Here is a 144179-nt window from a genome sequence, read left to right as displayed (position 1 = left end):
TATGCAGTTCTACTCAAGAGTAAGCAACTAAGCGAAATAAAGCCATGGAACGCTTATTTGCCTTCTATCTATGCATTCTGACACTCCAACAATGTGTTTTGCTTCAATTTGACTCATTTGACAAAGGTGCGTATTCCTGGAGTGAATATGCAGTTCTACTCAAGAGTAAGCAACTAAGCGAAATAAAGCCATGGAACGCTTATTTGCCTTCTATCTATGCATTCTGACACTCCAACAATGTGTTTTGCTTCAATTTGACTCATTTGACAAATGTGCTTATTCCTGGAGTGAATATGCAGTTCTACTCAAGAGTAAGCAACTAAGCGAAATAAAGCCATGGAACGCTTATTTGCCTTCTATCTATGCATTCTGACACTCCAACAATGTGTTTTGCTTCAATTTGACTCATTTGACAAATGTGCTTATTCCTGGAGTGAATATGCAGTTCTACACAAGAGTAAGCAACTAAGCGAAATAAAGCCATGGAACGCTTATTTGCCTTCTATCTATGCATTCTGACACTCCAACAATGTTTTCTGCTTCAATTTGGCTCATTTTAAAAAGATGCTTATTTCTGGAGTGAATATGCAGTTCTACTCAAGAGTAAGCAACAAAGCGAAATAAAGCCATGGAACGCTTATTTGCCTTCTAACTATGCATTCTGACACTCCAACAATGTTTTCTGCTTCAATTTGGCTCATTTTAAAAAGATGCTTATTTCTGGAGTGAATATGCAGTTCTACTCAAGAGTAAGCAACTAAGCGAAATAAAGCCATGGAACGCTTATTTGCCTTCTATCTATGCATTCTGACACTCCAACAATGTGTTTTGCTTCAATTTGACTCATTTGACAAAGGTGCGTATTCCTGGAGTGAATATGCAGTTCTACTCAAGAGTAAGCAACTAAGCGAAATAAAGCCATGGAACGCTTATTTGCCTTCTATCTATGCATTCTGACACTCCAACAATGTGTTTTGCTTCAATTTGACTCATTTGACAAAGGTGCGTATTCCTGGAGTGAATATGCAGTTCTACTCAAGAGTAAGCAACTAAGCGAAATAAAGCCATGGAACGCTTATTCGCCTTCTATCTATGCATTCTGACACTCCAACAATGTGTTTTACTTCAATTTGACTCATTTGACAAATGTGCTTATTCCTGGAGTGAATATGCAGTTCTACTCAAGAGTAAGCAACTAAGCGAAATAAAGCCGTGGAACGCTTATTTGCCTTCTATCTATGCATTCTGACACTCCAACAATGTGTTTTGCTTCAATTTGACTCATTTGACAAAGGTGCGTATTCCTGGAGTGAATATGCAGTTCTACTCAAGAGTAAGCAACTAAGCGAAATAAAGCCATGGAACGCTTATTTGCCTTCTATCTATGCATTCTGACACTCCAACAATGTGTTTTGCTTCAATTTGGGTCATTTCACAAAGGTGCTCATTTCTTGAGTGAATATGCAGTTCTACTCAAGAGTAAGCAACTAAGCGAAATAAAGCCATGGAACGCTTATTTGCCTTCTATCTATGCATTCTGACACTCCAACAATGTGTTTTGCTTCAATTTGACTCATTTGACAAATGTGCTCATTTCTTGAGTGAATATGCAGTTCTACTCAAGAGTAAGCAACTAAGCGAAATAAAGCCATGGAACGCTTATTTGCCTTCTATCTATGCATTCTGACACTCCAACAATGTTTTCTGCTTCAATTTGGCTCATTTTAAAAAGATGCTTATTTCTGGAGTGAATATGCAGTTCTACTCTTCTACTCAAGAGTAAGCAACTAAGCGAAAAAAAGCCATGGAACGCTTATTTGCCTTCTAACTATGCATTCTGACACTCCAACAATGTTTTCTGCTTCAATTTGGCTCATTTTAAAAAGATGCTTATTTCTGGAGTGAATATGCAGTTCTACTCAAGAGTAAGCAACTAAGCGAAATAAAGCCATGGAACGCTTATTTGCCTTCTATCTATGCATTCTGACACTCCAACAATGTGTTTTGCTTCAATTTGACTCATTTGACAAAGGTGCGTATTCCTGGAGTGAATATGCAGTTCTACTCAAGAGTAAGCAACTAAGCGAAATAAAGCCATGGAACGCTTATTTGCCTTCTATCTATGCATTCTGACACTCCAACAATGTTTTCTGCTTCAATTTGGCTCATTTTAAAAAGATGCTTATTTCTGGAGTGAATATGCAGTTCTACTCAAGAGTAAGCAACTAAGCGAAATAAAGCCATGGAACGCTTATTTGCCTTCTAACTATGCATTCTGACACTCCAACAATGTTTTCTGCTTCAATTTGGCTCATTTTAAAAAGATGCTTATTTCTGGAGTGAATATGCAGTTCTACTCAAGAGTAAGCAACTAAGCGAAATAAAGCCATGGAACGCTTATTTGCCTTCTATCTATGCATTCTGACACTCCAACAATGTGTTTTGCTTCAATTTGACTCATTTGACAAAGGTGCGTATTCCTGGAGTGAATATGCAGTTCTACTCAAGAGTAAGCAACTAAGCGAAATAAAGCCATGGAACGCTTATTTGCCTCCTATCTATGCATTCTGACACTCCAACAATGTGTTTTGCTTCAATTTGACTCATTTGACAAATGTGCTTATTCCTGGAGTGAATATGCAGTTCTACACAAGAGTAAGCAACTAAGCGAAATAAAGCCATGGAACGCTTATTTGCCTTCTATCTATGCATTCTGACACTCCAACAATATTTTCTGCTTCAATTTGACTCATTTCACAAAGGTGCTCATTTCTTGAGTGAATATGCAGTTCTACTCAAGAGTAAGCAACTAAGCAAAATAAAGCCATGGAACGCTTATTTGCCTTCTATCAATGCATTCTGACACTCCAACAATGTTTTCTGCTTCAATTTGGCTCATTTTAAAAAGATGCTTATTTCTGGAGTGAATATGCAGTTCTACTCAAGAGTAAGCAACTAAGCGAAATAAAGCCATGGAACGCTTATTTGCCTTCTAACTATGCATTCTGACACTCCAACAATGTTTTCTGCTTCAATTTGGCTCATTTTAAAAAGATGCTTATTTCTGGAATGAATATGCAGTTCTACTCAAGAGTAAGCAACTAAGCGAAATAAAGCCATGGAACGCTTATTTGCCTTCTATCTATGCATTCTGACACTCCAACAATGTGTTTTGCTTCAATTTGACTCATTTGACAAAGGTGCGTATTCCTGGAGTGAATATGCAGTTCTACTCAAGAGTAAGCAACTAAGCGAAATAAAGCCATGGAACGCTTATTTGCCTTCTATCTATGCATTCTGACACTCCAACAATGTGTTTTGCTTCAATTTGACTCATTTGACAAAGGTGCGTATTCCTGGAGTGAATATGCAGTTCTACTCAAGAGTAAGCAACTAAGCGAAATAAAGCCATGGAACGCTTATTTGCCTTCTATCTATGCATTCTGACACTCCAACAATGTGTTTTGCTTCAATTTGACTCATTTGACAAATGTGCTTATTCCTGGAGTGAATATGCAGTTCTACTCAAGAGTAAGCAACTAAGCGAAATAAAGCCATGGAACGCTTATTTGCCTTCTATCTATGCATTCTGACACTCCAACAATGTGTTTTGCTTCAATTTGACTCATTTGACAAAGGTGCGTATTCCTGGAGTGAATATGCAGTTCTACTCAAGAGTAAGCAACTAAGCGAAATAAAGCCATGGAACGCTTATTTGCCTTCTATCAATGCATTCTGACACTCCAACAATGTTTTCTGCTTCATTTTGGCTCATTTTAAAAAGATGCTTATTTCTGGAGTGAATATGCAGTTCTACTCAAGAGTAAGCAACTAAGCGAAATAAAGCCATGGAACGCTTATTTGCCTTCTAACTATGCATTCTGACACTCCAACAATGTTTTCTGCTTCAATTTGGCTCATTTTAAAAAGATGCTTATTTCTGGAGTGAATATGCAGTTCTACTCAAGAGGAAGCAACTAAGTGAAATAAAGCCATGGAACGCTTATTTGCCTTCTATCTATGCATTCTGACACTCCAACAATGTGTTTTGCTTCAATCTGACTCATTTGACAAAGGTGCGTATTCCTGGAGTGAATATGCAGTTCTACTCAAGAGTAAGCAACTAAGCGAAATAAAGCCATGGAACGCTTATTTGCCTCCTATCTATGCATTCTGACACTCCAACAATGTGTTTTGCTTCAATTTGACTCATTTGACAAATGTGCTTATTCCTGGAGTGAATATGCAGTTCTACACAAGAGTAAGCAACTAAGCGAAATAAAGCCATGGAACGCTTATTTGCCTTCTATCTATGTATTCTGACACTCCAACAATATTTTCTGCTTCAATTTGACTCATTTCACAAAGGTGCTCATTTCTTGAGTGAATATGCAGTTCTACTCAAGAGTAAGCAACTAAGCGAAATAAAGCCATGGAACGCTTATTTGCCTTCTATCAATGCATTCTGACACTCCAACAATGTTTTCTGCTTCAATTTGGCTCATTTTAAAAAGATGCTTATTTCTGGAGTGAATATGCAGTTCTACTCAAGAGTAAGCAACTAAGCGAAATAAAGCCATGGAACGCTTATTTGCCTTCTAACTATGCATTCTGACACTCCAACAATGTTTTCTGCTTCAATTTGGCTCATTTTAAAAAGATGCTTATTTCTGGAGTGAATATGCAGTTCTACTCAAGAGTAAGCAACTAAGCGAAATAAAGCCATGGAACGCTTATTTGCCTTCTATCTATGCATTCTGACACTCCAACAATGTGTTTTGCTTCAATTTGACTCATTTGACAAAGGTGCGTATTCCTGGAGTGAATATGCAGTTCTACTCAAGAGTAAGCCACTAAGCGAAATAAAGCCATGGAACGCTTATTTGCCTTCTATCTATGCATTCTGACACTCCAACAATGTGTTTTGCTTCAATTTGACTCATTTGACAAAGGTGCGTATTCCTGGAGTGAATATGCAGTTCTACTCAAGAGTAAGCAACTAAGCGAAATAAAGCCATGGAACGCTTATTCGCCTTCTATCTATGCATTCTGACACTCCAACAATGTGTTTTGCTTCAATTTGACTCATTTGACAAATGTGCTTATTCCTGGAGTGAATATGCAGTTCTACTCAAGAGTAAGCAACTAAGCGAAATAAAGCCATGGAACGCTTATTTGCCTTCTATCTATGCATTCTGACACTCCAACAATGTGTTTTGCTTCAATTTGACTCATTTGACAAAGGTGCGTATTCCTGGAGTGAATATGCAGTTCTACTCAAGAGTAAGCAACTAAGCGAAATAAAGCCATGGAACGCTTATTTGCCTTCTATCAATGCATTCTGACACTCCAACAATGTTTTCTGCTTCATTTTGGCTCATTTTAAAAAGATGCTTATTTCTGGAGTGAATATGCAGTTCTACTCAAGAGTAAGCAACTAAGCGAAATAAAGCCATGGAACGCTTATTTGCCTTCTAACTATGCATTCTGACACTCCAACAATGTTTTCTGCTTCAATTTGGCTCATTTTAAAAAGATGCTTATTTCTGGAGTGAATATGCAGTTCTACTCAAGAGGAAGCAACTAAGTGAAATAAAGCCATGGAACGCTTATTTGCCTTCTATCTATGCATTCTGACACTCCAACAATGTGTTTTGCTTCAATTTGACTCATTTGACAAAGGTGCGTATTCCTGGAGTGAATATGCAGTTCTACTCAAGAGTAAGCAACTAAGCGAAATAAAGCCATGGAACGCTTATTTGCCTTCTATCTATGCATTCTGACACTCCAACAATGTGTTTTGCTTCAATTTGACTCATTTGACAAAGGTACTTATTCCTGGAGTGAATATGCAGTTCTACTCAAGAGTAAGCAACTAAGCGAAATAAAGCCATGGAACGCTTATTTGCCTTCTAACTATGCATTCTGACACTCCAACAATGTTTTCTGCTTCAATTTGGCTCATTTTAAAAAGATGCTTATTTCTGGAGTGAATGTGCAGTTCTACTCAAGAGGAAGCAACTAAGTGAAATAAAGCCATGGAACGCTTATTTGCCTTCTATCTATGCATTCTGACACTCCAACAATGTGTTTTGCTTCAATTTGACTCATTTGACAAAGGTGCGTATTCCTGGAGTGAATATGCAGTTCTACTCAAGAGTAAGCAACTAAGCGAAATAAAGCCATGGAACGCTTATTTGCCTTCTATCTATGCATTCTGACACTCCAACAATGTGTTTTGCTTCAATTTGACTCATTTGACAAAGGTACTTATTCCTGGAGTGAATATGCAGTTCTACTCAAGAGTAAGCAACTAAGCGAAATAAAGCCATGGAACGCTTATTCGCCTTCTATCTATGCATTCTGACACTCCAACAATGTGTTTTGCTTCAATTTGACTCATTTGACAAAGGTGCTTATTCCTGGAGTGAATATGCAGTTCTACTCAAGAGTAAGCAACTAAGCGAAATAAAGCCATGGAACGCTTATTTGCCTTCTATCTATGCATTCTGACACTCCAACAATGTGTTTTGCTTCAATTTGACTCATTTGACAAATGTGCTTATTCCTGGAGTGAATATGCAGTTCTACTCAAGAGTAAGCAACTAAGCGAAATAAAGCCATGGAACGCTTATTTGCCTTCTATCTATGCATTCTGACACTCCAACAATGTGTTTTGCTTCAATTTGACTCATTTGACAAATGTGCTTATTCCTGGAGTGAATATGCAGTTCTACTCAAGAGTAAGCAACTAAGCGAAATAAAGCCATGGAACGCTTATTTGCCTTCTATCTATGCATTCTGACACTCCAACAATGTGTTTTGCTTCAATTTGACTCATTTGACAAAGGTGCGTATTCCTGGAGTGAATATGCAGTTCTACTCAAGAGTAAGCAACTAAGCGAAATAAAGCCATGGAACGCTTATTTGCCTTCTATCAATGCATTCTGACACTCCAACAATGTTTTCTGCTTCAATTTGGCTCATTTTAAAAAGATGCTTATTTCTGGAGTGAATATGCAGTTCTACTCAAGAGGAAGCAACTAAGTGAAATAAAGCCATGGAACGCTTATTTGCCTTCTATCTATGCATTCTGACACTCCAACAATGTGTTTTGCTTCAATTTGACTCATTTGACAAAGGTGCGTATTCCTGGAGTGAATATGCAGTTCTACTCAAGAGTAAGCAACTAAGCGAAATAAAGCCATGGAACGCTTATTTGCCTTCTATCTATGCATTCTGACACTCCAACAATGTGTTTTGCTTCAATTTGACTCATTTGACAAAGGTACTTATTCCTGGAGTGAATATGCAGTTCTACTCAAGAGTAAGCAACTAAGCGAAATAAAGCCATGGAACGCTTATTTGCCTTCTAACTATGCATTCTGACACTCCAACAATGATTTCTGCTTCAATTTGGCTCATTTTAAAAAGATGCTTATTTCTGGAGTGAATATGCAGTTCTACTCAAGAGGAAGCAACTAAGTGAAATAAAGCCATGGAACGCTTATTTGCCTTCTATCTATGCATTCTGACACTCCAACAATGTGTTTTGCTTCAATTTGACTCATTTGACAAAGGTGCGTATTCCTGGAGTGAATATGCAGTTCTACTCAAGAGTAAGCAATTAAGCGAAATAAAGCCATGGAACGCTTATTTGCCTTCTATCTATGCATTCTGACACTCCAACAATTTGTTTTGCTTCAATTTGACTCATTTGACAAAGGTACTTATTCCTGGAGTGAATATGCAGTTCTACTCAAGAGTAAGCAACTAAGCGAAATAAAGCCATGGAACGCTTATTCGCCTTCTATCTATGCATTCTGACACTCCAACAATGTGTTTTGCTTCAATTTGACTCATTTGACAAAGTTGCTTCTTCCTGGAGTGAATATGCAGTTCTACTCAAGAGTAAGCAACTAAGCGAAATAAAGCCATGGAACGCTTATTTGCCTTCTATCTATGCATTCTGACACTCCAACAATGTGTTTTGCTTCAATTTGACTCATTTGACAAATGTGCTCATTTCTTGAGTGAATATGCAGTTCTACTCAAGAGTAAGCAACTAAGCGAAATAAAGCCATGGAACGCTTATTTGCCTTCTATCTATGCATTCTGACACTCCAACAATATTTTCTGCTTCAATTTGACTCATTTCACAAAGGTGCTCATTTCTTGAGTGAATATGCAGTTCTACTCAAGAGTAAGCAACTAAGCGAAATAAAGCCATGGAACGCTTATTTGCCTTCTATCAATGCATTCTGACACTCCAACAATGTTTTCTGCTTCAATTTGGCTCATTTTAAAAAGATGCTTATTTCTGGAGTGAATATGCAGTTCTACTCAAGAGTAAGCAACTAAGCGAAATAAAGCCATGGAACGCTTATTTGCCTTCTATCTATGCATTCTGACACTCCAACAATGTGTTTTGCTTCAATTTGACTCATTTGACAAATGTGCTTATTCCTGGAGTGAATATGCAGTTCTACTCAAGAGTAAGCAACTAAGCGAAATAAAGCCATGGAACGCTTATTTGCCTTCTATCTATGCATTCTGACACTCCAACAATGTGTTTTGCTTCAATTTGACTCATTTGACAAAGGTGCGTATTCCTGGAGTGAATATGCAGTTCTACTCAAGAGTAAGCAACTAAGCGAAATAAAGCCATGGAACGCTTATTTGCCTTCTATCAATGCATTCTGACACTCCAACAATGTTTTCTGCTTCAATTTGGCTCATTTTAAAAAGATGCTTATTTCTGGAGTGAATATGCAGTTCTACTCAAGAGGAAGCAACTAAGTGAAATAAAGCCATGGAACGCTTATTTGCCTTCTATCTATGCATTCTGACACTCCAACAATGTGTTTTGCTTCAATTTGACTCATTTGACAAAGGTGCGTATTCCTGGAGTGAATATGCAGTTCTACTCAAGAGTAAGCAACTAAGCGAAATAAAGCCATGGAACGCTTATTTGCCTTCTATCTATGCATTCTGACACTCCAACAATGTGTTTTGCTTCAATTTGACTCATTTGACAAAGGTACTTATTCCTGGAGTGAATATGCAGTTCTACTCAAGAGTAAGCAACTAAGCGAAATAAAGCCATGGAACGCTTATTTGCCTTCTAACTATGCATTCTGACACTCCAACAATGATTTCTGCTTCAATTTGGCTCATTTGACAAATGTGCTTATTCCTGGAGTGAATATGCAGTTCTACTCAAGAGTAAGCAACTAAGCGAAATAAAGCCATGGAACGCTTATTTGCCTTCTATCAATGCATTCTGACACTCCAACAATGTTTTCTGCTTCAATTTGGCTCATTTTAAAAAGATGCTTATTTCTGGAGTGAATATGCAGTTCTACTCAAGAGGAAGCAACTAAGTGAAATAAAGCCATGGAACGCTTATTTGCCTTCTATCTATGCATTCTGACACTCCAACAATGTGTTTTGCTTCAATTTGACTCATTTGACAAAGGTGCGTATTCCTGGAGTGAATATGCAGTTCTACTCAAGAGTAAGCAACTAAGCGAAATAAAGCCATGGAACGCTTATTTGCCTTCTATCTATGCATTCTGACACTCCAACAATGTGTTTTGCTTCAATTTGACTCATTTGACAAAGGTACTTATTCCTGGAGTGAATATGCAGTTCTACTCAAGAGTAAGCAACTAAGCGAAATAAAGCCATGGAACGCTTATTTGCCTTCTAACTATGCATTCTGACACTCCAACAATGATTTCTGCTTCAATTTGGCTCATTTTAAAAAGATGCTTATTTCTGGAGTGAATATGCAGTTCTACTCAAGAGGAAGCAACTAAGTGAAATAAAGCCATGGAACGCTTATTTGCCTTCTATCTATGCATTCTGACACTCCAACAATGTGTTTTGCTTCAATTTGACTCATTTGACAAAGGTGCGTATTCCTGGAGTGAATATGCAGTTCTACTCAAGAGTAAGCAATTAAGCGAAATAAAGCCATGGAACGCTTATTTGCCTTCTATCTATGCATTCTGACACTCCAACAATTTGTTTTGCTTCAATTTGACTCATTTGACAAAGGTACTTATTCCTGGAGTGAATATGCAGTTCTACTCAAGAGTAAGCAACTAAGCGAAATAAAGCCATGGAACGCTTATTCGCCTTCTATCTATGCATTCTGACACTCCAACAATGTGTTTTGCTTCAATTTGACTCATTTGACAAAGTTGCTTATTTCTGGAGTGAATATGCAGTTCTACTCAAGAGTAAGCAACTAAGCGAAATAAAGCCATGGAACGCTTATTTGCCTTCTAACTATGCATTCTGACACTCCAACAATGTTTTCTGCTTCAATTTGGCTCATTTTAAAAAGATGCTTATTTCTGGAGTGAATATGCAGTTCTACTCAAGAGTAAGCAACTAAGCGAAATAAAGCCATGGAACGCTTATTTGCCTTCTATCTATGCATTCTGACACTCCAACAATGTGTTTTGCTTCAATTTGACTCATTTGACAAAGGTGCGTATTCCTGGAGTGAATATGCAGTTCTACTCAAGAGTAAGCAACTAAGCGAAATAAAGCCATGGAACGCTTATTTGCCTTCTATCTATGCATTCTGACACTCCAACAATGTGTTTTGCTTCAATTTGACTCATTTGACAAATGTGCTCATTTCTTGAGTGAATATGCAGTTCTACTCAAGAGTAAGCAACTAAGCGAAATAAAGCCATGGAACGCTTATTTGCCTTCTATCTATGCATTCTGACACTCCAACAATATTTTCTGCTTCAATTTGACTCATTTCACAAAGGTGCTCATTTCTTGAGTGAATATGCAGTTCTACTCAAGAGTAAGCAACTAAGCGAAATAAAGCCATGGAACGCTTATTTGCCTTCTATCAATGCATTCTGACACTCCAACAATGTTTTCTGCTTCAATTTGGCTCATTTTAAAAAGATGCTTATTTCTGGAGTGAATATGCAGTTCTACTCAAGAGTAAGCAACTAAGCGAAATAAAGCCATGGAACGCTTATTTGCCTTCTATCTATGCATTCTGACACTCCAACAATGTGTTTTGCTTCAATTTGACTCATTTGACAAATGTGCTTATTCCTGGAGTGAATATGCAGTTCTACTCAAGAGTAAGCAACTAAGCGAAATAAAGCCATGGAACGCTTATTTGCCTTCTATCTATGCATTCTGACACTCCAACAATGTGTTTTGCTTCAATTTGACTCATTTGACAAAGGTGCGTATTCCTGGAGTGAATATGCAGTTCTACTCAAGAGTAAGCAACTAAGCGAAATAAAGCCATGGAACGCTTATTTGCCTTCTATCAATGCATTCTGACACTCCAACAATGTTTTCTGCTTCAATTTGGCTCATTTTAAAAAGATGCTTATTTCTGGAGTGAATATGCAGTTCTACTCAAGAGGAAGCAACTAAGTGAAATAAAGCCATGGAACGCTTATTTGCCTTCTATCTATGCATTCTGACACTCCAACAATGTGTTTTGCTTCAATTTGACTCATTTGACAAAGGTGCGTATTCCTGGAGTGAATATGCAGTTCTACTCAAGAGTAAGCAACTAAGCGAAATAAAGCCATGGAACGCTTATTTGCCTTCTATCTATGCATTCTGACACTCCAACAATGTGTTTTGCTTCAATTTGACTCATTTGACAAAGGTACTTATTCCTGGAGTGAATATGCAGTTCTACTCAAGAGTAAGCAACTAAGCGAAATAAAGCCATGGAACGCTTATTTGCCTTCTAACTATGCATTCTGACACTCCAACAATGATTTCTGCTTCAATTTGGCTCATTTTAAAAAGATGCTTATTTCTGGAGTGAATATGCAGTTCTACTCAAGAGGAAGCAACTAAGTGAAATAAAGCCATGGAACGCTTATTTGCCTTCTATCTATGCATTCTGACACTCCAACAATGTGTTTTGCTTCAATTTGACTCATTTGACAAAGTTGCTCATTTCTTGAGTGAATATGCAGTTCTACTCAAGAGTAAGCAACTAAGCGAAATAAAGCCATGGAACGCTTATTTGCCTTCTATCTATGCATTCTGACACTCCAACAATATTTTCTGCTTCAATTTGACTCATTTCACAAAGGTGCTCATTTCTTGAGTGAATATGCAGTTCTACTCAAGAGTAAGCAACTAAGCGAAATAAAGCCATGGAACGCTTATTTGCCTTCTATCAATGCATTCTGACACTCCAACAATGTTTTCTGCTTCAATTTGGCTCATTTTAAAAAGATGCTTATTTCTGGAGTGAATATGCAGTTCTACTCAAGAGTAAGCAACTAAGCGAAATAAAGCCATGGAACGCTTATTTGCCTTCTATCTATGCATTCTGACACTCCAACAATGTGTTTTGCTTCAATTTGACTCATTTGACAAAGGTGCGTATTCCTGGAGTGAATATGCAGTTCTACTCAAGAGTAAGCAACTAAGCGAAATAAAGCCATGGAACGCTTATTTGCCTTCTATCTATGCATTCTGACACTCCAACAATGTGTTTTGCTTCAATTTGGGTCATTTCACAAAGGTGCTCATTTCTTGAGTGAATATGCAGTTCTACTCAAGAGTAAGCAACTAAGCAAAATAAAGCCATGGAACGCTTATTTGCCTTCTATCTATGCATTCTGACACTCCAACAATGTGTTTTGCTTCAATTTGACTCATTTGACAAAGGTGCGTATTCCTGGAATGAATATGCAGTTCTACTCAAGAGTAAGCAAATAAGCGAAATAAAGCCATGGAACGCTTATTTCCCTTCTATCTATGCATTCTGACACTCCAACAATGTGTTTTGCTTCAATTTGACTCATTTGACAAATGTGCTTATTCCTGGAGTGAATATGCAGTTCTACTCAAGAGTAAGCAACTAAGCGAAATAAAGCCATGGAACGCTTATTTGCCTTCTATCTATGCATTCTGACACTCCAACAATGTGTTTTGCTTCAATTTGACTCATTTGACAAATGTGCTCATTTCTTGAGTGAATATGCAGTTCTACTCAAGAGTAAGCAACTAAGCGAAATAAAGCCATGGAACGCTTATTTGCCTTCTATCTATGCATTCTGACACTCCAACAATGTTTTCTGCTTCAATTTGGCTCATTTTAAAAAGATGCTTATTTCTGGAGTGAATATGCAGTTCTACTCAAGAGTAAGCAACTAAGCGAAATAAAGCCATGGAATGCTTATTTGCCTTCTAACTATGCATTCTGACACTCCAACAATGTTTTCTGCTTCAATTTGGCTCATTTTAAAAAGATGCTTATTTCTGGAGTGAATATGCAGTTCTACTCAAGAGTAAGCAACTAAGCGAAATAAAGCCATGGAACGCTTATTTGCCTTCTATCTATGCATTCTGACACTCCAACAATGTGTTTTGCTTCAATTTGACTCATTTGACAAAGGTGCGTATTCCTGGAGTGAATATGCAGTTCTACTCAAGAGTAAGCAACTAAGCGAAATAAAGCCATGGAACGCTTATTTGCCTTCTATCTATGCATTCTGACACTCCAACAATGTGTTTTGCTTCAATTTGACTCATTTGACAAAGGTGCGTATTCCTGGAGTGAATATGCAGTTCTACTCAAGAGTAAGCAACTAAGCGAAATAAAGCCATGGAACGCTTATTTGCCTTCTATCTATGCATTCTGACACTCCAACAATGTGTTTTGCTTCAATTTGACTCATTTGACAAAGGTGCGTATTCCTGGAGTGAATATGCAGTTCTACTCAAGAGTAAGCAACTAAGCGAAATAAAGCCATGGAACGCTTATTTGCCTTCTATCTATGCATTCTGACACTCCAACAATGTGTTTTGCTTCAATTTGACTCATTTGACAAATGTGCTTATTCCTGGAGTGAATATGCAGTTCTACTCAAGAGTAAGCAACTAAGCGAAATAAAGCCATGGAACGCTTATTTGCCTTCTATCTATGCATTCTGACACTCCAACAATGTGTTTTGCTTCAATTTGACTCATTTGACAAAGGTGCGTATTCCTGGAGTGAATATGCAGTTCTACTCAAGAGTAAGCAACTAAGCGAAATAAAGCCATGGAACGCTTATTTGCCTTCTATCTATGCATTCTGACACTCCAACAATGTGTTTTGCTTCAATTTGACTCATTTGACAAATGTGCTTATTCCTGGAGTGAATATGCAGTTCTACACAAGAGTAAGCAACTAAGCGAAATCAAGCCATGGAACGCTTATTTGCCTTCTATCTATGCATTCTGACACTCCAACAATATTTTCTGCTTCAATTTGACTCATTTCACAAAGGTGCTCATTTCTTGAGTGAATATGCAGTTCTACTCAAGAGTAAGCAACTAAGCGAAATAAAGCCATGGAACGCTTATTTGCCTTCTATCAATGCATTCTGACACTCCAACAATGTTTTCTGCTTCAATTTGGCTCATTTTAAAAAGATGCTTATTTCTGGAGTGAATATGCAGTTCTACTCAAGAGTAAGCAACTAAGCGAAATAAAGCCATGGAACGCTTATTTGCCTTCTAACTATGCATTCTGACACTCCAACAATGTGTTTTGCTTCAATTTGACTCATTTGACAAAGGTGCGTATTCCTGGAGTGAATATGCAGTTCTACTCAAGAGTAAGCAACTAAGCGAAATAAAACCATGGAACGCTTATTTGCCTTCTATCTATGCATTCTGACACTCCAACAATGTGTTTTGCTTCAATTTGACTCATTTGACAAAGGTGCGTATTCCTGGAGTGAATATGCAGTTCTACTCAAGAGTAAGCAACTAAGCGAAATAAAGCCATGGAACGCTTAGTTGCCTTCTATCTATGCATTCTGACACTCCAACAATGTGTTTTGCTTCAATTTGACTCATTTGACAAAGGTGCGTATTCCTGGAGTGAATATGCAGTTCTACTCAAGAGTAAGCAACTAAGCGAAATAAAGCCATGGAACGCTTATTTGCCTTCTATCTATGCATTCTGACACTCCAACAATGTGTTTTGCTTCAATTTGACTCATTTGACAAATGTGCTTATTCCTGGAGTGAATATGCAGTTCTACTCAAGAGTAAGCAACTAAGCGAAATAAAGCCATGGAACGCTTATTTGCCTTCTATCAATGCATTCTGACACTCCAACAATGTTTTCTTTTTTTTAAAAAAAAAAAATATTTTTATTAATTTTCCAATTAAAACCAATTATATCACATTCAATATTTCAAATTATACACATATATATATCAATCAAACCGAATGTTATGCCAAATCATCTAAATAATTTATTTTTGGGTTCCCATGCTTCAAGAAATTGGGAATTCCTCGCAACTGTCCACTGCCGTCTTATTTCTAAAGTTCAAATCGTCCTCCAAGCTCATAATATTCCAAATCTTCCCCTTACAGTCACATAGGTGTTTTCCACTTTCATCCGATTGTTCCAGCTGCTGAGATAAATATCAAACGAAGTTTCACAGATGTTCTTTCTCCTGTGTGAGTTAATCAATCCAGCCTCCCCATAAATCTTCTTAGTGGAGCTCCCTGTTGCGACGAAGTAGCAGCGCCATCTTGAAAGGCTCAAACCACTTTCATTTTCTCTCATAGCCATGAAGATTTACGATTTATTTATCTTTATAGAATTTACAGCTTTTTCAGGCAGGAGACCCAAACATCCAACCATGAACTCTTAGTAAATTAATGGATCTCCTTGCCCTATAGCTGAACTTAGCTTCAGGTCGCTGCTCCAATTTAAAGTGCGTCACAGCTCATAAATCCTCCGAACGCGTCCAGAGCTCCTTCCGTCTGACTAGGGGGGGGCTTTTCTCATCGGCAACTTCACATCTTTAAGAAATATGCTCAGTAACAACAGCTATAGAGTTCAACTCACACAGTCTTTTGCTTCTCTTTCACTCCAAACAAGCCAGGACATCGCGTCCGGGAAGGTACGAGGCAACAATATGAAGAAAAAATAAAAACTTGCTTCCCTTATCGCTCCGTCCCCATCAATCCTTCTTCCAGATGCCGTACATTCTTTGACTCCTCTCACTCAGCAGCTTAAAATTCTCAGCAGTAAACAGCGCTTCTTCCCCTCCTTCTGAAGTATGTCCATAGATTTAAGCCTAATTATCTTCTTTAACCATGGAAATCCCCGCCATGCAGATTAGCGTCCGGGAGTCCTGGCCGTCGTAAGTGCTCAGCCCAAGCTCCCCCCACTCCAAAAACAGTCGGAGTGGGTCTGGGGGCATCGCGGGCCAGCGGCCCCTCTCCGTAACCCCCGGAGAGGGTAGGGGGTTGCCATTTACTCCCCTAGCAACCGCCAAATTCCTTACGAAGGTCAGAGAGATGGAAAACAGGTCCGCCATTCCTGCAGGCGGAAACCGGAACCGCGTTTTCTGCTTCAATTTGGCTCATTTTAAAAAGATGCTTATTTCTGGAGTGAATATGCAGTTCTACTCAAGAGTAAGCAACTAAGCGAAATAAAGCCATGGAACGCTTATTTGCCTTCTAACTATGCATTCTGACACTCCAACAATGTTGTCTGCTTCAATTTGGCTCATTTTAAAAAGATGCTTATTTCTGGAGTGAATATGCAGTTCTACTCAAGAGGAAGCAACTAAGTGAAATAAAGCCATGGAACGCTTATTTGCCTTCTATCTATGCATTCTGACACTCCAACAATGTGTTTTGCTTCAATTTGACTCATTTGACAAAGGTGCGTATTCCTGGAGTGAATATGCAGTTCTACTCAAGAGTAAGCAACTAAGCGAAATAAAGCCATGGAACGCTTATTTGCCTTCTATCTATGCATTCTGACACTCCAACAATGTGTTTTGCTTCAATTTGACTCATTTGACAAAGGTGCGTATTCCTGGAGTGAATATGCAGTTCTACTCAAGAGTAAGCAACTAAGCGAAATAAAGCCATGGAACGCTTATTTGCCTTCTATCTATGCATTCTGACACTCCAACAATGTGTTTTGCTTCAATTTGACTCATTTGACAAATGTGCTTATTCCTGGAGTGAATATGCAGTTCTACTCAAGAGTAAGCAACTAAGCGAAATAAAGCCATGGAACGCTTATTTGCCTTCTATCTATGCATTCTGACACTCCAACAATGTGTTTTGCTTCAATTTGACTCATTTGACAAAGGTGCGTATTCCTGGAGTGAATATGCAGTTCTACTCAAGAGTAAGCAACTAAGCGAAATAAAGCCCTGGAACGCTTATTTGCCTTCTATCTATGCATTCTGACACTCCAACAATGTGTTTTGCTTCAATTTGACTCATTTGACAAAGGTGCGTATTCCTGGAGTGAATATGCAGTTCTACTCAAGAGTAAGCAACTAAGCGAAATAAAGCCATGGAACGCTTATTTGCCTTCTATCTATGCATTCTGACACTCCAACAATGTGTTTTGCTTCAATGTGGGTCATTTCACAAAGGTGCTCATTTCTTGAGTGAATATGCAGTTCTACTCAAGAGTAAGCAACTAAGCGAAATAAAGCCATGGAACGCTTATTTGCCTTCTATCTATGCATTCTGACACTCCAACAATGTGTTTTGCTTCAATTTGACTCATTTGACAAAGGTGCGTATTCCTGGAGTGAATATGCAGTTCTACTCAAGAGTAAGCAACTAAGCGAAATAAAGCCATGGAACGCTTATTTGCCTTCTATCTATGCATTCTGACACTCCAACAATGTGTTTTGCTTCAATTTGACTCATTTGACAAAGGTGCGTATTCCTGGAGTGAATATGCAGTTCTACTCAAGAGTAAGCAACTAAGCGAAATAAAGCCATGGAACGCTTATTTGCCTTCTATCTATGCATTCTGACACTCCAACAATGTGTTTTGCTTCAATTTGACTCATTTGACAAATGTGCTCATTTCTTGAGTGAATATGCAGTTCTACTCAAGAGTAAGCAACTAAGCGAAATAAAGCCATGGAACGCTTATTTGCCTTCTATCTATGCATTCTGACACTCCAACAATGTTTTCTGCTTCAATTTGGCTCATTTTAAAAAGATGCTTATTTCTGGAGTGAATATGCAGTTCTACTCAAGAGGAAGCAACTAAGCGAAATAAAGCCATGGAACGCTTATTTGCCTTCTAACTATGCATTCTGACACTCCAACAATGTTTTCTGCTTCAATTTGGCTCATTTTAAAAAGATGCTTATTTCTGGAGTGAATATGCAGTTCTACTCAAGAGGAAGCAACTAAGCGAAATAAAGCCATGGAACGCTTATTTGCCTTCTATCTATGCATTCTGACACTCCAACAATGTGTTTTGCTTCAATTTGACTCATTTGACAAAGGTGCGTATTCCTGGAGTGAATATGCAGTTCTACTCAAGAGTAAGCAACTAAGCGAAATAAAGCCATGGAACGCTTATTTGCCTTCTATCTATGCATTCTGACACTCCAACAATGTGTTTTGCTTCAATTTGGGTCATTTCACAAAGGTGCTCATTTCTTGAGTGAATATGCAGTTCTACTCAAGAGTAAGCAACTAAGCGAAATAAAGCCATGGAACGCTTATTTGCCTTCTATCTATGCATTCTGACACTCCAACAATGTGTTTTGCTTCAATTTGACTCATTTGACAAAGGTGCGTATTCCTGGAGTGAATATGCAGTTCTACTCAAGAGTAAGCAACTAAGCGAAATAAAGCCATGGAACGCTTATTTGCCTTCTATCTATGCATTCTGACACTCCAACAATGTCTTTTGCTTCAATTTGACTCATTTGACAAAGGTGCGTATTCCTGGACTGAATATGCAGTTCTACTCAAGAGTAAGCAACTAAGCGAAATAAAGCCATGGAACGCTTATTTGCCTTCTATCTATGCATTCTGACACTCCAACAATGTGTTTTGCTTCAATTTGACTCATTTGACAAATGTGCTCATTTCTTGAGTGAATATGCAGTTCTACTCAAGAGTAAGCAACTAAGCGAAATAAAGCCATGGAACGCTTATTTGCCTTCTATCTATGCATTCTGACACTCCAACAATGTTTTCTGCTTCAATTTGGCTCATTTTAAAAAGATGCTTATTTCTGGAGTGAATATGCAGTTCTACTCAAGAGTAAGCAACTAAGCGAAATAAAGCCATGGAACGCTTATTTGCCTTCTAACTATGCATTCTGACACTCCAACAATGTTTTCTGCTTCAATTTGGCTCATTTTAAAAAGATGCTTATTTCTGGAGTGAATATGCAGTTCTACTCAAGAGGAAGCAACTAAGCGAAATAAAGCCATGGAACGCTTATTTGCCTTCTATCTATGCATTCTGACACTCCAACAATGTGTTTTGCTTCAATTTGACTCATTTGACAAAGGTGCGTATTCCTGGAGTGAATATGCAGTTCTACTCAAGAGTAAGCAACTAAGCGAAATAAAGCCATGGAACGCTTAGTTGCCTTCTATCTATGCATTCTGACACTCCAACAATGTGTTTTGCTTCAATTTGACTCATTTGACAAAGGTGCGTATTCCTGGAGTGAATATGCAGTTCTACTCAAGAGTAAGCAACTAAGCGAAATAAAGCCATGGAACGCTTATTTGCCTTCTATCTATGCATTCTGACACTCCAACAATGTGTTTTGCTTCAATTTGACTCATTTGACAAATGTGCTTATTCCTGGAGTGAATATGCAGTTCTACTCAAGAGTAAGCAACTAAGCGAAATAAAGCCATGGAACGCTTATTTGCCTTCTATCAATGCATTCTGACACTCCAACAATGTTTTCTGCTTCAATTTGGCTCATTTTAAAAAGATGCTTATTTCTGGAGTGAATATGCAGTTCTACTCAAGAGGAAGCAACTAAGTGAAATAAAGCCATGGAACGCTTATTTGCCTTCTATCTATGCATTCTGACACTCCAACAATGTTTTCTGCTTCAATTTGGCTCATTTTAAAAAGATGCTTATTTCTGGAGTGAATATGCAGTTCTACTCAAGAGGAAGCAACTAAGCGAAATAAAGCCATGGAACGCTTATTTGCCTTCTATCTATGCATTCTGACACTCCAACAATGTGTTTTGCTTCAATTTGACTCATTTGACAAAGGTGCGTATTCCTGGAGTGAATATGCAGTTCTACTCAAGAGTAAGCAACTAAGCGAAATAAAGCCATGGAACGCTTATTTGCCTTCTATCTATGCATTCTGACACTCCAACAATGTGTTTTGCTTCAATTTGGGTCATTTCACAAAGGTGCTCATTTCTTGAGTGAATATGCAGTTCTACTCAAGAGTAAGCAACTAAGCGAAATAAAGCCATGGAACGCTTATTTGCCTTCTATCTATGCATTCTGACACTCCAACAATGTGTTTTGCTTCAATTTGACTCATTTGACAAAGGTGCGTATTCCTGGAGTGAATATGCAGTTCTACTCAAGAGTAAGCAACTAAGCGAAATAAAGCCATGGAACGCTTATTTGCCTTCTATCTATGCATTCTGACACTCCAACAATGTGTTTTGCTTCAATTTGACTCATTTGACAAAGGTGCGTATTCCTGGAGTGAATATGCAGTTCTACTCAAGAGTAAGCAACTAAGCGAAATAAAGCCATGGAACGCTTATTTGCCTTCTATCTATGCATTCTGACACTCCAACAATGTGTTTTGCTTCAATTTGACTCATTTGACAAATGTGCTCATTTCTTGAGTGAATATGCAGTTCTACTCAAGAGTAAGCAACTAAGCGAAATAAAGCCATGGAACGCTTATTTGCCTTCTATCTATGCATTCTGACACTCCAACAATGTTTTCTGCTTCAATTTGGCTCATTTTAAAAAGATGCTTATTTCTGTAGTGAATATGCAGTTCTACTCAAGAGTAAGCAACTAAGCGAAATAAAGCCATGGAACGCTTATTTGCCTTCTAACTATGCATTCTGACACTCCAACAATGTTTTCTGCTTCAATTTGGCTCATTTTAAAAAGATGCTTATTTCTGGAGTGAATATGCAGTTCTACTCAAGAGGAAGCAACTAAGCGAAATAAAGCCATGGAACGCTTATTTGCCTTCTATCTATGCATTCTGACACTCCAACAATGTGTTTTGCTTCAATTTGACTCATTTGACAAAGGTGCGTATTCCTGGAGTGAATATGCAGTTCTACTCAAGAGTAAGCAACTAAGCGAAATAAAGCCATGGAACGCTTAGTTGCCTTCTATCTATGCATTCTGACACTCCAACAATGTGTTTTGCTTCAATTTGACTCATTTGACAAAGGTGCGTATTCCTGGAGTGAATATGCAGTTCTACTCAAGAGTAAGCAACTAAGCGAAATAAAGCCATGGAACGCTTATTTGCCTTCTATCTATGCATTCTGACACTCCAACAATGTGTTTTGCTTCAATTTGACTCATTTGACAAATGTGCTTATTCCTGGAGTGAATATGCAGTTCTACTCAAGAGTAAGCAACTAAGCGAAATAAAGCCATGGAACGCTTATTTGCCTTCTATCAATGCATTCTGACACTCCAACAATGTTTTCTGCTTCAATTTGGCTCATTTTAAAAAGATGCTTATTTCTGGAGTGAATATGCAGTTCTACTCAAGAGTAAGCAACTAAGCGAAATAAAGCCATGGAACGCTTATTTGCCTTCTAACTATGCATTCTGACACTCCAACAATGTTGTCTGCTTCAATTTGGCTCATTTTAAAAAGATGCTTATTTCTGGAGTGAATATGCAGTTCTACTCAAGAGTAAGCAACTAAGCGAAATAAAGCCATGGAACGCTTATTTGCCTTCTAACTATGCATTCTGACACTCCAACAATGTTTTCTGCTTCAATTTGGCTCATTTTAAAAAGATGCTTATTTCTGGAGTGAATATGCAGTTCTACTCAAGAGTAAGCAACTAAGCGAAATAAAGCCATGGAACGCTTATTTGCCTTCTATCTATGCATTCTGACACTCCAACAATGTGTTTTGCTTCAATTTGACTCATTTGACAAAGGTACTTATTCCTGGAGTGAATATGCAGTTCTACTCAAGAGTAAGCAACTAAGCGAAATAAAGCCATGGAACGCTTATTCGCCTTCTATCTATGCATTCTGACACTCCAACAATGTGTTTTGCTTCAATTTGACTCATTTGACAAAGGTGCTTATTCCTGGAGTGAATATGCAGTTCTACTCAAGAGTAAGCAACTAAGCGAAATAAAGCCATGGAACGCTTATTTGCCTTCTAACTATGCATTCTGACACTCCAACAATGTTGTCTGCTTCAATTTGGCTCATTTTAAAAAGATGCTTATTTCTGGAGTGAATATGCAGTTCTACTCAAGAGGAAGCAACTAAGTGAAATAAAGCCATGTGTCACAGTGGCCGGAGTGGACTACTTCAGAGTAACGACGCTACGCAGCTCTGCATTTTATTCTTTTATTGGTGCTGCGTATTTACAGTGCTCAAGTCATTGCTATTTACACGGAGCGATGTTGTCAGTCGGTTTCAGAACCTCCTAATGGCTTTTGGCGCGTCTTTCTCCAACACAAAAGCTTTGGCAGACCCATCCTCTTGCCCCTCCTCTTCCTGCGTAATTCTGGAGTTGGGGGGATGGGTCTTCCCCCCTTACTTGCCCCTTCCTGTCCCACCTGGGACCCTGGCTCCTCTACCTTGCCTGAGCCTCGGACACGACTTCCTGCTTCCCCACTGGAATTGGAACTCTCCCTGCTTTCCCCTTTGCTCGGGGACGGGCTTGAACTCAGGAGGGGAGGGACTTCGCGATATCCCCTGTCCCTCACATCCACCCCCCTCCCAAGCTCTCCTTCACCCCTCCCCAGGCCCCCCCCATGTGTCGGTGACGACTGGAAGCCTAAAAACTCGGTGCTCTCCGAGCCCGTTGGTGTGAACACCTCCCCCCAGTCCTGCGAGCCCCCCCCTTCCGCCTGGGAGGACGGGAATCCCAAAAAGTCCGTGGCGTCAGAGCTGGTGGGGGTAAAAATGTTTTGCCAATCTGCTCCTTCCTCTGACTGGGTGGATCTTGGCGACACCCATACCTCATCCTCTGGTTCCTCAAACTCCGCTTCCCAGCGCCATGGTGAGCTGTTCTCCCGTGCCTCCTCCTCCTCCCCCTCCCTTTCCATGTGCCAGGGCTTGGGTCTGTGGGGAAAGAGGGCGTGAAATTCTTCCACCAAGAATTCCTCCTGTATCTGAGTGGCGGGAACCCATTCATTCTGGGACGGTGGTGCATCCTCCCATGCCATGAGGTACTCCAGGCCCCCCACCCCCCACCTTGAATCCAGGATGGCCGTGGCCTCATTGAGTTGCTCCCTGCTTTCCCTCTCCCCCCCTCCCTCGGGGGTTTGTTCGCTGTCTCGGAGCCTGCTGCTTTCCCTGTACGGCGACAGCAGCGATCTATGAAACACTGGATGCACCCTCATGTCCTCTGGCAGTGCCAGCCTGTATGCCACCGGGTTGACCTGTTGCGTGACCGTGAAGGGGCCCAGCCATTTGGGTGCCAGCTTTTTGCACCTCCCTCTGGTGGGAAGGCCCTCCGAGGACAACCACACCTTGTCCCCCACCCTGATGACCTCCCCTTGTCGCCTGTGGCGATCTGCCCCCTTTTTGTACGCTTCCTTGGCCCTCTCCAAGTGTTCTCTGAGCTGCTGGTGCACCGTCTCCAGTTCCTCTGCCCAATCCTCAGCCTGTGGGCCCTCCTCCTCCTCCTCCCTCTCCCTCTCTGGGAAAGATCTGAGGTCGCGCCCGTAATTGGCCTTAAAGGGCGACACCCCTGTGGAGACGTGCACTGCATTGTTGTAGGCAAATTCTGCTAGTGGCAAGCGATCCACCCAGTCCGTTTGCCGCTGGCTGACGTAGCATCTCAGGTACTGCTGCAGAATGGCGTTGACCCTCTCCGCTTGTCCGTTGGTCTGCGGGTGTCTAGCCGTCGACAAGCTGACCTCCACCTGCAGGAGATTCATGAGCCGCCGCCAGAACCTGGAAACAAATTGGCGGCCACGATCCGAAATAACCCTTAAAGGTAATCCATGCAGTCTGAAAACGTGATCAACAAACAGTTTGGCTGTCTCTTCTGCCGAGACTGCCCTGGCACACGGTATAAAGTGACACATTTTGGACATGAGGTCCACCACCACCAACACTGCAGTCTTACCCCTGGACGAAGGCAGATCTGTGATGAAGTCCATGGACACCACTTCCCACGGCCTGTGTGGTGTGGCTAAGGGCTCCAGCAACCCTGGTGGCGCTGCTCTGACCACCTTCGCCCGCTGGCAGGTGGTACAGCCCCTTACATAGTCTCGAACATCTTCCCTCACCCCTGGCCACCAGAAGTGTCTCATGACTAGGTGAGTGGTCTTGTCCCTTCCAAAATGCCCCGCTGTAGGGTTGTCGTGCATCTGCTTGAGGACCGTACGTCGAAGCTGGGTGGTGGGTAGGTACAGCGCACCCTTGTAGAAAAGCAGCCCTCTGCGTTCTGCAAAGTCTTTTGCCTGCTCCCTCCCCCCTCTCAGTTCTCTGAAGACGCGGTTGGCAAATTCATCCGCTGCCGTCAGTGCTGTGAGTTCTGCCTCGCTCACCACTGCTGCTCCGCAGGACCATGCCGACGGGGGGAAAATGTGCCTTGGGGCTGGTGGCGCCTCCTCCTCCATGTACTCTGGCTTGCGGGAGAGGGCATCCGCCCTGACATTCTGCTCTCCTGGGATGTAGTGTATGGAGAAGTTGAAGTTCGAGAAGAACTCCGCCCACCGTATCTGCCGCTGGTTGAGCACCCTGGCAGTTCTCCAGAACTCCAGGTTCTTGTGGTCTGTGCACACCTGGATGGGGTGCTTGGCGCCCACCAGGAAGTGTCTCCAGTGCTGGAACGCCGCGTGGATCGCAAGAAGTTCCCGATCAAAAACTGTGTAGTTTCGCTCGGGCTGGGTCAACTTCCTGGAGAAGAAGGCACAGGGTCTCCACTCTCTGTTGGCGTCCAGTTGCAACAAAATGGCGCCCACAGCCTTATCAGAAGCATCTGTTTCAATGCGTAGGGGCGCGTCCTGAACCACGTGGAACAGGTTCTGGTCTGAGGCGAACACCCTCTTGAGGCTTTCGAACGCTGCTTGCGCCTCTGGTGTCCACCTGAACTTCTGCTTGCCTCTCAGGCAGTCAGTGATGGGAGCCGTAACTCGAGAGAAGTTCTTGATGAACTTCCTGTAGAAGTTGGCAAAGCCTAGTAGGCGTTGGGCATCTTTGCGCGTCCTGGGGCTGTGCCAGTCCAGGATGGTCTGCACCTTGTCCTTGTCCATTGCCAGCCCCTTGTCTGACAGCTTGTAGCCCAGGAAGTCCACCTCCTTGGTGTGAAACTTGCACTTCTCCAGCTTCACATACAGGTGGTTCTCCTTCAGGCGCTGTAACACCTCCCTGACGTCCTTCACGTGCTGCACTGGGTCGTTGGAGTAAATAAGGATGTCATCCAGAAAGACCAAGCATTTCCTGAAGAGTAGGGACCCCAGGACGTGGTGCATGAAGGCCTGGAAGCATGCTGAGCCCCCTTGCAACCCGAAGGGCATCACCAGATATTCAAAAGAGCCCAGAGGCGTGAACATCGTGGTTTTCCACTCATCGCCTTCCCGGATCCTGATCAAGTTGTACGCCCCCCTCAGGTCTAGCTTGGTGAAAATCTTGCCCCTGCGTGCCGCTGTCAGGAGATCATCCACTCTGGGCATGGGGAAAGCCACTGGCTCTGTCACCGAATTCAGCCGTCTAAAATCCACCACAAGACGGCGCTGTTGCGTGTCTTTCTTGTCCACCCAGAAGACCGGGCTGCCTCCTGCTGCCTTGCTTTCTCTGATGAACCCCCGCTTGAGGTTCTTGTCGATAAAAGCGCGCAGATCCTCCAGTTCCTGGTCTGACATGGCGTACAGCTTGGCTGGGGGTATAGTTGCCCCAGGCACCAGGTTGATCTGGCAGTCAAAAGGCCTGTGTGGGGGCAGGTGGTCGGACTCCGCTTCACTGAAGACCTCCTGCAGGTCCCAGTATGGTTTGGGTATCGCCTCACCCCCTTTGACGTGCATGGTGGCCACCGTGGCTATCGGAGGCCCCTCCCCTGGTTGGTGCTGCATGCAATGTTCCAGGCAAAAGTCCGATCCAAAAGTGATGCATCTCTGATGCCAACTTATGGAGGGGTCGTGGCGCGCCAGCCAGCTCATGCCCAAAACGATTGGGGGGTCTGAGATGGTGGTGACGTTGAATGCCAGTGTCTCTGAGTGCCTTCCAACCGTCATTCTCATGGGGGGGGTTTGATGAGTGATGGCCCCTCCCAGCAGCTCTCTGCCGTCAATGGTTGCCACGTGCAGAGGAAAATCCAGCTGCAGAAGCTGGATCTGGTGCTCTTCTGCAAAGTTCCTCGAGAAGAAGTTCGCTGACGCCCCGCTGTCAATTAAGGCGAGGACTGTCAGGGGATAGCCATTAGGGAGCGTGAGCGTCACTTCTAGAACCACTCCTGCTCTGGGAGGGGTGGGCTGGCTCTGCTCCTCTCTGTGCGGGTGGGTGGGCTGGGGCTGTTGTCTGCTGACTGTGCCTGGCTGCCGCCCCTTGTCTCCTGCAGCCAGGCTTTCCCGTTTCCCTGCTGTGGTGCTGCGTCAGTGGGGGAGGGCACAACCGTTCCCGCCTTTCCTTGCCACTCCCTGCGATGTGGGCAGTCTCTGACGAGATGCTGGGGGGAGTTGCAGAGAAAGCAATTCCCACCCCTTCCCTCCTTGCGTCTTGGCGCCGCTGGGGTTTGAAAAGCCCGCGCGCGCGCGCTATCAATCTGCATGGGTTCCTGGTCCTGACTGGCCCCAGGCGTGGCTTGAAAGGGTTGTTGAGGGAGTGGCTTCTCCTGCGACCGTGGGAACCAAGCCCGCTTTGCGCGCGTTGCTTGCTTGTCGCTCCATCTGGATTCCTGCCTCACCCCCACCGCCAGAGCCGCTTTGCTCAGTTGATCCATATTACTGGGCTTTGGACCTCTCGAGAGCTCATCCTTCACCTCCTCATGCAACCCCAAGTAAAACGCCGCTTGCATTGGGGCAGACTCCAGATCCCACCCCAATCTGTGCACCAGCATGGTGAATTTCGCCCAATACGCGCGAACTGTCATATTTCCTTGGCGTAAATTATGAAGTTCCTCCTTAGTCTGATCCATATGACTATCGGACGAATACATCGTTTTCAAACCTTCTAGAAATAGTTTGACATTCTTCATGCAAGGATTCCTTGTTGCAATTAACGGTCTTAGCCACTCCCTGGCCGCCCCTGTAAGGTGCTCCACAATAAACGCTACTCTGTGCTCATCATCAGGGAACTCATCGTGGTGCAGCTCAAGAGCATACACAATCTCAGTCTCAAAGCCCTGAAACTCCTTCGGGTCTCCATTGAACTTGCTTACTAGGGTCCCGGCTCTCCTTCCTGGCAGCACTTGGACTTGGGGTGCCCCTCCCGCCTTGTTTTTCTCTGCATCCAGCTTGTTTTGGAGGTCTACCGCCACCGCCCTTAAATGCTGCTCTTTTTCCTGGAGCTCTCTCACCTGTTCCGCAAGTTGTAGCCGGTCGTCCTGGACCTTCTTAGTCTCCTCTTTAGCTGCCTTCAATTCTCCCTGCGCCTGCAGCGACAGCTGTTGCAGTTCTAGCTGGGCTTGCTCAGCGATCTGCCGCCACTTCTCCGCCTCTGACACGCTCATCCCGGCAACTCCAAAGTAGCCCAAAAATGATTAGGAGGTTGCTGTCACAGTGGCCGGAGTGGACTACTTCAGAGTAACGACGCTACGCAGCTCTGCATTTTATTCTTTTATTGGTGCTGCGTATTTACAGTGCTCAAGTCATTGCTATTTACACGGAGCGATGTTGTCAGTCGGTTTCAGAACCTCCTAATGGCTTTTGGCGCGTCTTTCTCCAACACAAAAGCTTTGGCAGACCCATCCTCTTGCCCCTCCTCTTCCTGCGTAATTCTGGAGTTGGGGGGATGGGTCTTCCCCCCTTACTTGCCCCTTCCTGTCCCACCTGGGACCCTGGCTCCTCTACCTTGCCTGAGCCTCGGACACGACTTCCTGCTTCCCCACTGGAATTGGAACTCTCCCTGCTTTCCCCTTTGCTCGGGGACGGGCTTGAACTCAGGAGGGGAGGGACTTCGCGATATCCCCTGTCCCTCACACCATGGAACGCTTATTTGCCTTCTATCTATGCATTCTGACACTCCAACAATGTGTTTTGCTTCAATTTGACTCATTTGACAAAGGTGCGTATTCCTGGAGTGAATATGCAGTTCTACTCAAGAGTAAGCAACTAAGCGAAATAAAGCCATGGAACGCTTATTTGCCTTCTATCTATGCATTCTGACACTCCAACAATGTGTTTTGCTTCAATTTGACTCATTTGACAAAGGTGCGTATTCCTGGAGTGAATATGCAGTTCTACTCAAGAGTAAGCAACTAAGCGAAATAAAGCCATGGAACGCTTATTTGCCTTCTAACTATGCATTCTGACACTCCAACAATGTTTTCTGCTTCAATTTGGCTCATTTCAAAAAGATGCTTATTTCTGGAGTGAATATGCAGTTCTACTCAAGAGGAAGCAACTAAGTGAAATAAAGCCATGGAACGCTTATTTGCCTTCTATCTATGCATTCTGACACTCCAACAATGTGTTTTGCTTCAATTTGACTCATTTGACAAAGGTGCGTATTCCTGGAGTGAATATGCAGTTCTACTCAAGAGTAAGCAACTAAGCGAAATAAAGCCATGGAACGCTTATTTGCCTTCTATCTATGCATTCTGACACTCCAACAATGTGTTTTGCTTCAATTTGACTCATTTGACAAAGGTACTTATTCCTGGAGTGAATATGCAGTTCTACTCAAGAGTAAGCAACTAAGCGAAATAAAGCCATGGAACGCTTATTCGCCTTCTATCTATGCATTCTGACACTCCAACAATGTGTTTTGCTTCAATTTGACTCATTTGACAAAGGTGCTTATTCCTGGAGTGAATATGCAGTTCTACTCAAGAGTAAGCAACTAAGCGAAATAAAGCCATGGAACGCTTATTTGCCTTCTATCTATGCATTCTGACACTCCAACAATGTGTTTTGCTTCAATTTGACTCATTTGACAAATGTGCTTATTCCTGGAGTGAATATGCAGTTCTACTCAAGAGTAAGCAACTAAGCGAAATAAAGCCATGGAACGCTTATTTGCCTTCTATCTATGCATTCTGACACTCCAACAATGTGTTTTGCTTCAATTTGACTCATTTGACAAATGTGCTTATTCCTGGAGTGAATATGCAGTTCTACTCAAGAGTAAGCAACTAAGCGAAATAAAGCCATGGAACGCTTATTTGCCTTCTATCTATGCATTCTGACACTCCAACAATGTGTTTTGCTTCAATTTGACTCATTTGACAAAGGTGCGTATTCCTGGAGTGAATATGCAGTTCTACTCAAGAGTAAGCAACTAAGCGAAATAAAGCCATGGAACGCTTATTTGCCTTCTATCTATGCATTCTGACACTCCAACAATGTGTTTTGCTTCAATTTGACTCATTTGACAAAGGTGCGTATTCCTGGAGTGAATATGCAGTTCTACTCAAGAGTAAGCAACTAAGCGAAATAAAGCCATGGAACGCTTATTTGCCTTCTATCTATGCATTCTGACACTCCAACAATGTGTTTTGCTTCAATTTGGGTCATTTCACAAAGGTGCTCATTTCTTGAGTGAATATGCAGTTCTACTCAAGAGTAAGCAACTAAGCGAAATAAAGCCATGGAACGCTTATTTGCCTTCTATCTATGCATTCTGACACTCCAACAATGTGTTTTGCTTCAATTTGACTCATTTGACAAAGGTGCGTATTCCTGGAGTGAATATGCAGTTCTACTCAAGAGTAAGCAACTAAGCGAAATAAAGCCATGGAACGCTTATTTGCCTTCTATCTATGCATTCTGACACTCCAACAATGTGTTTTGCTTCAATTTGACTCATTTGACAAAGGTGCGTATTCCTGGAGTGAATATGCAGTTCTACTCAAGAGTAAGCAACTAAGCGAAATAAAGCCATGGAACGCTTATTTGCCTTCTATCTATGCATTCTGACACTCCAACAATGTGTTTTGCTTCAATTTGACTCATTTGACAAATGTGCTCATTTCTTGAGTGAATATGCAGTTCTACTCAAGAGTAAGCAACTAAGCGAAATAAAGCCATGGAACGCTTATTTGCCTTCTATCTATGCATTCTGACACTCCAACAATGTTTTCTGCTTCAATTTGGCTCATTTTAAAAAGATGCTTATTTCTGGAGTGAATATGCAGTTCTACTCAAGAGTAAGCAACTAAGCGAAATAAAGCCATGGAACGCTTATTTGCCTTCTAACTATGCATTCTGACACTCCAACAATGTTTTCTGCTTCAATTTGGCTCATTTTAAAAAGATGCTTATTTCTGGAGTGAATATGCAGTTCTACTCAAGAGTAAGCAACTAAGCGAAATAAAGCCATGGAACGCTTATTTGCCTTCTATCTATGCATTCTGACACTCCAACAATGTGTTTTGCTTCAATTTGACTCATTTGACAAAGGTGCGTATTCCTGGAGTGAATATGCAGTTCTACTCAAGAGTAAGCAACTAAGCGAAATAAAGCCATGGAACGCTTATTTGCCTTCTATCTATGCATTCTGACACTCCAACAATGTGTTTTGCTTCAATTTGACTCATTTGACAAAGGTGCGTATTCCTGGAGTGAATATGCAGTTCTACTCAAGAGTAAGCAACTAAGCGAAATAAAGCCATGGAACGCTTATTTGCCTTCTATCTATGCATTCTGACACTCCAACAATGTGTTTTGCTTCAATTTGACTCATTTGACAAATGTGCTCATTTCTTGAGTGAATATGCAGTTCTACTCAAGAGTAAGCAACTAAGCGAAATAAAGCCATGGAACGCTTATTTGCCTTCTATCTATGCATTCTGACACTCCAACAATGTTTTCTGCTTCAATTTGGCTCATTTTAAAAAGATGCTTATTTCTGGAGTGAATATGCAGTTCTACTCAAGAGTAAGCAACTAAGCGAAATAAAGCCATGGAACGCTTATTTGCCTTCTAACTATGCATTCTGACACTCCAACAATGTTTTCTGCTTCAATTTGGCTCATTTTAAAAAGATGCTTATTTCTGGAGTGAATATGCAGTTCTACTCAAGAGTAAGCAACTAAGCGAAATAAAGCCATGGAACGCTTATTTGCCTTCTATCTATGCATTCTGACACTCCAACAATGTGTTTTGCTTCAATTTGACTCATTTGACAAAGGTGCGTATTCCTGGAGTGAATATGCAGTTCTACTCAAGAGTAAGCAACTAAGCGAAATAAAGCCATGGAACGCTTATTTGCCTTCTATCTATGCATTCTGACACTCCAACAATGTGTTTTGCTTCAATTTGACTCATTTGACAAAGGTGCGTATTCCTGGAGTGAATATGCAGTTCTACTCAAGAGTAAGCAACTAAGCGAAATAAAGCCATGGAAGGCTTATTTGCCTTCTATCTATGCATTCTGACACTCCAACAATGTGTTTTGCTTCAATTTGACTCATTTGACAAAGGTGCTTATTCCTGGAGTGAATATGCAGTTCTACACAAGAGTAAGCAACTAAGCGAAATAAAGCCATGGAACGCTTATTTGCCTTCTATCTATGCATTCTGACACTCCAACAATGTGTTTTGCTTCAATTTGACTCATTTGACAAATGTGCTTATTCCTGGAGTGAATATGCAGTTCTACTCAAGAGTAAGCAACTAAGCGAAATAAAGCCATGGAACGCTTATTTGCCTTCTATCTATGCATTCTGACACTCCAACAATGTGTTTTGCTTCAATTTGACTCATTTGACAAATGTGCTCATTTCTTGAGTGAATATGCAGTTCTACTCAAGAGTAAGCAACTAAGCGAAATAAAGCCATGGAACGCTTATTTGCCTTCTATCTATGCATTCTGACACTCCAACAATGTTTTCTGCTTCAATTTGGCTCATTTTAAAAAGATGCTTATTTCTGGAGTGAATATGCAGTTCTACTCAAGAGTAAGCAACTAAGCGAAATAAAGCCATGGAACGCTTATTTGCCTTCTATCTATGCATTCTGACACTCCAACAATGTGTTTTGCTTCAATTTGACTCATTTGACAAAGGTGCGTATTCCTGGAGTGAATATGCAGTTCTACTCAAGAGTAAGCAACTAAGCGAAATAAAGCCATGGAACGCTTATTTGCCTTCTATCTATGCATTCTGACACTCCAACAATGTGTTTTGCTTCAATTTGGGTCATTTCACAAAGGTGCTCATTTCTTGAGTGAATATGCAGTTCTACTCAAGAGTAAGCAACTAAGCGAAATAAAGCCATGGAACGCTTATTTGCCTTCTATCTATGCATTCTGACACTCCAACAATGTGTTTTGCTTCAATTTGACTCATTTGACAAAGGTGCGTATTCCTGGAGTGAATATGCAGTTCTACTCAAGAGTAAGCAACTAAGCGAAATAAAGCCATGGAACGCTTATTTGCCTTCTATCTATGCATTCTGACACTCCAACAATGTGTTTTGCTTCAATTTGACTCATTTGACAAATGTGCTCATTTCTTGAGTGAATATGCAGTTCTACTCAAGAGTAAGCAACTAAGCGAAATAAAGCCATGGAACGCTTATTTGCCTTCTATCTATGCATTCTGACACTCCAACAATGTTTTCTGCTTCAATTTGGCTCATTTTAAAAAGATGCTTATTTCTGGAGTGAATATGCAGTTCTACTCAAGAGTAAGCAACTAAGCGAAATAAAGCCATGGAACGCTTATTTGCCTTCTAACTATGCATTCTGACACTCCAACAATGTTTTCTGCTTCAATTTGGCTCATTTTAAAAAGATGCTTATTTCTGGAGTGAATATGCAGTTCTACTCAAGAGGAAGCAACTAAGCGAAATAAAGCCATGGAACGCTTATTTGCCTTCTATCTATGCATTCTGACACTCCAACAATGTGTTTTGCTTCAATTTGACTCATTTGACAAAGGTGCGTATTCCTGGAGTGAATATGCAGTTCTACTCAAGAGTAAGCAACTAAGCGAAATAAAGCCATGGAACGCTTAGTTGCCTTCTATCTATGCATTCTGACACTCCAACAATGTGTTTTGCTTCAATTTGACTCATTTGACAAAGGTGCGTATTCCTGGAGTGAATATGCAGTTCTACTCAAGAGTAAGCAACTAAGCGAAATAAAGCCATGGAACGCTTATTTGCCTTCTATCAATGCATTCTGACACTCCAACAATGTTTTCTGCTTCAATTTGGCTCATTTTAAAAAGATGCTTATTTCTGGAGTGAATATGCAGTTCTACTCAAGAGTAAGCAACTAAGCGAAATAAAGCCATGGAACGCTTATTTGCCTTCTAACTATGCATTCTGACACTCCAACAATGTTGTCTGCTTCAATTTGGCTCATTTTAAAAAGATGCTTATTTCTGGAGTGAATATGCAGTTCTACTCAAGAGTAAGCAACTAAGCGAAATAAAGCCATGGAACGCTTATTTGCCTTCTAACTATGCATTCTGACACTCCAACAATGTTTTCTGCTTCAATTTGGCTCATTTTAAAAAGATGCTTATTTCTGGAGTGAATATGCAGTTCTACTCAAGAGTAAGCAACTAAGCGAAATAAAGCCATGGAACGCTTATTTGCCTTCTATCTATGCATTCTGACACTCCAACAATGTGTTTTGCTTCAATTTGACTCATTTGACAAAGGTACTTATTCCTGGAGTGAATATGCAGTTCTACTCAAGAGTAAGCAACGAAGCGAAATAAAGCCATGGAACGCTTATTCGCCTTCTATCTATGCATTCTGACACTCCAACAATGTGTTTTGCTTCAATTTGACTCATTTGACAAAGGTGCTTATTCCTGGAGTGAATATGCAGTTCTACTCAAGAGTAAGCAACTAAGCGAAATAAAGCCATGGAACGCTTATTTGCCTTCTAACTATGCATTCTGACACTCCAACAATGTTGTCTGCTTCAATTTGGCTCATTTTAAAAAGATGCTTATTTCTGGAGTGAATATGCAGTTCTACTCAAGAGGAAGCAACTAAGTGAAATAAAGCCATGGAACGCTTATTTGCCTTCTATCTATGCATTCTGACACTCCAACAATGTGTTTTGCTTCAATTTGACTCATTTGACAAAGGTGCGTATTCCTGGAGTGAATATGCAGTTCTACTCAAGAGTAAGCAACTAAGCGAAATAAAGCCATGGAACGCTTATTTGCCTTCTATCTATGCATTCTGACACTCCAACAATGTGTTTTGCTTCAATTTGACTCATTTGACAAAGGTGCGTATTCCTGGAGTGAATATGCAGTTCTACTCAAGAGTAAGCAACTAAGCGAAATAAAGCCATGGAACGCTTATTTGCCTTCTATCTATGCATTCTGACACTCCAACAATGTGTTTTGCTTCAATTTGACTCATTTGACAAAGGTGCTCATTTCTTGAGTGAATATGCAGTTCTACTCAAGAGTAAGCAACTAAGCGAAATAAAGCCATGGAACGCTTATTTGCCTTCTATCTATGCATTCTGACACTCCAACAATGTGTTTTGCTTCAATTTGACTCATTTGACAAAGGTGCGTATTCCTGGAGTGAATATGCAGTTCTACTCAAGAGTAAGCAACTAAGCGAAATAAAGCCATGGAACGCTTATTTGCCTTCTATCTATGCATTCTGACACTCCAACAATGTGTTTTGCTTCAATTTGACTCATTTGACAAAGGTGCGTATTCCTGGAGTGAATATGCAGTTCTACTCAAGAGTAAGCAACTAAGCGAAATAAAGCCATGGAACGCTTATTTGCCTTCTATCTATGCATTCTGACACTCCAACAATGTGTTTTGCTTCAATTTGACTCATTTGACAAATGTGCTCATTTCTTGAGTGAATATGCAGTTCTACTCAAGAGTAAGCAACTAAGCGAAATAAAGCCATGGAACGCTTATTTGCCTTCTATCTATGCATTCTGACACTCCAACAATGTTTTCTGCTTCAATTTGGCTCATTTTAAAAAGATGCTTATTTCTGGAGTGAATATGCAGTTCTACTCAAGAGTAAGCAACTAAGCGAAATAAAGCCATGGAACGCTTATTTGCCTTCTAACTATGCATTCTGACACTCCAACAATGTTTTCTGCTTCAATTTGGCTCATTTTAAAAAGATGCTTATTTCTGGAGTGAATATGCAGTTCTACTCAAGAGGAAGCAACTAAGCGAAATAAAGCCATGGAACGCTTATTTGCCTTCTATCTATGCATTCTGACACTCCAACAATGTGTTTTGCTTCAATTTGACTCATTTGACAAAGGTGCGTATTCCTGGAGTGAATATGCAGTTCTACTCAAGAGTAAGCAACTAAGCGAAATAAAGCCATGGAACGCTTAGTTGCCTTCTATCTATGCATTCTGACACTCCAACAATGTGTTTTGCTTCAATTTGACTCATTTGACAAAGGTGCGTATTCCTGGAGTGAATATGCAGTTCTACTCAAGAGTAAGCAACTAAGCGAAATAAAGCCATGGAACGCTTATTTGCCTTCTATCTATGCATTCTGACACTCCAACAATGTGTTTTGCTTCAATTTGACTCATTTGACAAATGTGCTTATTCCTGGAGTGAATATGCAGTTCTACTCAAGAGTAAGCAACTAAGCGAAATAAAGCCATGGAACGCTTATTTGCCTTCTATCAATGCATTCTGACACTCCAACAATGTTTTCTGCTTCAATTTGGCTCATTTTAAAAAGATGCTTATTTCTGGAGTGAATATGCAGTTCTACTCAAGAGTAAGCAACTAAGCGAAATAAAGCCATGGAACGCTTATTTGCCTTCTAACTATGCATTCTGACACTCCAACAATGTTGTCTGCTTCAATTTGGCTCATTTTAAAAAGATGCTTATTTCTGGAGTGAATATGCAGTTCTACTCAAGAGTAAGCAACTAAGCGAAATAAAGCCATGGAACGCTTATTTGCCTTCTAACTATGCATTCTGACACTCCAACAATGTTTTCTGCTTCAATTTGGCTCATTTTAAAAAGATGCTTATTTCTGGAGTGAATATGCAGTTCTACTCAAGAGTAAGCAACTAAGCGAAATAAAGCCATGGAACGCTTATTTGCCTTCTATCTATGCATTCTGACACTCCAACAATGTGTTTTGCTTCAATTTGACTCATTTGACAAAGGTACTTATTCCTGGAGTGAATATGCAGTTCTACTCAAGAGTAAGCAACGAAGCGAAATAAAGCCATGGAACGCTTATTCGCCTTCTATCTATGCATTCTGACACTCCAACAATGTGTTTTGCTTCAATTTGACTCATTTGACAAAGGTGCTTATTCCTGGAGTGAATATGCAGTTCTACTCAAGAGTAAGCAACTAAGCGAAATAAAGCCATGGAACGCTTATTTGCCTTCTAACTATGCATTCTGACACTCCAACAATGTTGTCTGCTTCAATTTGGCTCATTTTAAAAAGATGCTTATTTCTGGAGTGAATATGCAGTTCTACTCAAGAGGAAGCAACTAAGTGAAATAAAGCCATGGAACACTTATTTGCCTTCTATCTATGCATTCTGACACTCCAACAATGTGTTTTGCTTCAATTTGACTCATTTGACAAAGGTGCGTATTCCTGGAGTGAATATGCAGTTCTACTCAAGAGTAAGCAACTAAGCGAAATAAAGCCATGGAACGCTTATTTGCCTTCTATCTATGCATTCTGACACTCCAACAATGTGTTTTGCTTCAATTTGACTCATTTGACAAAGGTGCTCATTTCTTGAGTGAATATGCAGTTCTACTCAAGAGTAAGCAACTAAGCGAAATAAAGCCATGGAACGCTTATTTGCCTTCTATCTATGCATTCTGACACTCCAACAATGTTTTCTGCTTCAATTTGGCTCATTTTAAAAAGATGCTTATTTCTGGAGTGAATATGCAGTTCTACTCAAGAGTAAGCAACTAAGCGAAATAAAGCCATGGAACGCTTATTTGCCTTCTAACTATGCATTCTGACACTCCAACAATGTTTTCTGCTTCAATTTGGCTCATTTCAAAAAGATGCTTATTTCTGGAGTGAATATGCAGTTCTACTCAAGAGGAAGCAACTAAGTGAAATAAAGCCATGGAACGCTTATTTGCCTTCTATCTATGCATTCTGACACTCCAACAATGTGTTTTGCTTCAATTTGACTCATTTGACAAAGGTGCGTATTCCTGGAGTGAATATGCAGTTCTACTCAAGAGTAAGCAACTAAGCGAAATAAAGCCATGGAACGCTTATTTGCCTTCTATCTATGCATTCTGACACTCCAACAATGTGTTTTGCTTCAATTTGACTCATTTGACAAAGGTACTTATTCCTGGAGTGAATATGCAGTTCTACTCAAGAGTAAGCAACTAAGCGAAATAAAGCCATGGAACGCTTATTCGCCTTCTATCTATGCATTCTGACACTCCAACAATGTGTTTTGCTTCAATTTGACTCATTTGACAAAGGTGCTTATTCCTGGAGTGAATATGCAGTTCTACTCAAGAGTAAGCAACTAAGCGAAATAAAGCCATGGAACGCTTATTTGCCTTCTATCTATGCATTCTGACACTCCAACAATGTGTTTTGCTTCAATTTGACTCATTTGACAAATGTGCTTATTCCTGGAGTGAATATGCAGTTCTACTCAAGAGTAAGCAACTAAGCGAAATAAAGCCATGGAACGCTTATTTGCCTTCTATCTATGCATTCTGACACTCCAACAATGTGTTTTGCTTCAATTTGACTCATTTGACAAATGTGCTTATTCCTGGAGTGAATATGCAGTTCTACTCAAGAGTAAGCAACTAAGCGAAATAAAGCCATGGAACGCTTATTTGCCTTCTATCTATGCATTCTGACACTCCAACAATGTGTTTTGCTTCAATTTGACTCATTTGACAAAGGTGCGTATTCCTGGAGTGAATATGCAGTTCTACTCAAGAGTAAGCAACTAAGCGAAATAAAGCCATGGAACGCTTATTTGCCTTCTATCTATGCATTCTGACACTCCAACAATGTGTTTTGCTTCAATTTGACTCATTTGACAAAGGTGCGTATTCCTGGAGTGAATATGCAGTTCTACTCAAGAGTAAGCAACTAAGCGAAATAAAGCCATGGAACGCTTATTTGCCTTCTATCTATGCATTCTGACACTCCAACAATGTGTTTTGCTTCAATTTGGGTCATTTCACAAAGGTGCTCATTTCTTGAGTGAATATGCAGTTCTACTCAAGAGTAAGCAACTAAGCGAAATAAAGCCATGGAACGCTTATTTGCCTTCTATCTATGCATTCTGACACTCCAACAATGTGTTTTGCTTCAATTTGACTCATTTGACAAAGGTGCGTATTCCTGGAGTGAATATGCAGTTCTACTCAAGAGTAAGCAACTAAGCGAAATAAAGCCATGGAACGCTTATTTGCCTTCTATCTATGCATTCTGACACTCCAACAATGTGTTTTGCTTCAATTTGACTCATTTGACAAATGTGCTCATTTCTTGAGTGAATATGCAGTTCTACTCAAGAGTAAGCAACTAAGCGAAATAAAGCCATGGAACGCTTATTTGCCTTCTATCTATGCATTCTGACACTCCAACAATGTTTTCTGCTTCAATTTGGCTCATTTTAAAAAGATGCTTATTTCTGGAGTGAATATGCAGTTCTACTCAAGAGTAAGCAACTAAGCGAAATAAAGCCATGGAACGCTTATTTGCCTTCTATCTATGCATTCTGACACTCCAACAATGTGTTTTGCTTCAATTTGACTCATTTGACAAAGGTGCGTATTCCTGGAGTGAATATGCAGTTCTACTCAAGAGTAAGCAACTAAGCGAAATAAAGCCATGGAACGCTTATTTGCCTTCTATCTATGCATTCTGACACTCCAACAATGTGTTTTGCTTCAATTTGACTCATTTGACAAAGGTGCGTATTCCTGGAGTGAATATGCAGTTCTACTCAAGAGTAAGCAACTAAGCGAAATAAAGCCATGGAACGCTTATTTGCCTTCTATCTATGCATTCTGACACTCCAACAATGTGTTTTGCTTCAATTTGACTCATTTGACAAATGTGCTCATTTCTTGAGTGAATATGCAGTTCTACTCAAGAGTAAGCAACTAAGCGAAATAAAGCCATGGAACGCTTATTTGCCTTCTATCTATGCATTCTGACACTCCAACAATGTTTTCTGCTTCAATTTGGCTCATTTTAAAAAGATGCTTATTTCTGGAGTGAATATGCAGTTCTACTCAAGAGTAAGCAACTAAGCGAAATAAAGCCATGGAACGCTTATTTGCCTTCTAACTATGCATTCTGACACTCCAACAATGTTTTCTGCTTCAATTTGGCTCATTTTAAAAAGATGCTTATTTCTGGAGTGAATATGCAGTTCTACTCAAGAGGAAGCAACTAAGCGAAATAAAGCCATGGAACGCTTATTTGCCTTCTATCTATGCATTCTGACACTCCAACAATGTGTTTTGCTTCAATTTGACTCATTTGACAAAGGTGCGTATTCCTGGAGTGAATATGCAGTTCTACTCAAGAGTAAGCAACTAAGCGAAATAAAGCCATGGAACGCTTATTTGCCTTCTATCTATGCATTCTGACACTCCAACAATGTGTTTTGCTTCAATTTGACTCATTTGACAAAGGTGCGTATTCCTGGAGTGAATATGCAGTTCTACTCAAGAGTAAGCAACTAAGCGAAATAAAGCCATGGAACGCTTATTTGCCTTCTATCTATGCATTCTGACACTCCAACAATGTGTTTTGCTTCAATTTGACTCATTTGACAAATGTGCTCATTTCTTGAGTGAATATGCAGTTCTACTCAAGAGTAAGCAACTAAGCGAAATAAAGCCATGGAACGCTTATTTGCCTTCTATCTATGCATTCTGACACTCCAACAATGTTTTCTGCTTCAATTTGGCTCATTTTAAAAAGATGCTTATTTCTGGAGTGAATATGCAGTTCTACTCAAGAGTAAGCAACTAAGCGAAATAAAGCCATGGGACGCTTATTTGCCTTCTAACTATGCATTCTGACACTCCAACAATGTTTTCTGCTTCAATTTGGCTCATTTTAAAAAGATGCTTATTTCTGGAGTGAATATGCAGTTCTACTCAAGAGTAAGCAACTAAGCGAAATAAAGCCATGGAACGCTTATTTGCCTTCTATCTATGCATTCTGACACTCCAACAATGTGTTTTGCTTCAATTTGACTCATTTGACAAAGGTGCGTATTCCTGGAGTGAATATGCAGTTCTACTCAAGAGTAAGCAACTAAGCGAAATAAAGCCATGGAACGCTTATTTGCCTTCTATCTATGCATTCTGACACTCCAACAATGTGTTTTGCTTCAATTTGACTCATTTGACAAAGGTGCGTATTCCTGGAGTGAATATGCAGTTCTACTCAAGAGTAAGCAACTAAGCGAAATAAAGCCATGGAACGCTTATTTGCCTTCTATCTATGCATTCTGACACTCCAACAATGTGTTTTGCTTCAATTTGACTCATTTGACAAATGTGCTCATTTCTTGAGTGAATATGCAGTTCTACTCAAGAGTAAGCAACTAAGCGAAATAAAGCCATGGAACGCTTATTTGCCTTCTATCTATGCATTCTGACACTCCAACAATGTTTTCTGCTTCAATTTGGCTCATTTTAAAAAGATGCTTATTTCTGGAGTGAATATGCAGTTCTACTCAAGAGTAAGCAACTAAGCGAAATAAAGCCATGGAACGCTTATTTGCCTTCTAACTATGCATTCTGACACTCCAACAATGTTTTCTGCTTCAATTTGGCTCATTTTAAAAAGATGCTTATTTCTGGAGTGAATATGCAGTTCTACTCAAGAGTAAGCAACTAAGCGAAATAAAGCCATGGAACGCTTATTTGCCTTCTATCTATGCATTCTGACACTCCAACAATGTGTTTTGCTTCAATTTGACTCATTTGACAAAGGTGCGTATTCCTGGAGTGAATATGCAGTTCTACTCAAGAGTAAGCAACTAAGCGAAATAAAGCCATGGAACGCTTATTTGCCTTCTATCTATGCATTCTGACACTCCAACAATGTGTTTTGCTTCAATTTGACTCATTTGACAAAGGTGCGTATTCCTGGAGTGAATATGCAGTTCTACTCAAGAGTAAGCAACTAAGCGAAATAAAGCCACGGAAGGCTTATTTGCCTTCTATCTATGCATTCTGACACTCCAACAATGTGTTTTGCTTCAATTTGACTCATTTGACAAAGGTGCTTATTCCTGGAGTGAATATGCAGTTCTACACAAGAGTAAGCAACTAAGCGAAATAAAGCCATGGAACGCTTATTTGCCTTCTATCTATGCATTCTGACACTCCAACAATGTGTTTTGCTTCAATTTGACTCATTTGACAAATGTGCTTATTCCTGGAGTGAATATGCAGTTCTACTCAAGAGTAAGCAACTAAGCGAAATAAAGCCATGGAACGCTTATTTGCCTTCTATCTATGCATTCTGACACTCCAACAATGTGTTTTGCTTCAATTTGACTCATTTGACAAATGTGCTCATTTCTTGAGTGAATATGCAGTTCTACTCAAGAGTAAGCAACTAAGCGAAATAAAGCCATGGAACGCTTATTTGCCTTCTATCTATGCATTCTGACACTCCAACAATGTTTTCTGCTTCAATTTGGCTCATTTTAAAAAGATGCTTATTTCTGGAGTGAATATGCAGTTCTACTCAAGAGTAAGCAACTAAGCGAAATAAAGCCATGGAACGCTTATTTGCCTTCTATCTATGCATTCTGACACTCCAACAATGTGTTTTGCTTCAATTTGACTCATTTGACAAAGGTGCGTATTCCTGGAGTGAATATGCAGTTCTACTCAAGAGTAAGCAACTAAGCGAAATAAAGCCATGGAACGCTTATTTGCCTTCTATCTATGCATTCTGACACTCCAACAATGTGTTTTGCTTCAATTTGGGTCATTTCACAAAGGTGCTCATTTCTTGAGTGAATATGCAGTTCTACTCAAGAGTAAGCAACTAAGCGAAATAAAGCCATGGAACGCTTATTTGCCTTCTATCTATGCATTCTGACACTCCAACAATGTGTTTTGCTTCAATTTGACTCATTTGACAAAGGTGCGTATTCCTGGAGTGAATATGCAGTTCTACTCAAGAGTAAGCAACTAAGCGAAATAAAGCCATGGAACGCTTATTTGCCTTCTATCTATGCATTCTGACACTCCAACAATGTGTTTTGCTTCAATTTGACTCATTTGACAAATGTGCTTATTCCTGGAGTGAATATGCAGTTCTACTCAAGAGTAAGCAACTAAGCGAAATAAAGCCATGGAACGCTTATTTGCCTTCTATCAATGCATTCTGACACTCCAACAATGTTTTCTGCTTCAATTTGGCTCATTTTAAAAAGATGCTTATTTCTGGAGTGAATATGCAGTTCTACTCAAGAGTAAGCAACTAAGCGAAATAAAGCCATGGAACGCTTATTTGCCTTCTAACTATGCATTCTGACACTCCAACAATGTTTTCTGCTTCAATTTGGCTCATTTTAAAAAGATGCTTATTTCTGGAGTGAATATGCAGTTCTACTCAAGAGGAAGCAACTAAGTGAAATAAAGCCATGGAACGCTTATTTGCCTTCTATCTATGCATTCTGACACTCCAACAATGTGTTTTGCTTCAATTTGACTCATTTGACAAAGGTGCGTATTCCTGGAGTGAATATGCAGTTCTACTCAAGAGTAAGCAACTAAGCGAAATAAAGCCATGGAACGCTTATTTGCCTTCTATCTATGCATTCTGACACTCCAACAATGTGTTTTGCTTCAATTTGACTCATTTGACAAAGGTACTTATTCCTGGAGTGAATATGCAGTTCTACTCAAGAGTAAGCAACTAAGCGAAATAAAGCCATGGAACGCTTATTCGCCTTCTATCTATGCATTCTGACACTCCAACAATGTGTTTTGCTTCAATTTGACTCATTTGACAAAGGTGCTTATTCCTGGAGTGAATATGCAGTTCTACTCAAGAGTAAGCAACTAAGCGAAATAAAGCCATGGAACGCTTATTTGCCTTCTATCTATGCATTCTGACACTCCAACAATGTGTTTTGCTTCAATTTGACTCATTTGACAAATGTGCTTATTCCTGGAGTGAATATGCAGTTCTACTCAAGAGTAAGCAACTAAGCGAAATAAAGCCATGGAACGCTTATTTGCCTTCTATCTATGCATTCTGACACTCCAACAATGTGTTTTGCTTCAATTTGACTCATTTGACAAATGTGCTTATTCCTGGAGTGAATATGCAGTTCTACTCAAGAGTAAGCAACTAAGCGAAATAAAGCCATGGAACGCTTATTTGCCTTCTATCTATGCATTCTGACACTCCAACAATGTGTTTTGCTTCAATTTGACTCATTTGACAAAGGTGCGTATTCCTGGAGTGAATATGCAGTTCTACTCAAGAGTAAGCAACTAAGCGAAATAAAGCCATGGAACGCTTATTTGCCTTCTATCTATGCATTCTGACACTCCAACAATGTGTTTTGCTTCAATTTGACTCATTTGACAAATGTGCTCATTTCTTGAGTGAATATGCAGTTCTACTCAAGAGTAAGCAACTAAGCGAAATAAAGCCATGGAACGCTTATTTGCCTTCTATCTATGCATTCTGACACTCCAACAATGTTTTCTGCTTCAATTTGGCTCATTTTAAAAAGATGCTTATTTCTGGAGTGAATATGCAGTTCTACTCAAGAGTAAGCAACTAAGCGAAATAAAGCCATGGGACGCTTATTTGCCTTCTAACTATGCATTCTGACACTCCAACAATGTTTTCTGCTTCAATTTGGCTCATTTTAAAAAGATGCTTATTTCTGGAGTGAATATGCAGTTCTACTCAAGAGTAAGCAACTAAGCGAAATAAAGCCATGGAACGCTTATTTGCCTTCTATCTATGCATTCTGACACTCCAACAATGTGTTTTGCTTCAATTTGACTCATTTGACAAAGGTGCGTATTCCTGGAGTGAATATGCAGTTCTACTCAAGAGTAAGCAACTAAGCGAAATAAAGCCATGGAACGCTTATTTGCCTTCTATCTATGCATTCTGACACTCCAACAATGTGTTTTGCTTCAATTTGACTCATTTGACAAAGGTGCGTATTCCTGGAGTGAATATGCAGTTCTACTCAAGAGTAAGCAACTAAGCGAAATAAAGCCATGGAACGCTTATTTGCCTTCTATCTATGCATTCTGACACTCCAACAATGTGTTTTGCTTCAATTTGACTCATTTGACAAATGTGCTCATTTCTTGAGTGAATATGCAGTTCTACTCAAGAGTAAGCAACTAAGCGAAATAAAGCCATGGAACGCTTATTTGCCTTCTATCTATGCATTCTGACACTCCAACAATGTTTTCTGCTTCAATTTGGCTCATTTTAAAAAGATGCTTATTTCTGGAGTGAATATGCAGTTCTACTCAAGAGTAAGCAACTAAGCGAAATAAAGCCATGGAACGCTTATTTGCCTTCTAACTATGCATTCTGACACTCCAACAATGTTTTCTGCTTCAATTTGGCTCATTTTAAAAAGATGCTTATTTCTGGAGTGAATATGCAGTTCTACTCAAGAGTAAGCAACTAAGCGAAATAAAGCCATGGAACGCTTATTTGCCTTCTATCTATGCATTCTGACACTCCAACAATGTGTTTTGCTTCAATTTGACTCATTTGACAAAGGTGCGTATTCCTGGAGTGAATATGCAGTTCTACTCAAGAGTAAGCAACTAAGCGAAATAAAGCCATGGAACGCTTATTTGCCTTCTATCTATGCATTCTGACACTCCAACAATGTGTTTTGCTTCAATTTGACTCATTTGACAAAGGTGCGTATTCCTGGAGTGAATATGCAGTTCTACTCAAGAGTAAGCAACTAAGCGAAATAAAGCCACGGAAGGCTTATTTGCCTTCTATCTATGCATTCTGACACTCCAACAATGTGTTTTGCTTCAATTTGACTCATTTGACAAAGGTGCTTATTCCTGGAGTGAATATGCAGTTCTACACAAGAGTAAGCAACTAAGCGAAATAAAGCCATGGAACGCTTATTTGCCTTCTATCTATGCATTCTGACACTCCAACAATGTGTTTTGCTTCAATTTGACTCATTTGACAAATGTGCTTATTCCTGGAGTGAATATGCAGTTCTACTCAAGAGTAAGCAACTAAGCGAAATAAAGCCATGGAACGCTTATTTGCCTTCTATCTATGCATTCTGACACTCCAACAATGTGTTTTGCTTCAATTTGACTCATTTGACAAATGTGCTCATTTCTTGAGTGAATATGCAGTTCTACTCAAGAGTAAGCAACTAAGCGAAATAAAGCCATGGAACGCTTATTTGCCTTCTATCTATGCATTCTGACACTCCAACAATGTTTTCTGCTTCAATTTGGCTCATTTTAAAAAGATGCTTATTTCTGGAGTGAATATGCAGTTCTACTCAAGAGTAAGCAACTAAGCGAAATAAAGCCATGGAACGCTTATTTGCCTTCTATCTATGCATTCTGACACTCCAACAATGTGTTTTGCTTCAATTTGACTCATTTGACAAAGGTGCGTATTCCTGGAGTGAATATGCAGTTCTACTCAAGAGTAAGCAACTAAGCGAAATAAAGCCATGGAACGCTTATTTGCCTTCTATCTATGCATTCTGACACTCCAACAATGTGTTTTGCTTCAATTTGGGTCATTTCACAAAGGTGCTCATTTCTTGAGTGAATATGCAGTTCTACTCAAGAGTAAGCAACTAAGCGAAATAAAGCCATGGAACGCTTATTTGCCTTCTATCTATGCATTCTGACACTCCAACAATGTGTTTTGCTTCAATTTGACTCATTTGACAAAGGTGCGTATTCCTGGAGTGAATATGCAGTTCTACTCAAGAGTAAGCAACTAAGCGAAATAAAGCCATGGAACGCTTATTTGCCTTCTATCTATGCATTCTGACACTCCAACAATGTGTTTTGCTTCAATTTGACTCATTTGACAAATGTGCTTATTCCTGGAGTGAATATGCAGTTCTACTCAAGAGTAAGCAACTAAGCGAAATAAAGCCATGGAACGCTTATTTGCCTTCTATCAATGCATTCTGACACTCCAACAATGTTTTCTGCTTCAATTTGGCTCATTTTAAAAAGATGCTTATTTCTGGAGTGAATATGCAGTTCTACTCAAGAGTAAGCAACTAAGCGAAATAAAGCCATGGAACGCTTATTTGCCTTCTAACTATGCATTCTGACACTCCAACAATGTTTTCTGCTTCAATTTGGCTCATTTTAAAAAGATGCTTATTTCTGGAGTGAATATGCAGTTCTACTCAAGAGGAAGCAACTAAGTGAAATAAAGCCATGGAACGCTTATTTGCCTTCTATCTATGCATTCTGACACTCCAACAATGTGTTTTGCTTCAATTTGACTCATTTGACAAAGGTGCGTATTCCTGGAGTGAATATGCAGTTCTACTCAAGAGTAAGCAACTAAGCGAAATAAAGCCATGGAACGCTTATTTGCCTTCTATCTATGCATTCTGACACTCCAACAATGTGTTTTGCTTCAATTTGACTCATTTGACAAAGGTACTTATTCCTGGAGTGAATATGCAGTTCTACTCAAGAGTAAGCAACTAAGCGAAATAAAGCCATGGAACGCTTATTCGCCTTCTATCTATGCATTCTGACACTCCAACAATGTGTTTTGCTTCAATTTGACTCATTTGACAAAGGTGCTTATTCCTGGAGTGAATATGCAGTTCTACTCAAGAGTAAGCAACTAAGCGAAATAAAGCCATGGAACGCTTATTTGCCTTCTATCTATGCATTCTGACACTCCAACAATGTGTTTTGCTTCAATTTGACTCATTTGACAAATGTGCTTATTCCTGGAGTGAATATGCAGTTCTACTCAAGAGTAAGCAACTAAGCGAAATAAAGCCATGGAACGCTTATTTGCCTTCTATCTATGCATTCTGACACTCCAACAATGTGTTTTGCTTCAATTTGACTCATTTGACAAATGTGCTTATTCCTGGAGTGAATATGCAGTTCTACTCAAGAGTAAGCAACTAAGCGAAATAAAGCCATGGAACGCTTATTTGCCTTCTATCTATGCATTCTGACACTCCAACAATGTGTTTTGCTTCAATTTGACTCATTTGACAAAGGTGCGTATTCCTGGAGTGAATATGCAGTTCTACTCAAGAGTAAGCAACTAAGCGAAATAAAGCCATGGAACGCTTATTTGCCTTCTATCTATGCATTCTGACACTCCAACAATGTGTTTTGCTTCAATTTGACTCATTTGACAAAGGTGCGTATTCCTGGAGTGAATATGCAGTTCTACTCAAGAGTAAGCAACTAAGCGAAATAAAGCCATGGAACGCTTATTTGCCTTCTATCTATGCATTCTGACACTCCAACAATGTGTTTTGCTTCAATTTGGGTCATTTCACAAAGGTGCTCATTTCTTGAGTGAATATGCAGTTCTACTCAAGAGTAAGCAACTAAGCGAAATAAAGCCATGGAATGCTTATTTGCCTTCTATCTATGCATTCTGACACTCCAACAATGTGTTTTGCTTCAATTTGACTCATTTGACAAAGGTGCGTATTCCTGGAGTGAATATGCAGTTCTACTCAAGAGTAAGCAACTAAGCGAAATAAAGCCATGGAACGCTTATTTGCCTTCTATCTATGCATTCTGACACTCCAACAATGTGTTTTGCTTCAATTTGACTCATTTGACAAAGGTGCGTATTCCTGGAGTGAATATGCAGTTCTACTCAAGAGTAAGCAACTAAGCGAAATAAAGCCATGGAACGCTTATTTGCCTTCTATCTATGCATTCTGACACTCCAACAATGTGTTTTGCTTCAATTTGACTCATTTGACAAATGTGCTCATTTCTTGAGTGAATATGCAGTTCTACTCAAGAGTAAGCAACTAAGCGAAATAAAGCCATGGAACGCTTATTTGCCTTCTAACTATGCATTCTGACACTCCAACAATGTTGTCTGCTTCAATTTGGCTCATTTTAAAAAGATGCTTATTTCTGGAGTGAATATGCAGTTCTACTCAAGAGTAAGCAACTAAGCGAAATAAAGCCATGGAACGCTTATTTGCCTTCTAACTATGCATTCTGACACTCCAACAATGTTTTCTGCTTCAATTTGGCTCATTTTAAAAAGATGCTTATTTCTGGAGTGAATATGCAGTTCTACTCAAGAGTAAGCAACTAAGCGAAATAAAGCCATGGAACGCTTATTTGCCTTCTATCTATGCATTCTGACACTCCAACAATGTGTTTTGCTTCAATTTGACTCATTTGACAAAGGTACTTATTCCTGGAGTGAATATGCAGTTCTACTCAAGAGTAAGCAACTAAGCGAAATAAAGCCATGGAACGCTTATTCGCCTTCTATCTATGCATTCTGACACTCCAACAATGTGTTTTGCTTCAATTTGACTCATTTGACAAAGGTGCTTATTCCTGGAGTGAATATGCAGTTCTACTCAAGAGTAAGCAACTAAGCGAAATAAAGCCATGGAACGCTTATTTGCCTTCTAACTATGCATTCTGACACTCCAACAATGTTGTCTGCTTCAATTTGGCTCATTTTAAAAAGATGCTTATTTCTGGAGTGAATATGCAGTTCTACTCAAGAGGAAGCAACTAAGTGAAATAAAGCCATGGAACGCTTATTTGCCTTCTATCTATGCATTCTGACACTCCAACAATGTGTTTTGCTTCAATTTGACTCATTTGACAAAGGTGCGTATTCCTGGAGTGAATATGCAGTTCTACTCAAGAGTAAGCAACTAAGCGAAATAAAGCCATGGAACGCTTATTTGCCTTCTATCTATGCATTCTGACACTCCAACAATGTGTTTTGCTTCAATTTGACTCATTTGACAAAGGTGCGTATTCCTGGAGTGAATATGCAGTTCTACTCAAGAGTAAGCAACTAAGCGAAATAAAGCCATGGAACGCTTATTTGCCTTCTAACTATGCATTCTGACACTCCAACAATGTTTTCTGCTTCAATTTGGCTCATTTCAAAAAGATGCTTATTTCTGGAGTGAATATGCAGTTCTACTCAAGAGGAAGCAACTAAGTGAAATAAAGCCATGGAACGCTTATTTGCCTTCTATCTATGCATTCTGACACTCCAACAATGTGTTTTGCTTCAATTTGACTCATTTGACAAAGGTGCGTATTCCTGGAGTGAATATGCAGTTCTACTCAAGAGTAAGCAACTAAGCGAAATAAAGCCATGGAACGCTTATTTGCCTTCTATCTATGCATTCTGACACTCCAACAATGTGTTTTGCTTCAATTTGACTCATTTGACAAAGGTACTTATTCCTGGAGTGAATATGCAGTTCTACTCAAGAGTAAGCAACTAAGCGAAATAAAGCCATGGAACGCTTATTCGCCTTCTATCTATGCATTCTGACACTCCAACAATGTGTTTTGCTTCAATTTGACTCATTTGACAAAGGTGCTTATTCCTGGAGTGAATATGCAGTTCTACTCAAGAGTAAGCAACTAAGCGAAATAAAGCCATGGAACGCTTATTTGCCTTCTATCTATGCATTCTGACACTCCAACAATGTGTTTTGCTTCAATTTGACTCATTTGACAAATGTGCTTATTCCTGGAGTGAATATGCAGTTCTACTCAAGAGTAAGCAACTAAGCGAAATAAAGCCATGGAACGCTTATTTGCCTTCTATCTATGCATTCTGACACTCCAACAATGTGTTTTGCTTCAATTTGACTCATTTGACAAATGTGCTTATTCCTGGAGTGAATATGCAGTTCTACTCAAGAGTAAGCAACTAAGCGAAATAAAGCCATGGAACGCTTATTTGCCTTCTATCTATGCATTCTGACACTCCAACAATGTGTTTTGCTTCAATTTGACTCATTTGACAAAGGTGCGTATTCCTGGAGTGAATATGCAGTTCTACTCAAGAGTAAGCAACTAAGCGAAATAAAGCCATGGAACGCTTATTTGCCTTCTATCTATGCATTCTGACACTCCAACAATGTGTTTTGCTTCAATTTGACTCATTTGACAAAGGTGCGTATTCCTGGAGTGAATATGCAGTTCTACTCAAGAGTAAGCAACTAAGCGAAATAAAGCCATGGAACGCTTATTTGCCTTCTATCTATGCATTCTGACACTCCAACAATGTGTTTTGCTTCAATTTGGGTCATTTCACAAAGGTGCTCATTTCTTGAGTGAATATGCAGTTCTACTCAAGAGTAAGCAACTAAGCGAAATAAAGCCATGGAACGCTTATTTGCCTTCTATCTATGCATTCTGACACTCCAACAATGTGTTTTGCTTCAATTTGACTCATTTGACAAAGGTGCGTATTCCTGGAGTGAATATGCAGTTCTACTCAAGAGTAAGCAACTAAGCGAAATAAAGCCATGGAACGCTTATTTGCCTTCTATCTATGCATTCTGACACTCCAACAATGTGTTTTGCTTCAATTTGACTCATTTGACAAAGGTGCGTATTCCTGGAGTGAATATGCAGTTCTACTCAAGAGTAAGCAACTAAGCGAAATAAAGCCATGGAACGCTTATTTGCCTTCTATCTATGCATTCTGACACTCCAACAATGTGTTTTGCTTCAATTTGACTCATTTGACAAATGTGCTCATTTCTTGAGTGAATATGCAGTTCTACTCAAGAGTAAGCAACTAAGCGAAATAAAGCCATGGAACGCTTATTTGCCTTCTATCTATGCATTCTGACACTCCAACAATGTTTTCTGCTTCAATTTGGCTCATTTTAAAAAGATGCTTATTTCTGGAGTGAATATGCAGTTCTACTCAAGAGTAAGCAACTAAGCGAAATAAAGCCATGGAACGCTTATTTGCCTTCTATCTATGCATTCTGACACTCCAACAATGTGTTTTGCTTCAATTTGACTCATTTGACAAAGGTGCGTATTCCTGGAGTGAATATGCAGTTCTACTCAAGAGTAAGCAACTAAGCGAAATAAAGCCATGGAACGCTTATTTGCCTTCTATCTATGCATTCTGACACTCCAACAATGTGTTTTGCTTCAATTTGGGTCATTTCACAAAGGTGCTCATTTCTTGAGTGAATATGCAGTTCTACTCAAGAGTAAGCAACTAAGCGAAATAAAGCCATGGAACGCTTATTTGCCTTCTATCTATGCATTCTGACACTCCAACAATGTGTTTTGCTTCAATTTGACTCATTTGACAAAGGTGCGTATTCCTGGAGTGAATATGCAGTTCTACTCAAGAGTAAGCAACTAAGCGAAATAAAGCCATGGAACGCTTATTTGCCTTCTATCTATGCATTCTGACACTCCAACAATGTGTTTTGCTTCAATTTGACTCATTTGACAAAGGTGCGTATTCCTGGAGTGAATATGCAGTTCTACTCAAGAGTAAGCAACTAAGCGAAATAAAGCCATGGAACGCTTATTTGCCTTCTATCTATGCATTCTGACACTCCAACAATGTGTTTTGCTTCAATTTGACTCATTTGACAAATGTGCTCATTTCTTGAGTGAATATGCAGTTCTACTCAAGAGTAAGCAACTAAGCGAAATAAAGCCATGGAACGCTTATTTGCCTTCTATCTATGCATTCTGACACTCCAACAATGTTTTCTGCTTCAATTTGGCTCATTTTAAAAAGATGCTTATTTCTGGAGTGAATATGCAGTTCTACTCAAGAGTAAGCAACTAAGCGAAATAAAGCCATGGAACGCTTATTTGCCTTCTAACTATGCATTCTGACACTCCAACAATGTTTTCTGCTTCAATTTGGCTCATTTTAAAAAGATGCTTATTTCTGGAGTGAATATGCAGTTCTACTCAAGAGGAAGCAACTAAGCGAAATAAAGCCATGGAACGCTTATTTGCCTTCTATCTATGCATTCTGACACTCCAACAATGTGTTTTGCTTCAATTTGACTCATTTGACAAAGGTGCGTATTCCTGGAGTGAATATGCAGTTCTACTCAAGAGTAAGCAACTAAGCGAAATAAAGCCATGGAACGCTTATTTGCCTTCTATCTATGCATTCTGACACTCCAACAATGTGTTTTGCTTCAATTTGACTCATTTGACAAAGGTGCGTATTCCTGGAGTGAATATGCAGTTCTACTCAAGAGTAAGCAACTAAGCGAAATAAAGCCATGGAACGCTTATTTGCCTTCTATCTATGCATTCTGACACTCCAACAATGTGTTTTGCTTCAATTTGACTCATTTGACAAATGTGCTCATTTCTTGAGTGAATATGCAGTTCTACTCAAGAGTAAGCAACTAAGCGAAATAAAGCCATGGAACGCTTATTTGCCTTCTATCTATGCATTCTGACACTCCAACAATGTTTTCTGCTTCAATTTGGCTCATTTTAAAAAGATGCTTATTTCTGGAGTGAATATGCAGTTCTACTCAAGAGTAAGCAACTAAGCGAAATAAAGCCATGGAACGCTTATTTGCCTTCTATCTATGCATTCTGACACTCCAACAATGTTTTCTGCTTCAATTTGGCTCATTTTAAAAAGATGCTTATTTCTGGAGTGAATATGCAGTTCTACTCAAGAGTAAGCAACTAAGCGAAATAAAGCCATGGAACGCTTATTTGCCTTCTATCTATGCATTCTGACACTCCAACAATGTGTTTTGCTTCAATTTGACTCATTTGACAAAGGTGCGTATTCCTGGAGTGAATATGCAGTTCTACTCAAGAGTAAGCAACTAAGCGAAATAAAGCCATGGAACGCTTATTTGCCTTCTATCTATGCATTCTGACACTCCAACAATGTGTTTTGCTTCAATTTGACTCATTTGACAAAGGTGCGTATTCCTGGAGTGAATATGCAGTTCTACTCAAGAGTAAGCAACTAAGCGAAATAAAGCCATGGAACGCTTATTTGCCTTCTATCTATGCATTCTGACACTCCAACAATGTGTTTTGCTTCAATTTGACTCATTTGACAAATGTGCTCATTTCTTGAGTGAATATGCAGTTCTACTCAAGAGTAAGCAACTAAGCGAAATAAAGCCATGGAACGCTTATTTGCCTTCTATCTATGCATTCTGACACTCCAACAATGTTTTCTGCTTCAATTTGGCTCATTTTAAAAAGATGCTTATTTCTGGAGTGAATATGCAGTTCTACTCAAGAGTAAGCAACTAAGCGAAATAAAGCCATGGAACGCTTATTTGCCTTCTAACTATGCATTCTGACACTCCAACAATGTTTTCTGCTTCAATTTGGCTCATTTTAAAAAGATGCTTATTTCTGGAGTGAATATGCAGTTCTACTCAAGAGTAAGCAACTAAGCGAAATAAAGCCATGGAACGCTTATTTGCCTTCTATCTATGCATTCTGACACTCCAACAATGTGTTTTGCTTCAATTTGACTCATTTGACAAAGGTGCGTATTCCTGGAGTGAATATGCAGTTCTACTCAAGAGTAAGCAACTAAGCGAAATAAAGCCATGGAACGCTTATTTGCCTTCTATCTATGCATTCTGACACTCCAACAATGTGTTTTGCTTCAATTTGACTCATTTGACAAAGGTGCGTATTCCTGGAGTGAATATGCAGTTCTACTCAAGAGTAAGCAACTAAGCGAAATAAAGCCATGGAAGGCTTATTTGCCTTCTATCTATGCATTCTGACACTCCAACAATGTGTTTTGCTTCAATTTGACTCATTTGACAAAGGTGCTTATTCCTGGAGTGAATATGCAGTTCTACACAAGAGTAAGCAACTAAGCGAAATAAAGCCATGGAACGCTTATTTGCCTTCTATCTATGCATTCTGACACTCCAACAATGTGTTTTGCTTCAATTTGACTCATTTGACAAATGTGCTTATTCCTGGAGTGAATATGCAGTTCTACTCAAGAGTAAGCAACTAAGCGAAATAAAGCCATGGAACGCTTATTTGCCTTCTATCTATGCATTCTGACACTCCAACAATGTGTTTTGCTTCAATTTGACTCATTTGACAAATGTGCTCATTTCTTGAGTGAATATGCAGTTCTACTCAAGAGTAAGCAACTAAGCGAAATAAAGCCATGGAACGCTTATTTGCCTTCTATCTATGCATTCTGACACTCCAACAATGTTTTCTGCTTCAATTTGGCTCATTTTAAAAAGATGCTTATTTCTGGAGTGAATATGCAGTTCTACTCAAGAGTAAGCAACTAAGCGAAATAAAGCCATGGAACGCTTATTTGCCTTCTATCTATGCATTCTGACACTCCAACAATGTGTTTTGCTTCAATTTGACTCATTTGACAAAGGTGCGTATTCCTGGAGTGAATATGCAGTTCTACTCAAGAGTAAGCAACTAAGCGAAATAAAGCCATGGAACGCTTTTTTGCCTTCTATCTATGCATTCTGACACTCCAACAATGTGTTTTGCTTCAATTTGGGTCATTTCACAAAGGTGCTCATTTCTTGAGTAAATATGCAGTTCTACTCAAGAGTAAGCAACTAAGCGAAATAAAGCCATGGAACGCTTATTTGCCTTCTATCTATGCATTCTGACACTCCAACAATGTTTTCTGCTTCAATTTGGCTCATTTTAAAAAGATGCGTATTCCTGGAGTGAATATGCAGTTCTACTCAAGAGTAAGCAACTAAGCGAAATAAAGCTATGGAACGCTTATTTGCCTTCTATCTATGCATTCTGACACTCCAACAATGTGTTTTGCTTCAATTTGACTCATTTGACAAAGGTGCGTATTCCTGGAGTGAATATGCAGTTCTACTCAAGAGTAAGCAACTAAGCGAAATAAAGCCATGGAACGCTTATTTGCCTTCTATCAATGCATTCTGACACTCCAACAATGTTTTCTGCTTCAATTTGGCTCATTTTAAAAAGATCCGTATTCCTGGAGTGAATATGCAGTTCTACTCAAGAGTAAGCAACTAAGCGAAATAAAGCCATGGAACGCTTATTTGCCTTCTAACTATGCATTCTGACACTCCAACAATGTTTTCTGCTTCAATTTGGCTCATTTTAAAAAGATGCTTATTTCTGGTGTGAATATGCAGTTCTACTCAAGAGGAAGCAACTAAGCGAAATAAAGCCATGGAACGCTTATTTGCCTTCTATCTATGCATTCTGACACTCCAACAATGTGCTTTGCTTCAATTTGACTCATTTGACAAAGGTGCGTATTCCTGGAGTGAATATGCAGTTCTACTCAAGAGTAAGCAACTAAGCGAAATAAAGCCATGGAACGCTTATTCGCCTTCTATCTATGCATTCTGACACTCCAACAATGTGTTTTGCTTCAATTTGACTCATTTGACAAAGGTGCTCATTTCTTGAGTGAATATGCAGTTCTACTCAAGAGTAAGCAACTAAGCGAAATAAAGCCATGGAACGCTTATTTGCCTTCTATCTATGCATTCTGACACTCCAACAATGTGTTTTGCTTCAATTTGACTCATTTGACAAAGGTGCGTATTCCTGGAGTGAATATGCAGTTCTACTCAAGAGTAAGCAACTAAGCGAAATAAAGCCATGGAACGCTTATTTGCCTTCTATCTATGCATTCTGACACTCCAACAATGTGTTTTGCTTCAATTTGACTCATTTGACAAAGGTGCGTATTCCTGGAGTGAATATGCAGTTCTACTCAAGAGTAAGCAACTAAGCGAAATAAAGCCATGGAACGCTTATTTGCCTTCTATCTATGCATTCTGACACTCCAACAATGTGTTTTGCTTCAATTTGACTCATTTGACAAATGTGCTCATTTCTTGAGTGAATATGCAGTTCTACTCAAGAGTAAGCAACTAAGCGAAATAAAGCCATGGAACGCTTATTTGCCTTCTATCTATGCATTCTGACACTCCAACAATGTTTTCTGCTTCAATTTGGCTCATTTTAAAAAGATGCTTATTTCTGGAGTGAATATGCAGTTCTACTCAAGAGTAAGCAACTAAGCGAAATAAAGCCATGGAACGCTTATTTGCCTTCTAACTATGCATTCTGACACTCCAACAATGTTTTCTGCTTCAATTTGGCTCATTTTAAAAAGATGCTTATTTCTGGAGTGAATATGCAGTTCTACTCAAGAGGAAGCAACTAAGCGAAATAAAGCCATGGAACGCTTATTTGCCTTCTATCTATGCATTCTGACACTCCAACAATGTGTTTTGCTTCAATTTGACTCATTTGACAAAGGTGCGTATTCCTGGAGTGAATATGCAGTTCTACTCAAGAGTAAGCAACTAAGCGAAATAAAGCCATGGAACGCTTATTTGCCTTCTATCTATGCATTCTGACACTCCAACAATGTGTTTTGCTTCACTTTGACTCATTTGACAAAGGTGCGTATTCCTGGAGTGAATATGCAGTTCTACTCAAGAGTAAGCAACTAAGCGAAATAAAGCCATGGAACGCTTATTTGCCTTCTATCTATGCATTCTGACACTCCAACAATGTGTTTTGCTTCAATTTGACTCATTTGACAAATGTGCTCATTTCTTGAGTGAATATGCAGTTCTACTCAAGAGTAAGCAACTAAGCGAAATAAAGCCATGGAACGCTTATTTGCCTTCTATCTATGCATTCTGACACTCCAACAATGTTTTCTGCTTCAATTTGGCTCATTTTAAAAAGATGCTTATTTCTGGAGTGAATATGCAGTTCTACTCAAGAGTAAGCAACTAAGAGAAATAAAGCCATGGAACGCTTATTTGCCTTCTAACTATGCATTCTGACACTCCAACAATGTTTTCTGCTTCAATTTGGCTCATTTTAAAAAGATGCTTATTTCTGGAGTGAATATGCAGTTCTACTCAAGAGGAAGCAACTAAGCGAAATAAAGCCATGGAACGCTTATTTGCCTTCTATCTATGCCTTCTGACACTCCAACAATGTGTTTTGCTTCAATTTGGGTCATTTCACAAAGGTGCTCATTTCTTGAGTGAATATGCAGTTCTACTCAAGAGTAAGCAACTAAGCGAAATAAAGCCATGGAACGCTTATTTGCCTTCTATCTATGCATTCTGACACTCCAACAATGTGTTTTGCTTCAATTTGACTCATTTGACAAAGGTGCGTATTCCTGGAGTGAATATGCAGTTCTACTCAAGAGTAAGCAACTAAGCGAAATAAAGCCATGGAACGCTTATTTGCCTTCTATCTATGCATTCTGACACTCCAACAATGTGTTTTGCTTCAATTTGACTCATTTGACAAAGGTACTTATTCCTGGAGTGAATATGCAGTTCTACTCAAGAGTAAGCAACTAAGCGAAATAAAGCCATGGAACGCTTATTTGCCTTCTATCTATGCATTCTGACACTCCAACAATGTTTTCTGCTTCAATTTGGCTCATTTTAAAAAGATGCTTATTTCTGGAGTGAATATGCAGTTCTACTCAAGAGTAAGCAACTAAGCGAAATAAAGCCATGGAACGCTTATTTGCCTTCTAACTATGCATTCTGACACTCCAACAATGTTTTCTGCTTCAATTTGGCTCATTTTAAAAAGATGCTTATTTCTGGAGTGAATATGCAGTTCTACTCAAGAGTAAGCAACTAAGCGAAATAAAGCCATGGAACGCTTATTTGCCTTCTATCTATGCATTCTGACACTCCAACAATGTGTTTTGCTTCAATTTGACTCATTTGACAAAGGTGCGTATTCCTGGAGTGAATATGCAGTTCTACTCAAGAGTAAGCAAGTAAGCGAAATAAAGCCATGGAACGCTTATTTGCCTTCTATCTATGCATTCTGACACTCCAACAATGTGTTTTGCTTCAATTTGACTCATTTGACAAAGGTGCGTATTCCTGGAGTGAATATGCAGTTCTACTCAAGAGTAAGCAACTAAGCGAAATAAAGCCATGGAAGGCTTATTTGCCTTCTATCTATGCATTCTGACACTCCAACAATGTGTTTTGCTTCAATTTGACTCATTTGACAAAGGTGCTTATTCCTGGAGTGAATATGCAGTTCTACACAAGAGTAAGCAACTAAGCGAAATAAAGCCATGGAACGCTTATTTGCCTTCTATCTATGCATTCTGACACTCCAACAATGTGTTTTGCTTCAATTTGGGTCATTTCACAAAGGTGCTCATTTCTTGAGTGAATATGCAGTTCTACTCAAGAGTAAGCAACTAAGCGAAATAAAGCCATGGAACGCTTATTTGCCTTCTATCTATGCATTCTGACACTCCAACAATGTGTTTTGCTTCAATTTGACTCATTTGACAAAGGTGCGTATTCCTGGAGTGAATATGCAGTTCTACTCAAGAGTAAGCAACTAAGCGAAATAAAGCCATGGAACGCTTATTTGCCTTCTATCTATGCATTCTGACACTCCAACAATGTGTTTTGCTTCAATTTGACTCATTTGACAAAGGTGCGTATTCCTGGAGTGAATATGCAGTTCTACTCAAGAGTAAGCAACTAAGCGAAATAAAGCCATGGAACGCTTATTTGCCTTCTATCTATGCATTCTGACACTCCAACAATGTGTTTTGCTTCAATTTGACTCATTTGACAAATGTGCTCATTTCTTGAGTGAATATGCAGTTCTACTCAAGAGTAAGCAACTAAGCGAAATAAAGCCATGGAACGCTTATTTGCCTTCTATCTATGCATTCTGACACTCCAACAATGTTTTCTGCTTCAATTTGGCTCATTTTAAAAAGATGCTTATTTCTGGAGTGAATATGCAGTTCTACTCAAGAGTAAGCAACTAAGCGAAATAAAGCCATGGAACGCTTATTTGCCTTCTATCTATGCATTCTGACACTCCAACAATGTGTTTTGCTTCAATTTGACTCATTTGACAAAGGTGCGTATTCCTGGAGTGAATATGCAGTTCTACTCAAGAGTAAGCAACTAAGCGAAATAAAGCCATGGAACGCTTATTTGCCTTCTATCTATGCATTCTGACACTCCAACAATGTGTTTTGCTTCAACTTGGGTCATTTCACAAAGGTGCTCATTTCTTGAGTGAATATGCAGTTCTACTCAAGAGTAAGCAACTAAGCGAAATAAAGCCATGGAACGCTTATTTGCCTTCTATCTATGCATTCTGACACTCCAACAATGTGTTTTGCTTCAATTTGACTCATTTGACAAAGGTGCGTATTCCTGGAGTGAATATGCAGTTCTACTCAAGAGTAAGCAACTAAGCGAAATAAAGCCATGGAACGCTTATTTGCCTTCTATCTATGCATTCTGACACTCCAACAATGTGTTTTGCTTCAATTTGACTCATTTGACAAAGGTGCGTATTCCTGGAGTGAATATGCAGTTCTACTCAAGAGTAAGCAACTAAGCGAAATAAAGCCATGGAACGCTTATTTGCCTTCTATCTATGCATTCTGACACTCCAACAATGTGTTTTGCTTCAATTTGACTCATTTGACAAATGTGCTCATTTCTTGAGTGAATATGCAGTTCTACTCAAGAGTAAGCAACTAAGCGAAATAAAGCCATGGAACGCTTATTTGCCTTCTATCTATGCATTCTGACACTCCAACAATGTTTTCTGCTTCAATTTGGCTCATTTTAAAAAGATGCTTATTTCTGGAGTGAATATGCAGTTCTACTCAAGAGTAAGCAACTAAGCGAAATAAAGCCATGGAACGCTTATTTGCCTTCTAACTATGCATTCTGACACTCCAACAATGTTTTCTGCTTCAATTTGGCTCATTTTAAAAAGATGCTTATTTCTGGAGTGAATATGCAGTTCTACTCAAGAGGAAGCAACTAAGCGAAATAAAGCCATGGAACGCTTATTTGCCTTCTATCTATGCATTCTGACACTCCAACAATGTGTTTTGCTTCAATTTGACTCATTTGACAAAGGTGCGTATTCCTGGAGTGAATATGCAGTTCTACTCAAGAGTAAGCAACTAAGCGAAATAAAGCCATGGAACGCTTATTTGCCTTCTATCTATGCATTCTGACACTCCAACAATGTGTTTTGCTTCAATTTGACTCATTTGACAAAGGTGCGTATTCCTGGAGTGAATATGCAGTTCTACTCAAGAGTAAGCAACTAAGCGAAATAAAGCCATGGAACGCTTATTTGCCTTCTATCTATGCATTCTGACACTCCAACAATGTGTTTTGCTTCAATTTGACTCATTTGACAAATGTGCTCATTTCTTGAGTGAATATGCAGTTCTACTCAAGAGTAAGCAACTAAGCGAAATAAAGCCATGGAACGCTTATTTGCCTTCTATCTATGCATTCTGACACTCCAACAATGTTTTCTGCTTCAATTTGGCTCATTTTAAAAAGATGCTTATTTCTGGAGTGAATATGCAGTTCTACTCAAGAGTAAGCAACTAAGCGAAATAAAGCCATGGAACGCTTATTTGCCTTCTAACTATGCATTCTGACACTCCAACAATGTTTTCTGCTTCAATTTGGCTCATTTTAAAAAGATGCTTATTTCTGGAGTGAATATGCAGTTCTACTCAAGAGTAAGCAACTAAGCGAAATAAAGCCATGGAACGCTTATTTGCCTTCTATCTATGCATTCTGACACTCCAACAATGTGTTTTGCTTCAATTTGACTCATTTGACAAAGGTGCGTATTCCTGGAGTGAATATGCAGTTCTACTCAAGAGTAAGCAACTAAGCGAAATAAAGCCATGGAACGCTTATTTGCCTTCTATCTATGCATTCTGACACTCCAACAATGTGTTTTGCTTCAATTTGACTCATTTGACAAAGGTGCGTATTCCTGGAGTGAATATGCAGTTCTACTCAAGAGTAAGCAACTAAGCGAAATAAAGCCATGGAACGCTTATTTGCCTTCTATCTATGCATTCTGACACTCCAACAATGTGTTTTGCTTCAATTTGACTCATTTGACAAAGGTGCTCATTTCTTGAGTGAATATGCAGTTCTACTCAAGAGTAAGCAACTAAGCGAAATAAAGCCATGGAACGCTTATTTGCCTTCTATCTATGCATTCTGACACTCCAACAATGTTTTCTGCTTCAATTTGGCTCATTTTAAAAAGATGCTTATTTCTGGAGTGAATATGCAGTTCTACTCAAGAGTAAGCAACTAAGCGAAATAAAGCCATGGAACGCTTATTTGCCTTCTAACTATGCATTCTGACACTCCAACAATGTTTTCTGCTTCAATTTGGCTCATTTTAAAAAGATGCTTATTTCTGGAGTGAATATGCAGTTCTACTCAAGAGTAAGCAACTAAGCGAAATAAAGCCATGGAACGCTTATTTGCCTTCTATCTATGCATTCTGACACTCCAACAATGTGTTTTGCTTCAATTTGACTCATTTGACAAAGGTGCGTATTCCTGGAGTGAATATGCAGTTCTACTCAAGAGTAAGCAACTAAGCGAAATAAAGCCATGGAACGCTTATTTGCCTTCTATCTATGCATTCTGACACTCCAACAATGTGTTTTGCTTCAATTTGACTCATTTGACAAAGGTGCGTATTCCTGGAGTGAATATGCAGTTCTACTCAAGAGTAAGCAACTAAGCGAAATAAAGCCATGGAAGGCTTATTTGCCTTCTATCTATGCATTCTGACACTCCAACAATGTGTTTTGCTTCAATTTGACTCATTTGACAAAGGTGCTTATTCCTGGAGTGAATATGCAGTTCTACACAAGAGTAAGCAACTAAGCGAAATAAAGCCATGGAACGCTTATTTGCCTTCTATCTATGCATTCTGACACTCCAACAATGTGTTTTGCTTCAATTTGACTCATTTGACAAATGTGCTTATTCCTAGAGTGAATATGCAGTTCTACTCAAGAGTAAGCAACTAAGCGAAATAAAGCCATGGAACGCTTATTTGCCTTCTATCTATGCATTCTGACACTCCAACAATGTGTTTTGCTTCAATTTGACTCATTTGACAAATGTGCTTATTCCTGGAGTGAATATGCAGTTCTACTCAAGAGTAAGCAACTAAGCGAAATAAAGCCATGGAACGCTTATTTGCCTTCTATCTATGCATTCTGACACTCCAACAATGTTTTCTGCTTCAATTTGGCTCATTTTAAAAAGATGCTTATTTCTGGAGTGAATATGCAGTTCTACTCAAGAGTAAGCAACTAAGCGAAATAAAGCCATGGAACGCTTATTTGCCTTCTATCTATGCATTCTGACACTCCAACAATGTGTTTTGCTTCAATTTGACTCATTTGACAAAGGTGCGTATTCCTGGAGTGAATATGCAGTTCTACTCAAGAGTAAGCAACTAAGCGAAATAAAGCCATGGAACGCTTATTTGCCTTCTATCTATGCATTCTGACACTCCAACAATGTGTTTTGCTTCAATTTGGGTCATTTCACAAAGGTGCTCATTTCTTGAGTGAATATGCAGTTCTACTCAAGAGTAAGCAACTAAGCGAAATAAAGCCATGGAACGCTTATTTGCCTTCTATCTATGCATTCTGACACTCCAACAATGTGTTTTGCTTCAATTTGACTCATTTGACAAAGGTGCGTATTCCTGGAGTGAATATGCAGTTCTACTCAAGAGTAAGCAACTAAGCGAAATAAAGCCATGGAACGCTTATTTGCCTTCTATCTATGCATTCTGACACTCCAACAATGTGTTTTGCTTCAATTTGACTCATTTGACAAAGGTGCGTATTCCTGGAGTGAATATGCAGTTCTACTCAAGAGTAAGCAACTAAGCGAAATAAAGCCATGGAACGCTTATTTGCCTTCTATCAATGCATTCTGACACTCCAACAATGTTTTCTGCTTCAATTTGGCTCATTTTAAAAAGATCCGTATTCCTGGAGTGAATATGCAGTTCTACTCAAGAGTAAGCAACTAAGCGAAATAAAGCCATGGAACGCTTATTTGCCTTCTAACTATGCATTCTGACACTCCAACAATGTTTTCTGCTTCAATTTGGCTCATTTTAAAAAGATGCTTATTTCTGGAGTGAATATGCAGTTCTACTCAAGAGGAAGCAACTAAGCGAAATAAAGCCATGGAACGCTTATTTGCCTTCTATCTATGCATTCTGACACTCCAACAATGTGCTTTGCTTCAATTTGACTCATTTGACAAAGGTGCGTATTCCTGGAGTGAATATGCAGTTCTACTCAAGAGTAAGCAACTAAGCGAAATAAAGCCATGGAACGCTTATTTTCCTTCTATCTATGCATTCTGACACTCCAACAATGTGTTTTGCTTCAATTTGGGTCATTTCACAAAGGTGCTCATTTCTTGAGTGAATATGCAGTTCTACTCAAGAGTAAGCAACTAAGCGAAATAAAGCCATGGAACGCTTATTTGCCTTCTATCTATGCATTCTGACACTCCAACAATGTGTTTTGCTTCAATTTGACTCATTTGACAAAGGTGCGTATTCCTGGAGTGATTATGCAGTTCTACTCAAGAGTAAGCAACTAAGCGAAATAAAGCCATGGAACGCTTATTTGCCTTCTATCTATGCATTCTGACACTCCAACAATGTGTTTTGCTTCAATTTGACTCATTTGACAAAGGTGCGTATTCCTGGAGTGAATATGCAGTTCTACTCAAGAGTAAGCAACTAAGCGAAATAAAGCCATGGAACGCTTATTTGCCTTCTATCTATGCATTCTGACACTCCAACAATGTGTTTTGCTTCAATTTGACTCATTTGACAAATGTGCTCATTTCTTGAGTGAATATGCAGTTCTACTCAAGAGTAAGCAACTAAGCGAAATAAAGCCATGGAACGCTTATTTGCCTTCTATCTATGCATTCTGACACTCCAACAATGTTTTCTGCTTCAATTTGGCTCATTTTAAAAAGATGCTTATTTCTGGAGTGAATATGCAGTTCTACTCAAGAGTAAGCAACTAAGCGAAATAAAGCCATGGAACGCTTATTTGCCTTCTAACTATGCATTCTGACACTCCAACAATGTTTTCTGCTTCAATTTGGCTCATTTTAAAAAGATGCTTATTTCTGGAGTGAATATGCAGTTCTACTCAAGAGGAAGCAACTAAGCGAAATAAAGCCATGGAACGCTTATTTGCCTTCTATCTATGCATTCTGACACTCCAACAATGTGTTTTGCTTCAATTTGACTCATTTGACAAAGGTGCGTATTCCTGGAGTGAATATGCAGTTCTACTCAAGAGTAAGCAACTAAGCGAAATAAAGCCATGGAACGCTTATTTGCCTTCTATCTATGCATTCTGACACTCCAACAATGTGTTTTGCTTCACTTTGACTCATTTGACAAAGGTGCGTATTCCTGGAGTGAATATGCAGTTCTACTCAAGAGTAAGCAACTAAGCGAAATAAAGCCATGGAACGCTTATTTGCCTTCTATCTATGCATTCTGACACTCCAACAATGTGTTTTGCTTCAATTTGACTCATTTGACAAATGTGCTCATTTCTTGAGTGAATATGCAGTTCTACTCAAGAGTAAGCAACTAAGCGAAATAAAGCCATGGAACGCTTATTTGCCTTCTATCTATGCATTCTGACACTCCAACAATGTTTTCTGCTTCAATTTGGCTCATTTTAAAAAGATGCTTATTTCTGGAGTGAATATGCAGTTCTACTCAAGAGTAAGCAACTAAGAGAAATAAAGCCATGGAACGCTTATTTGCCTTCTAACTATGCATTCTGACACTCCAACAATGTTTTCTGCTTCAATTTGGCTCATTTTAAAAAGATGCTTATTTCTGGAGTGAATATGCAGTTCTACTCAAGAGGAAGCAACTAAGCGAAATAAAGCCATGGAACGCTTATTTGCCTTCTATCTATGCATTCTGACACTCCAACAATGTGTTTTGCTTCAATTTGACTCATTTGACAAAGGTGCGTATTCCTGGAGTGAATATGCAGTTCTACTCAAGAGTAAGCAACTAAGCGAAATAAAGCCATGGAACGCTTATTTGCCTTCTATCTATGCATTCTGACACTCCAACAATGTGTTTTGCTTCAATTTGACTCATTTGACAAAGGTGCGTATTCCTGGAGTGAATATGCAGTTCTACTCAAGAGTAAGCAACTAAGCGAAATAAAGCCATGGAACGCTTATTTGCCTTCTATCTATGCATTCTGACACTCCAACAATGTGTTTTGCTTCAATTTGACTCATTTGACAAATGTGCTCATTTCTTGAGTGAATATGCAGTTCTGCTCAAGAGTAAGCAACTAAGCGAAATAAAGCCATGGAACGCTTATTTGCCTTCTATCTATGCATTCTGACACTCCAACAATGTTTTCTGCTTCAATTTGGCTCATTTTAAAAAGATGCTTATTTCTGGAGTGAATATGCAGTTCTACTCAAGAGTAAGCAACTAAGCGAAATAAAGCCATGGAACGCTTATTTGCCTTTTAACTATGCATTCTGACACTCCAACAATGTTTTCTGCTTCAATTTGGCTCATTTTAAAAAGATGCTTATTTCTGGAGTGAATATGCAGTTCTACTCAAGAGTAAGCAACTAAGCGAAATAAAGCCATGGAACGCTTATTTGCCTTCTATCTATGCATTCTGACACTCCAACAATGTGTTTTGCTTCAATTTGACTCATTTGACAAATGTGCTTATTCCTGGAGTGAATATGCAGTTCTACTCAAGAGTAAGCAACTAAGCGAAATAAAGCCATGGAACGCTTATTTGCCTTCTATCTATGCATTCTGACACTCCAACAATGTGTTTTGCTTCAATTTGACTCATTTGACAAAGGTGCTTATTCCTGGAGTGAATATGCAGTTCTACACAAGAGTAAGCAACTAAGCGAAATAAAGCCATGGAACGCTTATTTGCCTTCTATCTATGCATTCTGACACTCCAACAATGTGTTTTGCTTCAATTTGACTCATTTGACAAATGTGCTTATTCCTGGAGTGAATATGCAGTTCTACTCAAGAGTAAGCAACTAAGCGAAATAAAGCCATGGAACGCTTATTTGCCTTCTATCTATGCATTCTGACACTCCAACAATGTGTTTTGCTTCAATTTGACTCATTTGACAAATGTGCTCATTTCTTGAGTGAATATGCAGTTCTACTCAAGAGTAAGCAACTAAGCGAAATAAAGCCATGAAACGCTTATTTGCCTTCTATCTATGCATTCTGACACTCCAACAATGTTTTCTGCTTCAATTTGGCTCATTTTAAAAAGATGCTTATTTCTGGAGTGAATATGCAGTTCTACTCAAGAGTAAGCAACTAAGCGAAATAAAGCCATGGAACGCTTATTTGCCTTCTATCTATGCATTCTGAAACTCCAACAATGTGTTTTGCTTCAATTTGACTCATTTGACAAAGGTGCGTATTCCTGGAGTGAATATGCAGTTCTACTCAAGAGTAAGCAACTAAGCGAAATAAAGCCATGGAACGCTTATTTGCCTTCTATCTATGCATTCTGACACTCCAACAATGTGTTTTGCTTCAATTTGGGTCATTTCACAAAGGTGCTCATTTCTTGAGTGAATATGCAGTTCTACTCAAGAGTAAGCAACTAAGCGAAATAAAGCCATGGAACGCTTATTTGCCTTCTATCTATGCATTCTGACACTCCAACAATGTGTTTTGCTTCAATTTGACTCATTTGACAAAGGTGCGTATTCCTGGAGTGAATATGCAGTTCTACTCAAGAGTAAGCAACTAAGCGAAATAAAGCCATGGAACGCTTATTTGCCTTCTATCTATGCATTCTGACACTCCAACAATGTGTTTTGCTTCAATTTGACTCATTTGACAAATGTGCTTATTCCTGGAGTGAATATGCAGTTCTACTCAAGAGTAAGCAACTAAGCGAAATAAAGCCATGGAACGCTTATTTGCCTTCTATCTATGCATTCTGACACTCCAACAATGTGTTTTGCTTCAATTTGACTCATTTGACAAAGGTGCGTATTCCTGGAGTGAATATGCAGTTCTACTCAAGAGTAAGCAACTAAGCGAAATAAAGCCATGGAACGCTTATTTGCCTTCTATCAATGCATTCTGACACTCCAACAATGTTTTCTGCTTCAATTTGGCTCATTTTAAAAAGATCCGTATTCCTGGAGTGAATATGCAGTTCTACTCAAGAGTAAGCAACTAAGCGAAATAAAGCCATGGAACGCTTATTTGCCTTCTAACTATGCATTCTGACACTCCAACAATGTTTTTTGCTTCAATTTGGCTCATTTTAAAAAGATGCTTATTTCTGGAGTGAATATGCAGTTCTACTCAAGAGGAAGCAACTAAGTGAAATAAAGCCATGGAACGCTTATTTGCCTTCTATCTATGCATTCTGACACTCCAACAATGTGTTTTGCTTCAATTTGACTCATTTGACAAAGGTGCGTATTCCTGGAGTGAATATGCAGTTCTACTCAAGAGTAAGCAACTAAGCGAAATAAAGCCATGGAACGCTTATTTGCCTTCTATCTATGCATTCTGACACTCCAACAATGTGTTTTGCTTCAATTTGACTCATTTGACAAAGGTACTTATTCCTGGAGTGAATATGCAGTTCTACTCAAGAGTAAGCAACTAAGCGAAATAAAGCCATGGAACGCTTATTTGCCTTCTAACTATGCATTCTGACACTCCAACAATGTTTTCTGCTTCAATTTGGCTCATTTTAAAAAGATGCTTATTTCTGGAGTGAATATGCAGTTCTACTCAAGAGGAAGCAACTAAGTGAAATAAAGCCATGGAACGCTTATTTGCCTTCTATCTATGCATTCTGACACTCCAACAATGTGTTTTGCTTCAATTTGACTCATTTGACAAAGGTGCGTATTCCTGGAGTGAATATGCAGTTCTACTCAAGAGTAAGCAACTAAGCGAAACAAAGCCATGGAACGCTTATTTGCCTTCTATCTATGCATTCTGACACTCCAACAATGTGTTTTGCTTCAATTTGACTCATTTGACAAAGGTACTTATTCCTGGAGTGAATATGCAGTTCTACTCAAGAGTAAGCAAAGAAGCGAAATAAAGCCATGGAACGCTTATTCGCCTTCTATCTATGCATTCTGACACTCCAACAATGTGTTTTGCTTCAATTTGACTCATTTGACAAAGGTGCTTATTCCTGGAGTGAATATGCAGTTCTACTCAAGAGTAAGCAACTAAGCGAAATAAAGCCATGGAACGCTTATTTGCCTTCTATCTATGCATTCTGACACTCCAACAATGTGTTTTGCTTCAATTTGACTCATTTGACAAATGTGCTTATTCCTGGAGTGAATATGCAGTTCTACTCAAGAGTAAGCAACTAAGCGAAATAAAGCCATGGAACGCTTATTTGCCTTCTATCTATGCATTCTGACACTCCAACAATGTGTTTTGCTTCAATTTGACTCATTTGACAAATGTGCTTATTCCTGGAGTGAATATGCAGTTCTACTCAAGAGTAAGCAACTAAGCGAAATAAAGCCATGGAACGCTTATTTGCCTTCTATCTATGCATTCTGACACTCCAACAATGTGTTTTGCTTCAATTTGACTCATTTGACAAAGGTGCGTATTCCTGGAGTGAATATGCAGTTCTACTCAAGAGTAAGCAACTAAGCGAAATAAAGCCATGGAACGCTTATTTGCCTTCTATCTATGCATTCTGACACTCCAACAATGTGTTTTGCTTCAATTTGACTCATTTGACAAAGGTGCGTATTCCTGGATTGAATATGCAGTTCTACTCAAGAGTAAGCAACTAAGCGAAATAAAGCCATGGAACGCTTATTTGCCTTCTATCTATGCATTCTGACACTCCAACAATGTGTTTTGCTTCAATTTGACTCATTTGACAAATGTGCTCATTTCTTGAGTGAATATGCAGTTCTACTCAAGAGTAAGCAACTAAGCGAAATAAAGCCATGGAACGCTTATTTGCCTTCTATCTATGCATTCTGACACTCCAACAATGTTTTCTGCTTCAATTTGGCTCATTTTAAAAAGATGCTTATTTCTGGAGTGAATATGCAGTTCTACTCAAGAGTAAGCAACTAAGCGAAATAAAGCCATGGAACGCTTATTTGCCTTCTAACTATGCATTCTGACACTCCAACAATGTTTTCTGCTTCAATTTGGCTCATTTTAAAAAGATGCTTATTTCTGGAGTGAATATGCAGTTCTACTCAAGAGGAAGCAACTAAGCGAAATAAAGCCATGGAACGCTTATTTGCCTTCTATCTATGCATTCTGACACTCCAACAATGTGTTTTGCTTCAATTTGACTCATTTGACAAAGGTGCGTATTCCTGGAGTGAATATGCAGTTCTACTCAAGAGTAAGCAACTAAGCGAAATAAAGCCATGGAACGCTTATTTGCCTTCTATCTATGCATTCTGACACTAAAACAATGTGTTTTGCTTCAATTTGACTCATTTGACAAAGGTGCGTATTCCTGGAGTGAATATGCAGTTCTACTCAAGAGTAAGCAACTAAGCGAAATAAAGCCAAGGAACGCTTATTTGCCTTCTATCTATGCATTCTGACACTCCAACAATGTGTTTTGCTTCAATTTGACTCATTTGACAAATGTGCTCATTTCTTGAGTGAATATGCAGTTCTACTCAAGAGTAAGCAACTAAGCGAAATAAAGCCATGGAACGCTTATTTGCCTTCTATCTATGCATTCTGACACTCCAACAATGTTTTCTGCTTCAATTTGGCTCATTTTAAAAAGATGCTTATTTCTGGAGTGAATATGCAGTTCTACTCAAGAGTAAGCAACTAAGCGAAATAAAGCCATGGAACGCTTATTTGCCTTCTAACTATGCATTCTGACACTCCAACAATGTTTTCTGCTTCAATTTGGCTCATTTTAAAAAGATGCTTATTTCTGGAGTGAATATGCAGTTCTACTCAAGAGTAAGCAACTAAGCGAAATAAAGCCATGGAACGCTTATTTGCCTTCTATCTATGCATTCTGACACTCCAACAATGTGTTTTGCTTCAATTTGACTCATTTGACAAAGGTGCGTATTCCTGGAGTGAATATGCAGTTCTACTCAAGAGTAAGCAACTAAGCGAAATAAAGCCATGGAACGCTTATTTGCCTTCTATCTATGCATTCTGACACTCCAACAATGTGTTTTGCTTCAATTTGACTCATTTGACAAAGGTGCGTATTCCTGGAGTGAATATGCAGTTCTACTCAAGAGTAAGCAACTATGCGAAATAAAGCCATGGAAGGCTTATTTGCCTTCTATCTATGCATTCTGACACTCCAACAATGTGTTTTGCTTCAATTTGACTCATTTGACAAAGGTGCTTATTCCTGGAGTGAATATGCAGTTCTACACAAGAGTAAGCAACTAAGCGAAATAAAGCCATGGAACGCTTATTTGCCTTCTATCTATGCATTCTGACACTCCAACAATGTGTTTTGCTTCAATTTGACTCATTTGACAAATGTGCTTATTCCTGGAGTGAATATGCAGTTCTACTCAAGAGTAAGCAACTAAGCGAAATAAAGCCATGGAACGCTTATTTGCCTTCTATCTATGCATTCTGACACTCCAACAATGTGTTTTGCTTCAATTTGACTCATTTGACAAATGTGCTCATTTCTTGAGTGAATATGCAGTTCTACTCAAGAGTAAGCAACTAAGCGAAATAAAGCCATGGAACGCTTATTTGCCTTCTATCTATGCATTCTGACACTCCAACAATGTTTTCTGCTTCAATTTGGCTCATTTTAAAAAGATGCTTATTTCTGGAGTGAATATGCAGTTCTACTCAAGAGTAAGCAACTAAGCGAAATAAAGCCATGGAACGCTTATTTGCCTTCTATCTATGCATTCTGACACTCCAACAATGTGTTTTGCTTCAATTTGACTCATTTGACAAAGGTGCGTATTCCTGGAGTGAATATGCAGTTCTACTCAAGAGTAAGCAACTAAGCGAAATAAAGCCATGGAACGCTTATTTGCCTTCTATCTATGCCTTCTGACACTCCAACAATGTGTTTTGCTTCAATTTGGGTCATTTCACAAAGGTGCTCATTTCTTGAGTGAATATGCAGTTCTACTCAAGAGTAAGCAACTAAGCGAAATAAAGCCATGGAACGCTTATTTGCCTTCTATCTATGCATTCTGACACTCCAACAATGTGTTTTGCTTCAATTTGACTCATTTGACAAAGGTGCGTATTCCTGGAGTGAATATGCAGTTCTACTCAAGAGTAAGCAACTAAGCGAAATAAAGCCATGGAACGCTTATTTGCCTTCTATCTATGCATTCTGACACTCCAACAATGTGTTTTGCTTCAATTTGACTCATTTGACAAAGGTACTTATTCCTGGAGTGAATATGCAGTTCTACTCAAGAGTAAGCAACTAAGCGAAATAAAGCCATGGAACGCTTATTTGCCTTCTATCTATGCATTCTGACACTCCAACAATGTTTTCTGCTTCAATTTGGCTCATTTTAAAAAGATGCTTATTTCTGGAGTGAATATGCAGTTCTACTCAAGAGTAAGCAACTAAGCGAAATAAAGCCATGGAACGCTTATTTGCCTTCTAACTATGCATTCTGACACTCCAACAATGTTTTCTGCTTCAATTTGGCTCATTTTAAAAAGATGCTTATTTCTGGAGTGAATATGCAGTTCTACTCAAGAGGAAGCAACTAAGCGAAATAAAGCCATGGAACGCTTATTTGCCTTCTATCTATGCATTCTGACACTCCAACAATGTGTTTTGCTTCAATTTGACTCATTTGACAAAGGTGCGTATTCCTGGAGTGAATATGCAGTTCTACTCAAGAGTAAGCAACTAAGCGAAATAAAGCCATGGAACGCTTATTTGCCTTCTATCTATGCATTCTGACACTCCAACAATGTTTTCTGCTTCAATTTGGCTCATTTTAAAAAGATGCTTATTTCTGGAGTGAATATGCAGTTCTACTCAAGAGTAAGCAACTAAGCGAAATAAAGCCATGGAACGCTTATTTGCCTTCTATCTATGCATTCTGACACTCCAACAATGTGTTTTGCTTCAATTTGACTCATTTGACAAAGGTGCGTATTCCTGGAGTGAATATGCAGTTCTACTCAAGAGTAAGCAACTAAGCGAAATAAAGCCATGGAACGCTTATTTGCCTTCTATCTATGCATTCTGACACTCCAACAATGTTTTCTGCTTCAATTTGGCTCATTTTAAAAAGATGCTTATTTCTGGAGTGAATATGCAGTTCTACTCAAGAGTAAGCAACTAAGCGAAATAAAGCCATGGAACGCTTATTTGCCTTCTAACTATGCATTCTGACACTCCAACAATGTTTTCTGCTTCAATTTGGCTCATTTTAAAAAGATGCTTATTTCTGGAGTGAATATGCAGTTCTACTCAAGAGTAAGCAACTAAGCGAAATAAAGCCATGGAACGCTTATTTGCCTTCTATCTATGCATTCTGACACTCCAACAATGTGTTTTGCTTCAATTTGACTCATTTGACAAAGGTGCGTATTCCTGGAGTGAATATGCAGTTCTACTCAAGAGTAAGCAACTAAGCGAAATAAAGCCATGGAACGCTTATTTGCCTTCTATCTATGCATTCTGACACTCCAACAATGTGTTTTGCTTCAATTTGACTCATTTGACAAAGGTGCGTATTCCTGGAGTGAATATGCAGTTCTACTCAAGAGTAAGCAACTAAGCGAAATAAAGCCATGGAAGGCTTATTTGCCTTCTATCTATGCATTCTGACACTCCAACAATGTGTTTTGCTTCAATTTGACTCATTTGACAAAGGTGCTTATTCCTGGAGTGAATATGCAGTTCTACACAAGAGTAAGCAACTAAGCGAAATAAAGCCATGGAACGCTTATTTGCCTTCTATCTATGCATTCTGACACTCCAACAATGTGTTTTGCTTCAATTTGACTCATTTGACAAATGTGCTTATTCCTGGAGTGAATATGCAGTTCTACTCAAGAGTAAGCAACTAAGCGAAATAAAGCCATGGAACGCTTATTTGCCTTCTATCTATGCATTCTGACACTCCAACAATGTGTTTTGCTTCAATTTGACTCATTTGACAAATGTGCTCATTTCTTGAGTGAATATGCAGTTCTACTCAAGAGTAAGCAACTAAGCGAAATAAAGCCATGGAACGCTTATTTGCCTTCTATCTATGCATTCTGACACTCCAACAATGTTTTCTGCTTCAATTTGGCTCATTTTAAAAAGATGCTTATTTCTGGAGTGAATATGCAGTTCTACTCAAGAGTAAGCAACTAAGCGAAATAAAGCCATGGAACGCTTATTTGCCTTCTATCTATGCATTCTGACACTCCAACAATGTGTTTTGCTTCAATTTGACTCATTTGACAAAGGTGCGTATTCCTGGAGTGAATATGCAGTTCTACTCAAGAGTAAGCAACTAAGCGAAATAAAGCCATGGAACGCTTATTTGCCTTCTATCTATGCATTCTGACACTCCAACAATGTGTTGTGCTTCAATTTGGGTCATTTCACAAAGGTGCTCATTTCTTGAGTGAATATGCAGTTCTACTCAAGAGTAAGCAACTAAGCGAAATAAAGCCATGGAACGCTTATTTGCCTTCTATCTATGCATTCTGACACTCCAACAATGTGTTTTGCTTCAATTTGACTCATTTGACAAATGTGCTTATTCCTGGAGTGAATATGCAGTTCTACTCAAGAGTAAGCAACTAAGCGAAATAAAGCCATGGAACGCTTATTTGCCTTCTATCTATGCATTCTGACACTCCAACAATGTGTTTTGCTTCAATTTGACTCATTTGACAAAGGTGCGTATTCCTGGAGTGAATATGCAGTTCTACTCAAGAGTAAGCAACTAAGCGAAATAAAGCCATGGAACGCTTATTTGCCTTCTATCTATGCATTCTGACACTCCAACAATGTGTTTTGCTTCATTTTGACTCATTTGACAAAGGTGCGTATTCCTGGAGTGAATATGCAGTTCTACTCAAGAGTAAGCAACTAAGCGAAATAAAGCCATGGAACGCTTATTTGCCTTCTATCTATGCATTCTGACACTCCAACAATGTGTTTTGCTTCAATTTGACTCATTTGACAAATGTGCTCATTTCTTGAGTGAATATGCAGTTCTACTCAAGAGTAAGCAACTAAGCGAAATAAAGCCATGGAACGCTTATTTGCCTTCTATCTATGCATTCTGACACTCCAACAATGTTTTCTGCTTCAATTTGGCTCATTTTAAAAAGATGCTTATTTCTGGAGTGAATATGCAGTTCTACTCAAGAGTAAGCAACTAAGCGAAATAAAGCCATGGAACGCTTATTTGCCTTCTAACTATGCATTCTGACACTCCAACAATGTTTTCTGCTTCAATTTGGCTCATTTTAAAAAGATGCTTATTTCTGGAGTGAATATGCAGTTCTACTCAAGAGGAAGCAACTAAGCGAAATAAAGCCATGGAACGCTTATTTGCCTTCTATCTATGCATTCTGACACTCCAACAATGTGTTTTGCTTCAATTTGACTCATTTGACAAAGGTGCGTATTCCTGGAGTGAATATGCAGTTCTACTCAAGAGTAAGCAACTAAGCGAAATAAAGCCATGGAACGCTTATTTGCCTTCTATCTATGCATTCTGACACTCCAACAATGTGTTTTGCTTCAATTTGACTCATTTGACAAAGGTGCGTATTCCTGGAGTGAATATGCAGTTCTACTCAAGAGTAAGCAACTAAGCGAAATAAAGCCATGGAACGCTTATTTGCCTTCTATCTATGCATTCTGACACTCCAACAATGTGTTTTGCTTCAATTTGACTCATTTGACAAATGTGCTCATTTCTTGAGTGAATATGCAGTTCTACTCAAGAGTAAGCAACTAAGCGAAATAAAGCCATGGAACGCTTATTTGCCTTCTATCTATGCATTCTGACACTCCAACAATGTTTTCTGCTTCAATTTGGCTAATTTTAAAAAGATGCTTATTTCTGGAGTGAATATGCAGTTCTACTCAAGAGTAAGCAACTAAGCGAAATAAAGCCATGGAACGCTTATTTGCCTTCTAACTATGCATTCTGACACTCCAACAATGTTTTCTGCTTCAATTTGGCTCATTTTAAAAAGATGCTTATTTCTGGAGTGAATATGCAGTTCTACTCAAGAGTAAGCAACTAAGCGAAATAAAGCCATGGAACGCTTATTTGCCTTCTATCTATGCATTCTGACACTCCAACAATGTGTTTTGCTTCAATTTGACTCATTTGACAAAGGTGCGTATTCCTGGAGTGAATATGCAGTTCTACTCAAGAGTAAGCAACTAAGCGAAATAAAGCCATGGAACGCTTATTTGCCTTCTATCTATGCATTCTGACACTCCAACAATGTGTTTTGCTTCAATTTGACTCATTTGACAAAGGTGCGTATTCCTGGAGTGAATATGCAGTTCTACTCAAGAGTAAGCAACTAAGCGAAATAAAGCCATGGAAGGCTTATTTGCCTTCTATCTATGCATTCTGACACTCCAACAATGTGTTTTGCTTCAATTTGACTCATTTGACAAAGGTGCTTATTCCTGGAGTGAATATGCAGTTCTACACAAGAGTAAGCAACTAAGCGAAATAAAGCCATGGAACGCTTATTTGCCTTCTATCTATGCATTCTGACACTCCAACAATGTGTTTTGCTTCAATTTGACTCATTTGACAAATGTGCTTATTCCTGGAGTGAATATGCAGTTCTACTCAAGAGTAAGCAACTAAGCGAAATAAAGCCATGGAACGCTTATTTGCCTTCTATCTATGCCTTCTGACACTCCAACAATGTGTTTTGCTTCAATTTGGGTCATTTCACAAAGGTGCTCATTTCTTGAGTGAATATGCAGTTCTACTCAAGAGTAAGCAACTAAGCGAAATAAAGCCATGGAACGCTTATTTGCCTTCTATCTATGCATTCTGACACTCCAACAATGTGTTTTGCTTCAATTTGACTCATTTGACAAAGGTGCGTATTCCTGGAGTGAATATGCAGTTCTACTCAAGAGTAAGCAACTAAGCGAAATAAAGCCATGGAACGCTTATTTGCCTTCTATCTATGCATTCTGACACTCCAACAATGTGTTTTGCTTCAATTTGACTCATTTGACAAAGGTACTTATTCCTGGAGTGAATATGCAGTTCTACTCAAGAGTAAGCAACTAAGCGAAATAAAGCCATGGAACGCTTATTTGCCTTCTATCTATGCATTCTGACACTCCAACAATGTGTTTTGCTTCAATTTGACTCATTTGACAAATGTGCTCATTTCTTGAGTGAATATGCAGTTCTACTCAAGAGTAAGCAACTAAGCGAAATAAAGCCATGGAACGCTTATTTGCCTTCTATCTATGCATTCTGACACTCCAACAATGTTTTCTGCTTCAATTTGGCTCATTTTAAAAAGATGCTTATTTCTGGAGTGAATATGCAGTTCTACTCAAGAGTAAGCAACTAAGCGAAATAAAGCCATGGAACGCTTATTTGCCTTCTAACTATGCATTCTGACACTCCAACAATGTTTTCTGCTTCAATTTGGCTCATTTTAAAAAGATGCTTATTTCTGGAGTGAATATGCAGTTCTACTCAAGAGTAAGCAACTAAGCGAAATAAAGCCATGGAACGCTTATTTGCCTTCTATCTATGCATTCTGACACTCCAACAATGTGTTTTGCTTCAATTTGACTCATTTGACAAAGGTGCGTATTCCTGGAGTGAATATGCAGTTCTACTCAAGAGTAAGCAACTAAGCGAAATAAAGCCATGGAACGCTTATTTGCCTTCTATCTATGCATTCTGACACTCCAACAATGTTTTCTGCTTCAATTTGGCTCATTTTAAAAAGATGCTTATTTCTGGAGTGAATATGCAGTTCTACTCAAGAGTAAGCAACTAAGCGAAATAAAGCCATGGAACGCTTATTTGCCTTCTATCTATGCATTCTGACACTCCAACAATGTGTTTTGCTTCAATTTGACTCATTTGACAAAGGTGCGTATTCCTGGAGTGAATATGCAGTTCTACTCAAGAGTAAGCAACTAAGCGAAATAAAGCCATGGAACGCTTATTTGCCTTCTATCTATGCATTCTGACACTCCAACAATGTTTTCTGCTTCAATTTGGCTCATTTTAAAAAGATGCTTATTTCTGGAGTGAATATGCAGTTCTACTCAAGAGTAAGCAACTAAGCGAAATAAAGCCATGGAACGCTTATTTGCCTTCTAACTATGCATTCTGACACTCCAACAATGTTTTCTGCTTCAATTTGGCTCATTTTAAAAAGATGCTTATTTCTGGAGTGAATATGCAGTTCTACTCAAGAGTAAGCAACTAAGCGAAATAAAGCCATGGAACGCTTATTTGCCTTCTATCTATGCATTCTGACACTCCAACAATGTGTTTTGCTTCAATTTGACTCATTTGACAAAGGTGCGTATTCCTGGAGTGAATATGCAGTTCTACTCAAGAGTAAGCAACTAAGCGAAATAAAGCCATGGAACGCTTATTTGCCTTCTATCTATGCATTCTGACACTCCAACAATGTGTTTTGCTTCAATTTGACTCATTTGACAAAGGTGCGTATTCCTGGAGTGAATATGCAGTTCTACTCAAGAGTAAGCAACTAAGCGAAATAAAGCCATGGAAGGCTTATTTGCCTTCTATCTATGCATTCTGACACTCCAACAATGTGTTTTGCTTCAATTTGACTCATTTGACAAAGGTGCTTATTCCTGGAGTGAATATGCAGTTCTACACAAGAGTAAGCAACTAAGCGAAATAAAGCCATGGAACGCTTATTTGCCTTCTATCTATGCATTCTGACACTCCAACAATGTGTTTTGCTTCAATTTGACTCATTTGACAAATGTGCTTATTCCTGGAGTGAATATGCAGTTCTACTCAAGAGTAAGCAACTAAGCGAAATAAAGCCATGGAACGCTTATTTGCCTTCTATCTATGCATTCTGACACTCCAACAATGTGTTTTGCTTCAATTTGACTCATTTGACAAATGTGCTCATTTCTTGAGTGAATATGCAGTTCTACTCAAGAGTAAGCAACTAAGCGAAATAAAGCCATGGAACGCTTATTTGCCTTCTATCTATGCATTCTGACACTCCAACAATGTTTTCTGCTTCAATTTGGCTCATTTTAAAAAGATGCTTATTTCTGGAGTGAATATGCAGTTCTACTCAAGAGTAAGCAACTAAGCGAAATAAAGCCATGTGTCACAGTGGCCTGAGTGGACTACTTCAGAGTAACGACGCTACGCAGCTCTGCATTTTATTCTTTTATTGGTGCTGCGTATTTACAGTGCTCAAGTCATTGCTATTTACACGGAGCGATGTTGTCAGTCGGTTTCAGAACCTCCTAATGGCTTTTGGCGCGTCTTTCTCCAACACAAAAGCTTTGGCAGACCCATCCTCTTGCCCCTCCTCTTCCTGCGTAATTCTGGAGTTGGAGGGATGGGTCTTCCCCCCTTGCTTGCCCCTTCCTGTCCCCCTTGGGACCCTGGCTCCTCTACCTTGCCTGAGCCTCGGACACGACTTCCTGCTTCCCCACTGGAATCGGAACTCTCCCTGCTTTCCCCTTTGCTCGGGGACGGGCTTGAACTCAGGAGGGGAGGGACTTCGCGATATCCCCTGTCCCTCACACCATGGAACGCTTATTTGCCTTCTATCTATGCATTCTGACACTCCAACAATGTGTTTTGCTTCAATTTGACTCATTTGACAAAGGTGCGTATTCCTGGAGTGAATATGCAGTTCTACTCAAGAGTAAGCAACTAAGCGAAATAAAGCCATGGAACGCTTATTTGCCTTCTATCTATGCCTTCTGACACTCCAACAATGTGTTTTGCTTCAATTTGGGTCATTTCACAAAGGTGCTCATTTCTTGAGTGAATATGCAGTTCTACTCAAGAGTAAGCAACTAAGCGAAATAAAGCCATGGAACGCTTATTTGCCTTCTATCTATGCATTCTGACACTCCAACAATGTGTTTTGCTTCAATTTGACTCATTTGACAAAGGTGCGTATTCCTGGAGTGAATATGCAGTTCTACTCAAGAGTAAGCAACTAAGCGAAATAAAGCCATGGAACGCTTATTTGCCTTCTATCTATGCATTCTGACACTCCAACAATGTGTTTTGCTTCAATTTGACTCATTTGACAAATGTGCTTATTCCTGGAGTGAATATGCAGTTCTACTCAAGAGTAAGCAACTAAGCGAAATAAAGCCATGGAACGCTTATTTGCCTTCTATCTATGCATTCTGACACTCCAACAATGTGTTTTGCTTCAATTTGACTCATTTGACAAAGGTGCGTATTCCTGGAGTTAATATGCAGTTCTACTCAAGAGTAAGCAACTAAGCGAAATAAAGCCATGGAACGCTTATTTGCCTTCTATCAATGCATTCTGACACTCCAACAATGTTTTCTGCTTCAATTTGGCTCATTTTAAAAAGATCCGTATTCCTGGAGTGAATATGCAGTTCTACTCAAGAGTAAGCAACTAAGCGAAATAAAGCCATGGAACGCTTATTTGCCTTCTAACTATGCATTCTGACACTCCAACAATGTTTTCTGCTTCAATTTGGCTCATTTTAAAAAGATGCTTATTTCTGGAGTGAATATGCAGTTCTACTCAAGAGGAAGCAACTAAGTGAAATAAAGCCATGGAACGCTTATTTGCCTTCTATCTATGCATTCTGAAACTCCAACAATGTGTTTTGCTTCAATTTGACTCATTTGACAAAGGTGCGTATTCCTGGAGTGAATATGCAGTTCTACTCAAGAGTAAGCAACTAAGCGAAATAAAGCCATGGAACGCTTATTTGCCTTCTATCTATGCATTCTGACACTCCAACAATGTGTTTTGCTTCAATTTGACTCATTTGACAAAGGTACTTATTCCTGGAGTGAATATGCAGTTCTACTCAAGAGTAAGCAACTAAGCGAAATAAAGCCATGGAACGCTTATTTGCCTTCTAACTATGCATTCTGACACTCCAACAATGTTTTCTGCTTCAATTTGGCTCATTTTAAAAAGATGCTTATTTCTGGAGTGAATATGCAGTTCTACTCAAGAGGAAGCAACTAAGTGAAATAAAGCCATGGAACGCTTATTTGCCTTCTATCTATGCATTCTGACACTCCAACAATGTGTTTTGCTTCAATTTGACTCATTTGACAAAGGTGCGTATTCCTGGAGTGAATATGCAGTTCTACTCAAGAGTAAGCAACTAAGCGAAACAAAGCCATGGAACGCTTATTTGCCTTCTATCTATGCATTCTGACACTCCAACAATGTGTTTTGCTTCAATTTGACTCATTTGACAAAGGTACTTATTCCTGGAGTGAATATGCAGTTCTACTCAAGAGTAAGCAAAGAAGCAAAATAAAGCCATGGAACGCTTATTCGCCTTCTATCTATGCATTCTGACACTCCAACAATGTGTTTTGCTTCAATTTGACTCATTTGACAAAGGTGCTTATTCCTGGAGTGAATATGCAGTTCTACTCAAGAGTAAGCAACTAAGCGAAATAAAGCCATGGAACGCTTATTTGCCTTCTATCTATGCATTCTGACACTCCAACAATGTGTTTTGCTTCAATTTGACTCATTTGACAAATGTGCTTATTCCTGGAGCGAATATGCAGTTCTACTCAAGAGTAAGCAACTAAGCGAAATAAAGCCATGGAACGCTTATTTGCCTTCTATCTATGCATTCTGACACTCCAACAATGTGTTTTGCTTCAATTTGACTCATTTGACAAAGGTGCGTATTCCTGGAGTGAATATGCAGTTCTACTCAAGAGTAAGCAACTAAGCGAAATAAAGCCATGGAACGCTTATTTGCCTTCTATCTATGCATTCTGACACTCCAACAATGTGTTTTGCTTCAATTTGGCTCATTTTAAAAAGATGCTTATTTCTGGAGTGAATATGCAGTTCTACTCAAGAGTAAGCAACTAAGCGAAATAAAGCCATGGAACGCTTATTTGCCTTCTAACTATGCATTCTGACACTCCAACAATGTTTTCTGCTTCAATTTGGCTCATTTTAAAAAGATGCTTATTTCTGGAGTGAATATGCAGTTCTACTCAAGAGTAAGCAACTAAGCGAAATAAAGCCATGGAACGCTTATTTGCCTTCTATCTATGCATTCTGACACTCCAACAATGTGTTTTGCTTCAATTTGACTCATTTGACAAAGGTGCGTATTCCTGGAGTGAATATGCAGTTCTACTCAAGAGTAAGCAACTAAGCGAAATAAAGCCATGGAACGCTTATTTGCCTTCTATCTATGCATTCTGACACTCCAACAATGTGTTTTGCTTCAATTTGACTCATTTGACAAAGGTGCGTATTCCTGGAGTGAATATGCAGTTCTACTCAAGAGTAAGCAACTAAGCGAAATAAAGCCATGGAAGGCTTATTTGCCTTCTATCTATGCATTCTGACACTCCAACAATGTGTTTTGCTTCAATTTGACTCATTTGACAAAGGTGCTTATTCCTGGAGTGAATATGCAGTTCTACACAAGAGTAAGCAACTAAGCGAAATAAAGCCATGGAACGCTTATTTGCCTTCTATCTATGCATTCTGACACTCCAACAATGTGTTTTGCTTCAATTTGACTCATTTGACAAATGTGCTTATTCCTGGAGTGAATATGCAGTTCTACTCAAGAGTAAGCAACTAAGCGAAATAAAGCCATGGAACGCTTATTTGCCTTCTATCTATGCATTCTGACACTCCAACAATGTGTTTTGCTTCAATTTGACTCATTTGACAAATGTGCTCATTTCTTGAGTGAATATGCAGTTCTACTCAAGAGTAAGCAACTAAGCGAAATAAAGCCATGGAACGCTTATTTGCCTTCTATCTATGCATTCTGACACTCCAACAATGTTTTCTGCTTCAATTTGGCTCATTTTAAAAAGATGCTTATTTCTGGAGTGAATATGCAGTTCTACTCAAGAGTAAGCAACTAAGCGAAATAAAGCCATGGAACGCTTATTTGCCTTCTATCTATGCATTCTGACACTCCAACAATGTGTTTTGCTTCAATTTGACTCATTTGACAAAGGTGCGTATTCCTGGAGTGAATATGCAGTTCTACTCAAGAGTAAGCAACTAAGCGAAATAAAGCCATGGAACGCTTATTTGCCTTCTATCTATGCCTTCTGACACTCCAACAATGTGTTTTGCTTCAATTTGGGTCATTTCACAAAGGTGCTCATTTCTTGAGTGAATATGCAGTTCTACTCAAGAGTAAGCAACTAAGCGAAATAAAGCCATGGAACGCTTATTTGCCTTCTATCTATGCATTCTGACACTCCAACAATGTGTTTTGCTTCAATTTGACTCATTTGACAAAGGTGCGTATTCCTGGAGTGAATATGCAGTTCTACTCAAGAGTAAGCAACTAAGCGAAATAAAGCCATGGAACGCTTATTTGCCTTCTATCTATGCATTCTGACACTCCAACAATGTGTTTTGCTTCAATTTGACTCATTTGACAAATGTGCTTATTCCTGGAGTGAATATGCAGTTCTACTCAAGAGTAAGCAACTAAGCGAAATAAAGCCATGGAACGCTTATTTGCCTTCTATCTATGCATTCTGACACTCCAACAATGTGTTTTGCTTCAATTTGACTCATTTGACAAAGGTGCGTATTCCTGGAGTTAATATGCAGTTCTACTCAAGAGTAAGCAACTAAGCGAAATAAAGCCATGGAACGCTTATTTGCCTTCTATCAATGCATTCTGACACTCCAACAATGTTTTCTGCTTCAATTTGGCTCATTTTAAAAAGATCCGTATTCCTGGAGTGAATATGCAGTTCTACTCAAGAGTAAGCAACTAAGCGAAATAAAGCCATGGAACGCTTATTTGCCTTCTAACTATGCATTCTGACACTCCAACAATGTTTTCTGCTTCAATTTGGCTCATTTTAAAAAGATGCTTATTTCTGGAGTGAATATGCAGTTCTACTCAAGAGGAAGCAACTAAGTGAAATAAAGCCATGGAACGCTTATTTGCCTTCTATCTATGCATTCTGAAACTCCAACAATGTGTTTTGCTTCAATTTGACTCATTTGACAAAGGTGCGTATTCCTGGAGTGAATATGCAGTTCTACTCAAGAGTAAGCAACTAAGCGAAATAAAGCCATGGAACGCTTATTTGCCTTCTATCTATGCATTCTGACACTCCAACAATGTGTTTTGCTTCAATTTGACTCATTTGACAAAGGTACTTATTCCTGGAGTGAATATGCAGTTCTACTCAAGAGTAAGCAACTAAGCGAAATAAAGCCATGGAACGCTTATTTGCCTTCTAACTATGCATTCTGACACTCCAACAATGTTTTCTGCTTCAATTTGGCTCATTTTAAAAAGATGCTTATTTCTGGAGTGAATATGCAGTTCTACTCAAGAGGAAGCAACTAAGTGAAATAAAGCCATGGAACGCTTATTTGCCTTCTATCTATGCATTCTGACACTCCAACAATGTGTTTTGCTTCAATTTGACTCATTTGACAAAGGTGCGTATTCCTGGAGTGAATATGCAGTTCTACTCAAGAGTAAGCAACTAAGCGAAACAAAGCCATGGAACGCTTATTTGCCTTCTATCTATGCATTCTGACACTCCAACAATGTGTTTTGCTTCAATTTGACTCATTTGACAAAGGTACTTATTCCTGGAGTGAATATGCAGTTCTACTCAAGAGTAAGCAAAGAAGCAAAATAAAGCCATGGAACGCTTATTCGCCTTCTATCTATGCATTCTGACACTCCAACAATGTGTTTTGCTTCAATTTGACTCATTTGACAAAGGTGCTTATTCCTGGAGTGAATATGCAGTTCTACTCAAGAGTAAGCAACTAAGCGAAATAAAGCCATGGAACGCTTATTTGCCTTCTATCTATGCATTCTGACACTCCAACAATGTGTTTTGCTTCAATTTGACTCATTTGACAAATGTGCTTATTCCTGGAGCGAATATGCAGTTCTACTCAAGAGTAAGCAACTAAGCGAAATAAAGCCATGGAACGCTTATTTGCCTTCTATCTATGCATTCTGACACTCCAACAATGTGTTTTGCTTCAATTTGACTCATTTGACAAAGGTGCGTATTCCTGGAGTGAATATGCAGTTCTACTCAAGAGTAAGCAACTAAGCGAAATAAAGCCATGGAACGCTTATTTGCCTTCTATCTATGCATTCTGACACTCCAACAATGTGTTTTGCTTCAATTTGACTCATTTGACAAAGGTGCGTATTCCTGGAGTGAATATGCAGTTCTACTCAAGAGTAAGCAACTAAGCGAAATAAAGCCATGGAACGCTTATTTGCCTTCTATCTATGCATTCTGACACTCCAACAATGTGTTTTGCTTCAATTTGACTCATTTGACAAATGTGCTCATTTCTTGAGTGAATATGCAGTTCTACTCAAGAGTAAGCAACTAAGCGAAATAAAGCCATGGAACGCTTATTTGCCTTCTATCTATGCATTCTGACACTCCAACAATGTTTTCTGCTTCAATTTGGCTCATTTTAAAAAGATGCTTATTTCTGGAGTGAATATGCAGTTCTACTCAAGAGTAAGCAACTAAGCGAAATAAAGCCATGGAACGCTTATTTGCCTTCTAACTATGCATTCTGACACTCCAACAATGTTTTCTGCTTCAATTTGGCTCATTTTAAAAAGATGCTTATTCCTGGAGTGAATATGCAGTTCTACTCAAGAGTAAGCAACTAAGCGAAATAAAGCCATGGAACGCTTATTTGCCTTCTATCTATGCATTCTGACACTCCAACAATGTGTTTTGCTTCAATTTGACTCATTTGACAAATGTGCTCATTTCTTGAGTGAATATGCAGTTCTACTCAAGAGTAAGCAACTAAGCGAAATAAAGCCATGGAACGCTTATTTGCCTTCTATCTATGCATTCTGACACTCCAACAATGTTTTCTGCTTCAATTTGGCTCATTTTTAAAAGATGCTTATTTCTGGAGTGAATATGCAGTTCTACTCAAGAGTAAGCAACAAAGCGAAATAAAGCCATGGAACGCTTATTTGCCTTCTAACTATGCATTCTGACACTCCAACAATGTTTTCTGCTTCAATTTGGCTCATTTTAAAAAGATGCTTATTTCTGGAGTGAATATGCAGTTCTACTCAAGAGTAAGCAACTAAGCGAAATAAAGCCATGGAACGCTTATTTGCCTTCTATCTATGCATTCTGACACTCCAACAATGTGTTTTGCTTCAATTTGACTCATTTGACAAAGGTGCGTATTCCTGGAGTGAATATGCAGTTCTACTCAAGAGTAAGCAACTAAGCGAAATAAAGCCATGGAACGCTTATTTGCCTTCTATCTATGCATTCTGACACTCCAACAATGTGTTTTGCTTCAATTTGACTCATTTGACAAAGGTGCGTATTCCTGGAGTGAATATGCAGTTCTACTCAAGAGTAAGCAACTAAGCGAAATAAAGCCATGGAAGGCTTATTTGCCTTCTATCTATGCATTCTGACACTCCAACAATGTGTTTTGCTTCAATTTGACTCATTTGACAAAGGTGCTTATTCCTGGAGTGAATATGCAGTTCTACACAAGAGTTAGCAACTAAGCGAAATAAAGCCATGGAACGCTTATTTGCCTTCTATCTATGCATTCTGACACTCCAACAATGTGTTTTGCTTCAATTTGACTCATTTGACAAATGTGCTTATTCCTGGAGTGAATATGCAGTTCTACTCAAGAGTAAGCAACTAAGCGAAATAAAGCCATGGAACGCTTATTTGCCTTCTATCTATGCATTCTGACACTCCAACAATGTGTTTTGCTTCAATTTGACTCATTTGACAAAGGTGCTCATTTCTTGAGTGAATATGCAGTTCTACTCAAGAGTAAGCAACTAAGCGAAATAAAGCCATGGAACGCTTATTTGCCTTCTATCAATGCATTCTGACACTCCAACAATGTTTTCTGCTTCAATTTGGCTCATTTTAAAAAGATCCGTATTCCTGGAGTGAATATGCAGTTCTACTCAAGAGTAAGCAACTAAGCGAAATAAAGCCATGGAACGCTTATTTGCCTTCTAACTATGCATTCTGACACTCCAACAATGTGTTTTGCTTCAATTTGACTCATTTGACAAAGGTGCTTATTCCTGGAGTGAATATGCAGTTCTACACAAGAGTAAGCAACTAAGCAAAATAAAGCCATGGAACGCTTATTTGCCTTCTATCTATGCATTCTGACACTCCAACAATGTGTTTTGCTTCAATTTGACTCATTTGACAAAGGTGCGTATTCCTGGAGTGAATATGCAGTTCTACTCAAGAGTAAGCAACTAAGCGAAATAAAGCCATGGAACGCTTATTTGCCTTCTATCTATGCATTCTGACACTCCAACAATGTGTTTTGCTTCAATTTGACTCATTTGACAAAGGTGCGTATTCCTGGAGTGAATATGCAGTTCTACTCAAGAGTAAGCAACTAAGCGAAATAAAGCCATGGAACGCTTATTTGCCATCTATCTATGCATTCTGACACTCCAACAATGTGTTTTGCTTCAATTTGGGTCATTTCACAAAGGTGCTCATTTCTTGAGTGAATATGCAGTTCTACTCAAGAGTAAGCAACTAAGCGAAATAAAGCCATGGAACGCTTATTTGCCTTCTATCTATGCATTCTGACACTCCAACAATGTGTTTTGCTTCAATTTGACTCATTTGACAAAGGTGCTTATTCCTGGAGTGAATATGCAGTTCTACTCAAGAGTAAGCAACTAAGCGAAATAAAGCCATGGAACGCTTATTCGCCTTCTATCTATGCATTCTGACACTCCAACAATGTGTTTTGCTTCAATTTGACTCATTTGACAAATGTGCTCATTTCTTGAGTGAATATGCAGTTCTACTCAAGAGTAAGCAACTAAGCGAAATAAAGCCATGGAACGCTTATTTGCCTTCTATCTATGCATTCTGACACTCCAACAATGTTTTCTGCTTCAATTTGGCTCATTTTAAAAAGATGCTTATTCCTGGAGTGAATATGCAGTTCTACTCAAGAGTAAGCAACTAAGCGAAATAAAGCCATGGAACGCTTATTTGCCTTCTATCTATGCATTCTGACACTCCAACAATGTGTTTTGCTTCAATTTGACTCATTTGACAAATGTGCTCATTTCTTGAGTGAATATGCAGTTCTACTCAAGAGTAAGCAACTAAGCGAAATAAAGCCATGGAACGCTTATTTGCCTTCTATCTATGCATTCTGACACTCCAACAATGTGTTTTGCTTCAATTTGACTCATTTGACAAAGGTGCGTATTCCTGGAGTGAATATGCAGTTCTACTCAAGAGTAAGCAACTAAGCGAAATAAAGCCATGGAACGCTTATTTGCCTTCTAACTATGCATTCTGACACTCCAACAATGTTTTCTGCTTCAATTTGGCTCATTTTAAAAAGATGCTTATTTCTGGAGTGAATATGCAGTTCTACTCAAGAGGAAGCAACTAAGTGAAATAAAGCCATGGAACGCTTATTTGCCTTCTATCTATGCATTCTGACACTCCAACAATGTGTTTTGCTTCAATTTGACTCATTTGACAAAGGTGCGTATTCCTGGAGTGAATATGCAGTTCTACTCAAGAGTAAGCAACTAAGCGAAATAAAGCCATGGAACGCTTATTTGCCTTCTATCTATGCATTCTGACACTCCAACAATGTGTTTTGCTTCAATTTGACTCATTTGACAAAGGTACTTATTCCTGGAGTGAATATGCAGTTCTACTCAAGAGTAAGCAACTAAGCGAAATAAAGCCATGGAACGCTTATTTGCCTTCTAACTATGCATTCTGACACTCCAACAATGTTTTCTGCTTCAATTTGGCTCATTTTAAAAAGATGCTTATTTCTGGAGTGAATATGCAGTTCTACTCAAGAGGAAGCAACTAAGTGAAATAAAGCCATGGAACGCTTATTTGCCTTCTATCTATGCATTCTGACACTCCAACAATGTGTTTTGCTTCAATTTGACTCATTTGACAAAGGTGCGTATTCCTGGAGTGAATATGCAGTTCTACTCAAGAGTAAGCAACTAAGCGAAACAAAGCCATGGAACGCTTATTTGCCTTCTATCTATGCATTCTGACACTCCAACAATGTGTTTTGCTTCAATTTGACTCATTTGACAAAGGTACTTATTCCTGGAGTGAATATGCAGTTCTACTCAAGAGTAAGCAAAGAAGCGAAATAAAGCCATGGAACGCTTATTCGCCTTCTATCTATACATTCTGACACTCCAACAATGTGTTTTGCTTCAATTTGACTCATTTGACAAAGGTGCTTATTCCTGGAGTGAATATGCAGTTCTACTCAAGAGTAAGCAACTAAGCGAAATAAAGCCATGGAACGCTTATTTGCCTTCTATCTATGCATTCTGACACTCCAACAATGTGTTTTGCTTCAATTTGACTCATTTGACAAAGGTGCGTATTCCTGGAGTTAATATGCAGTTCTACTCAAGAGTAAGCAACTAAGCGAAATAAAGCCATGGAACGCTTATTTGCCTTCTATCAATGCATTCTGACACTCCAACAATGTTTTCTGCTTCAATTTGGCTCATTTTAAAAAGATCCGTATTCCTGGAGTGAATATGCAGTTCTACTCAAGAGTAAGCAACTAAGCGAAATAAAGCCATGGAACGCTTATTTGCCTTCTAACTATGCATTCTGACACTCCAACAATGTTTTCTGCTTCAATTTGGCTCATTTTAAAAAGATGCTTATTTCTGGAGTGAATATGCAGTTCTACTCAAGAGGAAGCAACTAAGTGAAATAAAGCCATGGAACGCTTATTTGCCTTCTATCTATGCATTCTGAAACTCCAACAATGTGTTTTGCTTCAATTTGACTCATTTGACAAAGGTGCGTATTCCTGGAGTGAATATGCAGTTCTACTCAAGAGTAAGCAACTAAGCGAAATAAAGCCATGGAACGCTTATTTGCCTTCTATCTATGCATTCTGACACTCCAACAATGTGTTTTGCTTCAATTTGACTCATTTGACAAAGGTACTTATTCCTGGAGTGAATATGCAGTTCTACTCAAGAGTAAGCAACTAAGCGAAATAAAGCCATGGAACGCTTATTTGCCTTCTAACTATGCATTCTGACACTCCAACAATGTTTTCTGCTTCAATTTGGCTCATTTTAAAAAGATGCTTATTTCTGGAGTGAATATGCAGTTCTACTCAAGAGGAAGCAACTAAGTGAAATAAAGCCATGGAACGCTTATTTGCCTTCTATCTATGCATTCTGACACTCCAACAATGTGTTTTGCTTCAATTTGACTCATTTGACAAAGGTGCGTATTCCTGGAGTGAATATGCAGTTCTACTCAAGAGTAAGCAACTAAGCGAAACAAAGCCATGGAACGCTTATTTGCCTTCTATCTATGCATTCTGACACTCCAACAATGTGTTTTGCTTCAATTTGACTCATTTGACAAAGGTACTTATTCCTGGAGTGAATATGCAGTTCTACTCAAGAGTAAGCAAAGAAGCAAAATAAAGCCATGGAACGCTTATTCGCCTTCTATCTATGCATTCTGACACTCCAACAATGTGTTTTGCTTCAATTTGACTCATTTGACAAAGGTGCTTATTCCTGGAGTGAATATGCAGTTCTACTCAAGAGTAAGCAACTAAGCGAAATAAAGCCATGGAACGCTTATTTGCCTTCTATCTATGCATTCTGACACTCCAACAATGTGTTTTGCTTCAATTTGACTCATTTGACAAATGTGCTTATTCCTGGAGCGAATATGCAGTTCTACTCAAGAGTAAGCAACTAAGCGAAATAAAGCCATGGAACGCTTATTTGCCTTCTATCTATGCATTCTGACACTCCAACAATGTGTTTTGCTTCAATTTGACTCATTTGACAAAGGTGCGTATTCCTGGAGTGAATATGCAGTTCTACTCAAGAGTAAGCAACTAAGCGAAATAAAGCCATGGAACGCTTATTTGCCTTCTATCTATGCATTCTGACACTCCAACAATGTGTTTTGCTTCAATTTGGCTCATTTTAAAAAGATGCTTATTTCTGGAGTGAATATGCAGTTCTACTCAAGAGTAAGCAACTAAGCGAAATAAAGCCATGGAACGCTTATTTGCCTTCTAACTATGCATTCTGACACTCCAACAATGTTTTCTGCTTCAATTTGGCTCATTTTAAAAAGATGCTTATTTCTGGAGTGAATATGCAGTTCTACTCAAGAGTAAGCAACTAAGCGAAATAAAGCCATGGAACGCTTATTTGCCTTCTATCTATGCATTCTGACACTCCAACAATGTGTTTTGCTTCAATTTGACTCATTTGACAAAGGTGCGTATTCCTGGAGTGAATATGCAGTTCTACTCAAGAGTAAGCAACTAAGCGAAATAAAGCCATGGAACGCTTATTTGCCTTCTATCTATGCATTCTGACACTCCAACAATGTGTTTTGCTTCAATTTGACTCATTTGACAAAGGTGCGTATTCCTGGAGTGAATATGCAGTTCTACTCAAGAGTAAGCAACTAAGCGAAATAAAGCCATGGAAGGCTTATTTGCCTTCTATCTATGCATTCTGACACTCCAACAATGTGTTTTGCTTCAATTTGACTCATTTGACAAAGGTGCTTATTCCTGGAGTGAATATGCAGTTCTACACAAGAGTAAGCAACTAAGCGAAATAAAGCCATGGAACGCTTATTTGCCTTCTATCTATGCATTCTGACACTCCAACAATGTGTTTTGCTTCAATTTGACTCATTTGACAAATGTGCTTATTCCTGGAGTGAATATGCAGTTCTACTCAAGAGTAAGCAACTAAGCGAAATAAAGCCATGGAACGCTTATTTGCCTTCTATCTATGCATTCTGACACTCCAACAATGTGTTTTGCTTCAATTTGACTCATTTGACAAATGTGCTCATTTCTTGAGTGAATATGCAGTTCTACTCAAGAGTAAGCAACTAAGCGAAATAAAGCCATGGAACGCTTATTTGCCTTCTATCTATGCATTCTGACACTCCAACAATGTTTTCTGCTTCAATTTGGCTCATTTTAAAAAGATGCTTATTTCTGGAGTGAATATGCAGTTCTACTCAAGAGTAAGCAACTAAGCGAAATAAAGCCATGGAACGCTTATTTGCCTTCTATCTATGCATTCTGACACTCCAACAATGTGTTTTGCTTCAATTTGACTCATTTGACAAAGGTGCGTATTCCTGGAGTGAATATGCAGTTCTACTCAAGAGTAAGCAACTAAGCGAAATAAAGCCATGGAACGCTTATTTGCCTTCTATCTATGCCTTCTGACACTCCAACAATGTGTTTTGCTTCAATTTGGGTCATTTCACAAAGGTGCTCATTTCTTGAGTGAATATGCAGTTCTACTCAAGAGTAAGCAACTAAGCGAAATAAAGCCATGGAACGCTTATTTGCCTTCTATCTATGCATTCTGACACTCCAACAATGTGTTTTGCTTCAATTTGACTCATTTGACAAAGGTGCGTATTCCTGGAGTGAATATGCAGTTCTACTCAAGAGTAAGCAACTAAGCGAAATAAAGCCATGGAACGCTTATTTGCCTTCTATCTATGCATTCTGACACTCCAACAATGTGTTTTGCTTCAATTTGACTCATTTGACAAATGTGCTTATTCCTGGAGTGAATATGCAGTTCTACTCAAGAGTAAGCAACTAAGCGAAATAAAGCCATGGAACGCTTATTTGCCTTCTATCTATGCATTCTGACACTCCAACAATGTGTTTTGCTTCAATTTGACTCATTTGACAAAGGTGCGTATTCCTGGAGTTAATATGCAGTTCTACTCAAGAGTAAGCAACTAAGCGAAATAAAGCCATGGAACGCTTATTTGCCTTCTATCAATGCATTCTGACACTCCAACAATGTTTTCTGCTTCAATTTGGCTCATTTTAAAAAGATCCGTATTCCTGGAGTGAATATGCAGTTCTACTCAAGAGTAAGCAACTAAGCGAAATAAAGCCATGGAACGCTTATTTGCCTTCTAACTATGCATTCTGACACTCCAACAATGTTTTCTGCTTCAATTTGGCTCATTTTAAAAAGATGCTTATTTCTGGAGTGAATATGCAGTTCTACTCAAGAGGAAGCAACTAAGTGAAATAAAGCCATGGAACGCTTATTTGCCTTCTATCTATGCATTCTGAAACTCCAACAATGTGTTTTGCTTCAATTTGACTCATTTGACAAAGGTGCGTATTCCTGGAGTGAATATGCAGTTCTACTCAAGAGTAAGCAACTAAGCGAAATAAAGCCATGGAACGCTTATTTGCCTTCTATCTATGCATTCTGACACTCCAACAATGTGTTTTGCTTCAATTTGACTCATTTGACAAAGGTACTTATTCCTGGAGTGAATATGCAGTTCTACTCAAGAGTAAGCAACTAAGCGAAATAAAGCCATGGAACGCTTATTTGCCTTCTAACTATGCATTCTGACACTCCAACAATGTTTTCTGCTTCAATTTGGCTCATTTTAAAAAGATGCTTATTTCTGGAGTGAATATGCAGTTCTACTCAAGAGGAAGCAACTAAGTGAAATAAAGCCATGGAACGCTTATTTGCCTTCTATCTATGCATTCTGACACTCCAACAATGTGTTTTGCTTCAATTTGACTCATTTGACAAAGGTGCGTATTCCTGGAGTGAATATGCAGTTCTACTCAAGAGTAAGCAACTAAGCGAAACAAAGCCATGGAACGCTTATTTGCCTTCTATCTATGCATTCTGACACTCCAACAATGTGTTTTGCTTCAATTTGACTCATTTGACAAAGGTACTTATTCCTGGAGTGAATATGCAGTTCTACTCAAGAGTAAGCAAAGAAGCAAAATAAAGCCATGGAACGCTTATTCGCCTTCTATCTATGCATTCTGACACTCCAACAATGTGTTTTGCTTCAATTTGACTCATTTGACAAAGGTGCTTATTCCTGGAGTGAATATGCAGTTCTACTCAAGAGTAAGCAACTAAGCGAAATAAAGCCATGGAACGCTTATTTGCCTTCTATCTATGCATTCTGACACTCCAACAATGTGTTTTGCTTCAATTTGACTCATTTGACAAATGTGCTTATTCCTGGAGCGAATATGCAGTTCTACTCAAGAGTAAGCAACTAAGCGAAATAAAGCCATGGAACGCTTATTTGCCTTCTATCTATGCATTCTGACACTCCAACAATGTGTTTTGCTTCAATTTGACTCATTTGACAAAGGTGCGTATTCCTGGAGTGAATATGCAGTTCTACTCAAGAGTAAGCAACTAAGCGAAATAAAGCCATGGAACGCTTATTTGCCTTCTATCTATGCATTCTGACACTCCAACAATGTGTTTTGCTTCAATTTGACTCATTTGACAAAGGTGCGTATTCCTGGAGTGAATATGCAGTTCTACTCAAGAGTAAGCAACTAAGCGAAATAAAGCCATGGAACGCTTATTTGCCTTCTATCTATGCATTCTGACACTCCAACAATGTGTTTTGCTTCAATTTGACTCATTTGACAAATGTGCTCATTTCTTGAGTGAATATGCAGTTCTACTCAAGAGTAAGCAACTAAGCGAAATAAAGCCATGGAACGCTTATTTGCCTTCTATCTATGCATTCTGACACTCCAACAATGTTTTCTGCTTCAATTTGGCTCATTTTAAAAAGATGCTTATTTCTGGAGTGAATATGCAGTTCTACTCAAGAGTAAGCAACTAAGCGAAATAAAGCCATGGAACGCTTATTTGCCTTCTAACTATGCATTCTGACACTCCAACAATGTTTTCTGCTTCAATTTGGCTCATTTTAAAAAGATGCTTATTCCTGGAGTGAATATGCAGTTCTACTCAAGAGTAAGCAACTAAGCGAAATAAAGCCATGGAACGCTTATTTGCCTTCTATCTATGCATTCTGACACTCCAACAATGTGTTTTGCTTCAATTTGACTCATTTGACAAATGTGCTCATTTCTTGAGTGAATATGCAGTTCTACTCAAGAGTAAGCAACTAAGCGAAATAAAGCCATGGAACGCTTATTTGCCTTCTATCTATGCATTCTGACACTCCAACAATGTTTTCTGCTTCAATTTGGCTCATTTTTAAAAGATGCTTATTTCTGGAGTGAATATGCAGTTCTACTCAAGAGTAAGCAACAAAGCGAAATAAAGCCATGGAACGCTTATTTGCCTTCTAACTATGCATTCTGACACTCCAACAATGTTTTCTGCTTCAATTTGGCTCATTTTAAAAAGATGCTTATTTCTGGAGTGAATATGCAGTTCTACTCAAGAGTAAGCAACTAAGCGAAATAAAGCCATGGAACGCTTATTTGCCTTCTATCTATGCATTCTGACACTCCAACAATGTGTTTTGCTTCAATTTGACTCATTTGACAAAGGTGCGTATTCCTGGAGTGAATATGCAGTTCTACTCAAGAGTAAGCAACTAAGCGAAATAAAGCCATGGAACGCTTATTTGCCTTCTATCTATGCATTCTGACACTCCAACAATGTGTTTTGCTTCAATTTGACTCATTTGACAAAGGTGCGTATTCCTGGAGTGAATATGCAGTTCTACTCAAGAGTAAGCAACTAAGCGAAATAAAGCCATGGAAGGCTTATTTGCCTTCTATCTATGCATTCTGACACTCCAACAATGTGTTTTGCTTCAATTTGACTCATTTGACAAAGGTGCTTATTCCTGGAGTGAATATGCAGTTCTACACAAGAGTTAGCAACTAAGCGAAATAAAGCCATGGAACGCTTATTTGCCTTCTATCTATGCATTCTGACACTCCAACAATGTGTTTTGCTTCAATTTGACTCATTTGACAAATGTGCTTATTCCTGGAGTGAATATGCAGTTCTACTCAAGAGTAAGCAACTAAGCGAAATAAAGCCATGGAACGCTTATTTGCCTTCTATCTATGCATTCTGACACTCCAACAATGTGTTTTGCTTCAATTTGACTCATTTGACAAAGGTGCTCATTTCTTGAGTGAATATGCAGTTCTACTCAAGAGTAAGCAACTAAGCGAAATAAAGCCATGGAACGCTTATTTGCCTTCTATCAATGCATTCTGACACTCCAACAATGTTTTCTGCTTCAATTTGGCTCATTTTAAAAAGATCCGTATTCCTGGAGTGAATATGCAGTTCTACTCAAGAGTAAGCAACTAAGCGAAATAAAGCCATGGAACGCTTATTTGCCTTCTAACTATGCATTCTGACACTCCAACAATGTGTTTTGCTTCAATTTGACTCATTTGACAAAGGTGCTTATTCCTGGAGTGAATATGCAGTTCTACACAAGAGTAAGCAACTAAGCAAAATAAAGCCATGGAACGCTTATTTGCCTTCTATCTATGCATTCTGACACTCCAACAATGTGTTTTGCTTCAATTTGACTCATTTGACAAAGGTGCGTATTCCTGGAGTGAATATGCAGTTCTACTCAAGAGTAAGCAACTAAGCGAAATAAAGCCATGGAACGCTTATTTGCCATCTATCTATGCATTCTGACACTCCAACAATGTGTTTTGCTTCAATTTGGGTCATTTCACAAAGGTGCTCATTTCTTGAGTGAATATGCAGTTCTACTCAAGAGTAAGCAACTAAGCGAAATAAAGCCATGGAACGCTTATTTGCCTTCTATCTATGCATTCTGACACTCCAACAATGTGTTTTGCTTCAATTTGACTCATTTGACAAAGGTGCTTATTCCTGGAGTGAATATGCAGTTCTACTCAAGAGTAAGCAACTAAGCGAAATAAAGCCATGGAACGCTTATTCGCCTTCTATCTATGCATTCTGACACTCCAACAATGTGTTTTGCTTCAATTTGACTCATTTGACAAATGTGCTCATTTCTTGAGTGAATATGCAGTTCTACTCAAGAGTAAGCAACTAAGCGAAATAAAGCCATGGAACGCTTATTTGCCTTCTATCTATGCATTCTGACACTCCAACAATGTTTTCTGCTTCAATTTGGCTCATTTTAAAAAGATGCTTATTCCTGGAGTGAATATGCAGTTCTACTCAAGAGTAAGCAACTAAGCGAAATAAAGCCATGGAACGCTTATTTGCCTTCTATCTATGCATTCTGACACTCCAACAATGTGTTTTGCTTCAATTTGACTCATTTGACAAATGTGCTCATTTCTTGAGTGAATATGCAGTTCTACTCAAGAGTAAGCAACTAAGCGAAATAAAGCCATGGAACGCTTATTTGCCTTCTATCTATGCATTCTGACACTCCAACAATGTGTTTTGCTTCAATTTGACTCATTTGACAAAGGTGCGTATTCCTGGAGTGAATATGCAGTTCTACTCAAGAGTAAGCAACTAAGCGAAATAAAGCCATGGAACGCTTATTTGCCTTCTATCTATGCATTCTGACACTCCAACAATGTGTTTTGCTTCAATTTGACTCATTTGACAAATGTGCTTATTCCTGGAGTGAATATGCAGTTCTACTCAAGAGTAAGCAACTAAGCGAAATAAAGCCATGGAACGCTTATTTGCCTTCTATCTATGCATTCTGACACTCCAACAATGTGTTTTGCTTCAATTTGACTCATTTGACAAAGGTGCGTATTCCTGGAGTGAATATGCAGTTCTACTCAAGAGTAAGCAACTAAGCGAAATAAAGCCATGGAACGCTTATTTGCCTTCTAACTATGCATTCTGACACTCCAACAATGTTTTCTGCTTCAATTTGGCTCATTTTAAAAAGATGCTTATTTCTGGAGTGAATATGCAGTTCTACTCAAGAGGAAGCAACTAAGTGAAATAAAGCCATGGAACGCTTATTTGCCTTCTATCTATGCATTCTGACACTCCAACAATGTGTTTTGCTTCAATTTGACTCATTTGACAAAGGTGCGTATTCCTGGAGTGAATATGCAGTTCTACTCAAGAGTAAGCAACTAAGCGAAATAAAGCCATGGAACGCTTATTTGCCTTCTATCTATGCATTCTGACACTCCAACAATGTGTTTTGCTTCAATTTGACTCATTTGACAAAGGTACTTATTCCTGGAGTGAATATGCAGTTCTACTCAAGAGTAAGCAACTAAGCGAAATAAAGCCATGGAACGCTTATTTGCCTTCTAACTATGCATTCTGACACTCCAACAATGTTTTCTGCTTCAATTTGGCTCATTTTAAAAAGATGCTTATTTCTGGAGTGAATATGCAGTTCTACTCAAGAGGAAGCAACTAAGTGAAATAAAGCCATGGAACGCTTATTTGCCTTCTATCTATGCATTCTGACACTCCAACAATGTGTTTTGCTTCAATTTGACTCATTTGACAAAGGTGCGTATTCCTGGAGTGAATATGCAGTTCTACTCAAGAGTAAGCAACTAAGCGAAACAAAGCCATGGAACGCTTATTTGCCTTCTATCTATGCATTCTGACACTCCAACAATGTGTTTTGCTTCAATTTGACTCATTTGACAAAGGTACTTATTCCTGGAGTGAATATGCAGTTCTACTCAAGAGTAAGCAAAGAAGCGAAATAAAGCCATGGAACGCTTATTCGCCTTCTATCTATACATTCTGACACTCCAACAATGTGTTTTGCTTCAATTTGACTCATTTGACAAAGGTGCTTATTCCTGGAGTGAATATGCAGTTCTACTCAAGAGTAAGCAACTAAGCGAAATAAAGCCATGGAACGCTTATTTGCCTTCTATCTATGCATTCTGACACTCCAACAATGTGTTTTGCTTCAATTTGACTCATTTGACAAATGTGCTTATTCCTGGAGTGAATATGCAGTTCTACTCAAGAGTAAGCAACTAAGCGAAATAAAGCCATGGAACGCTTATTTGCCTTCTATCTATGCATTCTGACACTCCAACAATGTGTTTTGCTTCAATTTGACTCATTTGACAAATGTGCTTATTCCTGGAGTGAATATGCAGTTCTACTCAAGAGTAAGCAACTAAGCGAAATAAAGCCATGGAACGCTTATTTGCCTTCTATCTATGCATTCTGACACTCCAACAATGTGTTTTGCTTCAATTTGACTCATTTGACAAAGGTGCGTATTCCTGGAGTGAATATGCAGTTCTACTCAAGAGTAAGCAACTAAGCGAAATAAAGCCATGGAACGCTTATTTGCCTTCTATCTATGCATTCTGACACTCCAACAATGTGTTTTGCTTCAATTTGACTCATTTGACAAAGGTGCGTATTCCTGGAGTGAATATGCAGTTCTACTCAAGAGTAAGCAACTAAGCGAAATAAAGCCATGGAACGCTTATTTGCCTTCTATCTATGCATTCTGACACTCCAACAATGTGTTTTGCTTCAATTTGACTCATTTGACAAATGTGCTTATTCCTGGAGTGAATATGCAGTTCTACTCAAGAGTAAGCAACTAAGCGAAATAAAGCCATGGAACGCTTATTTGCCTTCTATCTATGCATTCTGACACTCCAACAATGTGTTTTGCTTCAATTTGACTCATTTGACAAAGGTGCGTATTCCTGGAGTGAATATGCAGTTCTACTCAAGAGTAAGCAACTAAGCGAAATAAAGCCATGGAACGCTTATTTGCCTTCTATCAATGCATTCTGACACTCCAACAATGTTTTCTGCTTCAATTTGGCTCATTTTAAAAAGATCCGTATTCCTGGAGTGAATATGCAGTTCTACTCAAGAGTAAGCAACTAAGCGAAATAAAGCCATGGAACGCTTATTTGCCTTCTAAGTATGCATTCTGACACTCCAACAATGTTTTCTGCTTCAATTTGGCTCATTTTAAAAAGATGCTTATTTCTGGAGTGAATATGCAGTTCTACTCAAGAGGAAGCAACTAAGTGAAATAAAGCCATGGAACGCTTATTTGCCTTCTATCTATGCATTCTGACACTCCAACAATGTGTTTTGCTTCAATTTGACTCATTTGACAAAGGTGCGTATTCCTGGAGTGAATATGCAGTTCTACTCAAGAGTAAGCAACTAAGCGAAATAAAGCCATGGAACGCTTATTTGCCTTCTATCTATGCATTCTGACACTCCAACAATGTGTTTTGCTTCAATTTGACTCATTTGACAAAGGTACTTATTCCTGGAGTGAATATGCAGTTCTACTCAAGAGTAAGCAACTAAGCGAAATAAAGCCATGGAACGCTTATTTGCCTTCTAACTATGCATTCTGACACTCCAACAATGTTTTCTGCTTCAATTTGGCTCATTTTAAAAAGATGCTTATTTCTGGAGTGAATATGCAGTTCTACTCAAGAGGAAGCAACTAAGCGAAATAAAGCCATGGAACGCTTATTTGCCTTCTATCTATGCATTCTGACACTCCAACAATGTGTTTTGCTTCAATTTGACTCATTTGACAAAGGTGCGTATTCCTGGAGTGAATATGCAGTTCTACTCAAGAGTAAGCAACTAAGCGAAACAAAGCCATGGAACGCTTATTTGCCTTCTATCTATGCATTCTGACACTCCAACAATGTGTTTTGCTTCAATTTGACTCATTTGACAAAGGTGCTTATTCCTGGAGTGAATATGCAGTTCTACTCAAGAGTAAGCAACTAAGCGAAATAAAGCCATGGAACGCTTATTTGCCTTCTATCTATGCATTCTGACACTCCAACAATGTGTTTTGCTTCAATTTGACTCATTTGACAAATGTGCTTATTCCTGGAGTGAATATGCAGTTCTACTCAAGAGTAAGCAACTAAGCGAAATAAAGCCATGGAACGCTTATTTGCCTTCTATCTATGCATTCTGACACTCCAACAATGTGTTTTGCTTCAATTTGACTCATTTGACAAAGGTACTTATTCCTGGAGTGAATATGCAGTTCTACTCAAGAGTAAGCAAAGAAGCGAAATAAAGCCATGGAACGCTTATTCGCCTTCTATCTATGCATTCTGACACTCCAACAATGTGTTTTGCTTCAATTTGACTCATTTGACAAAGGTGCTTATTCCTGGAGTGAATATGCAGTTCTACTCAAGAGTAAGCAACTAAGCGAAATAAAGCCATGGAACGCTTATTTGCCTTCTATCTATGCATTCTGACACTCCAACAATGTGTTTTGCTTCAATTTGACTCATTTGACAAATGTGCTTATTCCTGGAGTGAATATGCAGTTCTACTCAAGAGTAAGCAACTAAGCGAAATAAAGCCATGGAACGCTTATTTGCCTTCTATCTATGCATTCTGACACTCCAACAATGTGTTTTGCTTCAATTTGACTCATTTGACAAATGTGCGTATTCCTGGAGTGAATATGCAGTTCTACTCAAGAGTAAGCAACTAAGCGAAATAAAGCCATGGAACGCTTATTTGCCTTCTATCTATGCATTCTGACACTCCAACAATGTGTTTTGCTTCAATTTGACTCATTTGACAAAGGTGCGTATTCCTGGAGTGAATATGCAGTTCTACTCAAGAGTAAGCAACTACCGTAAGCGAAATAAAGCCATGGAACGCTTATTTGCCTTCTATCTATGCATTCTGACACTCCAACAATGTGTTTTGCTTCAATTTGACTCATTTGACAAAGGTGCGTATTCCTGGAGTGAATATGCAGTTCTACTCAAGAGTAAGCAACTAAGCGAAATAAAGCCATGGAACGCTTATTTGCCTTCTATCTGTGCATTCTGACACTCCAACAATGTGTTTTGCTTCAATTTGACTCATTTGACAAATGTGCTTATTCCTGGAGTGAATATGCAGTTCTACACAAGAGTAAGCAACTAAGCGAAATAAAGCCATGGAACGCTTATTTGCCTTCTATCTATGCATTCTGACACTCCAACAATATTTTCTGCTTCAATTTGACTCATTTCACAAAGGTGCTCATTTCTTGAGTGAATATGCAGTTCTACTCAAGAGTAAGCAACTAAGCGAAATAAAGCCATGGAACGCTTATTTGCCCTCTATCAATGCATTCTGACACTCCAACAATGTTTTCTGCTTCAATTTGGCTCATTTTAAAAAGATGCTTATTTCTGGAGTGAATATGCAGTTCTACTCAAGAGTAAGCAACTAAGCGAAATAAAGCCATGGAACGCTTATTTGCCTTCTAACTATGCATTCTGACACTCCAACAATGTTTTCTGCTTCAATTTGGCTCATTTTAAAAAGATGCTTATTTCTGGAGTGAATATGCAGTTCTACTCAAGAGTAAGCAACTAAGCGAAATAAAGCCATGGAACGCTTATTTGCCTTCTATCTATGCATTCTGACACTCCAACAATGTGTTTTGCTTCAATTTTACTCATTTGACAAAGGTGCGTATTCCTGGAGTGAATATGCAGTTCTACTCAAGAGTAAGCAACTAAGCGAAATAAAGCCATGGAACGCTTATTTGCCTTCTATCTATGCATTCTGACACTCCAACAATGTGTTTTGCTTCAATTTGACTCATTTGACAAAGGTGCGTATTCCTGGAGTGAATATGCAGTTCTACTCAAGAGTAAGCAACTAAGCGAAATAAAGCCATGGAACGCTTATTTGCCTTCTATCTATGCATTCTGACACTCCAACAATGTGTTTTGCTTCAATTTGACTCATTTGACAAATGTGCTTATTCCTGGAGTGAATATGCAGTTCTACTCAAGAGTAAGCAACTAAGCGAAATAAAGCCATGGAACGCTTATTTGCCTTCTATCTATGCATTCTGACACTCCAACAATGTGTTTTGCTTCAATTTGACTCATTTGACAAATGTGCTCATTTCTTGAGTAAATATGCAGTTCTACTCAAGAGTAAGCAACTAAGCGAAATAAAGCCATGGAACGCTTATTTGCCTTCTATCTATGCATTCTGACACTCCAACAATGTTTTCTGCTTCAATTTGGCTCATTTTAAAAAGATGCTTATTTCTGGAGTGAATATGCAGTTCTACTCAAGAGTAAGCAACTAAGCGAAATAAAGCCATGGAACGCTTATTTGCCTTCTAACTATGCATTCTGACACTCCAACAATGTTTTCTGCTTCAATTTGGCTCATTTTAAAAAGATGCTTATTTCTGGAGTGAATATGCAGTTCTACTCAAGAGTAAGCAACTAAGCGAAATAAAGCCATGGAACGCTTATTTGCCTTCTATCTATGCATTCTGACACTCCAACAATGTGTTTTGCTTCAATTTGACTCATTTGACAAAGGTGCGTATTCCTGGAGTGAATATGCAGTTCTACTCAAGAGTAAGCAACTAAGCGAAATAAAGCCATGGAACGCTTATTTGCCTTCTATCTATGCATTCTGACACTCCAACAATGTGTTTTGCTTCAATTTGACTCATTTGACAAATGTGCTTATTCCTGGAGTGAATATGCAGTTCTACTCAAGAGTAAGCAACTAAGCGAAATAAAGCCATGGAACGCTTATTTGCCTTCTATCTATGCATTCTGACACTCCAACAATGTGTTTTGCTTCAATTTGACTCATTTGACAAAGGTGCGTATTCCTGGAGTGAATATGCAGTTCTACTCAAGAGTAAGCAACTAAGCGAAATAAAGCCATGGAACGCTTATTTGCCTTCTATCTATGCATTCTGACACTCCAACAATGTGTTTTGCTTCAATTTGACTCATTTGACAAATGTGCTTATTCCTGGAGTGAATATGCAGTTCTACACAAGAGTAAGCAACTAAGCGAAATAAAGCCATGGAACGCTTATTTGCCTTCTATCTATGCATTCTGACACTCCAACAATATTTTCTGCTTCAATTTGACTCATTTCACAAAGGTGCTCATTTCTTGAGTGAATATGCAGTTCTACTCAAGAGTAAGCAACTAAGCGAAATAAAGCCATGGAACGCTTATTTGCCTTCTATCAATGCATTCTGACACTCCAACAATGTTTTCTGCTTCAATTTGGCTCATTTTAAAAAGATGCTTATTTCTGGAGTGAATATGCAGTTCTACTCAAGAGTAAGCAACTAAGCGAAATAAAGCCATGGAACGCTTATTTGCCTTCTATCTATGCATTCTGACACTCCAACAATGTGTTTTGCTTCAATTTGACTCATTTGACAAAGGTGCGTATTCCTGGAGTGAATATGCAGTTCTACTCTAGAGTAAGCAACTAAGCGAAATAAAGCCATGGAACGCTTATTTGCCTTCTATCTATGCATTCTGACACTCCAACAATGTGTTTTGCTTCAATTTGGGTCATTTCACAAAGGTGCTCATTTCTTGAGTGAATATGCAATTCTACTCAAGAGTAAGCAACTAAGCGAAATAAAGCCATGGAACGCTTATTTGCCTTCTATCTATGCATTCTGACACTCCAACAATGTGTTTTGCTTCAATTTGACTCATTTGACAAAGGTGCGTATTCCTGGAGTGAATATGCAGTTCTACTCAAGAGTAAGCAACTAAGCGAAATAAAGCCATGGAACGCTTATTTGCCTTCTATCTATGCATTCTGACACTCCAACAATGTGTTTTGCTTCAATTTGACTCATTTGACAAATGTGCTTATTCCTGGAGTGAATATGCAGTTCTACTCAAGAGTAAGCAACTAAGCGAAATAAAGCCATGGAACGCTTATTTGCCTTCTATCTATGCATTCTGACACTCCAACAATGTGTTTTGCTTCAATTTGACTCATTTGACAAATGTGCTTATTCCTGGAGTGAATATGCAGTTCTACTCAAGAGTAAGCAACTAAGCGAAATAAAGCCATGGAACGCTTATTTGCCTTCTATCTATGCATTCTGACACTCCAACAATGTGTTTTGCTTCAATTTGACTCATTTGACAAAGGTGCGTATTCCTGGAGTGAATATGCAGTTCTACTCAAGAGTAAGCAACTAAGCGAAATAAAGCCATGGAACGCTTATTTGCCTTCTATCTATGCATTCTGACACTCCAACAATGTGTTTTGCTTCAATTTGACTCATTTGACAAAGGTGCGTATTCCTGGAGTGAATATGCAGTTCTACTCAAGAGTAAGCAACTAAGCGAAATAAAGCCATGGAACGCTTATTTGCCTTCTATCTATGCATTCTGACACTCCAACAATGTGTTTTGCTTCAATTTGACTCATTTGACAAAGGTGCGTATTCCTGGAGTGAATATGCAGTTCTACTCAAGAGTAAGCAACTAAGCGAAATAAAGCCATGGAACGCTTATTTGCCTTCTATCTATGCATTCTGACACTCCAACAATGTGTTTTGCTTCAATTTGACTCATTTGACAAAGGTGCGTATTCCTGGAGTGAATATGCAGTTCTACTCAAGAGTAAGCAACTAAGCGAAATAAAGCCATGGAACGCTTATTTGCCTTCTATCTATGCATTCTGACACTCCAACAATGTTTTCTGCTTCAATTTGGCTCATTTTAAAAAGGTGCTTATTTCTGGAGTGAATATGCAGTTCTACTCAAGAGTAAGCAACTAAGCGAAATAAAGCCATGGAACGCTTATTTGCCTTCTATCTATGCATTCTGACACTCCAACAATGTTTTCTGCTTCAATTTGGCTCATTTTAAAAAGATGCTTATTTCTGGAGTGAATATGCAGTTCTACTCAAGAGTAAGCAACTAAGCGAAATAAAGCCATGGAACGCTTATTTGCCTTCTAACTATGCATTCTGACACTCCAACAATGTTTTCTGCTTCAATTTGGCTCATTTTAAAAAGATGCTTATTTCTGGAGTGAATATGCAGTTCTACTCAAGAGTAAGCAACTAAGCGAAATAAAGCCATGGAACGCTTATTTGCCTTCTATCTATGCATTCTGACACTCCAACAATGTGTTTTGCTTCAATTTGACTCATTTGACAAAGGTGCGTATTCCTGGAGTGAATATGCAGTTCTACTCAAGAGTAAGCAACTAAGCGAAATAAAGCCATGGAACGCTTATTTGCCTTCTATCTATGCATTCTGACACTCCAACAATGTGTTTTGCTTCAATTTGACTCATTTGACAAATGTGCTTATTCCTGGAGTGAATATGCAGTTCTACTCAAGAGTAAGCAACTAAGCGAAATAAAGCCATGGAACGCTTATTTGCCTTCTATCTATGCATTCTGACACTCCAACAATGTGTTTTGCTTCAATTTGACTCATTTGACAAATGTGCTCATTTCTTGAGTGAATATGCAGTTCTACTCAAGAGTAAGCAACTAAGCGAAATAAAGCCATGGAACGCTTATTTGCCTTCTATCTATGCATTCTGACACTCCAACAATGTTTTCTGCTTCAATTTGGCTCATTTTAAAAAGATGCTTATTTCTGGAGTGAATATGCAGTTCTACTCAAGAGTAAGCAACTAAGCGAAATAAAGCCATGGAACGCTTATTTGCCTTCTAACTATGCATTCTGACACTCCAACAATGTTTTCTGCTTCAATTTGGCTCATTTTAAAAAGATGCTTATTTCTGGAGTGAATATGCAGTTCTACTCAAGAGTAAGCAACTAAGCGAAATAAAGCCAGGGAACGCTTATTTGCCTTCTATCTATGCATTCTGACACTCCAACAATGTGTTTTGCTTCAATTTGACTCATTTGACAAAGGTGCGTATTCCTGGAGTGAATATGCAGTTCTACTCAAGAGTAAGCAACTAAGCGAAATAAAGCCATGGAACGCTTATTTGCCTTCTATCTATGCATTCTGACACTCCAACAATGTGTTTTGCTTCAATTTGACTCATTTGACAAATGTGCTTATTCCTGGAGTGAATATGCAGTTCTACTCAAGAGTAAGCAACTAAGCGAAATAAAGCCATGGAACGCTTATTTGCCTTCTATCTATGCATTCTGACACTCCAACAATGTGTTTTGCTTCAATTTGACTCATTTGACAAAGGTGCGTATTCCTGGAGTGAATATGCAGTTCTACTCAAGAGTAAGCAACTAAGCGAAATAAAGCCATGGAACGCTTATTTGCCTTCTATCTGTGCATTCTGACACTCCAACAATGTGTTTTGCTTCAATTTGACTCATTTGACAAATGTGCTTATTCCTGGAGTGAATATGCAGTTCTACACAAGAGTAAGCAACTAAGCGAAATAAAGCCATGGAACGCTTATTTGCCTTCTATCTATGCATTCTGACACTCCAACAATATTTTCTGCTTCAATTTGACTCATTTCACAAAGGTGCTCATTTCTTGAGTGAATATGCAGTTCTACTCAAGAGTAAGCAACTAAGCGAAATAAAGCCATGGAACGCTTATTTGCCTTCTATCAATGCATTCTGACACTCCAACAATGTTTTCTGCTTCAATTTGGCTCATTTTAAAAAGATGCTTATTTCTGGAGTGAATATGCAGTTCTACTCAAGAGTAAGCAACTAAGCGAAATAAAGCCATGGAACGCTTATTTGCCTTCTATCTATGCATTCTGACACTCCAACAATGTGTTTTGCTTCAATTTGACTCATTTGACAAAGGTGCGTATTCCTGGAGTGAATATGCAGTTCTACTCAAGAGTAAGCAACTAAGCGAAATAAAGCCATGGAACGCTTATTTGCCTTCTATCTATGCATTCTGACACTCCAACAATGTGTTTTGCTTCAATTTGACTCATTTGACAAATGTGCTTATTCCTGGAGTGAATATGCAGTTCTACTCAAGAGTAAGCAACTAAGCGAAATAAAGCCATGGAACGCTTATTTGCCTTCTATCTATGCATTCTGACACTCCAACAATGTGTTTTGCTTCAATTTGACTCATTTGACAAAGGTGCGTATTCCTGGAGTGAATATGCAGTTCTACTCAAGAGTAAGCAACTAAGCGAAATAAAGCCATGGAACGCTTATTTGCCTTCTAACTATGCATTCTGACACTCCAACAATGTTTTCTGCTTCAATGTGGCTCATTTTAAAAAGATGCTTATTTCTGGAGTGAATATGCAGTTCTACTCAAGAGTAAGCAACTAAGCGAAATAAAGCCATGGAACGCTTATTTGCCTTCTATCTATGCATTCTGACACTCCAACAATGTTTTCTGCTTCAATTTGGCTCATTTTAAAAAGATGCTTATTTCTGGAGTGAATATGCAGTTCTACTCAAGAGTAAGCAACTAAGCGAAATAAAGCCATGGAACGCTTATTTGCCTTCTATCTATGCATTCTGACACTCCAACAATGTGTTTTGCTTCAATTTGACTCATTTGACAAAGGTACTTATTCCTGGAGTGAATATGCAGTTCTACTCAAGAGTAAGCAACTAAGCGAAATAAAGCCATGGAACGCTTATTTGCCTCCTATCTATGCATTCTGACACTCCAACAATGTGTTTTGCTTCAATTTGACTCATTTTAAAAAGATGCTTAATTCTGGAGTGAATATGCAGTTCTACTCAAGAGGAAGCAACTAAGTGAAATAAAGCCATGGAACGCTTATTTGCCTTCTATCTATGCATTCTGACACTCCAACAATGTGTTTTGCTTCAATTTGACTCATTTGACAAAGGTGCGTATTCCTGGAGTGAATATGCAGTTCTACTCAAGAGTAAGCAACTAAGCGAAATAAAGCCATGGAACGCTTATTTGCCTTCTATCTATGCATTCTGACACTCCAACAATGTGTTTTGCTTCAATTTGACTCATTTGACAAATGTGCTCATTTCTTGAGTGAATATGCAGTTCTACTCAAGAGTAAGCAACTAAGCGAAATAAAGCCATGGAACGCTTATTTGCCTTCTGTCTATGCATTCTGACACTCCAACAATGTTTTCTGCTTCAATTTGGCTCATTTTAAAAAGATGCTTATTTCTGGAGTGAATATGCAGTTCTACTCAAGAGTAAGCAACTAAGCGAAATAAAGCCATGGAACGCTTATTTGCCTTCTAACTATGCATTCTGACACTCCAACAATGTTTTCTGCTTCAATTTGGCTCATTTTAAAAAGATGCTTATTTCTGGAGTGAATATGCAGTTCTACTCAAGAGTAAGCAACTAAGCGAAATAAAGCCATGGAACGCTTATTTGCCTTCTATCTATGCATTCTGACACTCCAACAATGTGTTTTGCTTCAATTTGACTCATTTGACAAAGGTGCGTATTCCTGGAGTGAATATGCAGTTCTACTCAAGAGTAAGCAACTAAGCGAAATAAAGCCATGGAACGCTTATTTGCCTTCTATCTATGCATTCTGACACTCCAACAATGTGTTTTGCTTCAATTTGACTCATTTGACAAATGTGCTTATTCCTGGAGTGAATATGCAGTTCTACTCAAGAGTAAGCAACTAAGCGAAATAAAGCCATGGAACGCTTATTTGCCTTCTATCTATGCATTCTGACACTCCAACAATGTGTTTTGCTTCAATTTGACTCATTTGACAAAGGTGCGTATTCCTGGAGTGAATATGCAGTTCTACTCAAGAGTAAGCAACTAAGCGAAATAAAGCCATGGAACGCTTATTTGCCTTCTATCTATGCATTCTGACACTCCAACAATGTGTTTTGCTTCAATTTGACTCATTTGACAAATGTGCTTATTCCTGGAGTGAATATGCAGTTCTACACAAGAGTAAGCAACTAAGCGAAATAAAGCCATGGAACGCTTATTTGCCTTCTATCTATGCATTCTGACACTCCAACAATATTTTCTGCTTCAATTTGACTCATTTGACAAAGGTGCGTATTCCTGGAGTGAATATGCAGTTCTACTCAAGAGTAAGCAACTAAGCGAAATAAAGCCATGGAACGCTTATTTGCCTTCTATCAATGCATTCTGACACTCCAACAATGTTTTCTGCTTCAATTTGGCTCATTTTAAAAAGATGCTTATTTCTGGAGTGAATATGCAGTTCTACTCAAGAGTAAGCAACTAAGCGAAATAAAGCCATGGAACGCTTATTTGCCTTCTAACTATGTATTCTGACACTCCAACAATGTTTTCTGCTTCAATTTGGCTCATTTTAAAAAGATGCTTATTTCTGGAGTGAATATGCAGTTCTACTCAAGAGTAAGCAACTAAGCGAAATAAAGCCATGGAACGCTTATTTGCCTTCTATCTATGCATTCTGACACTCCAACAATGTGTTTTGCTTCAATTTGACTCATTTGACAAAGGTGCGTATTCCTGGAGTGAATATGCAGTTCTACTCAAGAGTAAGCAACTAAGCGAAATAAAGCCATGGAACGCTTATTTGCCTTCTATCTATGCATTCTGACACTCCAACAATGTGTTTTGCTTCAATTTGACTCATTTGACAAATGTGCTTATTCCTGGAGTGAATATGCAGTTCTACTCAAGAGTAAGCAACTAAGCGAAATAAAGCCATGGAACGCTTATTTGCCTTCTATCAATGCATTCTGACACTCCAACAATGTTTTCTGCTTCAATTTGGCTCATTTTAAAAAGATGCTTATTTCTGGAGTGAATATGCAGTTCTACTCAAGAGTAAGCAACTAAGCGAAATAAAGCCATGGAACGCTTATTTGCCTTCTAACTATGCATTCTGACACTCCAACAATGTTTTCTGCTTCAATTTGGCTCATTTTAAAAAGATGCTTATTTCTGGAGTGAATATGCAGTTCTACTCAAGAGGAAGCAACTAAGTGAAATAAAGCCATGGAACGCTTATTTGCCTTCTATCTATGCATTCTGTCACTCCAACATTGTGTTTTGCTTCAATTTGACTCATTTTACAAAGGTGCTTATTCCTGGAGTGAACATGCAGTTCTACTCAAGAGTAAGCAACTAAGCGAAATAAAGCCATAGAACGCTTATTTGCCTTCCAACTATGCATTCTGACACTCCAACAATGTGTTCTGCTTCAATTTGACTCATTTTACAAAGGTGCTTATTCCTGGAGTGAACATGCAGTTCTACTCAAGAGTAAGCAACTAAGCGAAATAAAGCCATGGAACGCTTATTTGCCTTCTATCTATGCATTCTGACACTCCAACAATGTGTTCTGCTTCAATTTGACTCATTTTACAAAGGTGCTTATTCCTGGAGTGGACATGCAGTTCTACTCAAGAGTAAGCAACTAAGCGAATTAAGCCATGGAACGCTTATTTGCCTTCCAACTATGCATTCTGACACTCCCACAATGTGTTCTGCTTCAATTTGACTCATTTTACAAAGGTGCTTATTCCTGGAGTGAACATGCAGTTCTACTCAAGAGTAAGCAACTAAGCGAAATAAAGCCATGGAACGCTTATTTGCCTTCTATCTATGCATTCTGACACTCCCACAATGTGTTCTGCTTCAATTTGACTCATTTGACAAAGGTGCGTATTCCTGGAGTGAATATGCAGTTCTACTCAAGAGTAAGCAACTAAGCGAAATAAAGCCATGGAACGCTTATTTGCCTTCTATCTATGCATTCTGACACTCCAACAATGTTTTCTGCTTCAGTTTGGCTCATTTTAAAAAGATGCTTATTTCTGGAGTGAATATGCAGTTCTACTCAAGAGTAAGCAACTAAGCGAAATAAAGCCATGGAACGCTTATTTGCCTTCTATCTATGCATTCTGACACTCCAACAATGTGTTTTGCTTCAATTTGACTCATTTGACAAAGGTGCGTATTCCTGGAGTGAATATGCAGTTCTACTCTAGAGTAAGCAACTAAGCGAAATAAAGCCATGGAACGCTTATTTGCCTTCTATCTATGCATTCTGACACTCCAACAATGTGTTTTGCTTCAATTTGGGTCATTTCACAAAGGTGCTCATTTCTTGAGTGAATATGCAATTCTACTCAAGAGTAAGCAACTAAGCGAAATAAAGCCATGGAACGCTTATTTGCCTTCTATCTATGCATTCTGACACTCCAACAATGTGTTTTGCTTCAATTTGACTCATTTGACAAAGGTGCGTATTCCTGGAGTGAATATGCAGTTCTACTCAAGAGTAAGCAACTAAGCGAAATAAAGCCATGGAACGCTTATTTGCCTTCTATCTATGCATTCTGACACTCCAACAATGTGTTTTGCTTCAATTTGACTCATTTGACAAAGGTGCTTATTCCTGGAGTGAATATGCAGTTCTACTCAAGAGTAAGCAACTAAGCGAAATAAAGCCATGGAACGCTTATTCGCCTTCTATCTATGCATTCTGACATTCCAACAATGTGTTTTGCTTCAATTTGACTCATTTGACAAAGGTGCGTATTCCTGGAGTGAATATGCAGTTCTACTCAAGAGTAAGCAACTAAGCGAAATAAAGCCATGGAACGCTTATTTGCCTTCTATCTATGCATTCTGACACTCCAACAATGTGTTTTGCTTCAATTTGACTCATTTGACAAATGTGCTTATTCCTGGAGTGAATATGCAGTTCTACTCAAGAGTAAGCAACTAAGCGAAATAAAGCCATGGAACGCTTATTTGCCTTCTATCTATGCATTCTGACACTCCAACAATGTTTTCTGCTTCAATTTGGCTCATTTTAAAAAGATGCTTATTTCTGGAGTGAATATGCAGTTCTACTCAAGAGTAAGCAACTAAGCGAAATAAAGCCATGGAACGCTTATTTGCCTTCTAACTATGCATTCTGACACTCCAACAATGTTTTCTGCTTCAATTTGGCTCATTTTAAAAAGATGCTTATTTCTGGAGTGAATATGCAGTTCTACTCAAGAGTAAGCAACTAAGCGAAATAAAGCCATGGAACGCTTATTTGCCTTCTATCTATGCATTCTGACACTCCAACAATGTGTTTTGCTTCAATTTGACTCATTTGACAAATGTGCTTATTCCTGGAGTGAATATGCAGTTCTACTCAAGAGTAAGCAACTAAGCGAAATAAAGCCATGGAACGCTTATTTGCCTTCTATCTATGCATTCTGACACTCCAACAATGTGTTTTGCTTCAATTTGACTCATTTGACAAATGTGCTCATTTCTTGAGTGAATATGCAGTTCTACTCAAGAGTAAGCAACTAAGCGAAATAAAGCCATGGAACGCTTATTTGCCTTCTATCTATGCATTCTGACACTCCAACAATGTTTTCTGCTTCAATTTGGCTCATTTTAAAAAGATGCTTATTTCTGGAGTGAATATGCAGTTCTACTCAAGAGTAAGCAACTAAGCGAAATAAAGCCATGGAACGCTTATTTGCCTTCTAACTATGCATTCTGACACTCCAACAATGTTTTCTGCTTCAATTTGGCTCATTTTAAAAAGATGCTTATTTCTGGAGTGAATATGCAGTTCTACTCAAGAGTAAGCAACTAAGCGAAATAAAGCCATGGAACGCTTATTTGCCTTCTAACTATGCATTCTGACACTCCAACAATGTGTTTTGCTTCAATTTGACTCATTTGACAAAGGTGCGTATTCCTGGAGTGAATATGCAGTTCTACTCAAGAGTAAGCAACTAAGCGAAATAAAGCCATGGAACGCTTATTTGCCTTCTATCTATGCATTCTGACACTCCAACAATGTGTTTTGCTTCAATTTGACTCATTTGACAAATGTGCTTATTCCTGGAGTGAATATGCAGTTCTACACAAGAGTAAGCAACTAAGCGAAATAAAGCCATGGAACGCTTATTTTCCTTCTATCTATGCATTCTGACACTCCAACAATATTTTCTGCTTCAATTTGACTCATTTCACAAAGGTGCTCATTTCTTGAGTGAATATGCAGTTCTACTCAAGAGTAAGCAACTAAGCGAAATAAAGCCATGGAACGCTTATTTGCCTTCTATCAATGCATTCTGACACTCCAACAATGTTTTCTGCTTCAATTTGGCTCATTTTAAAAAGATGCTTATTTCTGGAGTGAATATGCAGTTCTACTCAAGAGTAAGCAACTAAGCGAAATAAAGCCATGGAACGCTTATTTGCCTTCTATCTATGCATTCTGACACTCCAACAATGTGTTTTGCTTCAATTTGACTCATTTGACAAAGGTGCGTATTCCTGGAGTGAATATGCAGTTCTACTCAAGAGTAAGCAACTAAGCGAAATAAAGCCATGGAACGCTTATTTGCCTTCTATCTATGCATTCTGACACTCCAACAATGTGTTTTGCTTCAATTTGACTCATTTGACAAATGTGCTTATTCCTGGAGTGAATATGCAGTTCTACTCAAGAGTAAGCAACTAAGCGAAATAAAGCCATGGAACGCTTATTTGCCTTCTATCTATGCATTCTGACACTCCAACAATGTGTTTTGCTTCAATTTGACTCATTTGACAAATGTGCTTATTCCTGGAGTGAATATGCAGTTCTACTCAAGAGTAAGCAACTAAGCGAAATAAAGCCATGGAACGCTTATTTGCCTTCTATCTATGCATTCTGACACTCCAACAATGTGTTTTGCTTCAATTTGACTCATTTGACAAATGTGCTCATTTCTTGAGTGAATATGCAGTTCTACTCAAGAGTAAGCAACTAAGCGAAATAAAGCCATGGAACGCTTATTTGCCTTCTAACTATGCATTCTGACACTCCAACAATGTTTTCTGCTTCAATGTGGCTCATTTTAAAAAGATGCTTATTTCTGGAGTGAATATGCAGTTCTACTCAAGAGTAAGCAACTAAGCGAAATAAAGCCATGGAACGCTTATTTGCCTTCTATCTATGCATTCTGACACTCCAACAATGTTTTCTGCTTCAATTTGGCTCATTTTAAAAAGATGCTTATTTCTGGAGTGAATATGCAGTTCTACTCAAGAGTAAGCAACTAAGCGAAATAAAGCCATGGAACGCTTATTTGCCTTCTATCTATGCATTCTGACACTCCAACAATGTGTTTTGCTTCAATTTGACTCATTTGACAAAGGTACTTATTCCTGGAGTGAATATGCAGTTCTACTCAAGAGTAAGCAACTAAGCGAAATAAAGCCATGGAACGCTTATTTGCCTCCTATCTATGCATTCTGACACTCCAACAATGTGTTTTGCTTCAATATGACTCATTTTAAAAAGATGCTTAATTCTGGAGTGAATATGCAGTTCTACTCAAGAGGAAGCAACTAAGTGAAATAAAGCCATGGAACGCTTATTTGCCTTCTATCTATGCATTCTGACACTCCAACAATGTGTTTTGCTTCAATTTGACTCATTTGACAAAGGTGCGTATTCCTGGAGTGAATATGCAGTTCTACTCAAGAGTAAGCAACTAAGCGAAATAAAGCCATGGAACGCTTATTTGCCTTCTATCTATGCATTCTGACACTCCAACAATGTGTTTTGCTTCAATTTGACTCATTTGACAAATGTGCTCATTTCTTGAGTGAATATGCAGTTCTACTCAAGAGTAAGCAACTAAGCGAAATAAAGCCATGGAACGCTTATTTGCCTTCTATCTATGCATTCTGACACTCCAACAATGTTTTCTGCTTCAATTTGGCTCATTTTAAAAAGATGCTTATTTCTGGAGTGAATATGCAGTTCTACTCAAGAGTAAGCAACTAAGCGAAATAAAGCCATGGAACGCTTATTTGCCTTCTAACTATGCATTCTGACACTCCAACAATGTTTTCTGCTTCAATTTGGCTCATTTTAAAAAGATGCTTATTTCTGGAGTGAATATGCAGTTCTACTCAAGAGTAAGCAACTAAGCGAAATAAAGCCATGGAACGCTTATTTGCCTTCTATCTATGCATTCTGACACTCCAACAATGTGTTTTGCTTCAATTTGACTCATTTGACAAAGGTGCGTATTCCTGGAGTGAATATGCAGTTCTACTCAAGAGTAAGCAACTAAGCGAAATAAAGCCATGGAACGCTTATTTGCCTTCTATCTATGCATTCTGACACTCCAACAATGTGTTTTGCTTCAATTTGACTCATTTGACAAATGTGCTTATTCCTGGAGTGAATATGCAGTTCTACTCAAGAGTAAGCAACTAAGCGAAATAAAGCCATGGAACGCTTATTTGCCTTCTATCTATGCATTCTGACACTCCAACAATGTGTTTTGCTTCAATTTGACTCATTTGACAAAGGTGCGTATTCCTGGAGTGAATATGCAGTTCTACTCAAGAGTAAGCAACTAAGCGAAATAAAGCCATGGAACGCTTATTTGCCTTCTATCAATGCATTCTGACACTCCAACAATGTTTTCTGCTTCAATTTGGCTCATTTTAAAAAGATGCTTATTTCTGGAGTGAATATGCAGTTCTACTCAAGAGTAAGCAACTAAGCGAAATAAAGCCATGGAACGCTTATTTGCCTTCTAACTATGCATTCTGACACTCCAACAATGTTTTCTGCTTCAATTTGGCTCATTTTAAAAAGATGCTTATTTCTGGAGTGAATATGCAGTTCTACTCAAGAGGAAGCAACTAAGTGAAATAAAGCCATGGAACGCTTATTTGCCTTCTATCTATGCATTCTGTCACTCCAACATTGTGTTTTGCTTCAATTTGACTCATTTTACAAAGGTGCTTATTCCTGGAGTGAACATGCAGTTCTACTCAAGAGTAAGCAACTAAGCGAAATAAAGCCATAGAACGCTTATTTGCCTTCCAACTATGCATTCTGACACTCCAACAATGTGTTCTGCTTCAATTTGACTCATTTTACAAAGGTGCTTATTCCTGGAGTGAACATGCAGTTCTACTCAAGAGTAAGCAACTAAGCGAAATAAAGCCATGGAACGCTTATTTGCCTTCTATCTATGCATTCTGACACTCCAACAATGTGTTCTGCTTCAATTTGACTCATTTTACAAAGGTGCTTATTCCTGGAGTGGACATGCAGTTCTACTCAAGAGTAAGCAACTAAGCGAATTAAGCCATGGAACGCTTATTTGCCTTCCAACTATGCATTCTGACACTCCCACAATGTGTTCTGCTTCAATTTGACTCATTTTACAAAGGTGCTTATTCCTGGAGTGAACATGCAGTTCTACTCAAGAGTAAGCAACTAAGCGAAATAAAGCCATGGAACGCTTATTTGCCTTCTATCTATGCATTCTGACACTCCCACAATGTGTTCTGCTTCAATTTGACTCATTTGACAAAGGTGCGTATTCCTGGAGTGAATATGCAGTTCTACTCAAGAGTAAGCAACTAAGCGAAATAAAGCCATGGAACGCTTATTTGCCTTCTATCTATGCATTCTGACACTCCAACAATGTTTTCTGCTTCAGTTTGGCTCATTTTAAAAAGATGCTTATTTCTGGAGTGAATATGCAGTTCTACTCAAGAGTAAGCAACTAAGCGAAATAAAGCCATGGAACGCTTATTTGCCTTCTATCTATGCATTCTGACACTCCAACAATGTGTTTTGCTTCAATTTGACTCATTTGACAAAGGTGCGTATTCCTGGAGTGAATATGCAGTTCTACTCAAGAGTAAGCAACTAAGCGAAATAAAGCCATAGAACGCTTATTTGCCTTCCAACTATGCATTCTGACACTCCAACAATGTGTTCTGCTTCAATTTGACTCATTTTACAAAGGTGCTTATTCCTGGAGTGAACATGCAGTTCTACTCAAGAGTAAGCAACTAAGCGAAATAAAGCCATAGAACGCTTATTTGCCTTCCAACTATGCATTCTGACACTCCAACAATGTGTTCTGCTTCAATTTGACTCATTTTACAAAGGTGCTTATTCCTGGAGTGAACATGCAGTTCTACTCAAGAGTAAGCAACTAAGCGAAATAAAGCCATGGAACGCTTATTTGCCTTCTATCTATGCATTCTGACACTCCAACAATGTGTTCTGCTTCAATTTGACTCATTTTACAAAGGTGCTTATTCCTGGAGTGGACATGCAGTTCTACTCAAGAGTAAGCAACTAAGCGAATTAAGCCATGGAACGCTTATTTGCCTTCCAACTATGCATTCTGACACTCCCACAATGTGTTCTGCTTCAATTTGACTCATTTTACAAAGGTGCTTATTCCTGGAGTGAACATGCAGTTCTACTCAAGAGTAAGCAACTAAGCGAAATAAAGCCATGGAACGCTTATTTGCCTTCTATCTATGCATTCTGACACTCCCACAATGTGTTCTGCTTCAATTTGACTCATTTTACAAAGGTGCTTATTCCTGGAGTGAACATGCAGTTCTACTCAAGAGTAAGCAACTAAGCGAAATAAAGCCATGGAACGCTTATTTGCCTTCTATCTATGCATTCTGACACTCCAACAATGTGTTCTGCTTCAATTTGACTCATTTTACAAAGGTGCTTATTCCTGGAGTGAACATGCAGTTCTACTCAAGAGTAAGCAACTAAGCGAAATAAAGCCATGGAACGCTTATTTGCCTTCTATCTATGCATTCTGACACTCCAACAATGTGTTCTGCTTCAATTTGACTCATTTTACAAAGGTGCTTATTCCTGGAGTGAACATGCAGTTCTACTCAAGAGTAAGCAACTAAGCGAAATAAAGCCATGGAACACTTATTTGCCTTCCAACTATGCATTCTGATACTCCAACAATGTGTTCTGCTTCAATTTGACTCATTTTACAAAGGTGCTTATTCCTGGAGTGAACATGCAGTTCTACTCAAGAGTAACTAAGCGAAATAAAGCCATGGAACGCCTATTTGCCTTCTATATATGCATTCTGAAACTCCCACAATGTGTTCTGCTTCAATTTGACTCATTTTACAAAGGTGCTTATTCCTGGAGTGAACATGCAGTTCTACTCAAGAGTAAGCAACTAAGCGAAATAAAGCCATGGAACGCTTATTTGCCTTCCAACTATGTATTCTGACACTCCAACAATGTGTTCTGCTTCAATTTGACTCATTTTACAAAGGTGCGTATTCCTGGAGTGAACATGCAGTTCTACTCAAGAGTAAGCAACTAAGCGAAATAAAGCCATGGAATGCTTATTTGCCTTCTATCTATGCATTCTGACACTCCAACAATGTGTTCTGCTTCAATTTGACTCATTTTACAAAGGTGCTTATTCCTGGAGTGAACATGCAGTTCTACTCAAGAGTAAGCAACTAAGCGAAATAAAGCCATGGAACGCTTATTTGCCTTCCAACTATGCATTCTGACACTCCAACAATGTGTTCTGCTTCAATTTGACTCATTTTACAAAGGTGCTTATTCCTGGAGTGAACATGCAGTTCTACTCAAGAGTAAGCAACTAAGCGAAATAAAGCCATGGAACGCTTATTTGCCTTTTATCTATGCATTCTGACACTCCAACAATGTGTTCTGCTTCAATTTGACTCATTTTACAAAGGTGCTTATTCCTGGAGTGAATATGCAGTTCTACTGAAGAGTAAGCAGCTAAGCGAAATAAAGCCATGGAACGCTTATTTGCCTTCTATCTATGCATTCTGACACTCCCACAATGTGTTCTGCTTCAATTTGACTCATTTGACAAAGGTGTGTATTCCTGGAGTGAATTTGCAGTTCTACTCAAGAGTAAGCAACTAAGCGAAATAAAGCCATGGAACGCTTATTTGCCTTCTATCTATGCATTCTGACACTCCAACAATGTGTTTTGCTTCAATTTGACTCATTTGACAAATGTGCTTATTCCTGGAGTGAATATGCAGTTCTACTCAAGAGTAAGCAACTAAGCGAAATAAAGCCATGGAACGCTTATTTGCCTTCTATCTATGCATTCTGACACTCCAACAATGTGTTTTGCTTCAATTTGACTCATTTGACAAAGGTGCGTATTCCTGGAGTGAATATGCAGTTCTACTCAAGAGTAAGCAACTAAGCGAAATAAAGCCATGGAACGCTTATTTGCCTTCTATCTATGCATTCTGACACTCCAACAATGTGTTTTGCTTCAATTTGGGTCATTTCACAAAGGTGCTCATTTCTTGAGTGAATATGCAGTTCTACTCAAGAGTAAGCAACTAAGCGAAATAAAGCCATGGAACGCTTATTTGCCTTCTATCTATGCATTCTGACACTCCAACAATGTGTTTTGCTTCAATTTGACTCATTTGACAAATGTGCTCATTTCTTGAGTGAATATGCAGTTCTACTCAAGAGTAAGCAACTAAGCGAAATAAAGCCATGGAACGCTTATTTGCCTTCTATCTATGCATTCTGACACTCCAACAATGTTTTCTACTTCAATTTGGCTCATTTTAAAAAGATGCTTATTTCTGGAGTGAATATGCAGTTCTACTCAAGAGTAAGCAACTAAGCGAAATAAAGCCATGGAACGCTTATTTGCCTTCTATCTATGCATTCTGACACTCCAACAATGTGTTTTGCTTCAATTTGACTCATTTTACAAAGGTGCTTATTCCTGGAGTGAACATGCAGTTCTACTCAAGAGTAAGCAACTAAGCGAAATAAAGCCATAGAACGCTTATTTGCCTTCCAACTATGCATTCTGACACTCCAACAATGTGTTCTGCTTCAATTTGACTCATTTTACAAAGGTGCTTATTCCTGGAGTGAACATGCAGTTCTACTCAAGAGTAAGCAACTAAGCGAAATAAAGCCATGGAACGCTTATTTGCCTTCTATCTATGCATTCTGACACTCCCACAATGTGTTCTGCTTCAATTTGACTCATTTTACAAAGGTGCTTATTCCTGGAGTGGACATGCAGTTCTACTCAAGAGTAAGCAACTAAGCGAATTAAGCCATGGAACGCTTATTTGCCTTCCAACTATGCATTCTGACACTCCCACAATGTGTTCTGCTTCAATTTGACTCATTTTACAAAGGTGCTTATTCCTGGAGTGAACATGCAGTTCTACTCAAGAGTAAGCAACTAAGCGAAATAAAGCCATGGAACGCTTATTTGCCTTCTATCTATGCATTCTGACACTCCCACAATGTGTTCTGCTTCAATTTGACTCATTTGACAAAGGTGCTTATTCCTGGAGTGAATATGCAGTTCTACTCAAGAGTAAGCAACTAAGCGAAATAAAGCCATGGAACGCTTATTTGCCTTCTATCTATGCATTCTGACACTCCAACAATGTTTTCTGCTTCAATTTGGCTCATTTTAAAAAGATGCTTATTTCTGGAGTGAATATGCAGTTCTACTCAAGAGTAAGCAACTAAGCGAAATAAAGCCATGGAACGCTTATTTGCCTTCTATCTATGCATTCTGACACTCCAACAATGTGTTTTGCTTCAATTTGACTCATTTTACAAAGGTGCTTATTCCTGGAGTGAACATGCAGTTCTACTCAAGAGTAAGCAACTAAGCGAAATAAAGCCATAGAACGCTTATTTGCCTTCCAACTATGCATTCTGACACTCCAACAATGTGTTCTGCTTCAATTTGACTCATTTTACAAAGGTGCTTATTCCTGGAGTGAACATGCAGTTCTACTCAAGAGTAAGCAACTAAGCGAAATAAAGCCATGGAACGCTTATTTGCCTTCTATCTATGCATTCTGACACTCCAACAATGTGTTCCGCTTCAATTTGACTCATTTTACAAAGGTGCTTATTCCTGGAGTGGACATGCAGTTCTACTCAAGAGTAAGCAACTAAGCGAATTAAGCCATGGAACGCTTATTTGCCTTCCAACTATGCATTCTGACACTCCCACAATGTGTTCTGCTTCAATTTGACTCATTTTACAAAGGTGCTTATTCCTGGAGTGAACATGCAGTTCTACTCAAGAGTAAGCAACTAAGCGAAATAAAGCCATGGAACGCTTATTTGCCTTCTATCTATGCATTCTGACACTCCCACAATGTGTTCTGCTTCAATTTGACTCATTTTACAAAGGTGCTTATTCCTGGAGTGAACATGCAGTTCTACTCAAGAGTAAGCAACTAAGCGAAATAAAGCCATGGAACGCTTATTTGCCTTCTATCTATGCATTCTGACACTCCAACAATGTGTTCTGCTTCAATTTGACTCATTTTACAAAGGTGCTTATTCCTGGAGTGAACATGCAGTTCTACTCAAGAGTAAGCAACTAAGCGAAATAAAGCCATGGAACGCTTATTTGCCTTCTATCTATGCATTCTGACACTCCAACAATGTGTTCTGCTTCAATTTGACTCATTTTACAAAGGTGCTTATTCCTGGAGTGAACATGCAGTTCTACTCAAGAGTAAGCAACTAAGCGAAATAAAGCCATGGAACGCTTATTTGCCTTCTATCTATGCATTCTGACACTCCCACAATGTGTTCTGCTTCAATTTGACTCATTTTACAAAGGTGCTTATTCCTGGAGTGAACATGCAGTTCTACTCAAGAGTAAGCAACTAAGCGAAATAAAGCCATGGAACGCTTATTTGCCTTCTATCTATGCATTCTGACACTCCAACAATGTGTTCTGCTTCAATTTGACTCATTTTACAAAGGTGCTTATTCCTGGAGTGAACATGCAGTTCTACTCAAGAGTAAGCAACTAAGCGAAATAAAGCCATGGAACGCTTATTTGCCTTCTATCTATGCATTCTGACACTCCAACAATGTGTTCTGCTTCAATTTGACTCATTTTACAAAGGTGCTTATTCCTGGAGTGAACATGCAGTTCTACTCAAGAGTAAGCAACTAAGCGAAATAAAGCCATGGAACACTTATTTGCCTTCCAACTATGCATTCTGATACTCCAACAATGTGTTCTGCTTCAATTTGACTCATTTTACAAAGGTGCTTATTCCTGGAGTGAACATGCAGTTCTACTCAAGAGTAACTAAGCGAAATAAAGCCATGGAACGCTTATTTGCCTTCTATCTATGCATTCTGAAACTCCCACAATGTGTTCTGCTTCAATTTGACTCATTTTACAAAGGTGCTTATTCCTGGAGTGAACATGCAGTTCTACTCAAGAGTAAGCAACTAAGCGAAATAAAGCCATGGAACGCTTATTTGCCTTCCAACTATGCATTCTGACACTCCAACAATGTGTTCTGCTTCAATTTGACTCATTTTACAAAGGTGCGTATTCCTGGAGTGAACATGCAGTTCTACTCAAGAGTAAGCAACTAAGCGAAATAAAGCCATGGAACGCTTATTTGCCTTCTATCTATGCATTCTGACACTCCAACAATGTGTTCTGCTTCAATTTGACTCATTTTACAAAGGTGCTTATTCCTGGAGTGAACATGCAGTTCTACTCAAGAGTAAGCAACTAAGCGAAATAAAGCCATGGAACGCTTATTTGCCTTCCAACTATGCATTCTGACACTCCAAGAATGTGTTCTGCTTCAATTTGACTCATTTTACAAAGGTGCTTATTCCTGGAGTGAACATGCAGTTCTACTCAAGAGTAAGCAACTAAGCGAAATAAAGCCATGGAACGCTTATTTGCCTTTTATCTATGCATTCTGACACTCCAACAATGTGTTCTGCTTCAATTTGACTCATTTTACAAAGGTGCTTATTCCTGGAGTGAATATGCAGTTCTACTGAAGAGTAAGCAGCTAAGCGAAATAAAGCCATGGAACGCTTATTTGCCTTCTATCTATGCATTCTGACACTCCCACAATGTGTTCTGCTTCAATTTGACTCATTTTACAAAGGTGCTTATTCCTGGAGTGAACATGCAGTTCTACTCAAGAGTAAGCAACTAAGCGAAATAAAGCCATGGAACGCTTATTTGCCTTCCAACTATGCATTCTGACACTCCAACAATGTGTTCTGCTTCAATTTGACTCATTTTACAAAGGTGCTTATTCCTGGAGTGAACATGCAGTTCTACTCAAGAGTAACTAAGCGAAATAAAGCCATGGAACGCTTATTTGCCTTCTATCTATGCATTCTGACACTCCAACAATGTGTTTTGCTTCAATTTGACTCATTTGACAAAGGTACTTATTCCTGGAGTGAACATGCAGTTCTACTCAAGAGTAAGCAACTAAGAGAAATCAAGCCATGGAACGCTTATTTGCCTTCCAACTATGCATTCTGACACTCCAACAATGTGTTCTGCTTCAATTTGACTCATTTTACAAAGGTGCTTATTCCTGAACATGCAGTTCTACTCAAGAGTAAGCAACTAAGCGAAATAAAGCCATGGAACGCTTATTTGCCTTCTATCTATGCATTCTGACACTCCAACAATGTGTTCTGCTTCAATTTGACTCATTTTACAAAGGTGCTTATTCCTGGAGTGAACATGCAGTTCTACTCAAGAGTAAGCAACTAATCGAAATAAAGCCATGGAACGCTTATTTGCCTTCCAACTATGCATTCTGACACTCCAACAATGTGTTCTGCTTCAATTTGACTCATTTTACAAAGGTGCTTATTCCTGGACTGAACATGCAGTTCTACTCAAGAGTAAGCAACTAAGCGAAATAAAGCCATGGAACGCTTATTTGCCTTCCAACTTTGCATTCTAACACTCCAATAATGTGTTCTGCTTCAATTTGACTCATTTTACAAAGGTGCTTATTCCTGGAGTGAACATGCAGTTCTACTCAAGAGTAAGCAACTAAGCGAAATAAAGCCATGGAACGCTTATTTGCCTTCTATCTATGCATTCTGACACTCCAACAATGTGTTCTGCTTCAATTTGACTCATTTTACAAAGGTGCTTATTCTTGGAGTGAACATGCAGTTCTACTCAAGAGTAAGCAACTAAGCGAAATTAAGCCATGGAACGCTTATTTGCCTTCTATCTATGCATTCTGACACTCCCACAATGTGTTCTGCTTCAATTTGACTCATTTTACAAAGGTGCTTATTCCTGGAGTGAACATGCAGTTCTACTCAAGAGTAAGCAACTAAGCGAAATAAAGCCATGGAACGCTTATTTGTCTTCCAACTATGCATTCTGACACTCCAACAATGTGTTCTGCTTCAATTTGACTCATTTTACAAAGGTGCTTATTCCTGGAGTGAACATGCAGTTCTACTCAAGAGTAACTAAGCGAAATAAAGCCATGGAACGCTTATTTGCCTTCTATCTATGCATTCTGACACTCCCACAATGTGTTCTGCTTCAATTTGACTCATTTTACAAAGGTGCTTATTCCTGGAGTGAACATGCAGTTCTACTCAAGAGTAAGCAACTAAGCGAAATAAAGCCATGGAACGCTTATTTGCCTTCCAACTATGCATTCTGACACTCCAACAATGTGTTCTGCTTCAATTTGACTCATTTTACAAAGGTGCTTATTCCTGGAGTGGACATGCAGTTCTACTCAAGAGTAAGCAACTAAGCGAATTAAGCCATGGAACGCTTATTTGCCTTCCAACTATGCATTCTGACACTCCCACAATGTGTTCTGCTTCAATTTGACTCATTTTACAAAGGTGCTTATTCCTGGAGTGAACATGCAGTTCTACTCAAGAGTAAGCAACTAAGCGAAATAAAGCCATGGAACGCTTATTTGCCTTCTATCTATGCATTCTGACACTCCCACAATGTGTTCTGCTTCAATTTGACTCATTTTACAAAGGTGCTTATTCCTGGAGTGAACATGCAGTTCTACTCAAGAGTAAGCAACTAAGCGAAATAAAGTCATGGAACGCTTATTTGCCTTCTATCTATGCATTCTGACACTCCAACAATGTGTTCTGCTTCAATTTGACTCATTTTACAAAGGTGCTTATTCCTGGAGTGAACATGCAGTTCTACTCAAGAGTAAGCAACTAAGCGAAAAAAAAGCCATGGAACGCTTATTTGCCTTCCAACTATGCATTCTGACACTCCAACAATGTGTTCTGCTTCAATTTGACTCATTTTACAAAGGTGCTTATTCCTGGAGTGAACATGCAGTTCTACTCAAGAGTAAGCAACTAAGCGAAATAAAGCCATGGAACGCTTATTTGCCTTTTATCTATGCATTCTGACACTCCAACAATGTGTTCTGCTTCAATTTGACTCATTTTACAAAGGTGCTTATTCCTGGAGTGAATATGCAGTTCTACTGAAGAGTAAGCAACTAAGCGAAATAAAGCCATGGAACGCTTATTTGCCTTCTATCTATGCATTCTGACACTCCCACAATGTGTTCTGCTTCAATTTGACTCATTTTACAAAGGTGCTTATTCCTGGAGTGAACATGCAGTTCTACTCAAGAGTAAGCAACTAAGCGAAATAAAGCCATGGAACGCTTATTTCCCTTCTATCTATGCATTCTGACACTCCAACAATGTGTTCTGCTTCAATTTGACTCATTTTACAAAGGTGCTTATTCCTGGAGTGAACATGCAGTTCTACTCAAGAGTAAGCAACTAAGCGAAATAAAGCCATGGAACGCTTATTTGCCTTCCAACTATGCATTCTGACACTCCAACAATGTGTTCTGCTTCAATTTGACTCATTTTACAAAGGTGCTTATTCCTGGAGTGAACATGCAGTTCTACTCAAGAGTAAGCATCTAAGCGAAATAAAGCCATGGAACGCTTATTTGCCTTTTATCTATGCATTCTGACACTCCAACAATGTGTTCTGCTTCAATTTGACTCATTTTACAAAGGTGCTTATTCCTGGAGTGAATATGCAGTTCTACTGAAGAGTAAGCAACTAAGCGAAATAAAGCCATGGAACGCTTATTTGCCTTCTATCTATGCATTCTGACACTCCCACAATGTGTTCTGCTTCAATTTGACTCATTTTACAAAGGTGCTTATTCCTGGAGTGAACATGCAGTTCTACTCAAGAGTAAGCAACTAAGCGAAATAAAGCCATGGAACGCTTATTTGCCTTCTATCTATGCATTCTGACACTCCCACAATGTGTTCTGCTTCAATTTGACTCATTTTACAAAGGTGCTTATTCCTGGAGTGAACATGCAGTTCTACTCAAGAGTAAGCAACTAAGCGAAATAAAGCCATGGGACGCTTATTTGCCTTCTATCTATGCATTCTGACACTCCCACAATGTGTTCTGCTTCAATTTGACTCATTTTACAAAGGTGCTTATTCCTGGAGTGAACATGCAGTTCTACTCAAGAGTAAGCAACTAAGCGAAATAAAGCCATGGAACGCTTATTTGCCTTCCAACTATGCATTCTGACACTCCAACAATGTGTTCTGCTTCAATTTGACTCATTTTACAAAGGTGCTTATTCCTGGAGTGAACATGCAGTTCTACTCAAGAGTAAGCAACTAAGCGAAATAAAGCCATGGAACGCTTATTTGCCTTTTATCTATGTATTCTGACACTCCAACAATGTGTTCTGCTTCAATTTGACTCATTTTACAAAGGTGCTTATTCCTGGAGTGAACATGCAGTTCTACTCAAGAGTAAGCAACTAAGCGAAATAAAGCCATGGAACGCTTATTTGCCTTCCAACTATGCATTCTGACACTCCAACAATGTGTTCTGCTTCAATTTGACTCATTTTACAAAGGTGCTTATTCCTGGAGTGAATATGCAGTTCTACTGAAGAGTAAGCAACTAAGCGAAATAAAGCCATGGAACGCTTATTTGCCTTCTATCTATGCATTCTGACACTCCCACAATGTGTTCTGCTTCAATTTGACTCATTTTACAAAGGTGCTTATTCCTGGAGTGAACATGCAGTTCTACTCAAGAGTAAGCAACTAAGCGAAATAAAGCCATGGAACGCTTATTTGCCTTCTATCTATGCATTCTGACACTCCCACAATGTGTTCTGCTTCAATTTGACTCATTTTACAAAGGTGCTTATTCCTGGAGTGAACATGCAGTTCTACTCAAGAGTAAGCAACTAAGCGAAATAAAGCCATGGGACGCTTATTTGCCTTCTATCTATGCATTCTGACACTCCCACAATGTGTTCTGCTTCAATTTGACTCATTTTACAAAGGTGCTTATTCCTGGAGTGAACATGCAGTTCTACTCAAGAGTAAGCAACTAAGCGAAATAAAGCCATGGAACGCTTATTTGCCTTCCAACTATGCATTCTGACACTCCAACAATGTGTTCTGCTTCAATTTGACTCATTTTACAAAGGTGCTTATTCCTGGAGTGAACATGCAGTTCTACTCAAGAGTAAGCAACTAAGCGAAATAAAGCCATGGAACGCTTATTTGCCTTTTATCTATGTATTCTGACACTCCAACAATGTGTTCTCCTTCAATTTGACTCATTTTACAAAGGTGCTTATTCCTGGAGTGAACATGCAGTTCTACTCAAGAGTAAGCAACTAAGCGAAATAAAGCCATGGAACGCTTATTTGCCTTCTATCTATGCATTCTGACACTCCCACAATGTGTTCTGCTTCAATTTGACTCATTTTACAAAGGTGCTTATTCCTGGAGTGAACATGCAGTTCTACTCAAGAGTAAGCAACTAAGCGAAATAAAGCCATGGAACGCTTATTTGCCTTCCAACTATGCATTCTGACACTCCAACAATGTGTTCTGCTTCAATTTGACTCATTTTACAAAGGTGCTTATTCCTGGAGTGAACATGCAGTTCTACTCAAGAGTAAGCAACTAAGCGAAATAAAGCCATGGAACGCTTATTTGCCTTTTATCTATGCATTCTGACACTCCAACAATGTGTTCTGCTTCAATTTGACTCATTTTACAAAGGTGCTTATTCCTGGAGTGAATATGCAGTTCTACTGAAGAGTAAGCAACTAAGCGAAATAAAGCCATGGAACGCTTATTTGCCTTCTATCTATGCATTCTGACACTCCCACAATGTGTTCTGCTTCAATTTGACTCATTTTACAAAGGTGCTTATTCCTGGAGTGAACATGCAGTTCTACTCAAGAGTAAGCAACTAAGCGAAATAAAGCCATGGAACGCTTATTTCCCTTCTATCTATGCATTCTGACACTCCAACAATGTGTTCTGCTTCAATTTGACTCATTTTACAAAGGTGCTTATTCCTGGAGTGAACATGCAGTTCTACTCAAGAGTAAGCAACTAAGCGAAATAAAGCCATGGAACGCTTATTTGCCTTCCAACTATGCATTCTGACACTCCAACAATGTGTTCTGCTTCAATTTGACTCATTTTACAAAGGTGCTTATTCCTGGAGTGAACATGCAATTCTACTCAAGAGTAAGCAACTAAGCGAAATAAAGCCATGGAACGCTTATTTGCCTTTTATCTATGCATTCTGACACTCCAACAATGTGTTCTGCTTCAATTTGACTCATTTTACAAAGGTGCTTATTCCTGGAGTGAATATGCAGTTCTACTCAAGAGTAAGCAACTAAGCGAAATAAAGCCATGGAACGCTTATTTGCCTTCTATCTATGCATTCTGACACTCCCACAATGTGTTCTGCTTCAATTTGACTCATTTTACAAAGGTGCTTATTCCTGGAGTGAACATGCAGTTCTACTCAAGAGTAAGCAACTAAGCGAAATAAAGCCATGGAACGCTTATTTGCCTTCTATCTATGCATTCTGACACTCCCACAATGTGTTCTGCTTCAATTTGACTCATTTTACAAAGGTGCTTATTCCTGGAGTGAACATGCAGTTCTACTCAAGAGTAAGCAACTAAGCGAAATAAAGCCATGGGACGCTTATTTGCCTTCTATCTATGCATTCTGACACTCCCACAATGTGTTCTGCTTCAATTTGACTCATTTTACAAAGGTGCTTATTCCTGGAGTGAACATGCAGTTCTACTCAAAAGTAACTAAGCGAAATAAAGCCATGGAACGCTTATTTGCCTTCTATCTATGCATTCTGACACTCCCACAATGTGTTCTGCTTCAATTTGACTCATTTTACAAAGGTGCTTATTCCTGGAGTGAACATGCAGTTCTACTCAAGAGTAAGCAACTAAGCGAAATAAAGCCATGGAACGCTTATTTGCCTTCCAACTATGCATTCTGACACTCCAACAATGTGTTCTGCTTCAATTTGACTCATTTTACAAAGGTGCTTATTCCTGGAGTGAACATGCAGTTCTACTCAAGAGTAAGCAACTAAGCGAAATAAAGCCATGGAACGCTTATTTGCCTTCTATCTATGCATTCTGACACTCCAACAATGTGTTCTGCTTCAATTTGACTCATTTTACAAAGGTGCTTATTCTTGGAGTGAACATGCAGTTCTACTCAAGAGTAAGCAACTAAGCGAAATAAAGCCATGGAACGCTTATTTGCCTTCTATCTATGCATTCTGACACTCCCACAATGTGTTCTGCTTCAATTTGACTCATTTTACAAAGGTGCTTATTCCTGGAGTGAACATGCAGTTCTACTCAAGAGTAAGCAACTAAGCGAAATAAAGCCATGGAACGCTTATTTGCCTTTTATCTATGCATTCTGACACTCCAACAATGTGTTCTGCTTCAATTTGACTCATTTTACAAAGGTGCTTATTCCTGGAGTGAATATGCAGTTCTACTCAAGAGTAAGCAACTAAGCGAAATAAAGCCATGGAACGCTTATTTGCCTTCTATCTATGCATTCTGACACTCCCACAATGTGTTCTGCTTCAATTTGACTCATTTTACAAAGGTGCTTATTCCTGGAGTGAACATGCAGTTCTACTCAAGAGTAAGCAACTAAGCGAAATAAAGCCATGGAACGCTTATTTGCCTTCCAACTATGCATTCTGACACTCCCACAATGTGTTCTGCTTCAATTTGACTCATTTTACAAAGGTGCTTATTCCTGGAGTGAACATGCAGTTCTACTCAAGAGTAAGCAACTAAGCGAAATAAAGCCATGGAATGCTTATTTGCCTTCTATCTATGCATTCTGACACTCCCACAATGTGTTCTGCTTCAATTTGACTCATTTTACAAAGGTGCTTATTCCTGGAGTGAACATGCAGTTCTACTCAAGAGTAAGCAACTAAGCGAAATAAAGTCATGGAACGCTTATTTGCCTTCTATCTATGCATTCTGACACTCCAACAATGTGTTCTGCTTCAATTTGACTCATTTTACAAAGGTGCTTATTCCTGGAGTGAACATGCAGTTCTACTCAAGAGTAAGCAACTAAGCGAAATAAAGCCATGGAACGCTTATTTGCCTTCCAACTATGCATTCTGACACTCCAACAATGTGTTCTGCTTCAATTTGACTCATTTTACAAAGGTGCTTATTCCTGGAGTGAACATGCAGTTCTACTCAAGAGTAAGCAACTAAGCGAAATAAAGCCATGGAACGCTTATTTGCCTTTTATCTATGCATTCTGACACTCCAACAATGTGTTCTGCTTCAATTTGACTCATTTTACAAAGGTGCTTATTCCTGGAGTGAATATGCAGTTCTACTGAAGAGTAAGCAACTAAGCGAAATAAAGCCATGGAACGCTTATTTGCCTTCTATCTATGCATTCTGACACTCCCACAATGTGTTCTGCTTCAATTTGACTCATTTTACAAAGGTGCTTATTCCTGGAGTGAACATGCAGTTCTACTCAAGAGTAAGCAACTAAGCGAAATAAAGCCATGGAACGCTTATTTCCCTTCTATCTATGCATTCTGACACTCCAACAATGTGTTCTGCTTCAATTTGACTCATTTTACAAAGGTGCTTATTCCTGGAGTGAACATGCAGTTCTACTCAAGAGTAAGCAACTAAGCGAAATAAAGCCATGGAACGCTTATTTGCCTTCCAACTATGCATTCTGACACTCCAACAATGTGCTCTGCTTCAATTTGACTCATTTTACAAAGGTGCTTATTCCTGGAGTGAACATGCAGTTCTACTCAAGAGTAAGCAACTAAGCGAAATAAAGCCATGGAACGCTTATTTGCCTTCTATCTATGCATTCTGACACTCCAACAATGTGTTCTGCTTCAATTTGACTCATTTTACAAAGGTGCTTATTCCTGGAGTGAATATGCAGTTCTACTCAAGAGTAAGCAACTAAGCGAAATAAAGCCATGGGACGCTTATTTGCCTTCTATCTATGCATTCTGACACTCCCACAATGTGTTCTACTTCAATTTGACTCATTTTACAAAGGTGCTTATTCCTGGAGTGAACATGCAGTTCTACTCAAGAGTAAGCAACTAAGCGAAATAAAGCCATGGGACGCTTATTTGCCTTCTATCTATGCATTCTGACACTCCAACAATGTGTTCTGCTTCAATTTGACTCATTTTACAAAGGTGCTTATTCCTGGAGTGAACATGCAGTTCTACTCAAGAGTAAGCAACTAAGCGAAATAAAGCCATGGAACGCTTATTTGCCTTCTATCTATGCATTCTGACACTCCCACAATGTGTTTTGCTTCAATTTGACTCATTTGACAAAGGTGCGTATTCCTGGAGTGAATATGCAGTTCTACTCAAGAGTAAGCAACTAAGCGAAATAAAGCCATGGAACGCTTATTTGCCTTCTATCTATGCATTCTGACACTCCAACAATGTGTTTTGCTTCAATTTGACTCATTTGACAAAGGTGCGTATTCCTGGAGTGAATATGCAGTTCTACTCAAGAGTAAGCAACTAAGCGAAATAAAGCCATGGAACGCTTATTTGCCTTTTATCTATGTATTCTGACACTCCAACAATGTGTTCTGCTTCAATTTGACTCATTTTACAAAGGTGCTTATTCCTGGAGTGAACATGCAGTTCTACTCAAGAGTAAGCAACTAAGCGAAATAAAGCCATGGAACGCTTATTTGCCTTCCAACTATGCATTCTGACACTCCAACAATGTGTTCTGCTTCAATTTGACTCATTTTACAAAGGTGCTTATTCCTGGAGTGAACATGCAGTTCTACTCAAGAGTAAGCAACTAAGCGAAATAAAGCCATGGAACGCTTATTTGCCTTTTATCTATGCATTCTGACACTCCAACAATGTGTTCTGCTTCAATTTGACTCATTTTACAAAGGTGCTTATTCCTGGAGTGAATATGCAGTTCTACTGAAGAGTAAGCAACTAAGCGAAATAAAGCCATGGAACGCTTATTTGCCTTCTATCTATGCATTCTGACACTCCCACAATGTGTTCTGCTTCAATTTGACTCATTTTACAAAGGTGCTTATTCCTGGAGTGAACATGCAGTTCTACTCAAGAGTAAGCAACTAAGCGAAATAAAGCCATGGAACGCTTATTTGCCTTCTATCTATGCATTCTGACACTCCCACAATGTGTTCTGCTTCAATTTGACTCATTTTACAAAGGTGCTTATTCCTGGAGTGAACATGCAGTTCTACTCAAGAGTAAGCAACTAAGCGAAATAAAGCCATGGGACGCTTATTTGCCTTCTATCTATGCATTCTGACACTCCCACAATGTGTTCTGCTTCAATTTGACTCATTTTACAAAGGTGCTTATTCCTGGAGTGAACATGCAGTTCTACTCAAGAGTAAGCAACTAAGCGAAATAAAGCCATGGAACGCTTATTTGCCTTCCAACTATGCATTCTGACACTCCAACAATGTGTTCTGCTTCAATTTGACTCATTTTACAAAGGTGCTTATTCCTGGAGTGAACATGCAGTTCTACTCAAGAGTAAGCAACTAAGCGAAATAAAGCCATGGAACGCTTATTTGCCTTTTATCTATGTATTCTGACACTCCAACAATGTGTTCTGCTTCAATTTGACTCATTTTACAAAGTTGCTTATTCCTGGAGTGAACATGCAGTTCTACTCAAGAGTAAGCAACTAAGCGAAATAAAGCCATGGAACGCTTATTTGCCTTCTATCTATGCATTCTGACACTCCCACAATGTGTTCTGCTTCAATTTGACTCATTTTACAAAGGTGCTTATTCCTGGAGTGAACATGCAGTTCTACTCAAGAGTAAGCAACTAAGCGAAATAAAGCCATGGAACGCTTATTTGCCTTCCAACTATGCATTCTGACACTCCAACAATGTGTTCTGCTTCAATTTGACTCATTTTACAAAGGTGCTTATTCCTGGAGTGAACATGCAGTTCTACTCAAGAGTAAGCAACTAAGCGAAATAAAGCCATGGAACGCTTATTTGCCTTTTATCTATGCATTCTGACACTCCAACAATGTGTTCTGCTTCAATTTGACTCATTTTACATAGGTGCTTATTCCTGGAGTGAATATGCAGTTCTACTGAAGAGTAAGCAACTAAGCGAAATAAAGCCATGGAACGCTTATTTGCCTTCTATCTATGCATTCTGACACTCCCACAATGTGTTCTGCTTCAATTTGACTCATTTTACAAAGGTGCTGATTCCTGGAGTGAACATGCAGTTCTACTCAAGAGTAAGCAACTAAGCGAAATAAAGCCATGGAACGCTTATTTCCCTTCTATCTATGCATTCTGACACTCCAACAATGTGTTCTGCTTCAATTTGACTCATTTTACAAAGGTGCTTATTCCTGGAGTGAACATGCAGTTCTACTCAAGAGTAAGCAACTAAGCGAAATAAAGCCATGGAACGCTTATTTGCCTTCCAACTATGCATTCTGACACTCCAACAATGTGTTCTGCTTCAATTTGACTCATTTTACAAAGGTGCTTATTCCTGGAGTGAACATGCAGTTCTACTCAAGAGTAAGCAACTAAGCGAAATAAAGCCATGGAACGCTTATTTGCCTTTTATCTATGCATTCTGACACTCCAACAATGTGTTCTGCTTCAATTTGACTCATTTTACAAAGGTGCTTATTCCTGGAGTGAATATGCAGTTCTACTGAAGAGTAAGCAACTAAGCGAAATAAAGCCATGGAACGCTTATTTGCCTTCTATCTATGCATTCTGACACTCCCACAATGTGTTCTGCTTCAATTTGACTCATTTTACAAAGGTGCTTATTCCTGGAGTGAACATGCAGTTCTACTCAAGAGTAAGCAACTAAGCGAAATAAAGCCATGGAACGCTTATTTGCCTTCTATCTATGCATTCTGACACTCCCACAATGTGTTCTGCTTCAATTTGACTCATTTTACAAAGGTGCTTATTCCTGGAGTGAAAATGCAGTTCTACTCAAGAGTAAGCAACTAAGCGAAATAAAGCCATGGGACGCTTATTTGCCTTCTATCTATGCATTCTGAAGCTCCCACAATGTGTTCTGCTTCAATTTGACTCATTTTACAAAGGTGCTTATTCCTGGAGTGAACATGCAGTTCTACTCAAGAGTAAGCAACTAAGCGAAATAAAGCCATGGAACGCTTATTTGCCTTCCAACTATGCATTCTGACACTCCAACAATGTGTTCTGCTTCAATTTGACTCATTTTACAAAGGTGCTTATTCCTGGAGTGAACATGCAGTTCTACTCAAGAGTAAGCAACTAAGCGAAATAAAGCCATGGAACGCTTATTTGCCTTTTATCTATGCATTCTGACACTCCCACAATGTGTTCTGCTTCAATTTGACTCATTTTACAAAGGTGCTTATTCCTGGAGTGAATATGCAGTTCTACTGAAGAGTAAGCAACTAAGCGAAATAAAGCCATGGAACGCTTATTTGCCTTCTATCTATGCATTCTGACACTCCCACAATGTGTTCTGCTTCAATTTGACTCATTTTACAAAGGTGCTTATTCCTGGAGTGAACATGCAGTTCTACTCAAGAGTAAGCAACTAAGCGAAATAAAGCCATGGAACGCTTATTTGCCTTCTATCTATGCATTCTGACACTCCCACAATGTGTTCTGCTTCAATTTGACTCATTTTACAAAGGTGCTTATTCCTGGAGGGAACATGCAGTTCTACTCAAGAGTAAGCAACTAAGCGAAATAAAGCCATGGGACGCTTATTTGCCTTCTATCTATGCATTCTGACACTCCCACAATGTGTTCTGCTTCAATTTGACTCATTTTACAAAGGTGCTTATTCCTGGAGTGAACATGCAGTTCTGCTCAAGAGTAAGCAACTAAGCGAAATAAAGCCATGGAACGCTTATTTGCCTTTTATCTATGTATTCTGACACTCCAACAATGTGTTCTGCTTCAATTTGACTCATTTTACAAAGGTGCTTATTCCTGGAGTGAACATGCAGTTCTACTCAAGAGTAAGCAACTAAGCGAAATAAAGCCATGGAACGCTTATTTGCCTTCTATCTATGCATTCTGACACTCCCACAATGTGTTCTGCTTCAATTTGACTCATTTTACAAAGGTGCTTATTCCTGGAGTGAACATGCAGTTCTGCTCAAGAGTAAGCAACTAAGCGAAATAAAGCCATGGAACGCTTATTTGCCTTTTATCTATGTATTCTGACACTCCAACAATGTGTTCTGCTTCAATTTGACTCATTTTACAAAGGTGCTTATTCCTGGAGTGAACATGCAGTTCTACTCAAGAGTAAGCAACTAAGCGAAATAAAGCCATGGAACGCTTATTTGCCTTCTATCTATGCATTCTGACACTCCCACAATGTGTTCTGCTTCAATTTGACTCATTTTACAAAGGTGCTTATTCCTGGAGTGAACATGCAGTTCTACTCAAGAGTAAGCAACTAAGCGAAATAAAGCCATGGAACGCTTATTTGCCTTCCAACTATGCATTCTGACACTCCAACAATGTGTTCTGCTTCAATTTGACTCATTTTACAAAGGTGCTTATTCCTGGAGTGAACATGCAGTTCTACTCAAGAGTAAGCAACTAAGCGAAATAAAGCCATGGAACGCTTATTTGCCTTCTATCTATGCATTCTGACACTCCCACAATGTGTTCTGCTTCAATTTGACTCATTTTACAAAGGTGCTTATTCCTGGAGTGAACATGCAGTTCTACTCAAGAGTAAGCAACTAAGCGAAATAAAGCCATGGAACGCTTATTTCCCTTCTATCTATGCATTCTGACACTCCAACAATGTGTTCTGCTTCAATTTGACTCATTTTACAAAGGTGCTTATTCCTGGAGTGAACATGCAGTTCTACTCAAGAGTAAGCAACTAAGCGAAATAAAGCCATGGAACGCTTATTTGCCTTCCAACTATGCATTCTGACACTCCAACAATGTGTTCTGCTTCAATTTGACTCATTTTACAAAGGTGCTTATTCCTGGAGTGAACATGCAGTTCTACTCAAGAGTAAGCAACTAAGCGAAATAAAGCCATGGAACGCTTATTTGCCTTTTATCTATGCATTCTGACACTCCAACAATGTGTTCTGCTTCAATTTGACTCATTTTACAAAGGTGCTTATTCCTGGAGTGAATATGCAGTTCTACTGAAGAGTAAGCAACTAAGCGAAATAAAGCCATGGAACGCTTATTTGCCTTCTATCTATGCATTCTGACACTCCCACAATGTGTTCTGCTTCAATTTGACTCATTTTACAAAGGTGCTTATTCCTGGAGTGAACATGCAGTTCTACTCAAGAGTAAGCAACTAAGCGAAATAAAGCCATGGAACGCTTATTTGCCTTCTATCTATGCATTCTGACACTCCCACAATGTGTTCTGCTTCAATTTGACTCATTTTACAAAGGTGCTTATTCCTGGAGTGAACATGCAGTTCTACTCAAGAGTAAGCAACTAAGCGAAATAAAGCCATGGGACGCTTATTTGCCTTCCAACTATGCATTCTGACACTCCAACAATGTGTTCTGCTTCAATTTGACTCATTTTACAAAGGTGCTTGTTCCTGGAGTGAACATGCAGTTCTACTCAAGAGTAAGCAACTAAGCGAAATAAAACCATGGAACGCTTATTTGCCTTTTATCTATGCATTCTGACACTCCCACAATGTGTTCTGCTTCAATTTGACTCATTTTACAAAGGTGCTTATTCCTGGAGTGAATATGCAGTTCTACTGAAGAGTAAGCAACTAAGCGAAATAAAGCCATGGAACGCTTATTTGCCTTCTATCTATGCATTCTGACACTCCCACAATGTGTTCTGCTTCAATTTGACTCATTTTACAAAGGTGCTTATTCCTGGAGTGAACATGCAGTTCTACTCAAGAGTAAGCAACTAAGCGAAATAAATCCATGGAACGCTTATTTGCCTTCCAACTATGCATTCTTACACTCCAACAATGTGTTCTGCTTCAATTTGACTCATTTTACAAAGGTGCTTATTCCTGGAGTGAACATGCAGTTCTACTCAAGAGTAACTAAGCGAAATAAAGCCATGGAACGCTTATTTGCCTTCTATCTATGCATTCTGACACTCCCACAATGTGTTCTGCTTCAATTTGACTCATTTTACAAAGGTGCTTATTCCTGGAGTGAACATGCAGTTCTACTCAAGAGTAAGCAACTAAGCGAAATAAAGCCATGGAACGCTTATTTGCCTTCCAACTATGCATTCTGACACTCCAACAATGTGTTCTGCTTCAATTTGACTCATTTTACAAAGGTGCTTATTCCTGGAGTGAACATGCAGTTCTACTCAAGAGTAAGCAACTAAGCGAAATAAAGCCATGGAACGCTTATTTGCCTTTTATCTATGCATTCTGACACTCCAACAATGTGTTCTGCTTCAATTTGACTCATTTTACAAAGGTGCTTATTCCTGGAGTGAATATGCAGTTCTACTGAAGAGTAAGCAACTAAGCGAAATAAAGCCATGGAACGCTTATTTGCCTTCTATCTATGCATTCTGACACTCCCACAATGTGTTCTGCTTCAATTTGACTCATTTTACAAAGGTGCTTATTCCTGGAGTGAACATGCAGTTCTACTCAAGAGTAACTAAGCGAAATAAAGCCATGGAACGCTTATTTGCCTTCTATCTATGCATTCTGACACTCCCACAATGTGTTCTGCTTCAATTTGACTCATTTTACAAAGGTGCTTATTCCTGGAGTGAACATGCAGTTCTACTCAAGAGTAAGCAACTAAGCGAAATAAAGCCATGGAACGCTTATTTGCCTTCCAACTATGCATTCTGACACTCCAACAATGTGTTCTGCTTCAATTTGACTCATTTTACAAAGGTGCTTATTCCTGGAGTGAATATGCAGTTCTACTCAAGAGTAAGCAACTAAGCGAAATAAAGCCATGGAACGCTTATTTGCCTTCTATCTATGCATTCTGACACTCCCACAATGTATCCTGCTTCAATTTGACTCATTTTACAAAGGTGCTTATTCCTGGAGTGAACATGCAGTTCTACTCAAGAGTAAGCAACTAAGCGAAATAAAGCCATGGAACGCTTATTTGCCTTCTATCTATGCATTCTGACACTCCCACAATGTGTTCTGCTTCAATTTGACTCATTTTACAAAGGTGCTTATTCCTGGAGTGAACATGCAGTTCTACTCAAGAGTAAGCAACTAAGCGAAATAAAGCCATGGAACGCTTATTTGCCTTCCAACTATGCATTCTGACACTCCAACAATGTGTTCTGCTTCAATTTGACTCATTTTACAAAGGTGCTTATTCCTGGAGTGAACATGCAGTTCTACTCAAGAGTAAGCAACTAAGCGAAATAAAGCCATGGAACGCTTATTTGCCTTTTATCTATGCATTCTGACACTCCAACAATGTGTTCTGCTTCAATTTGATTTATTTTACAAAGGTGCTTATTCCTGGAGTGAATATGCAGTTCTACTGAAGAGTAAGCAACTAAGCGAAATAAAGCCATGGAACGCTTATTTGCCTTCTATCTATGCGTTCTGACACTCCCACAATGTGTTCTGCTTCAATTTGACTCATTTACAAAGGTGCTTATTCCTGGAGTGAACATGCAGTTCTACTCAAGAGTAAGCAACTAAGCGAAATAAAGCCATGGAACGCTTATTTGCCTTCTATCTATGCATTCTGACACTCCCACAATGTGTTCTGCTTCAATTTGACTCATTTTACAAAGGTGCTTATTCCTGGAGTGAACATGCAGTTCTACTCAAGAGTAAGCAACTAAGCGAAATAAAGCCATGGGACGCTTATTTGCCTTCCAACTATGCATTCTGACACTCCAACAATGTGTTCTGCTTCAATTTGACTCATTTTACAAAGGTGCTTGTTCCTGGAGTGAACATGCAGTTCTACTCAAGAGTAAGCAACTAAGCGAAATAAAGCCATGGAACGCTTATTTGCCTTTTATCTATGCATTCTGACACTCCCACAATGTGTTCTGCTTCAATTTGACTCATTTTACAAAGGTGCTTATTCCTGGAGTGAATATGCAGTTCTACTGAAGAGTAAGCAACTAAGCGAAATAAAGCCATGGAACGCTTATTTGCCTTCTATCTATGCATTCTGACACTCCCACAATGTGTTCTGCTTCAATTTGACTCATTTTACAAAGGTGCTTATTCCTGGAGTGAACATGCAGTTCTACTCAAGAGTAAGCAACTAAGCGAAATAAAGCCATGGAACGCTTATTTGCCTTCCAACTATGCATTCTTACACTCCAACAATGTGTTCTGCTTCAATTTGACTCATTTTACAAAGGTGCTTATTCCTGGAGTGAACATGCAGTTCTACTCAAGAGTAACTAAGCGAAATAAAGCCATGGAACGCTTATTTGCCTTCTATCTATGCATTCTGACACTCCCACAATGTGTTCTGCTTCAATTTGACTCATTTTACAAAGGTGCTTATTCCTGGAGTGAACATGCAGTTCTACTCAAGAGTAAGCAACTAACCGAAATAAAGCCATGGAACGCTTATTTGCCTTCCAACTATGCATTCTGACACTCCAACAATGTGTTCTGCTTCAATTTGACTCATTTTACAAAGGTGCTTATTCCTGGAGTGAACATGCAGTTCTACTCAAGAGTAAGCAACTAAGCGAAATAAAGCCATGGAACGCTTATTTGCCCTTTATCTATGCATTCTGACACTCCAACAATGTGTTCTGCTTCAATTTGACTCATTTTACAAAGGTGCTTATTCCTGGAGTGAATATGCAGTTCTACTGAAGAGTAAGCAACTAAGCGAAATAAAGCCATGGAACGCTTATTTGACTTCTATCTATGCATTCTGACACTCCCACAATGTGTTCTGCTTCAATTTGACTCATTTTACAAAGGTGCTTATTCCTGGAGTGAACATGCAGTTCTACTCAAGAGTAAGCAACTAAGCGAAATAAAGCCATGGAACGCTTATTTGCCTTTTATCTATGCATTCTGACACTCCAACAATGTGTTCTGCTTCAATTTGACTCATTTTACAAAGGTGCTTATTCCTGGAGTGAATATGCAGTTCTACTGAAGAGTAAGCAACTAAGCGAAATAAAGCCATGGAACGCTTATTTGCCTTCTATCTATGCATTCTGACACTCCCACAATGTGTTCTGCTTCAATTTGACTCATTTTACAAAGGTGCTTATTCCTGGAGTGAACATGCAGTTCTACTCAAGAGTAAGCAACTAAGCGAAATAAAGCCATGGAACGCTTATTTGTCTTCTATCTATGCATTCTGACACTCCCACAATGTGTTCTGCTTCAATTTGACTCATTTTACAAAGGTGCTTATTCCTGGAGTGAACATGCAGTTCTACTCAAGAGTAAGCAACTAAGCGAAATAAAGCCATGGGACGCTTATTTGCCTTCCAACTATGCATTCTGACACTCCAACAATGTGTTCTGCTTCAATTTGACTCATTTTACAAAGGTGCTTGTTCCTGGAGTGAACATGCAGTTCTACTCAAGAGTAAGCAACTAAGCGAAATAAAGCCATGGAACGCTTATTTGCCTTTTATCTATGCATTCTGACACTCCCACAATGTGTTCTGCTTCAATTTGACTCATTTTACAAAGGTGCTTATTCCTGGAGTGAATATTCAGTTCTACTGAAGAGTAAGCAACTAAGCGAAATAAAGCCATGGAACGCTTATTTGCCTTCTATCTATGCATTCTGACACTCCCACAATGTGTTCTGCTTCAATTTGACTCATTTTACAAAGGTGCTTATTCCTGGAGTGAACATGCAGTTCTACTCAAGAGTAAGCAACTAAGCGAAATAAAGCCATGGAACGCTTATTTGCCTTCCAACTATGCATTCTTACACTCCAACAATGTGTTCTGCTTCAATTTGACTCATTTTACAAAGGTGCTTATTCCTGGAGTGAACATGCAGTTCTACTCAAGAGTAACTAAGCGAAATAAAGCCATGGAACGCTTATTTGCCTTCTATCTATGCATTCTGACACTCCCACAATGTGTTCTGCTTCAATTTGACTCATTTTACAAAGGTGCTTATTCCTGGAGTGAACATGCAGTTCTACTCAAGAGTAAGCAACTAACCGAAATAAAGCCATGGAACGCTTATTTGCCTTCCAACTATGCATTCTGACACTCCAACAATGTGTTCTGCTTCAATTTGACTCATTTTACAAAGGTGCTTATTCCTGGAGTGAATATGCAGTTCTACTCAAGAGTAAGCAACTAAGCGAAATAAAGCCATGGAACGCTTATTTGCCTTCTATCTACGCATTCTGACACTCCCACAATGTATCCTGCTTCAATTTGACTCATTTTACAAAGGTGCTTATTCCTGGAGTGAACATGCAGTTCTACTCAAGAGTAAGCAACTAAGCGAAATAAAGCCATGGAACGCTTATTTGCCTTCTATCTATGCATTCTGACACTCCCACAATGTGTTCTGCTTCAATTTGACTCATTTTACAAAGGTGCTTATTCCTGGAGTGAACATGCAATTCTACTCAAGAGTAAGCAACTAAGCGAAATAAAGCCATGGAACGCTTATTTGCCTTCCAACTATGCATTCTGACACTCCAACAATGTGTTCTGCTTCAATTTGACTCATTTTACAAAGGTGCTTATTCCTGGAGTGAACATGCAGTTCTACTCAAGAGTAACTAAGCGAAATAAAGCCATGGAACGCTTATTTGCCTTCTATCTATGCATTCTGACACTCCCACAATGTGTTCTGCTTCAATTTGACTCATTTTACAAAGGTGCTTATTCCTGGAGTGAATATGCAGTTCTACTCAAGAGTAAGCAACTAAGCGAAATAAAGCCATGGAACGCTTATTTGCCTTCTATCTATGCATTCTGACACTCCCACAATGTATCCTGCTTCAATTTGACTCATTTTACAAAGGTGCTTATTCCTGGAGTGAACATGCAGTTCTACTCAAGAGTAAGCAACTAAGCGAAATAAAGCCATGGAACGCTTATTTGCCTTCTATCTATGCATTCTGACACTCCCACAATGTGTTCTGCTTCAATTTGACTCATTTTACAAAGGTGCTTATTCCTGGAGTGAACATGCAGTTCTACTCAAGAGTAAGCAACTAAGCGAAATAAAGCCATGGAACGCTTATTTGCCTTCCAACTATGCATTCTGACACTCCAACAATGTGTTCTGCTTCAATTTGACTCATTTTACAAAGGTGCTTATTCCTGGAGTGAACATGCAGTTCTACTCAAGAGTAAGCAACTAAGCGAAATAAAGCCATGGAACGCTTATTTGCCTTTTATCTATGCATTCTGACACTCCAACAATGTGTTCTGCTTCAATTTGACTCATTTTACAAAGGTGCTTATTCCTGGAGTGAATATGCAGTTCTACTCAAGAGTAAGCAACTAAGCGAAATAAAGCCATGGACCGCTTATTTGCCTTCTATCTATGCATTCTGACACTCCCACAATGTGTTCTGCTTCAATTTGACTCATTTTACAAAGGTGCTTATTCCTGGAGTGAACATGCAGTTCTACTCAAGAGTAAGCAACTAAGCGAAATAAAGCCATGGGACGCTTATTTGCCTTCCAACTATGCATTCTTACACTCCAACAATGTGTTCTGCTTCAATTTGACTCATTTTACAAAGGTGCTTATTCCTGGAGTGAACATGCAGTTCTACTCAAGAGTAAGCAACTAACCGAAATAAAGCCATGGAACGCTTATTTGCCTTCCAACTATGCATTCTGACACTCCAACAATGTGTTCTGCTTCAATTTGACTCATTTTACAAAGGTGCTTATTCCTGGAGTGAATATGCAGTTCTACTGAAGAGTAAGCAACTAAGCGAAATAAAGCCATGGAACGCTTATTTGCCTTCTATCTATGCATTCTGACACTCCCACAATGTGTTCTGCTTCAATTTGACTCATTTTACAAAGGTGCTTATTCCTGGAGTGAACATGCAGTTCTACTCAAGAGTAAGCAACTAACCGAAATAAAGCCATGGAACGCTTATTTGCCTTCCAACTATGCATTCTGACACTCCAACAATGTGTTCTGCTTCAATTTGACTCATTTTACAAAGGTGCTTATTCCTGGAGTGAATATGCAGTTCTACTCAAGAGTAAGCAACTAAGCGAAATAAAGCCATGGAACGCTTATTTGCCTTCTATCTATGCATTCTGACACTCCCACAATGTATCCTGCTTCAATTTGACTCATTTTACAAAGGTGCTTATTCCTGGAGTGAACATGCAGTTCTACTCAAGAGTAAGCAACTAAGCGAAATAAAGCCATGGAACGCTTATTTGCCTTCTATCTATGCATTCTGACACTCCCACAATGTGTTCTGCTTCAATTTGACTCATTTTACAAAGGTGCTTATTCCTGGAGTGAACATGCAGTTCTACTCAAGAGTAAGCAACTAAGCGAAATAAAGCCATGGAACGCTTATTTGCCTTCTATCTATGCATTCTGACACTCCCACAATGTGTTCTGCTTCAATTTGACTCATTTTACAAAGGTGCTTATTCCTGGAGTGAACATGCAGTTCTACTCAAGAGTAAGCAACTAAGCGAAATAAAGCCATGGAACGCTTATTTGCCTTCCAACTATGCACTCTGACACTCCAACAATGTGTTCTGCTTCAATTTGACTCATTTTACAAAGGTGCTTATTCCTGGAGTGAACATGCAGTTCTACTCAAGAGTAAGCAACTAAGCGAAATAAAGCCATGGAACGCTTACAGGTAGGTAGCCGTGTTGGTCTGGATCGAAGTAAAATAAAAAAATTCCTTCCTTCAGTAGCACCTTAAAGACCAACTAAGTTTTTATTTTGGTATGAGCTTTCGTGTGCATGCACACTTCTTCAGATACGGTATCTGAAGAAGTGTGCATGCACACGAAAGCTCATACCAAAATAAAAACTTAGTTGGTCTTTAAGGTGCTACTGAAGGAAGGAATTTTTTTATTTTCCATGGAACGCTTATTTGCCTTCTATCTATGCATTCTGACACTCCCACAATGTGTTCTGCTTCAATTTGACTCATTTTACAAAGGTGCTTATTCCTGGAGTGAACATGCAGTTCTACTCAAGAGTAAGCAACTAAGCGAAATAAAGCCATGGAACGCTTATTTGCCTTCTATCTATGCATCCTGACACTCCAACAATGTGTTCTGCTTCAATTTGACTCATTTTACAAAGGTGCTTATTCCTGGAGTGAACATGCAGTTCTACTGAAGAGTAAGCAACTAAGCGAAATAAAGCCATGGAACGCTTATTTGCCTTCCAACTATGCACTCTGACACTCCAACAATGTGTTCTGCTTCAATTTGACTCATTTTACAAA

This window comes from Zootoca vivipara, chromosome 7 (genome assembly GCF_963506605.1).
Source record: "Zootoca vivipara chromosome 7, rZooViv1.1, whole genome shotgun sequence".
Lineage (NCBI taxonomy): Eukaryota > Metazoa > Chordata > Lepidosauria > Squamata > Lacertidae > Zootoca > Zootoca vivipara.
The sequence above is the reverse complement of the archived record's forward strand: the minus strand, read 5'-3'. Positions refer to the sequence as shown.